General features: G+C 32.9%; 3 protein-coding genes across 3 annotated transcripts; 1 reads left to right on the top strand and 2 right to left on the bottom strand.

The window, feature by feature from the left end:
* Nucleotides 1-1,020: 1,020 nt before the first annotated feature.
* On the bottom strand, nucleotides 1,021-21,917 carry LOC143062597 (uncharacterized). The gene is made up of 3 exons (XM_076234261.1): nucleotides 21,795-21,917; nucleotides 6,396-6,609; nucleotides 1,021-1,911 (listed from the first exon to the last, which is right to left on the bottom strand). The coding sequence occupies exon 3, from the start codon at nucleotides 1,858-1,860 to the stop codon at nucleotides 1,021-1,023; it is 840 nt and encodes a 279-aa protein (XP_076090376.1). The 5' UTR covers nucleotides 1,861-1,911; nucleotides 6,396-6,609; nucleotides 21,795-21,917.
* A 9,253-nt stretch (nucleotides 21,918-31,170) lies between these two features.
* On the bottom strand, nucleotides 31,171-47,597 carry LOC143062596 (uncharacterized). Its single transcript, XM_076234260.1, has 4 exons — nucleotides 47,494-47,597; nucleotides 42,219-42,287; nucleotides 39,001-39,098; nucleotides 31,171-31,274 (listed from the first exon to the last, which is right to left on the bottom strand). The coding sequence occupies exons 1-4, from the start codon at nucleotides 47,574-47,576 to the stop codon at nucleotides 31,171-31,173; spliced, it is 354 nt and encodes a 117-aa protein (XP_076090375.1). The 5' UTR covers nucleotides 47,577-47,597.
* Nucleotides 47,598-61,391: 13,794 nt separating this feature from the next.
* On the top strand, nucleotides 61,392-102,039 carry LOC143065296 (aladin-like). Its single transcript, XM_076238792.1, has 16 exons — nucleotides 61,392-61,438; nucleotides 75,650-75,780; nucleotides 78,492-78,616; nucleotides 80,176-80,231; nucleotides 80,807-80,898; nucleotides 83,215-83,261; nucleotides 84,062-84,220; nucleotides 84,811-84,894; nucleotides 85,110-85,230; nucleotides 85,690-85,814; nucleotides 86,045-86,105; nucleotides 86,770-86,957; nucleotides 89,181-89,248; nucleotides 90,462-90,537; nucleotides 91,808-91,892; nucleotides 101,744-102,039. Exons 2-16 carry the CDS (start codon nucleotides 75,652-75,654, stop codon nucleotides 101,870-101,872), a joined length of 1,545 nt encoding a protein of 514 aa, XP_076094907.1. The 5' UTR covers nucleotides 61,392-61,438; nucleotides 75,650-75,651; the 3' UTR covers nucleotides 101,873-102,039.
* The last annotated feature ends 8,754 nt before the right edge of the window (nucleotides 102,040-110,793 follow it).

Raw genomic sequence — 110,793 nt, 5'->3', positions numbered from 1 at the left:
TATTTTGACTTCAAATAATACACAAAATTAACAACTGTTGGTATGTCAGTTTTGCAGACTGAGGAACGCTAATCTTCATAACAAAATTGATAAATATATTGTATATTAACACCCATCGTCATAATGATTAATGAATTTAGTTGATCAATACCTCGTAATGATATATCTTACAATGATAACCTTTTGTCATCAAAAATAATTTTCTTAGTATATGCATAAATGGAGGTAGTCATTTAAAGATTTGTTTTCTATAAAAAAATATTTTTATTGCACTATTCTTTGCAGTAATGACAAATTACTCGACCAACAGCAGTATCTTGTCAAATTAGTCACTAAATAACCAGGGAATTTCTCCTGTGAATTCATATCGATAAGTGGTAAGTTAGTTTTACAACTCATAGTTAATACAAACATTTAATTTTTGCAAACCATATTGTCACATGATTATTGTAAGTGTACAGATTTGTCCGATTTTGTTTCTAAAAATTAGAACTTTGTGATCATTGATCTTTACCTTTTGAAAAAAAAATGTTACAGCTGGTTGATCAGTTGTTCAGATAAATTCATGCGTTTTATTGACTGTTCTCATCAACAGCTAAACTTATGTTAAATATTGTAAGTGGTAAGTCTCGACATTCTAATTGCACATTCATTTCATTAAGTATGCATATATGAGTTTAGAGACAACGACTGTGCATTTGTTTTCAGTCAGCATTCTGTTTTAGTTTATTACCACGTGTTCAGATACATTATGAAATTTTACAAAAGGTTCCTATACATGAAAGTAGTTTACATCTAGCTTCAAAATGTATTCATGATCATATGTATATTTTTAAATCATTTAAAAATTATCATTTTATTAAAAGGATGATCGACTCTGAATATTGTGAAGGATAATTATTTACTTCTGGTGTGTCTTATCGTTCTGGCTTAAAACTTCACTAGTAATGTTGTGGCCCTTTATGACTTAAGTCATTTAATACTCCTTTTTATACATGGTTACTAGGGTGGAGAGTTGTCTCATTGCCACTCATACTTCATCCTCTTATTTATGAATACTTGCTTGCTAGAAAAGTTGTAACGTCCATTTCCCAAATTATAATCCATAACTGGAAGACCTACTACAGGCGGTGACGCATCAAAATAAACAACTGTGGTATCTCCTTTAGTATTACCCATAGTATCAATAGCTCGAACCCAAAACATTTGTGAAAATCCGTCTTCACTACTTGGTAATGTCAATGTTGTGCTCTCTGATAATTCTCGGTCCGTCCATTTCAAATTAGAAACATCTGCTGTAGGTGATTGGTATGCAAACTCAAACTTTACTATACCATTAATGTTGTCAATTCCATTTCTATTCATTTTGCCTTCATAATCATCAAACTTGTTCTCAATGTTCTTGTAGTCGACTCTCCGACCACCATCAGTTAATCGCGGCTCATATGCACTAATTGGACTGAGAAAATGGCCGTCTGCATGTACAGTATTAATGAAATGGTCTTTCCAAGATATCTGTACAGTGTTACCACCATTAGTTTGCCATGCATAACTGGTTGACGACGAGGCAGTAGTACAGTACATTGGGTTTTCGTTTTGTGTTGTTACTGCTGATGTTTTATCGAATAAAACAAATCTTCGTGCGTATCGTGTATTATTTGCTCTATCACTGACTTCCAGAATACACGAATACACTCCAGGTTCGTTTGGTGTAAATGTTGGATACTGAATAGGGTTGGTGACGTTCACTTCTTCAATAAAAATTGGGATGGGATTATCTATTGATGTAATCAATGGTTCCCTTAGATTCTGAAAGTCTAGGCTAAATTCCATTTTCCACACCTCAAATGAATATCTCATGACTCCAGACAATTCATCGAACCATCCATCCCAACTTGGACTTAAACTAAGCTGATATAAAGAATATTTATATTAGTACTTTTCTATGTTGCATTACCGTTAAATAAAACATGAAGCAAATACATGTTTTTATCCTGCAATTAACCATCTATTGTACAACAGGTATACAAATACAATTTTCCTTTATGTGTCCTTAAATAAAATAAAGTCTCCTGTTACCCCACCTCCATGTTGAGCAACCGATAATATAAATATTTCTCATTACTAACCAGTTCATTTTGGGGACCTCTTCGCGGTCCGCGTTTCAACTATGTCGATTTCTTTGAGAAATAAGAGACAATGATTTAGATTTTGATAACTGAATTTTCAAGTGATTGGAGGATTTTCAGCATAAACACAGTATATGTACATTGTCGGAAATTATAAAATGGATTTGTACTCGATGCGAAAAAGGAGAAAAGCTCGGCAGAGTGTCGCTTTCGTCCTGTTTCTTAAGCTCATGCAAATAAATGTTCCGACAACATACATATATTGTATACTTACATTGAAGCTTTATACACAAGACCTTTAGAGTATATTATATGTCTGTAATATACTAGCGAAAGAATTTTAGTAGTTTTGATAGTAGCATATTTTGACAAATTATAACAAAATATCATTATGTCTTGTTTAGAAGTTATTATTTTTATAAGATATTTGTTTTTGTAATTCAGTACTGTTCGTTCATTCAAGATAATTGTAGTATCTTTACAGTATTTGGTTATTATTAACATGTAAATAACTAGTTATTTGGTAAAAATGAACTGACATTCTCTTCAATGTCTGCAAATTGGTCTGTACAATCATAAATTTACAGATGCAGAGGAGTATCAACATCGACTCAAATACTAACAAGTAATACTCGTAACTTATTTAAGAGAACATTAGTTGATTTTAGTCTCTGATGCATGTTTTTTTATTATTATTATTAATTGTGTTGGCTTTTAATTAATTGTCAGTAACTGCGAGTACTCTCAAATCGTAAATTCTTGTTTATTTGCCCTGTTTGTAATGATTTATTTGTTTTTTAATGTTAACATGGATCTTGACTAAATACCAGCTTTTATTATTTAGAATTACTACAATTTTTCACTTCTTCTTACTATAAACATTAATATTATTTCATCTCTGCGTAAATACTGTTCTGGCACTTGTACAAGAAGTTTTATCTAGCACCAATTGTATAGTTTTATTGTTGATATTCACCTCATATTACTAAGTGTTAGACTAATTTCATTGATATACAAGAAATGTCTTGGTATTCCAAAACGGAAGATTATACACGCAGAAGAAGAAGTATACTTAACAACTAAATTATTTTCATTTACCTGTGTATAATTAGTCGGAGATTACTCTGGCGTCCAACGGCTGTTTTGCCAGACAAGCTGGGGCCGTGGGACGTCAGAGCTCGTCCCATATCAAAAAGTGGATATTTGCCCACCCACAATAGATGCGCTGCTTCGTCGATTCTGGTGCCGACTGAAGGCCTTGGAATTATATAAATTGGGCATCAATCTGTCCATTTTTCATTTATCTCTTCATTTATGTAAGTTTCACCTACCTGCCAACCTTTATTTTTCCATATTTTAACAGTTTTCACAGAGACCCATCGATTTCGGCATTTTGACTTTCACTTTCAAATGGACGTCAAGTTACGAGAGAGTTCGTGGCATCGAGACTCAAATATGCAAATATTTGTATTTTTTCGCCTCCTTTATAGGAGAACGATGATTAACATTTAGTAGCCAACCACGATTTTTTACCACCTTTACAGGAGATCGGTATCAAGCATTTAGTTTCGACCACGTAACAATCGGAAGCTTTCGGATATTTAGATAACTAGTATTGTAAATGAAGGAGGTGTTACATCATGGTCATTTGCATAAATCATCACTGTTTTCTCGTGGTCACGTGATAATCTTTGAAAACGAAAATCAAAATGCCGAAATCGATGGGTCCCTGTGAAAACTGTTAAAATATGGAAAAATAAATGAAGAGATAAATGAAAAATGAACAGATTGATGCCAAATTTATATAATTCCAAGGCCTTCAGTTGGCACCAGAAGCGACGAAGCAGCGCATCTATTGTGGGTGGCCAAATATCCACTTTTAGATATGGGACGAGCTCTGACGTCCCACGGCCCCAGCATGTCTGGCAAAACAGCCGTTGGACGTCAGAGTAATCTCGGACTAGTGTATAATATGACGCAGTTTTTTTTTATTTATCAAAAGTGATGCATTTCTAAAATTTGTTTAATATTTCACAACGGTATGATACTTCAACTTTGTTTAAGCCTGTTTATTTACTTTTTACCTTAATTATTTATCCTTAATAATTTTTGTTAACAACATGTATATGTATTTGCATTGAGGTATCACAGATCAAATCTATTAGTTCATTGTGTGTTAATTCGTGTCTTTTGGTCGAGTTAAGCCTTTCAATTGATATTTTATAGTATGTCTTTCTATATTGTCTAAGTCAGAACTCTGATGCACAGTGGTTGTCGTCTGTTTATGTAGTTCATACGTGTTTCTCGTTTCTCGTTTTTTATAGATTAGACCGTTGGTTTTCCCATTTAATTGGTTTTACACAAGTAATTTATGGACTTTTATAGATTGCTGTTCGGTGTGAGCCAAGGCTCCGTGTTGAAGACCGTAAATGGACGTTCAATGGTTAACTTTTATAAATTGTTACTTGAATGGAGAGTTGTCTCATTGGCACTCATACCACATCTTACTATATCTATAAAGTATTGTTTCAGTAAAATTTACGTACCAATGATGGTCAATATGCCTTTAATAATCAGTTTAGAAACAATTCTTGGTCTAAGTTGTATATATACTAAGGGTAGCAAGTTCATAAATTTACTGTTGAGTTTGGATTTCAAAAATAAAAGGTAGAATGAACCCCAAAAGAGGTATTTTTGCAAAATACCGAATTTCAAAGTACATTGATAGAAGAAATAGAACATTATTCAAGAAAGAAAAAAAAATTATTTCCGTATTATATCAACCTTTTTATAAAGATAATCGATCACTTCTTAAGTTGCAAAACAATGGTAAAGGATAAAAAAAAAACCAGGAAAAAAGACAAATAACAGTTTACAAATAAAAGGCTCTTAAGGGCCTGATATCGCTTAACTGCAATTTTAGCTAAAGGAATGTGACTTGCTGACCAAGTTTTTTATTTATACTTTTCTCTTTCTGTAATGATATTAAAGATAAAACATAACCCACAACTAAAACTTCCTAAAAATAAACTAATTTTGGACTGTAACCTAATCATAAGTTGTCCTAATAATCTGAAGATTACTAGACTGGTAGATCAGATATCGTTCAACACTGCTACCTGTGTCAGTTTTGCTCTAAATGCTTTGTTTTTTAAATGTAAAAAAAGACTTCATTTGAGTACTTTGTTTTATTTTTAGAAACTGCTGCCAATGAGTGGATCAAATCTCCGAATACAATCTATAAGCAAGATAACTTAAGGAATATTTAATTAAATTTTTAGGTATTTGACATGTATTTTCAAAGAAGAAGATTTTTGTGAAAAGTAATTAATCTTTCACAATAAATGTAAAAAAAAATAAAAGTTGCTAGTAAAATAAATCCTAAAAGATTACATTGACTGTTTTGATCATTTGATTTATGATTAGATCCCACTTAGCTGAAGAGTTTTGCCGTTCATACTTTTTGTCTATCTATTATATCATTAAAGATAATAACTAAACACAGTAAACTATTTCGAACAGTATCCCTTCAATAGAAGGTCGTATCGGTCTGTAAATTTCATAGCAGATGGATTTTGACTACCTCGTTAATTAAGCTCCATGTCACTTTTGCTCTTACGGCAATAACTTTTGTACCATAAGAAAAACAACTGCATTTGACCCCATTGCTCTATTTTCAGTCATGGCGGCCATGATTCTTAATGAATACAAAAGTTCAGATATAATTTATAAACAAAATACCATATGAAATATTTTGTTGAATTTTGAAGGTATTTGGTCTAGTAGTTTTAGACGTCAAGTTTTGGCATAAGTTCAAATTGTATATGTCGGGCCCGTTGAGCTAAATAAAAACTTTATGGAAAAATAAAATAATAGGCATCAGGAATTGAACACAATAAAACCCGGTTTATTTCTGGTACTTCAAGCGGAAAAGCAGTACTTAAGGTGGTATCTAACACTACAGGAGATAACTCTGTAAAAATCAGCTAAACGTTTTAATCACGTTGTTTTGTTAAGGAAATATTAAGCATCTCAATGATCAAAATTGGTGTTTGTCAAACTGCTATATAACAAACCAAATTTTTCTGATAAAGTGGTTGGTTCAAATTTTTTGAAATTTTGAATTTTTTCTTTAAGGGTCAAGGTAAATATTTCTTCAACATTTTATGAAAATTAAACGAGCCAAACTAATTTTAGTCAAGGTATGGGTACCACCTTAAAGTACAACACTTCTGAAAACCAAACAGTTACGTCTGTAATAAATACCTGTGTTATATCTTCTGAGAGATGTAATGGCTGTTTATCGGAACATGGTACGCCTTCTTCAGTGCAATGGATAGGGCTCACGAAGTCAAATCTAAATTCAATTATATTAGACGTAGTTTTTTCACTGTAATACTGTGGAGCATAGGTCTGACTTGTATCCAGGTTACGAAGGACTCTGAATCCTCCTGCTGTTGCACTGAATGTTAAAACAAATCTGAAATAAAAAATAATAATATTAAGCAGATCAGGTATTTGATCGTGTTGTTTGATCAGGATATCTGTAACGAGGCAAGATATCATGAAATTATGTATGGTTCTTATCTCTCATATTGGATAAACATCAAATATGATCACAAATTCTAGCAAAGCTTTCTGAAATTTTTTCAATAAAACAGTAGCTTATGTAGATAACAATGTAATTTTCCAATATTTTATGTACCATGGGCATGTTGTTGTTGTTATTGGTTTTGGTCGGCGGCTTACTTGTGTAGTAATTGCGCCTTAAATTCATATAATATAAATAGTATGTATATATACTTTCAGTCCTTACTTTATTTTAAGTATTACGTTTTGGCGAGTAATTATATGAAACTTTGACGAATATGGTTGACTAAGTTACAAAGAAGTATTTATATGTAGAGAGAAGAAACATAACAGAAGGTACATGTAATGAAAAAGAGAGCAAATGATAGTTCCTTATGAAATGTACATTATTATTTGATAGGTATCATAAAATTGTTTGGAAATCTTATCTGGTTATTCACCTGTGTGTCGTCTGTGATATACTTATAAAAAAAAGTATATTTAGAAACATATAACAAAACATGTGCTAGTTAAATGCTACCAATGTAAGAATGTCTCCCACGATTGATGTAGCAAATAAAGAATCCTTGAGTAAGGATTGGTTGTAGTTTTTCCTTTTCCATAACGGCAAGTTGCGTCAATTTTTCCAAATAAATTTCCAAAGACATACTGGTATTGACTGATTCCTCCTTCCCTGACGAGAAAAAAAAACACTTCTGTCAATGAATGAGGAATCACCCCTACCTACACCTTTAATCGCCTATTTAGGTATATATATATATATATATATATATATATATATATATATATATATATATATATATATATATATATATATATATATATATAACAAGTCAAAAAGGGTACAACATCACCATTAAATAACTATAAAATATACAAATATTAGATATTTCGGATAACAGATATCCTTTTTCAATAATAGCACGATGTCAAATGAATCATGTCAATATATTCAAACTGAGATACTTTTTCTAAATCTTGAATTTATACAATTTAAGCGAACACCACAGACGCTGATACAATTTGAAATTTCCAAACACGGCGCAAAGATTACTAAGATATGCCAAATGAAAATAGTTATTTTCGTTGTGAACTGGCACAACTCTAGATTTCCAAAGGTTGTGACAGTTGAGATGTTATAACTGCATTGAGGGCAGTCCTCAAACAAAAAGATCAAAAATGTCCTAACCGATCCAGGATGGTATAAATTAGACAACGGTAGGGCAATTACAACAGAAACTACATATTTAAGCCTCCCAAACGAATGGCAGTCTAATAATGATTGAAAAAATAAGTTTTATATAATGAGGTAAAATAATTGAACGTGGCAACGTACTTATACATCATCCCGAATCAATGGAAACCTGTAATTTAAACTGTTATTTTTTAAAATAATTTCGAACTGTTAAGCCAGTACTAAATCCGGCGTTGTTTGAAACAGGTGGTCACAGGAAAATGAAGGACTCGTTCTATGTTTTTTCATTTATGCCCTCTGGGGAAACTGTCCGTAACTTTCTTATCCAAAATCTTTCCCGAGCGACTCTGTCGACCTTCGACCAACCCTCGTTGTGGTCTATGATTGTGATGGTAAGGTTTTTGAGATCAGCTTGTGTGTGTCCAGGTGATCTCAAATGACGACTCACGGGTAGGTCGGGCTTGCAAGTGTAGTCACTTCGATGACCATTCATGCGTTTGTTAAATGGCTGCTCTGTCTCGCCAACATACTGCATGCCACATCGACACTGAAGGAGGTATACAACATTCTGGGTTTTGCAAGTTACATTGCAATATATAGTGTACACAGACCCAGTCGAGTGGCAAGTGAATGTTTGAGTATTCAGTATTTGTTGACAAGTCAGGCAACGTCTGTTACCACATGACTTGCACCATCCTGCAATTGAACAGCTTTTATTTGAGGAGACGTCAGCTCTAACAAATAAGTCTTTCAGACTTGCTGGTCTCCGAAAAGCTAAGACAGGAGGATTGGGAAAGATCTTGGATAATTTAGGGTGTTTGGCAATAGTTTGCCAATTGGCTCGGATCAAACGTGAAAGGTTATTAAAGGCTGGATTGTATGTAAGAACAAACGGGACTATTTTGCTGCGCTTCTTCCGTTTGTACTGTAAGAGGTCATTGCGGCTGTTATTGTTAGCGCGCGCAAACCCCTTATCTATGTCCAATTTCTTATAACCTCGTTTTGTCAAAAATCCGCGAAGTTCCTGTAACCGTTTCGTGACAGCCTCCTCAGAGGAGCAAATCCGCTTGACTCTGAGAGCTTGACTGTACGGGATACTTTTTGTACAGTGTTTGGGGTGACAGCTTTGGGGAGAAAGGTATTGATGTTTATCTGTGGGTTTACAATAGAGGTCTGTTGATATGACACCGTCCTTTATAGATGTGGTTGTGTCTAAGAAAGATATCTTAGAGTCGGAAATTTCATACGTAAATTTAATTGAATGGTGGGCATTGTTTGCATGTCTGATGAAATCATCCAGTTTTTGTTGAGATTCAATCCATTTCATGTCAACATCATCAATGAAACGGAACCAAGACAAAGGTTTGGATAAAGATGCTGCAATAATTTGTTTTTCTAATCTGCCCATGAAAATATTGGCGTAAGACGGTGCCATTTTCGTCCCCATCGCTGTCCCGTTAATTTGAAGGTAATGATCACCATTAAAGGTGAAATTGTTGCATTTCAGGACTAGAGTTAGTAGCTGGACTAAACATTCAGTAGGTGGTTCTAAAATGTTGCGAGAGTCCCATATTTCCCTACAAGATTGTATGCCGTCATCATGAGGTATGTTGGTATACAATGAGGTGACATCTAAAGTGACAAGGAGGGTTTCCGGAGGAAGAGGGTTCATGGATTCCATTTTACGAAGATAATCTGTAGTGTCTTGAATGTGGGAAGGAAGATTTTCTACATGAGATCTTAAATGAAAATCGACGAATTCCGAGATTTTCTCAGTCGGATGGCCGTTTGCGGATACAATGGGTCTACCAGGGTTGTTAACCTTGTGTATTTTGGGAAGAAGATACAATCGACCAGGCTTGGCATTCTCTGGCTTTAAATAACCAATTGTATCCTCATCTATGTGACCGTCATTGTACATGGTTTGTAACGCAGTGATAATTTTGGAGCTAAACTCGGAAGTAGGGTCATAGTCTAGCTTCTTATAAAATCTCTCATCAGAGAGCTGACGCACTGCTTCCGCGATGTAGTTAGCTTTGTCCATTATCACAACGGCACTGCCCTTGTCTGCTGGTTTTATCACAATATCATCTCGGTTTCTCAGCGATTGTATGGCTTTTTTCTCGTCAGGAGAGGTGTTGTAAAATGACGAGTACTTGTTGCTAGCTAGATGAACAACATCCGATTTGATTTTGTCGATAACATCTTCCAATGTAGCAGATTTACTAGGTTTTGGAATCCATGAACTCTTCTTTTTAAAATGCGGAATTATGATTTCTTCCTCCGAGTCAGACGTGTCTGTGTCTTCCTCATTATCCACCTCTTTATCCTTGTTACCAAAATATTCTTTGATTCTGAGGGTTCTAGCAAAGTTATCAAGGTCATCTCCCAGTTTCATATTATCTATGCTATTGGGAGTAGGGCAAAAATTCAAACCCTTGGACAAGACTTTAGTTTCGTCCTCAGATAAAGAGACTGAGGATAAATTGACAACCGTGTTGTTGGGATCCATCGGAACTCGAATTTTTCTTTTAAATCTACGATTTCGAGGCTTTTTCTTAGATTTTGTAGAGGGTCTAATTGAAGGGTGGTTAATTTGCACACCATCACGTTTAAATTTGTTGATCTGTTTGACGTGGAGCTTATGTGATTCAATATGGTTGATATCACCAAGACGTACTTGAATTTCGTCAAGTTCAGGATCAGACAAATGTTCACGGGATCGGCAGTGCAAATTATCACGTAGTTTAAATAAATAATTTACTTGATGAATTGCTTCTAGGCGTAAAAGATCCATCAGACGAAAAGAACTGTTGTATAAAATGTTGTTCCATCTGTGAAAAAATCTGTTCGACTTTTCTCCTGTTGTAAGTGGGGAGGCCTTTAAAATTAGTCCTTTCGGAATAATTCCTTGATTAATGTAGGTTTCTAAATTTGAGATGTGATGCTCTGTTTTGATAATTTTGATAGTAGAAGATCTTAATTTCTTAAAATAAAATTGAAAATGCATGATGGAATATGCAGTAAGAAAATCGGATCGGGTGAACACACTCGATGCAGACTACCAAAAAGGTAAAAATATAAAATGACTGAATAAATAGTCAACGATCAATCTTACAGGGCGATGGATCATGTAATATGATTCTGTACACTACAAAATATAATATATAACAAGTCAAAAAGGGTACAACATCACCATTAAATAACTATAAAATATACAAATATTAGATATTTCGGATAACAGATATCCTTTTTCAATAATAGCACGATGTCAAATGAATCATGTCAATATATTCAAACTGAGATACTTTTTCTAAATCTTGAATTTATACAATTTAAGCGAACACCACAGACGCTGATACAATTTGAAATTTCCAAACACGGCGCAAAGATTACTAAGATATGCCAAATGAAAATAGTTATTTTCGTTGTGAACTGGCACAACTCTAGATTTCCAAAGGTTGTGACAGTTGAGATGTTATAACTGCATTGAGGGCAGTCCTCAAACAAAAAGATCAAAAATGTCCTAACCGATCCAGGATGGTATAAATTAGACAACGGTAGGGCAATTACAACAGAAACTACATATTTAAGCCTCCCAAACGAATGGCAGTCTAATAATGATTGAAAAAATAAGTTTTATATAATGAGGTAAAATAATTGAACGTGGCAACGTACTTATACATCATCCCGAATCAATGGAAACCTGTAATTTAAACTGTTATTTTTTAAAATAATTTCGAACTGTTAAGCCAGTACTAAATCCGGCGTTGTTTGAAACAGGTGGTCACAGGAAAATGAAGGACTCGTTCTATGTTTTTTCATTTATGCCCTCTGGGGAAACTGTCCGTAACTTTCTTATCCAAAATCTTTCCCGAGCGACTCTGTCGACCTTCGACCAACCCTCGTTGTGGTCTATGATTGTGATGGTAAGGTTTTTGAGATCAGCTTGTGTGTGTCCAGGTGATCTCAAATGACACAATCCAGCCTTTAATAACCTTTCACGTTTGATCCGAGCCAATTGGCAAACTATTGCCAAACACCCTAAATTATCCAAGATCTTTCCCAATCCTCCTGTCTTAGCTTTTCGGAGACCAGCAAGTCTGAAAGACTTATTTGTTAGAGCTGACGTCTCCTCAAATAAAAGCTGTTCAATTGCAGGATGGTGCAAGTCATGTGGTAACAGACGTTGCCTGACTTGTCAACAAATACTGAATACTCAAACATTCACTTGCCACTCGACTGGGTCTGTGTACACTATATATTGCAATGTAACTTGCAAAACCCAGAATGTTGTATACCTCCTTCAGTGTCGATGTGGCATGCAGTATGTTGGCGAGACAGAGCAGCCATTTAACAAACGCATGAATGGTCATCGAAGTGACTACACTTGCAAGCCCGACCTACCCGTGAGTCGTCATTTGAGATCACCTGGACACACACAAGCTGATCTCAAAAACCTTACCATCACAATCATAGACCACAACGAGGGTTGGTCGAAGGTCGACAGAGTCGCTCGGGAAAGATTTTGGATAAGAAAGTTACGGACAGTTTCCCCAGAGGGCATAAATGAAAAAACATAGAACGAGTCCTTCATTTTCCTGTGACCACCTGTTTCAAACAACGCCGGATTTAGTACTGGCTTAACAGTTCGAAATTATTTTAAAAAATAACAGTTTAAATTACAGGTTTCCATTGATTCGGGATGATGTATAAGTACGTTGCCACGTTCAATTATTTTACCTCATTATATAAAACTTATTTTTTCAATCATTATTAGACTGCCATTCGTTTGGGAGGCTTAAATATGTAGTTTCTGTTGTAATTGCCCTACCGTTGTCTAATTTATACCATCCTGGATCGGTTAGGACATTTTTGATCTTTTTGTTTGAGGACTGCCCTCAATGCAGTTATAACATCTCAACTGTCACAACCTTTGGAAATCTAGAGTTGTGCCAGTTCACAACGAAAATAACTATTTTCATTTGGCATATCTTAGTAATCTTTGCGCCGTGTTTGGAAATTTCAAATTGTATCAGCGTCTGTGGTGTTCGCTTAAATTGTATAAATTCAAGATTTAGAAAAAGTATCTCAGTTTGAATATATTGACATGATTCATTTGACATCGTGCTATTATTGAAAAAGGATATCTGTTATCCGAAATATCTAATATTTGTATATTTTATAGTTATTTAATGGTGATGTTGTACCCTTTTTGACTTGTTATATATTATATTTTGTAGTGTACAGAATCATATTACATGATCCATCGCCCTGTAAGATTGATCGTTGACTATTTATTCAGTCATTTTATATTTTTACCTTTTTGGTAGTCTGCATCGAGTGTGTTCACCCGATCCGATTTTCTTACTGCATATTCCATCATGCATTTTCAATTTTATTTTAAGAAATTAAGATCTTCTACTATCAAAATTATCAAAACAGAGCATCACATCTCAAATTTAGAAACCTACATTAATCAAGGAATTATTCCGAAAGGACTAATTTTAAAGGCCTCCCCACTTACAACAGGAGAAAAGTCGAACAGATTTTTTCACAGATGGAACAACATTTTATACAACAGTTCTTTTCGTCTGATGGATCTTTTACGCCTAGAAGCAATTCATCAAGTAAATTATTTATTTAAACTACGTGATAATTTGCACTGCCGATCCCGTGAACATTTGTCTGATCCTGAACTTGACGAAATTCAAGTACGTCTTGGTGATATCAACCATATTGAATCACATAAGCTCCACGTCAAACAGATCAACAAATTTAAACGTGATGGTGTGCAAATTAACCACCCTTCAATTAGACCCTCTACAAAATCTAAGAAAAAGCCTCGAAATCGTAGATTTAAAAGAAAAATTCGAGTTCCGATGGATCCCAACAACACGGTTGTCAATTTATCCTCAGTCTCTTTATCTGAGGACGAAACTAAAGTCTTGTCCAAGGGTTTGAATTTTTGCCCTACTCCCAATAGCATAGATAATATGAAACTGGGAGATGACCTTGATAACTTTGCTAGAACCCTCAGAATCAAAGAATATTTTGGTAACAAGGATAAAGAGGTGGATAATGAGGAAGACACAGACACGTCTGACTCGGAGGAAGAAATCATAATTCCGCATTTTAAAAAGAAGAGTTCATGGATTCCAAAACCTAGTAAATCTGCTACATTGGAAGATGTTATCGACAAAATCAAATCGGATGTTGTTCATCTAGCTAGCAACAAGTACTCGTCATTTTACAACACCTCTCCTGACGAGAAAAAAGCCATACAATCGCTGAGAAACCGAGATGATATTGTGATAAAACCAGCAGACAAGGGCAGTGCCGTTGTGATAATGGACAAAGCTAACTACATCGCGGAAGCAGTGCGTCAGCTCTCTGATGAGAGATTTTATAAGAAGCTAGACTATGACCCTACTTCCGAGTTTAGCTCCAAAATTATCACTGCGTTACAAACCATGTACAATGACGGTCACATAGATGAGGATACAATTGGTTATTTAAAGCCAGAGAATGCCAAGCCTGGTCGATTGTATCTTCTTCCCAAAATACACAAGGTTAACAACCCTGGTAGACCCATTGTATCCGCAAACGGCCATCCGACTGAGAAAATCTCGGAATTCGTCGATTTTCATTTAAGATCTCATGTAGAAAATCTTCCTTCCCACATTCAAGACACTACAGATTATCTTCGTAAAATGGAATCCATGAACCCTCTTCCTCCGGAAACCCTCCTTGTCACTTTAGATGTCACCTCATTGTATACCAACATACCTCATGATGACGGCATACAATCTTGTAGGGAAATATGGGACTCTCGCAACATTTTAGAACCACCTACTGAATGTTTAGTCCAGCTACTAACTCTAGTCCTGAAATGCAACAATTTCACCTTTAATGGTGATCATTACCTTCAAATTAACGGGACAGCGATGGGGACGAAAATGGCACCGTCTTACGCCAATATTTTCATGGGCAGATTAGAAAAACAAATTATTGCAGCATCTTTATCCAAACCTTTGTCTTGGTTCCGTTTCATTGATGATGTTGACATGAAATGGATTGAATCTCAACAAAAACTGGATGATTTCATCAGACATGCAAACAATGCCCACCATTCAATTAAATTTACGTATGAAATTTCCGACTCTAAGATATCTTTCTTAGACACAACCACATCTATAAAGGACGGTGTCATATCAACAGACCTCTATTGTAAACCCACAGATAAACATCAATACCTTTCTCCCCAAAGCTGTCACCCCAAACACTGTACAAAAAGTATCCCGTACAGTCAAGCTCTCAGAGTCAAGCGGATTTGCTCCTCTGAGGAGGCTGTCACGAAACGGTTACAGGAACTTCGCGGATTTTTGACAAAACGAGGTTATAAGAAATTGGACATAGATAAGGGGTTTGCGCGCGCTAACAATAACAGCCGCAATGACCTCTTACAGTACAAACGGAAGAAGCGCAGCAAAATAGTCCCGTTTGTTCTTACATACAATCCAGCCTTTAATAACCTTTCACGTTTGATCCGAGCCAATTGGCAAACTATTGCCAAACACCCTAAATTATCCAAGATCTTTCCCAATCCTCCTGTCTTAGCTTTTCGGAGACCAGCAAGTCTGAAAGACTTATTTGTTAGAGCTGACGTCTCCTCAAATAAAAGCTGTTCAATTGCAGGATGGTGCAAGTCATGTGGTAACAGACGTTGCCTGACTTGTCAACAAATACTGAATACTCAAACATTCACTTGCCACTCGACTGGGTCTGTGTACACTATATATTGCAATGTAACTTGCAAAACCCAGAATGTTGTATACCTCCTTCAGTGTCGATGTGGCATGCAGTATGTTGGCGAGACAGAGCAGCCATTTAACAAACGCATGAATGGTCATCGAAGTGACTACACTTGCAAGCCCGACCTACCCGTGAGTCGTCATTTGAGATCACCTGGACACACACAAGCTGATCTCAAAAACCTTACCATCACAATCATAGACCACAACGAGGGTTGGTCGAAGGTCGACAGAGTCGCTCGGGAAAGATTTTGGATAAGAAAGTTACGGACAGTTTCCCCAGAGGGCATAAATGAAAAAACATAGAACGAGTCCTTCATTTTCCTGTGACCACCTGTTTCAAACAACGCCGGATTTAGTACTGGCTTAACAGTTCGAAATTATTTTAAAAAATAACAGTTTAAATTACAGGTTTCCATTGATTCGGGATGATGTATAAGTACGTTGCCACGTTCAATTATTTTACCTCATTATATAAAACTTATTTTTTCAATCATTATTAGACTGCCATTCGTTTGGGAGGCTTAAATATGTAGTTTCTGTTGTAATTGCCCTACCGTTGTCTAATTTATACCATCCTGGATCGGTTAGGACATTTTTGATCTTTTTGTTTGAGGACTGCCCTCAATGCAGTTATAACATCTCAACTGTCACAACCTTTGGAAATCTAGAGTTGTGCCAGTTCACAACGAAAATAACTATTTTCATTTGGCATATCTTAGTAATCTTTGCGCCGTGTTTGGAAATTTCAAATTGTATCAGCGTCTGTGGTGTTCGCTTAAATTGTATAAATTCAAGATTTAGAAAAAGTATCTCAGTTTGAATATATTGACATGATTCATTTGACATCGTGCTATTATTGAAAAAGGATATCTGTTATCCGAAATATCTAATATTTGTATATTTTATAGTTATTTAATGGTGATGTTGTACCCTTTTTGACTTGTTATATATTATATTTTGTAGTGTACAGAATCATATTACATGATCCATCGCCCTGTAAGATTGATCGTTGACTATTTATTCAGTCATTTTATATTTTTACCTTTTTGGTAGTCTGCATCGAGTGTGTTCACCCGATCCGATTTTCTTACTGCATATTCCATCATGCATTTTCAATTTTATTTTAAGAAATTAAGATCTTCTACTATCAAAATTATCAAAACAGAGCATCACATCTCAAATTTAGAAACCTACATTAATCAAGGAATTATTCCGAAAGGACTAATTTTAAAGGCCTCCCCACTTACAACAGGAGAAAAGTCGAACAGATTTTTTCACAGATGGAACAACATTTTATACAACAGTTCTTTTCGTCTGATGGATCTTTTACGCCTAGAAGCAATTCATCAAGTAAATTATTTATTTAAACTACGTGATAATTTGCACTGCCGATCCCGTGAACATTTGTCTGATCCTGAACTTGACGAAATTCAAGTACGTCTTGGTGATATCAACCATATTGAATCACATAAGCTCCACGTCAAACAGATCAACAAATTTAAACGTGATGGTGTGCAAATTAACCACCCTTCAATTAGACCCTCTACAAAATCTAAGAAAAAGCCTCGAAATCGTAGATTTAAAAGAAAAATTCGAGTTCCGATGGATCCCAACAACACGGTTGTCAATTTATCCTCAGTCTCTTTATCTGAGGACGAAACTAAAGTCTTGTCCAAGGGTTTGAATTTTTGCCCTACTCCCAATAGCATAGATAATATGAAACTGGGAGATGACCTTGATAACTTTGCTAGAACCCTCAGAATCAAAGAATATTTTGGTAACAAGGATAAAGAGGTGGATAATGAGGAAGACACAGACACGTCTGACTCGGAGGAAGAAATCATAATTCCGCATTTTAAAAAGAAGAGTTCATGGATTCCAAAACCTAGTAAATCTGCTACATTGGAAGATGTTATCGACAAAATCAAATCGGATGTTGTTCATCTAGCTAGCAACAAGTACTCGTCATTTTACAACACCTCTCCTGACGAGAAAAAAGCCATACAATCGCTGAGAAACCGAGATGATATTGTGATAAAACCAGCAGACAAGGGCAGTGCCGTTGTGATAATGGACAAAGCTAACTACATCGCGGAAGCAGTGCGTCAGCTCTCTGATGAGAGATTTTATAAGAAGCTAGACTATGACCCTACTTCCGAGTTTAGCTCCAAAATTATCACTGCGTTACAAACCATGTACAATGACGGTCACATAGATGAGGATACAATTGGTTATTTAAAGCCAGAGAATGCCAAGCCTGGTCGATTGTATCTTCTTCCCAAAATACACAAGGTTAACAACCCTGGTAGACCCATTGTATCCGCAAACGGCCATCCGACTGAGAAAATCTCGGAATTCGTCGATTTTCATTTAAGATCTCATGTAGAAAATCTTCCTTCCCACATTCAAGACACTACAGATTATCTTCGTAAAATGGAATCCATGAACCCTCTTCCTCCGGAAACCCTCCTTGTCACTTTAGATGTCACCTCATTGTATACCAACATACCTCATGATGACGGCATACAATCTTGTAGGGAAATATGGGACTCTCGCAACATTTTAGAACCACCTACTGAATGTTTAGTCCAGCTACTAACTCTAGTCCTGAAATGCAACAATTTCACCTTTAATGGTGATCATTACCTTCAAATTAACGGGACAGCGATGGGGACGAAAATGGCACCGTCTTACGCCAATATTTTCATGGGCAGATTAGAAAAACAAATTATTGCAGCATCTTTATCCAAACCTTTGTCTTGGTTCCGTTTCATTGATGATGTTGACATGAAATGGATTGAATCTCAACAAAAACTGGATGATTTCATCAGACATGCAAACAATGCCCACCATTCAATTAAATTTACGTATGAAATTTCCGACTCTAAGATATCTTTCTTAGACACAACCACATCTATAAAGGACGGTGTCATATCAACAGACCTCTATTGTAAACCCACAGATAAACATCAATACCTTTCTCCCCAAAGCTGTCACCCCAAACACTGTACAAAAAGTATCCCGTACAGTCAAGCTCTCAGAGTCAAGCGGATTTGCTCCTCTGAGGAGGCTGTCACGAAACGGTTACAGGAACTTCGCGGATTTTTGACAAAACGAGGTTATAAGAAATTGGACATAGATAAGGGGTTTGCGCGCGCTAACAATAACAGCCGCAATGACCTCTTACAGTACAAACGGAAGAAGCGCAGCAAAATAGTCCCGTTTGTTCTTACATACAATCCAGCCTTTAATAACCTTTCACGTTTGATCCGAGCCAATTGGCAAACTATTGCCAAACACCCTAAATTATCCAAGATCTTTCCCAATCCTCCTGTCTTAGCTTTTCGGAGACCAGCAAGTCTGAAAGACTTATTTGTTAGAGCTGACGTCTCCTCAAATAAAAGCTGTTCAATTGCAGGATGGTGCAAGTCATGTGGTAACAGACGTTGCCTGACTTGTCAACAAATACTGAATACTCAAACATTCACTTGCCACTCGACTGGGTCTGTGTACACTATATATTGCAATGTAACTTGCAAAACCCAGAATGTTGTATACCTCCTTCAGTGTCGATGTGGCATGCAGTATGTTGGCGAGACAGAGCAGCCATTTAACAAACGCATGAATGGTCATCGAAGTGACTACACTTGCAAGCCCGACCTACCCGTGAGTCGTCATTTGAGATCACCTGGACACACACAAGCTGATCTCAAAAACCTTACCATCACAATCATAGACCACAACGAGGGTTGGTCGAAGGTCGACAGAGTCGCTCGGGAAAGATTTTGGATAAGAAAGTTACGGACAGTTTCCCCAGAGGGCATAAATGAAAAAACATAGAACGAGTCCTTCATTTTCCTGTGACCACTTGTTTCAAACAACGCCGGATTTAGTACTGGCTTAACAGTTCGAAATTATTTTAAAAAATAACAGTTTAAATTACAGGTTTCCATTGATTCGGGATGATGTATAAGTACGTTGCCACGTTCAATTATTTTACCTCATTATATAAAACTTATTTTTTCAATCATTATTAGACTGCCATTCGTTTGGGAGGCTTAAATATGTAGTTTCTGTTGTAATTGCCCTACCGTTGTCTAATTTATACCATCCTGGATCGGTTAGGACATTTTTGATCTTTTTGTTTGAGGACTGCCCTCAATGCAGTTATAACATCTCAACTGTCACAACCTTTGGAAATCTAGAGTTGTGCCAGTTCACAACGAAAATAACTATTTTCATTTGGCATATCTTAGTAATCTTTGCGCCGTGTTTGGAAATTTCAAATTGTATCAGCGTCTGTGGTGTTCGCTTAAATTGTATAAATTCAAGATTTAGAAAAAGTATCTCAGTTTGAATATATTGACATGATTCATTTGACATCGTGCTATTATTGAAAAAGGATATCTGTTATCCGAAATATCTAATATTTGTATATTTTATAGTTATTTAATGGTGATGTTGTACCCTTTTTGACTTGTTATATATTATATTTTGTAGTGTACAGAATCATATTACATGATCCATCGCCCTGTAAGATTGATCGTTGACTATTTATTCAGTCATTTTATATATATATATATATATATATATATATATATATATATATATGAACTATATGGATGGAGCAAAAATAGAAAATATGAAAAAATTTGAGACCAGTATATAATTAAAACAATGACATTGTTTGAATTTGTTGTAAGTACAGAGAATGTTTTCGAAACAGAAGTGCTGGGATGTGCATATATATATACAATAATCTGTGTGTGTTTGTCTAACTGACATCCTCTAGTACAAATTTTAGATTTGATCATTTTACTTTCATAGAAAAGGATTTAACTCTTGTTTTTATTCTAAAAATTGTATGAGCGTAATGATTGTTTGTTTATTTTTCTTATTTTCTCTTAATATGACGATAGTTGTCAGTTTATGAAGATCTGAAAAGACATATTGTATTTTCCTTTGTTCTTACTTTCCTTTTAACATATAACGTTAAATAATTAAGATAAATGTTAGTGGCACTTTCATTAAAAAAAAACATAAGCATGTACAACGTTATTCTCTTTACCATTAGTATAAGATTAACTTCTAAGAGGTTTGAGGCATAAAAAGATGAAAATATGCCGCACAGTCCTGTTTGGTGCCACAGGAAAATCACGATCAAAAAAGGAAAATTTAACAATGTGGAACGAAAAATCGTCCCTTTTTGTCGGAAATTTTAGTGTGGAGTCTCCCGTTGAAAACCGAAATATTTAAATCTGGGAAAGGACAGTTATAACTGTTTCAATTTGATTCATTTAAAGTAAGATCCTTTGAGTAAATCTTGGCAGTATATTGAGATAATTTTCGATTATTTAACGAAATAATGTTATCAAGATAACGGTAAGTGTTGTTGAATTAATAAATAAAATGCAATTTAGATTGGTCTTTACTGAGTTTGGTCATAAACTGTGATTCATAACAGTACAAAAACAAGTCTGTTAACTCCACCTTTTTAGTATATTTTATTACAATAGTTTATGATAAGCTATTTGATAGAAGTAAAGGAAATTCTTACAGTTCTGAAAAATTAGTTGTAGAACACTTACTAGAGGCCAAGATAAAACGATATTTTACTGTTACCAATACATAGCAGAGACCTTCAAATTTTCAGAAGAAGCCTTAAGCTGTGATATGGTTATGATATATTGGTTTACTATATGACTCTCTGTGGAGTGCATATACTTGATGTAGACGAATTTAAATTGTAAGCACGTCCGTGTAGTATTCACGGCATACCACCCCACATTGTTGGCTTCTTTGTCGGCTGGTACAAACACATACCGTTTTGAAAGTAATGGAAGTTTATTTCTTATTCTGAAAATAAGCGGATTTTTTACTCATTTACTTCCTAATTATTTTAAAAATTTGAGCCACCAAATAAAAGAAAGGTTTTGAACAATACATATTTACTCCTGTACTTACTGTTATTTCAGACATTCAGAGTACGAATACAATTTTTGTTGGACAACTGTGTTTTCACAGTATTTTCATTGAAGATATTACAAAAGAGAATGCATTTACCTGTCAGCTGAATCAATTCGAATATCATTTGTCCCGTTCTTATTGCAAACTAAAACCTGATTGCTGATCGGTAGGTCACGTGACGGTCCATTGCATTGGTATGTCTTATTCCTCAGTGAACGCTCTGAAAAAAACCCATCATATATATTATGTATATTACATGTTTACAATATGGTTATCAATAAAGGAACATGTATAATACCGCTGTTTAATAGTCATAATCAATTCAACTTGGAGAAAAACCTGGTCACAAACCAAAACCGAGGGGAACTATAATAGAAAGCAACGAAACAAAAGAGACAATGAACTGCTGCAAACACAAACATCAACATAAATAGAAACGGACTATTTGATAACAGCTGCTATACTGGTGGCTTGGTACAGGATATTCTAAGAAAGCAATTGTGGATTGAACCGGGTTTTTTTTGGTTATATTGATTATATGGCAATGTTGAAAAAACAACTCAAATGACCAATATTACATAACAAGAACAAACGCAAGAACACCCAGTAAACAGAAATACATAATTCAATAATACGATAGTACCTTACAACATTTAAACTGCAGAATAACAACTGACACCTGCCTTTTATTTATGACGGTACACAAGTACACCATTACAGAATTATGAACTGTGAGTCACACGATTAGCAATCCTAATTTGAACTCATCTGACAGAAATATATCTTGAATAATATATTCAAATACTTAAAATAGATAAAACAAAATATAACATTATTTAAATGATAAATTAGTTATGATATTTCAGTTAATTGGAACATTTGTTAAAGAAACAATTTCAAAAGGATTATTTTTCGAGGTACATCTTCAAAAGTTGTTTGCAGATATACCAGTAGCAGCTCATAAAAACGAATATATAGGTTACATATTGTAAACACAGCTGTTTCACATACCACATATAGTTAGGGAGATACATAATATTCCTAAATATTTTGTTTTGTTTACGCACTGCTTTCCAGATATGATCTTATCCAATCTAAACAAAACTTGTACATGACTAGTGTTAAGGAGGTTTGCTACACAGTTTCAAATTAACAAGCTATTCATAACACAAGTATATATTGATAGGGGACTACTAAAGGAACCAAAAGATCATAAAAAATTTAAAGATCAATGCGCTTGTTTTCGAGTTATAAGCCATTGAAATTTTGGCAGGAAAATGTTCTCTCTTGATTTTCATAGCTTTATCATTGACAAGTTTAAGTGCTCAAAAAACGATTTTAATTTATTTTTATAAGACTTTTACAGATGGCGTATAATTATACATGAAAAAGATTAGTAAAAGGAAAAATAGGGGTCAATGTGGAACATATTTTGAGGCATGTAAATGAATACAATCAGAGGATTCTGGAAAACATGAAAAAAAAAAATCAAAACCATGACAAGCTATCATCCTAGCTTAATGCACATGGTAGGCGGCGGTGTAATTGAATTCTGGGAAAGACCTGCAGTGAAGTGAGAGGTAGTTCAGAACTCAGTACAGGTTTCAACTACACGCTTATATAAATGTTTTTTAACTTTCATTTCTAGGATATATTTTTTAATCATAGTAAAAGTGACATAGATTTAGTCGTAACGGAAGTTCCTATGGAGAAAAAAACATTGTCTATATCTATAGAATTGCAACATTTTATTTCCCTATATCCAGCTCTATAAACTATTCTGATATATGTTTCTAAAAGACTATTTTTATCTGTACTTGCCTTCTTTAAGACGTTTTGGAATTTGTGTCAGTTGTTCGGACTCCTTGGTGTTTTATTTTCATAAGATACAGGGTAAAATAAATTGTCCCATAACATAGCTCATAAAAGGTATTTTGACAAAATTTAAGCAGATTCTTGATCGTCTTATTTTTTATTTGAGACCCAAATAATACCAATGCAAACATAAGGTGAAAGCCCTTGTGAGCCTTTTCCCGCCACATTTTGAATATCTCAATATATGAATCCAATATCTCGAAAAGAAGCTACATGACCTATTAATATTTTTAGCTTATTCTGACCCGTTACTTATACTCCCCTAGCTAAAATTATTACTTTTAAATTCTTTGGTTTATTTAATTTCACCTAAGATCATTTAAGTACACACTGTACATCCTTAAAGCCTCGGTCACACCTTACCGGATATCTCGAACGGACGCCTAACAGATATTTTTTTTTCAATCCGTTCATGTCCGTCAGACGTCCGTTCTTATCCGTTAGACGTCCTTCCATATCCGTTGCATGTCCGTTAAGCGTCCGTTTTATCCGTCGACGTCCGTTCTGTCCAGTGGAAAATTTTGAGCATGTTCAAAACTTCTGTTTTGTACGGTACTCGTCCGTTTCGTTTCCGGTTTGTATCCGTTACGTGTCCGTTATACATCCGTTGGAGGTCTGGAAGATAAATTCACCAACGGACTTCTACCGGACGTTCAACGGATAAAACGGATGTTGAACGGATGAGAAACGGACTTCTACCGGACGTATAACGTATAAAACGGATGATTTATGCAATTAACATGTATTAATATTGTCGCCTTTGATTTTTCCGTAAATCTTGTTCATCCGTTTTATCCGGTACGCTTCCGTTAGGTGTCCGTTTTATGCGGTACTCGTCCGTTGGATGTATGTTCGACATCCGTTCTGTCCGGTACGTTTCCGTTTCTCGTACGTTGCATATCCGGTGTGTGTCCGTTATGCATCCGTTACACGTTCGTTTTATTCGTTCAGTACATCAACGGACTCCCAACGGATAACAATTTTGTCAACTGACAACTTTTATTTTCATCCGTTAGACGTCCGTTCGTGCTATCTGGTAAGGTGTGACCGAGGCTTAAGATTATAGATGTTGCAGAAAGTTTTTTTTTATATCTAAATCCTTTTTTATTTGAGTGTTAAGATTAATTTCAACTATGAGTTCACAAACATTGATTATATAGAGATAAATACATGGCCTTTTCCATATCAGCCTGGGTATCATATGCTGATATTGGTCGAGGGATGATATCCAGGCTGATATGGAAAAGGTCATGTAATAATCGCTTTATCATATATTTCCGACAATGGTTTTATGTAAGGCAAATAAACAAATGCAATAACTAAAACAGTCAAAAACTTTATAAAGAAGTTAAATTATGAATCAAATATACTATAAGTGACCAAAAAATCATTACTATCTCCATATATATCTATGGTAACATTTCCTAAAGAGGTATTTTGAAACATTGACAATTTCGATGAGTTTTATGATCATTATTACTCGATATTTGTTGTACTATAAAATGATTCATAATTGTCAATCGCATTTGTTAGCAAGTACTAAACTATCCCCACAAAAGTTCCCGTAATTTTTGACGTCGTCATAAAAAATATCTGACGTCACAATGGAAAAGTAAACAACCAATACCAGAAACACCGGAAGTAACTTGCACGAGAGGCACTATTAGGGGTTGTGTGCCCGAGATGCAGCTGATATGGGTTATCATCCCGGGTGGGAAATTTTGGCTTATGTACTTCCGTTCATTACATATATGCAAAAGCTACCATATCAATGCTAAGTATATGATAAATCTGGATAATATAATTCTAGACTGAATAATATGGTAGATAACGATTGCGTTTCAATCATTATTGGTATTTTGTATTGTACATCTGTATTTTATTTGTTGTAAATTACCAGGTGACTGTCATTTGAGTGAGAAGTTAAGCTAGCTACCTTCCATTTTCTACAAATGAAAATGTCCTTGCCAAGTCTGGAATATGACATTTGTTATTCATTCGTTTACAATTTATCAGCTTTTTATTTGACCATTTACAAATACACTTTCCGTTTCGAATTTTCCTCGGAGTTCCGATTTTTTTTTATTTTGCTTCTTTTCAACATTTTTTGGACATTTTTTACCTATGAAGTCTGTTATTTTTGTTCACAAATTGTTGTCAGTATAATGGAATTTGCTGAAAAACATATTTAGAAAATTGCCAGATATCATATCGGTAAAATTATATATATATTAACTAGTAAGGATATAGGAAAAATGTCAATAATGACCTTTGAAAACTTTTTTTAATCAATGCAATACACCATTTGCATTTGTGATAAGAATTATATTTTTTTATTTATGTCAGCAAATCATCGACTTAAAAGGGCATTAATCCTTACCTGAACCTATTTTGAAATGTTGAGTTTCAATTTTAGCACCAATTATTCCAAGTTTCATGCTTGAGGCATAATCTGGCAATTGTTGGGTACCATTGTACTCTGTTTCATATTGAACTTCCATAGTCATATGCAATATATTGAAATCCATTTGATTAGACCAGAGTATGTAAGGCACATTTAGTTTCGTAGCATCTCCAAAATAACTAAAAAGGTCCAAGTCTTTTGCTGGATTTTGATTGTACATATGGAACGTGAATGTTGCACTACAGTGATTTATTATAGGCTGAATTGATTCATCTGCAACTAAATGGAAAGACAATTATTACGATGAGACTGATTATTAAGTTCAGGTTTATCCTGGTATTAATAATCCTGGTACCTTTGATAACTATTAACACCACTGGGTCGATGCCACTGCTGGTGAACGTTTTGTCCCCGAGATTATCACCAGCCCAGTAGTCAACATTTCGGTGTTGACATGAATATCAATAATGTGGTCATTTTTATAAATTTCCTGTTTACAAAACTTTGAATTTTACGAAAAACTAAGGATTTTCTTATCCCAGGCATAGATTACCTTAGCCGTATTTGGCACCACTTTTTGGAATTTTGGATCTTCAATGCTCTTCAACTTTGTTTTTGTTTGGCTTTATAAATATTTTGATATGAGCGTCACTGATGAGTCTGATGTAGACGTAACGCGCGTCTGGCGTACTAAATTATAATCCTGGTACCTTTGATAACTAATTATCCTTTTACTTATCTTAATATTGAGTAAAAGTTTGTCCCTTGATTAAAATGCCAAAGATAATTTTTATTTTAAACCATCATATTTATATATGGCAAAATAGGATTAGTATTCATTTTTTTTCTAAAACAAAACTGTAAATAATGCAGTCAAAACATACTAGAATGGAGTCTAATATACTTGACAATTTTTACTTGAAAAATACCAAAATAATGCTATTATTTACTATAATAATTCTTCAAGGTAAAATCGATTTTTATATAAGGTTCAAAAGACAACCTTTTACATCTAAATTGACATTTTTAGTAAGAAATGATTTTTTAAGTATACAAAATATTTTCATATTGATCTATATACACATTATACTATGTTCCACAAATTTCTGTTCCCAAATATATAAGAATAAAAATGAATTACCACAGTGGAAATCAAATGGTGATTACATGTAACAATCACTTCAGAAATTTTAAAACTTGAAACAAATATTCTAACTTTATAGCCTGTTGTAGTTTTAACAATTTGATTTTTAATGATATAGCTCTTACATTTCATTAAACAAAAGTAGTTGAAATATAATTGATTCGATGGCAATGTAATTGTTATGTAATCTATTACATTCGAAAATCAATGTAATTGTGATGTACTTAATCGAATTTAAGAAGAATGTGTCCATAGTACACGGATGCCCCATGTATCATTTTCTATGTTCAGTGGACCGCGAAAATGGGTTAAAATCTCTAACTTGGCATTTAACCGGAAATATTGCATGTAATTGACTCCAGTTCTAACCTCCTTGTGATGTCGAACATTACAGGTGTTGATTTCATTAATTCCTTTATTAGTAAACTGAACAGGGAGGAATTTCCTCTTTTCCTCATGTAAAGGTTCCGATCTTACTGGTTTGAAAAGACAGAAAAGAGTTCGTCACAAATTATACTGACAATTCTGTATTATGAATAAAAAAAATTTGCATCCATAATTGAGCATATTGTCAATGTCCAGGTCCTTTGGATATCATTCGCCTCTTCTCTTTTACAATGTTTAATATATTTAACTTTAATGAATCACATTGCATATTTGCCACATAATAATGCAATATTTTTTGATTATATGAGAAAATGTCATTGAAAATTTATAACATTCATTATCTAAAGCCCTTAAATATTAACACTGCATTAAATAAAAATGAGACACACTCAAATACAGTAACAGATATAGTTGTACTTAATGGGCTTTTATAGTAAATGCAATGGAATCTACTTGGTATTAAATCAATATAAAGATCCATTTTGTTACACCTTGTGAGCCATTTATTTGGCAATAGTCAATGGCAGTCAACAGGGTTTAAGAACATCAGTTGTTCGACCTGCTAGTCAAATGCGTTTTGTTAGAATATACTTTTTCACTTTTTTTGTCTTTTGAAAATGTTGTTTCATTTGGGCCCTTTTACAACGAAATTTGTTACATGCACACGTATAAAAATTATATTGTATAATAATATAATTGTATCCAACGCAATCATAGGTTTGAACGTTGTTTTCAATTTAGACTTGTTTATATTTTTTCGTTTGGGCTTGTATCATATTTTCCCTCAGGTTTATATGATCCGTTCATCCTATATTGACTCTTAAAATTCCAAATACCGTGTTGACCCCTAGTATCACTGAAGTGACATTTATTGTCGAAATCCGGATCTGATGTACAAAAAAAATATTGACACTATATGTTTGTGTTATAACAGCTTGGCCACAAGTTTATTGTTTTCTGTTTAGTATTAAATTCATATTAAGATCCTTTTTGTTACATCTTGTGATCAATTTTATTTTGCAATCGCCAATGGCAGTCAGCAGGGTTGAAGAATATCAGTTGTTCGACCTGTTAGTCAAATGCGTTTTGGTTAAATATACTTTTTCATTTTTTTGGTTTTTTGGAAAATTTTGTTTGTGCTGTATTTAGACCCTTCTTCAACGAAATTTGTTTAACATGCACACGTATAAAAATTGTGGTTTTCATCCAACGCAATCATAGGTTTGAACGTAGTTTTCAATTAAGACTTGTATTGAGGCGTATGTTGTCGTGTGGTCTAGCGCTCCGGTTACAGTGCAGTCGATTTGGTCTCACGGTATCGCAGTAGCATGGGTTCGAAACCCGCCGATGAAAGAACACAAAATTGATGAAAGCAAATTTGCAGATCTAACATTGTTGGGTTGATGTTAAGACGAGTTGTATATACAGAATGTATACAGCCATGTATCACCATCACTGCTGGTGATCCGATGGATAAATCTGTTGTAGAGTTGTCACTGGCAAGGTCTCTGCGCAATGCTAGGCGGTGTTGTCGTAGAAGTTAGAAATAAAATGGCGCCGGGGAGGAAGTTACGAATCAAATCTACTCTAACATCGTTAGGTTGATTTTCTAGGCACTTTATATATATATATATATATATATATATATACATTTGTATATATATATATATATATATATATATATATATATATATATATATATATATATGTCTTAAAATCATTTACTATGGTACGACGCTAAACAAAATTTTAGGAGGAATGCTTACACCAAGCCACCAAAAGCTTTATTATTTTAGTGCCTATGTTATCGAGTGGTCTAGCGCGTCGGGCATACGCAATGCGATTTTGTGCAACAACATCTCAATAGCATTCGACTACCTATCAGGAAAGAACAAAAATTTGATTCCACAAATTTACAGATCTTACATTGTTGGGCTGATATTTAGACGAATTATATATACAGATTGGGTGTCCTTGTATTACCATCACATGTAATCAGATGGATAGTATCTGTCGTAGAATTGTCACTGGTTGAGACGAACTTATATATTCGAAACTACTTTCTCTTCTATTCATTTCTAAATTATTTGCGAAATGTACAAATTCATTTTTCACAGTGAAAAAAGGTTATAAAACAAATTCGTCATTTCAGATGTCTTCATTTTAACCCATTTTGACTGGACAATCTCTCCTCATCACTTTAAAATTAAAAATCTCTCATAAAAAAGTTGATTTATCATGGAAAACAATTTTAAAATACTGTAGGAATAACAAGTATTAATAAGTATTGCAATGTGCATTGTTATTAAATGTAATATCAGTATTAAGTTCAAATATAATCTTAAATCAATCCTAATTCTATCTTATTTTTGAGATATAGTTTAAGTCATTCCACTGTGACGTCATTTTTGTGCTGTTTCAAAATTTCAAATGTGACGTCATTTTTGTGCCTTTTCACCACTTCCTATGTGACGTCACTTTTTTTTTTAACTTTTTGCGTTGAGGCCTTGAAGTCGGATGTGTCAATTTTTTGTGTTGGTTTATTTGTGTATCCGGGTTTTGTTTTCTGTGATTATTTAATACTTCAGTTTTATCATGTATATCTTTTATATTCATTTGATAAAATTTACTGTTTGCAATAGCATAAATTGTTCCAAATAATCAGGATGTTCTTATCCCAAGCAGAAAACCCTAGCAGTATTTGGCACAACCTTTTCGAACTTTTGATCCTCAGTGCTGTACAACTTTGTACTTGTTTTGCATTTCGAACCTTTATGTCTGGGCGTCACTGGTAAGTTTTGTGTGGACGGCGCGTTTCTGGGGTATTGAATTTTAAACCTGATGCCTTTTGTTAGCTATTATTCATGTGTTTCTTTGTCTAATATGTTCTTCTATTTATTTGTCTTGTAGTCCTGTAATAATATGTTGTCATTTTAATGTTATATTTATCATTGTCATTAAAGTGCAAGGTTTGGCATGCCACAAAACCAGGTTCAATCCACAATTTGTTTCTTTACAAATGTCCAGTACCAACTCATGAGTATGACCATTATTATATTATAGTTCGTTTCTATGTGTTACATTTTGACGTTGTGTTTCCGTTGTGTCGTTTGTTATCTCTTGTGTTTGAGTGTGATTTCACATTACTATAAGACTTGTCATGGTACTTTTCTATCCCCAATGTCGTATATTTGGTATTAATGTTATATTAGTTATTCTCATCGGATTTTGTCTAATGCTTAGTCCGTTTCTGTGTGCGTTACATTTTTATGTTGTGTCGTTGTTCTACTCTTATATTTAATGCGTTTCCCTCAGGTTTAGTTTGTTACCCCGATTTTGTTTATGTCCCTGGATTTACGAGTTTTTAACAGCGGTATACTACTGTTGCCTTTATTTGCAACTTTATCATACAAAATAAAACAATTACCTGTCAAACAAGTACTTCCAGAAAATCCAGTAGGACAGATACATGATCCAATACCAGTGCAGTCTCCTGGGTAGCAGGGATTAGTATGCGAGCATGACTCTTAAAGAGAAAGGAAAAATGTCAAACATTCACAATGGTTTACAATTTTCTATTCAAATGGTTACAGAAATATAAGAAGAAAATTGTAACTCAAGTGTCAACATATAACATTTTCCTTCTCCCTGTTATATCAGATCTACGTACGTCCATAACAGCGAGGTCCTGTATAACCAGCCGGACAGGAACAGATACCAGGGGAAGTACATCGTCCTCCATTTCCGCAACCAGGTCTACAGATTGCTGCAATAAAAAAAACACTCACTTCACTTTATTTCATATTGACGCAATTTGTTTTTACTTGAATAGGTGCGAATAGATTTGTACAATAAGGAAGTGAGTGGATGTTAGACTGAATGTATCATGTGCTATTTCCAAAGCTCTTTCGGCACAATTGTTGTCAAAACGTTTAACCAAAAGTTAGTAATCTTATGTTTGATTAAGTTATGATAGATTAGGTCGATAAGCGTAACCGATATTCAATCACAGTAATATTTTCGAAACAAACAAATCAAAATAGCAAACAAATATTGAAGGAATAAAAAAAATCATTATGAAGTGAAGTATATTTCAATATATCAATAATTATATCAATAACAATACAAAGTAATTTTCTCGTAAATCAATCCTCTTGTTAAAGTATGATGTATTTTCATATCAAAATTAGAATATTCAAAGCAACAGAGAAAAGTAAAATCACAAAATGGTAGAGATTTCTAATAAAATGACATTAGTCTATATTACTAACATATTGGAACTTATCTCTGCCTATTGGATTAAAACAGTACTGAGGGAGAATTGATTGCATGATTTATCTTTCGTTGAATACTCAAATTATGTTAGAAAAAAGTAAAAATACTGAACGGAAAAATTAAAAATGGAAAGACCCGAATTTAATGGCAAATTCGAAAGCTCAAACACATCAAAGGAATGGATAACACTTGTAAAATAATACTTTTACTGTTGGATTGTTTTATGTGATATCCGTTTAACGTGGCTCAGTACTTATACATGTGTTTCTTTTTTCTTTCATTTTTGGGTGGTGTGTTTTGTTTATGCTACTTTTTGTATTTCTTTAGTTCTTATAACGTGAATCTGTACTTTAAAAGATCCCGTCAGTATGATACTGGTTTATTTTATGTCAATATGACAATATTTCTATTATTAATTACAAAATACGTTGAACCACAAACGTCAAAACCATTCAATCGCGTAGTGGAATTAACTATTTATGGATTCTTATAAACTCTTTATATCTTTTGGACTATTTTAAATCTCGGTCTATTTCTGAAATTTATTCTTACATACTTTTGATTTTTTAACCCTGTATGCTAACATTGCCTATGCGAAATGTTAAAATTGTTTGTATGTACATTGAACGACAAATATATGTGACGTATAAAATTTTCTGACGTCAGACACGCTAATCAATGAATGTGTTTGTAGATAGATGTTTTTGTGTTCTGTTCATTGTTCCTTTTAAAATTGTTACACGATGACGACTGCTGTACCCATATTTTGACTATTTTATATAGTGTGTCTGTTTAGTTAACGCATCATTGTAAATATAACGGAATTTGATGAGACTGTCATCAAAGTGTAAGGGTTAGCGCTGTAAAACCAGGTTTAATCCACCATTTTCTACATTTGAAGATGCCTGTACCGAGTCAGGAATATGACAGTTGTTGTCCATTCGTTTTTTATGTGTTTTGCTATTTGATTTTACCATGTGATTATGGACTTTCCGAATTGATTTTCCTCTAAGTTCAGTATTTTTGTGATTTTACTTTTTTTTGGTATTATTCCTGACTTGGTACAGCATTTGATAATGTAGAAAATGATGGATTAATTTGATATGAAAAGTGAAAGTAAACCATGATAGGTCAAAGTACGGTATTCAACACCGAAAAACAAACTATAATGGGCCCCCAAAATGAATAGTGTAAAACCATTCAAACGGGTAAACCTACGGTCTAATCTAAATAAAAACAAACGAGTAATGAGAAACGCTAATGAACCACATCAACAACGACAACCATTGAACATTAACTTAGGACAGGTGCAAACAAATGCAGCGGGTTTAAGTATTTTAAAAGGTACCAACATTCATCCTTTCCTTTAATAATAGTGTAACATCACCACAAAACACTATAACATATCAATTGAAATGGCTATACTCAATCAAAAATCATATTAACACAAGTGAATATACACTGAACGAATAAATTTGATCTATGGCACAATGTAAATACAAAATTACATGAATAAATGGTGAGATGTTAAACAATTTCAGAAAGACAAAAATAACCTTAAACAAAATCAAACCAAAAATGATAATGTACACAGTTATATGAAAATAATTTTTAAGAAAGGTATACAGTAATGTAGAACTGAAATATTCTTTTAAAGATAAATAATTTTGTTGATCATAGTACGAAAACCTGGTTTGAAAGCTGGCTAAACTCCTCACTTGTATTACAGTCGCATAAAATTCCTTTATAATGACAAGGATATGTGAATAAAACAACCAGATATAATTGGTAAAAATGTCAAACATAGGGGTAAAGCAGTCAATATGGTGTTATTATATTATTCACTATGAAAGCAAACAAATATGTAATAAAGAAGCACAAAATGTCACATCGACCTAAACTCAGTGTTTTGTTAGTGTAGTTCACACGGAAATTAAACACAATTACGTTCCCATTGATAACACTCATTATTTACATGTGGTTTAAAGTAGTTTTGTGTACACGCCGTCGATAGTCAATGTAGGTATAGTTTTGGTTATGTGTACTCAAAACAAGGTATTAAGGATGTACACCTCTGAGGAGCCAAAAATTTCTAGAATTACTTTTTTTCTAAACCTGATTTTTGGGTTGATATGACTGTAAAAAAATAATTGGTGAAGAAAAAATCATATGGTGGTGTGCTTTTTTTTTTTGCTACGGCCCTTTGAAAGTACCTAATTTTGATGATTTTCCCATTTTTCATAACTTTTTACCCATTTTTGGGCTATTATCATGAAAAAATTCACAGTTCCATAATTAAACTTTTTTCATACTCTCAATAAAGATGATGTGGACCGATCTGTATAAATTCAACTAAAAAAAACTATGGGTAGGTGTTAATATAAGAAAGTTTTATCATATTTTGATGCTTTTTCGTGTCAAATTTACCATGTTGTCAATTTTGGAAATTTGTGATTTTTCTCTGTTTAAAGAATAAAATGCATATTATTTCAACTTCCTTGTTGTAAAGGATTGCAAAATACATATCTAGGAAATTTGAAAAGAAAAAGTTATATGGGATGTTTATGTTTCTGGTAAAATCATTTTTGTTCCTCTCGTCCATTTCTCTCAAAATTTCAGCTAAAAAAACTGACTTGGTTAGTAATAAAATTTGAAAATTTCATTTCTCAAAAACTACTTATTGGAAATACACAATTCTTTCACAGAGCTAAGTTTGATTATGATAATTATCAAATTCATTGCTATTTTCCACTTGTATCACATATTTTGGAAATAATTTTAGAAGGAGATTTCAACGAGACTGCATGAGACTAAAACGTCAGAAGAATATAATACACCCGTAAGAAAATGAATTTTAAATGTTAAACCATGTCTTCATAAAGAAGAAACGTATTTTGAATGAAATTGATATTAATAACAATTACTAATATAGCTCTTTTCCGAATTATTAGCCTAAACTATATATATTGCTTTGTTATTAAGTTATTAAGTCTCAAAGCTTTATCATTACCAAAACGCATACTTTATTTGAAAATGTTTTTCCAAATCGACTCGATATACACGGATATATTTGCCAATGTTCTTTAATCAATTAACTATTCACTCATAAATGCATAACTAAAAAATCAGTGTACAGTAAATTTTATTGTTTGGTTAGTATATCAGATCCGGTAAAATGCACTTAGAAATAAAATGCATTAATTTTCATATTACGAACTGCTATTTTAATTATTGTGATTGTTCATTTAACGCATCAATGTAAATATAACGGAATTTGATGAGACTGTCATTAAAGTGAGAGGGTTAGCGCTAAAGAACCAGGTTTAATCCACCATTTTCTACATTTGAAAATGCCTGTAACAAGTCAGGAATATGACAGTTCTTGTCCATTCGTTTTTGATACGTTTTGTTTTTTTTATTTTGCCATTTGATTATGGACTTTCCGATTTGATTTTCCTCTGAGTTCAGTATTTTTGTGATTTTACTTTTTTCAAGCCTAAATTGTAGATGTTTTAAAAGTTTAAGTTTTAAATGTTAGTATTTGGTTAAAAATCGTGGCCGTTTTATTTAAGCAATAGATATAGTTTATCTTGTTGAAGGAGCGATATTTACGTTTGGTTTTCCATTCTCACTAACAGTCTAGCATATTGCGATCACCGGATTTTTACGAGAAAGTTCACTTTGATGAAACTGCATATACGGAAAACATGTCGGGGAATTGATTGCTGGAAGCAAGCAATTAAAAAAAGTAAACTTCTTGACATTGAATATTTTGAGAAAAAAGGTATGTACATAAGTTTTATAATAAGCACTAATCATTTAGTTATAAAAAAACATATGCATATTTTTTTTTATTTGAAGTTTCATATGACTTTAAGTTCTAAGATCAGAAATTTTTAAAACCACTTAAATAAAATTTTAAGTCTGAAATATTAAAACATGAAATCTGAAGCGATATGGTATTCTCATTATATATTTATAAGTTATGAAGTTAAACCAAGAGTTTCAAACACGTGCTAACAACTAACTTCGTTCTTGTTAGAATAGTTCTATAATTCATTTCGAGATTCTTTGTCACACAAGATAACAGATGCGTCTATCTATCCGTACAATTTTATAAAAATGGAAAAGTGAATGTTTCAAATATATCTTCGAAACTAACTTGATTAAATTTACTTTGTCAGATTGTGTCCCCTTCTTTTCTATAGATGCATGGGTATAAATTTTTGTAATTGCATAAAATTTGTTTATTTGACATATATGTCTGAAAAACTTTTACAAAGTATATACCAAATAATGGTTTTATCCCAATCAAGTGGTTTCCTGCACATGGAGATGGGATAATGTCAGGGTGCACGTTGTGTGAATGACAAATACTATTGTCTCTAATTTCATATACAAGTAAAACAATGTAAAATCATCTATAATATTCAATACCGCCTCTATTTGATATGTGTGATACAAAATTAGATTTATAAATTCGGAAACAAATATTAGCGGCATCGTTTGGACTTTAATTATCATACCGACCGTACTAGGGCTGTATAGCCAGTCAAGGTCGATAAACACCTATCATTTTAATTCTTTTTTCCTTATTTGGCCCATATATAACCCCAATTTAAAAAGTTATCACACATATTATACATTTGTTCACACTAGACTTAGGTACAAGGTATTCAGAAAGAAAAACAAATTCACATTGAACAAGTTACCATGGCAACAAACTATGACTAAATTTGCATATTTTTAAAAAAAATCTTGATTGTCCATGTTTTTTCATTAGACTTCAAGTATGTTTCCTTTTAGAAAGGTATGTGCGCACCCAAGAAACAACTTTATTTTTGGTGAGAATATGTCAATAGTTATAATAAAGCTTCGCTGTAATTATTTTGTTTTTTCTTGACTGCGCAGGATGTTGCCACAATAACGATGGAAAACTGATTAAACTCTTTTTTTTTTTTTTGCGTAAACAGTTCTTATTATGACTAAACTGTGACGTCATCAGATAAAACTCTTTTTCATTTGTAATTATTGACCCTATTCATTTCCAAACATTATATGCCACTTTGAAACAGTTATCAAACGTTCGTGAAAAGGTAAGGGAATTGTAGTTACGACATAAGGAACATATTCCAAATGCATCAAATGTTTTATGCAGTTGAACAATTGGTAACCCTCTGTCAATTATTAATGAATAAACGGATAGAATACTTTAAGAGAGAGCACTTCGAAGGATGTAAAATATTTTGCTGGAAATGTCTTTTATATTATTGTATCGAGCACAACTTCTAAAATACCATCTTCTCAGTTGTTTTTTTTTTTATTATTATTTCCATCATTAATGGAAAATTTGGCAGCAACATATCGTTTTCAAACATTTTGTCCCCAAAAAATAAAGACAAATGAATAAAGATTGAAAATAGAACATCGGATAACGAAAAAGGTGGCGTTTAAGATATAGAATACGCTTTATGTATGTATGTGTATTGAAAAATAAAATCTCATTATCAAACCATAAAAGATCGGTCGTATAATAGATAAGAAATACGTGAATTTTACTTTAGCTAAATGCAAATCTCGTCAGTCTTTTCACAGGATAACAAGTTATGTAACAAAAAATATTGCATGCTATCAAATAGAACCATACGAAGAAGAGATACGTTTTGAATAATAATGAAAAACTACTTACGTTATCATAGTTGAAGAAAAATCTGTATTCTATATATCACTTTTTTGGGGGGGAAAGTAGTAATTTATTTTAAAACAAATAAGATTCTTCATCCTTCATCTAATAAACAATTGAACCCTAATAGTGTCAGCTATGCAAAGTAATTTAAAGTTATGAATATAGTTTTGGATTTTTTAAAACCTGCTGTATCTTAAAGCAGAAAGTTGAACCAATATATGAATGTCCTTTTCAATCAACTATAGCGTATATAGCGACACGGACAATTCTTTTTCTTTAATTTTTTGAAAGGGGCACTAGCTACAAGATATTTTAACAATCTAAAATAAGACTAATTTTATTCAATCTTTAATGAAAGAGAAATGGTGAAATAATAATTCTCTTCTAGTGACAAGTTTGGTTCAATTTTTTCAAAATAATTCAAGAAACATTGATGCTTAATTATTCACTTGCAAGTGAATAATTCTACCTCATTGATTCCGTTTCATGTGAACTTTGATGTGACCTCTTAGCTACAGATGGATATCGCATGAATCGTGTGTATTGAGTTATTTAAAGGAAAAGAATATCAAGCGAAAGCGAAACAAATGTATATCATACTATTGACTAATTAGATCCACAAAATATCATTCTTTTACTAGTAAAATCAATTATTTATATGTATTTTTAATCTATAATATAAAATTAAACCGACCTAGAAAAATCCAATTGCTCGCTTTCCCAATCTATTCATATCCATATTTATATTTATATCGCTTAAATGACCATCGGGGTTTTCGGAGGTCAATTCGATAGTTAACTAGATGGCGTTAAGACTGAAATACACTGGAAACGAAAACAAAATATTCCGAGTCCATGCCCTGGAAATTGTTTATTTAGACTTTCTATAATTTGAATAAATGTTTTACATTATTATAAATCAAAAATGTGAATATGAGTAAAATCGGTGAACATGAATTTAGAGCTAGTGCCCCTATAATACTATTCTGTGATTTTATAATGTGGATTAAATTACTTGAACTTTTATCTTTTAAAAGTATTATAACATGCGAAAAATATCGTGCGGATTTAATAATATGTGAACTGTCTGTTTGTGAACTACATAATAAATGTTGTATTTTTCAAACTGTGAACTGTTGAATAATTATAATTTGTTTAGCACACAGATATCATAAACGTCATCAAATAAATGCCTGTAACAAGTCAGGAGTCTAGTATATTGTTATTTTAGTTGTTTAACACTGCGGTCGAAACTTCACAGTCTAGTATCTGTGAGTAAACATAATTAAGTGTTTACAAGTTTAGATATTTTTCAACTTGTCTTTTCGTAGGTTGATTATTCAAACCTGTAAATATATATTTCATTTGTTTGATAGTTTGTTTCCCTTTCTATGTGATGTCTTATGAGTATTGCCGGAGTCGAAACCTGTTTATATTTTTAAAGAATTAAGCGATGAATATGATATTTATTCACAATTCTAAAATCACTAACCGTTGTGTATTTTTATATTATTGAATACTTATATTCTACCTGTATCACATTTCTGATAGCTGCTTGTAGTCCAACCATAACAACAGAAATTTTCATAGAGATAGTAATTTACTGTGAACACTTTCCATGAACAGCATCTGAATAAGCAAAGATAAATCTTAAGTTAACTACTGTACATTTATTAAACAAGTTTTATAGAACGACAGTTAATGTACAACAAAGTAATTACAAGTTTGCTTCAAATAGTGATGAAGTATCTTAAAATAAAATATTTTTACGAAAAACAAAACCTGAGACTGTTAACTCATGATACAACATAGTTATGGCATAAATGGAAACAGATTTTCATGAAGTTTTGTATCACAATTACCGCTTTCTAAAATAGTAGCCATCATCAAGTACAAGCAGGACACACAATACTCAGTGCAAATATGATAGAGGTATATCATTATTATTGAGGGATCTTGTCCCAAGTACATTTTTATATTACAACGGCTAATGTAAATTAAACCACATATTTTCCAAAACTAATATTAATACAGTGATTGAGTTATTTAATACTCAAAGTAAGAAAAGACACGTGCCACTAGTAGACTGAGAACTGCTTAGCCTAGCGGAGCATGTGCGATCACCTCAGAAAATTTTGGTGTTCGTGTTGCTTAATCATTAGTTTTCTATGTTTTTTCGTGTTCAAATTTGTGCATTCTTGCAATGGATATCACTTTGGTATCTTGACCTCTCTTTTTTTCTTGTCATCACTTTCTCAACTACATAGTATGTCTCATTGGTTTGTCTATTTTATACTAAACAACGGGCCGAAATTAAAGCAACAGTAGTGTACTGCTGTACAACAGTAATTAATCGATTAAGGGGAAACAACTCCGGGTAACATACTAAAACACATCAACTATACGATGACAACAACAGAAGCACTGAACTACTCCCGCTTATACATTACAACATGTACACCATAGAATAACAACGGACATTTCCCATGAATTAACGACATCACATTTGTATATTTCGGACATTGGGAGCTTTATTTTTTGTAGAGCGAAGGTATTTGAGTGGTCTAGCGCGTCGGGCATACTACATGGCGATTTGGTACCACAATATCTCAGTAGCATGAGTTCGAATACCTTCCAGGGAAGAAAAAAAAACACGAGCAAACCAGACAAACATAATCTTATATTGTTGGGTCGATGTTAAGACGAATAATATACATTTGTATGTACAGAATTAATTTGTATGCTCCTTTACAATAGATAATTCAGCTGATCTGTAACCAGGGGTATGTCAAACAATGTCTCGTCCTTTTTCTAAAAAAGTTCATCGGAAGGTACCAAGATATTGTTAATAAATATTCCGTATCAACTGCACAAATGATACATGATGGTCTTGGGGTAAAGATTCTGCGTACTGACGTTGTCTATCATCTTCACAAAGGATATCGGATATGTTCCTTACGTCGTAACTACAGTCCCCTACCCTTTCATGAATGTGACCTACCGAATTAGACAAATTACCGGATTTGTTATCACGACGGGTGCCACATGTCCAGCAGGATCTGCTTACCCTTACGGAGCACCTGAGATCACTCCTTGTTGTTGGTGGGGTTCGTGTTGTTTATTCTTTAGTTTTCTATATTGTGTCATGTGTACTATTGTTTGTCTGTTTGTCTTTCTCATTTTTGGCCATGGCGTAGTCAGTTTATTTTTTATTTATGAGTTTGACTGTCCCTCTGGTATCTTTCGTCCCTCTTATTTAACAAAGTACAGATGCAGTGAATGTAAGCCGTACGTTTTCTTTTGTATAAGGAAATCCTGACCGTAGAGTTAAACCATTAAAGTCCCGAATAAAGAAACGAGAAAAACAAAGGCCGCTGTTTTTGTCTAGGCGGATTAAAATCGTGACTATGTCGTGACAGAGTATGTTATATCGGATAAAAATCGTAACAATATTCTGTGTTTTCTTGACAGTGTACTGTAGAACGGGTATGATCTGGATTACTGATTATTTGCCGATTGAGTCCAATTTGCATTAAGATCTTGTCGAATGCGAACCGTCTTTGCCGAAACCGTTCAGGAACAGTTGCGTTATTGATATGACACAATTATTGATATGATACAGAACACAATACGGTTCCGGACAAACCATTTGCAATGCAGTACAGCCGACTGTGAAAGGAATGCGTTCCGACGGTACAAGATCATTCCGAATATGGCGACATTTTTCTAACGGATATCGTCCGTCAGTTTTGGTTCACTGTGTACTCACTGACTGATCTCTGTCGGATGATATTCTAACGAATTGGGACGCTGTTGTTTTTCCAAAAGATAGAAATTGGATTAGAATCGGATTGAGAAAGAAGATAATCGGGACAAATGCGGCTAAAAACGGATGAATTAGAAAACTTCCTGCCTGACAAATATTTGATTGCTGTCGTGATCAAATAAGTTATATACAATGCAAACCTGACAACAATGTCTATCCAAAATAAAATTTGCATATACATAGTAACTCCTGTGCTAGGTAGCTTCTTATCCTTGCAGTGAGTTTGGAGTTCTTCTTTTTAGCAATTTTCAATTTCCTGATCAAAACTGGTTGTTGCATGTAAGTTCTGATTTCCAAGTCTTTCAACGAACCTTATTATTTTCATTGTGGAATAATCGGAATCCATTTTACTAAAACATTGACATTTTCTCGTAAAAGACAACCACCGAGACGCTGAACTTCGAGTTTCAACATGCATCATAAATATATCCCGAAAATATAAGATCTAATCAGAATATTTTTAAGTGAATACGTAAATATTGTACAAGCTTTTGTCACATCATTTGTCTAGTGTGACTTAGTTACTGGTTGTTTGACAGAAATGCTTACAATAATAATACTCTTAAATGATTTCTTGCAAATGAACTCATCATATATACCCGAATTGAAATTTTGTATATGCGCCAGACGCGCGTTTAGTCTATGAACGACTCATCAGTGACGATCGAATAAAAAGAGTTAAAAAGGAAAAAAAGAACGAAGTTAAAGATCATTGAAGACCAAAAGTTCAAAATATGTTTTGCATGTAAATAATTGTTCATGTAAATAAGAACATTGTAGATCTTTCATTGTTGGAAGTTATGTATACTCATTCAAGCCAATGAAACCTTATTTAGCTACATACGGTCGGACATAGCGTGGATATTTAGTCTAATACATGTACATGTAAATACTGGGTATTATGTTTAATGAGTTTTTCTTACCCCTTCCAAGTTGAATATTCACACCTTTGTTCCGGTCTCCATGCACAAATGCGACGACTACAAACCATTCTGAAATAAAATAAAAAGTTAAGAAAATCAGATAAAAACCTCTTTCACCTAATATCAATCTATATATATATTTGTTAAGATATATTATTTATTCAAATGTTCTCTTATATCCTTGAGGCATCGTCCCCTGGTATCAACTGCATTCAAGTTACCTATGATGCTTCCTTGTTTGCTTTTGATACAGGTAGGAAAGAGACATTTACACACATTTTACATGCCTATGGCCCATAAGGTATCGTCCCCTGGTGTCAGCTGCCTTTAGGAAACCATAATGCTTTCCTATTTACTGCTGACACAGGATGAGTCATGGACATGTTTAATTTCTACTTTCTTTTTGGCTAATTATTATATATTTAATTGATCCAACTTTTTGTGTACTATACATATGTGGATATCTATTTTTCTTTTTTTTTCTTTTTGGGCTGCTTGTTTGTTATCTATATCAACCACACTTGTAATAAAATGCATTAGTATTAAAAAAAAAACAACATACTATAGATTCTTTATCTATGTATTCTTTAAGAGCTTAAATAGTTCTCGTTTATCTTTTTTTTTTTTTATCTCATTGTTTGTATTGTATTATGAAAAAATTATTGATGTTGTAATGTTTATGCCCTTTGGGGCCCATAATTGGAAATAAAAATATCTTATCTTATCTTATCTTATCTTATATATATAGAAAATATATGTATATGATCATATATCAGCATATTACAAACTTAGAGTAAAATATAACAATAGCAGACATGTTAACAGACATAATTCAATTTATAATATTTTAAAACATTTGTTTGTAACCTGATCATGATTGCTAAATAAGGCTTATTTCATATTGGGTCCGTTTATGTTATTTCTAAACATATTAAAAATATAGTTATAAGAAATCATGACTTTGGCAAGTTTTAAACTAATTATGCTTAACTTATAATTGACGATGACATGAACTAAAATATGCAGAATATTGATGCAATTCAATGAAATAACAACTTGTTATCAAAATCGTTTTTTCCCCCTCAATTTCAGACTTTTAAAACAAGATCTGAAGGATTGAAATTTTTAGTTGATCTTTAAATCATTTAGCAACAAAATCACATTTTTTATATCATTATATTAAGATGCAAAAGTCTTTGCTCTTGTATATATGGCATGCAAAAATTATTTGGCAACAAAATCCAATCTTTTAAAACCAAGTTCAACCCACCATTTTCTACAGAAGAAAATGCCTAAGAATATGACGGTTGTTATCCATTCGTTTGAGCTTTTGATTTTACACTTTGATTAGGGACTTTCCATTTTGAATTTTCCTCGGATTGCAGTATTTTTGTGATTTTACTTTTTATAGCATTTTAATCAAATGATGAAGTCTTTACCCTTTTAAATGTGGTATATACATAGTTATCAAAGCTATCATAATACGCTTTTAATTTGAAACGCAAGCCGCGCGTTTAGTCTGCATAAGACTCATCAGTGCCCCACAGAACAAAACATGTATTCACTATATTTTGTTACATGATTATGAACATCTTAGTAAAATTGCCTTGTATGGAGTACGGGCTTTGACTATAAAATATTTTATATGCAGAGTGGATTCTTCTTTGTTTGATTCCATTATCTACATTAAATAACATCACTGTAATAGTACATTAAAATTTACAGAATTCTACTTTCCATATCTTCCATAATTATAACAGATCTATTTTGATATACTTTTAAAATTATTTTAAACTTTGAAATCAAGCAATACATTTTTTCGTAGGTGCTCAGTATATAATGCTTATATAAATGCAATTGAACACTTTTTTTGCAATCTATTAGATGTCAAAACTTTTAGTTTCGCTGTCTTGCATTTCTACAAAATAGTTGCGATCGCTAATGTATGTGTTAGACTTCTTTAACTATCAAAATTACAACTTAACAATAAATAATTCGTTTTGATCTAAATCACGTACAAAATATTTTGCGCTACTGTGGATTCAAAATGACTCGTGGGATTTTAATTAGGTCTTTCAACTATTATGTGGAAATATCTATTGTTTTTGTTCTGATTACTTTTTTTTTCTTCCGCCAAATTTGTCACGTACCCTGTTTTGTGGTTTCGCAAGATGTCGCTTATATTTTTTTTTTTTGCATATGATATCGAACAGTTATTGCACTTTTAAGACTGATCGTTTTTAGTCGAAGACTATTTATTGTAATAGTTATCTCCCAAAACAATGTGTTCACTGTGGTGATATCTCCTCCGTAAACGTAAAAAAAGCGAAAAATTCATTTTACCAAATTGCTCTCTATATCCTAATTTTTTTGTTCAATTTTGACGTAAGCGATACGTTAACTCAATATGGAGGTTTTTTTACTAATGTATTTGAAATAAGTGATATGCATTTGTGACTGGTAAACCATAAGTCATAGAGACAAAAGGTCTGTTGATTTGAGGTCCTTGGTCGAAAGAATAGAAAACTAGGTCAAGTTTAAATGTCAAGGTCAAATTCAAAATTTTGACACTTCCTTGTTTCTTGATCTCATCTGTCACTTTAAATAATATTTATAAAAGAATTGGTGCAAAATGTGTGCCTTATTGTGATGAAGATAGGATAAATTTGGTCTGAAACAATCCAATGACATTTTATCAGAGGAATTGGACCTGAAATGATTTAATCTAAGGTTTAATGATTATTACTCCAACTTGGTACATGATAGAGCCAAAGGGTGTTTTGTAAACTGTTGGTTGACATGTAACCATGCAAAAAATCACAATAAAATGACCTGGAGTAAACTAATGGCAAGTAGCTTATGTTGCACTTATTTCATGCAAAAAGTACCTAGAAACAAAACATATTTTAATATGCAAACATGAACCAGTATTTGAGACCGGAAGAGAATTTCACTGAACCGGAAGTACCCAATATCTCCCATATTATAGGCAAAAGTATATAGAAACCTTTTTTTTTGGAATCAGTGTCAATATAGCGATACATGTGTGACCGCAAGTGACATTTTTAAAACCGAAAGTTGACTATTATCTCTCTAATTTCAGGCAAAAATATAAAGAAACAATTAGTTATTGAATCAGTATGATGAAGAAAGCTATGCATTGTCGCCATAAGTAACTTTAAGTTAACCGAAAGTAGCGTCTCGTCAATAACGTTTTGAATAGATGTGGAAAAACCTTCAATTTTTCTCTGAACAATTGGTTTTCAATTTTAATTGTTATATTTGTAAAGGTAAACCACCAATCTAAAATTTATTTCAGCGAAGTATATATTTTCTTTATGCTTGTTTGCAGACTTGGGTATCACCACGATATCAAATATCAAAGAGAGTGTAATTTTTCCTAAAACCACAAAAAAAAGTATCAACTATCATAAATGAATGCACAGTATTTTTCAATCAATCATGTACAACCAGGCAAATACTTTACATGTTATACATTTAAAATTTCATGTAACTAAACTATCAAAGTTTATACGACATACCTCAGTAAATATGCGTCTAAATTACATTTAAGTTATAAATTTAGAAATACCTACCATTACCTTGGTATGTTTATTTTTATTTAGATATTATATTTCAGTTTCACACGAAATATTTTATACAAACACCTGATTGTTATTTTTCCATATTTGGACGGTGAGATGCTCCCTTGGTCCATCCTTACGGCGTAAATATTTACAATTTGTACGTTTTGCCCGTGTCTGTAGTGATTAGAATATATCTGGTAAATTATTAAGTCAATGATTTGATTTTCGTTTACTCAAATTAATAATTTCGAGTTCGTTACCTCAGATCACTTTATTGATCTCATTATAACAATATCAATTTCATATAGTTTAAAATATTTCAATATTGCGTTTATCTGTACATACATTGATTTTGCTATTTCTACGTTTTTGTTGAATTGTTCTGAAAAAATGTTATCCCATAAATAAAATACTTTAGTTTTGTTAGCAAAACCTTTTGGAATTTTGGGATCCTCAATGCTTTTCAACTTAGTACTTGATTTGGCATCTTAACTGTATGATTGTATAAAATAAAAGACCTGTTATCTTTGCTGACCAATTATTAAAATGTATGATTCCACAAACTTTCGATACTGTTTACTTAAATTTAAGCGTTGTACAAGATCAAAACTATTTATGTTGTTTGTGTTTCATTAAAAGGAATTGGACAATTCAGTATCATGTTTTAAGAATGGATAAATCGTACATTGTAAAGAAAAGCACCCTGGTTCAATTAAAACATTATCTAATAATGAAAATCTACTAACATAATTAAGATGATAGATTTCTTGGTTTACAACATAGTTGTTACGTTTAACATGTTTAAATGGCGTGTTATTGGAAAAACAATTTGCATTCCAATGGGACAAAATTGAGATCCTTTTATTGCCGACTTCTTTAGAAGAATGAAATTGAACTATTCGTAACTTCACGTTCCACTTTATATGTATGATGTTCTGTCACTGAATAATTAAAAGTTTGGTAATATGATGCTATTCCATTGAACTGAGATAAAAGATACCAAAAACACAATTATATCTGTCTCATATCTTGACAATGTCGGGCGGTCCAGGACAACACTTGACGACACAAGGTTTTATTTCAGTTGCCAAATTGTGAAAATGTTATTATATGACGCAACATTACAGCAGCAACTGCATATACTAGTATATATATTATCTTATTTTCTAGTGAATAATATACGTCCGAACTTGCTTTTCGTATCATAATTCCTTGTTGGAGGTTTGCAGTTTACAATGAAAGTATCAAACTTAAAGTTCAAAATGGTAACATTGAAATTACCCATGTATAATTTTACTGACATAGTCATGACTTGATTGGTCGTTACGGAGTATCTGTCTCACAATTGACGACATACATACGTTCCCACTGTTGTAACCACAATCCTACCACCTTTTCCTCGAATGCAACCTACCAATCTAAGTCTTATTATCAGGTTTGTACTTACATAAAACTTACGTGAGGTTCGTGTTGCTCAGTGTTTAGTTTCCCTTGTTGTTTTAACTGTTATTTGTCTTTTAAACGTGTTTTGCCGTGATGCTGACAGTTTGTTTTCGACTTATATGTTTGCATATCTCTTTGATATATTTCCCTCTTTTTATCATGTTTTACTTACATTCTTTGGGCCAGGGAATGTAAGTTTTATTTAATCATTAAACTGATCTATCATTTTTCAGATTAATACTCACCCACTCCATGAATAAACATTTTTTAAAATCACCATGAAAATAAGACTAGATACCAGAAGTACGTTAGGCTTCATTGTTACCATTGCCTACCATTTAATTCGAACTGCACTGGTTATGATATACAAGATCACAACACCTTTCGGTGTAACCAGGAAGTTACTACTATATATAGGTACGAGTGAAATTCCATCCGAAAAAATAATCCAATGCATCACATCTTCTTTTGTTGAAGAAGAGAGTCTTTATGAGGACTTATAAATTTTGTTATATTGGACAAAAACATTGGGCCTCATCTCAACAAGGAAGTGTCAGGATAAAACAACAAATTGAGTTTTAAATCCATATTACGCATTTTACATTTATATTCATATAAATGTGGGCATGCATTTGAAACTTTCATTTTGTTATAAAAACGAGTACTTGAGGAAACTTTGAGGTTCATGACATGTGATAGCAACCAAGAATATGGTGGCGCAGCGCTTACCTTCTTTTTTTAACGCAAACTTCTTCCGTTTTAATCTCTGTCAGTGGGTTAACAAATCGCACATAAGGGAACGTAATCATTGACAAAACCGAATTATACTGTAAGAATGATTGTGTTTTGGGTACTATTGTTTGTCTGTTTGTCATTTTTCTTTTTTAACCATGGTGTTATCAGTTTATATTCGACTTATTTTGCAAGCAAGCTCCAAATTAATTCAGCCAGATATTGATTGCTTAACCATGTTAAGCTTATAGAAGATTTTATACAGCAACTTCATAACCAGTACGAGAATACATGTTTTTTTAAAGTACAAATACCTAACAAACTACACAGAAATTAAAGTTTAATATGAAGCTTTTTGTCAAATGTAGTTTTTTTCACGATAATTTCACACAATCCGTTCATTTATACTGTTTGGGAACTCACCGCACACTTTGATGTAACAAGGAAGTTTTGGTCATGATTTAAGCAATGTGACATGTAAAATAATCAAGTGCGTGTTCGACCAGTTTCACTGTGATGATCATAAACTTTTTAATTTAAATACTAAAATTAATAAATATACATTGGACGACATTTATCCGAAACACAACGCATGCTTTATAGTTGAGAAAGAGATTAAATGTATTATAGATACGCAATGGTACGAGCAATGTATGATAAAGTAGACTCTAATCATGAAAATATGTTCTAACACGAAAAATTTGCACTACATAGAGTGAATCAAAGAAGCAGAGTCGCAGCTAGAATCTTGCATAAGTGGTTAGTGAAAATGTGGCTAGGAGTTCACTCATCATATGTGACTGTCATACATACGAGAGATTTAAATAGCTATAAAACCAGATGGAATCCACCATTTTCTACATGAGAAAATGCCTGTCCCAATTCAGTTTATATGCTATTCATGGATCCATCGTTTGATGTGTTTGAACATTTGATTTTGACATTTGCTTAGGGACTTTCCGTTGAGTTTTTTCCTCGGAGTTTGGTATTTTTGTTATATTATTATGTTTTGGAGGTGCTACAAAATTTGAGCGATCCAATACTATTTTCAATGCTTTCTATTGATTTAGTTTTCATATTTTTCTTATTCTCGTGCCAATTGTTGTTCTAATGAAGACAAAACCAGCATCTGGTAACGCTTGGTATGTTTGGTGATTGTTGCAAAAGTCTCTGCCAACAATAACACGCATCTAAAAGACATGCATGAAGAGGAGATCGATGTCTCTTTCAACCAAACAACAGCTCAAGCGGATCTTCATTTCCCACAGAGAATCAAACTGAAAACTGAATGGCTATCCTGCTCAATTACACTCGGTTTTTGAAACAATCTGAAATATGGTTATAATTAACCTCCAGCTCATTTTCTGGTTTTGACAATTCGCCAAAAATGGAAATGGTGTTGAAATGTGTCTTGGTATTAAGGATTCTGAAGATCCCTACCTCACTCTTGACTTTATCATATCATATTATTGCAACGAATCGATTTTACCTTCAAAAGCTGCTACCGATCTTACTTTCAAACACTTTTATCGATCTTACTTTCAAATGCTTCTATCGATCTTACTTTCAAAATCTTCAATCACTCTATCTTATTGTATCATATCTTCGCCTATATCTAGTTGTTGTGTCATAGAGTTTTAAAACCAGGCAAAACCGATTGGACGAAGTTTTAAGGTATTCATCACATTCGCACGAAACTTTATTCATTACCCCTTTCAAAACTTCATTCTCTGTTCAATTTATGTTTGGAATCCACCGTTACAAACCCTCATTCAAACCTATACAAAATTACAGCTATAATTTCGGATATTGCAAGTCACAGACTTTTCAAGCCAGTCCGCATTGGCAAAGACGAAAAAGAGAAAAGATCTTTCCTTAATCTTTCCTTTGCCAACAAAGGTATCGATGGCGTCAACTTAGGCAATATCCTTCATCATAAATTAGTTCAATCAAAAATACCTCCTTATTTCAAAGACCAGCCTGTACCAATCATTTCTTATACCTATACCAAACCTATTGCAACTAAAATTTTCAATTACAAACACGTTTTGCAGGATCTCGATATTGACGACTTCAAGTCTAAACCTCCCGATTGCACTTGTGCTAGTTCCCAATTCACATATAATCCCGCTGGCCACGTTATTACCGGTGACCTCAACATTGTTAATAACACTTCTCTACGAAATGTGTTATCTAAAGGTCCGAAATATCGTGAGCCTAAATCCATCAATTGGAAATTCAACTTTAAAATTTTGATGGATTCAGTTGAGGATTATGCCAGGCAATGGGCTAAGCGCGAGAAGGAAGACGTAGACACTCTTTCCGAATGGATTAAGGCAGTGAGGTCGTTGATACAAATCAGAATTAAGAAACTGAATGGGTCTATCAATGCCCATGCTACGTCAATCTTTAAAGACCCAAATGTTGCAAAACACCTATCCTACCTCCATGACAAATATGTTGTTGTCCCCGCAGATAAAGCCCCAAACAACATCGTTTTTGTATGTAAAACTCATTACATTAACTGCTTGATAAACGAATTCGGTATTGACAATTCACTTGAAAACTCAAAATATACACTCACGACACTTACCAAAGAGGAAATCCTGGATAATCATAGGTCTGTTCTGTGTTCCTTTGGAATGTCAACCAAAGATGAAGAACTGGATCTGCCATCACTGTATTGGATACCTAAACTACATAAGTGTCCTTACAAACAACGGTATATTGCTGGGTCTTCCAAGTGCTCCACGAAACCTCTTTCTAAATTATTAACATCTATTTTATCAGCAATCAAAGACGGGCTTCAAAGTTATTGTGAAACTGCCTATTCTAGAGGGGGCGTGAATCAGATGTGGATACTTAAAAATTCCAAAGATCTTTTAGAGTACATACAATCTAACTCTCTTTCATCTTGTAAAACATTTGACTTTTCTACTCTGTACACTAGTATTCCACATTCCAAACTTAAAGACAAATTGAAAGAGTTGGTATTGCTTGCTTCGTAAAAAAGAATGGCCAACGTAGATACAAGTATCTTGTCTTAGGGATGGATAAATCCTACTTTGTAAAGGATCACTCTGATTCGAACAAAAAATTCTTTGAAACTGATATTATCAAGATGCTTGATTTCTTGATTGATAACATATTTGTTACGTTCGGAGGACGTGTTTTTCAACAGACTGTCGGCATTCCAATGGGAACAAACTGTGCCCCTCTACTTGCCGACTTGTTTCTTTATTATTATGAGGCTGACTTCATGCAGGAACTTCTTAGGAATAAAGATAAGAAGTTAGCACTATCCTTTAACTCTACGTTTCGCTATATAGATGATGTTCTTTCACTTAATAATTCAAAATTTGGTGACTATGTGGAACGCATCTATCCAATCGTGCTAGAGATAAAGGATACTACAGATACAGTTAAGTCGGCCTCATATCTTGACTTCTAGAAATTGACAATGAGGGTCAGTTGAAAACAAAACTTTACGACAAAAGAGATGATTTCAGCTTTCCAATTGTGAACTTTCCATTTCTAAGTAGCAACATTCCAGCAGCACCTGCATACGGGGTATATATCTCCCAATTGATACGATATTCCCGTGCTTGCATTTCCTATCATGATTTTCTTGATAGAGGGTTGCTGCTCACAAGGAAGCTATTAAACCAAGAGTTCCAAATGGTGAGATTGAAATCATCACTTTCGTAAATTTTACGGACGCCATCACGAGTTGGTTTACCGTTATGGAATAACCGTTTCATAGATGATATCGAATATGTTCCTTACGTCGTAACTACAATCCCCTTTACTTTCTTGAATGTGAATTACCGAATTAGACTATTTACTGGATTTGTTATCACATGAGCAACACGACGGGTGCCGCATGTGGAGCAGGATCTGCTTACCCTTCCGGAACACCTGAGATCACCCCTGGTTTTTGGTGGGGTTCGTGTTGTTTATTTTTTAGTTTTCTATGTTGTGTCATGTGTACTATTGTTTTTCTGTTTGTCTTTTTCATTTTTAGCCATGGCGTTGTCAGTTTGTTTTAGATTTATGAGTTTGACTGTCCCTTTGGTATCTTTCGTCCCTCTTTTAAGCATAATTTATCAAGGCTACTAGGCTATAACTTAGTATGCCAGACAATTACAAAAACAAATCCTCACCGTTGAACTAGTAATTTGCTTAGTATCACTATTCAAGTCTTTAAATGTAGTTTAAATGTTACTGATAAATTGGTAACACTACAAGTTCCACATGTGGAGCACAAACCCCTTTCGGAGCACCTGGGATCATCTCCTTTTTTGGTGCGTTTTTTGTCTTCTTTGTATTGTTTTGTATACAGCTGCTTGTCTTTTGGTCGTTTTTCATTTTTTTTCAACTCAAAATTTCAACTTTTAAAATCTCAAAATTTTGACTTTTATAACTAATTTTGAAATTATAAAGAAACTAACGTGTTGTTTCCAATTTTTTTTTTATAACTGACATATTTGACTCTTTCACAGTATTTATACTTTTGCGATTATTCCATTCACAGTTTTCAATATCAGCAAGCGGAGACCTATTAAGTTACACGCCATAAACATGATTAGCATTTATTTATATACAAAACCATTTTAATTATTAGACAGAAAATCGTGTTCGGCGAGAGAATAAATGATACATGTTTCACACACAAATATCCACTTCAAGTCTGCACACTTAATACATGAGTATGAAAACAAACCCTGCTGCTTAAACTGCAACAATCTTTATAAAATTACCACCTATCCCTTCAATATCTTTAATGTGATCAATGTGGTCAAATCCTGATCTTATCCCTGTAGATAAAAAATAACTTATCGAAGGTCTTGCTAATATTGCTAAAAGACATGATGAGACAGTGTAACAGATGATGAGAACATGACAGAAATGTATAAACTTTTATTTAATACATTAAATTCACATTTATACATAATTCTGCAATTCCAACTCAACTACTGGACATCAGATTCCTGACTTTATAGGACAGATGCAAACAATTGCAGCGGGTATACACGTTTAAATAGTACTGAACATTCACCCTTATCTGAAACAATAGTGTAAACATCATAACAAAGAAAGACACACTATAAAATATATCTATTGAAATGGCTTAACTCAATCAGAAGACATATTTACACGATCGAACATACACTGAATGAATAAATCTTATCTATGACACAATGTAAATACAAAATCAATAAAGTAAGAAATGAACAATTAAAATAACTGTATCATATCGCTGTGAAATGTAAAACAATTTTCAAAATAAATAATAAGCTTGCACAAAAATCCAATTTGCAACAACATAATACACAGGTAAATAAAAATAATTTTGGAGTTAGGTGTACATGTACAGTTCAAATGGAGAAAGGAATTTTTTTTCAAAATAAATAATTTTGATGTTTATAGTACGAAGAAGTGAAAAACTATATAGTAATACCAGTTTAGAGACAAGATATACCCCGGTATAAGTAAAATTTAAATAACTAAAAAGCATTGCAAATAGTATCAACAGGTCAAATAAACAAGCAAATGAGATTTGATAGTACTCGCAGTTATTTACAGTTTGTTAAAGGCAAAAACAATTAATAATGAAAGAACCATGCATATGCATCAGAGACTAAACTCAACAGAAACACATCCCAGGGAACTAGTATTTTTATGTCATGGACAGTTAGAGGAGACATGACTTGTGCATTGCCAAAAATAAATGTATCGACAGGCAGTAGGATATTTCGGACTTAGCCTCTTTAAAGATTAACGTGAACGTTGGTGTGTCTTTATACATCCAGAGACAGAAATATGTCTCTGATACATCCCATTTAAAAAGAATATAAATTTATGTTCTTATTTGCTGAAGACAAAATCGATATTTGAGCCAATGTAAACTATATTCAAAGATCTTATTACAACAGTGGTAAGATCAACTTTACTCATAAGTTTGTTTAAAGGTTAGATGAGTTTTCCCGGATCACATACAGATTTCCAGGTGCGAATTTAGGTGGCAGCCCCTCCCCCCCCCTTATTGGAAAAATTTGGTTGATTATATTAGGAATCACTGAACCATGGCATGAGCGGGCCCCCTTTTTGGCAGTTAGTGGGTTCCTTCTTTTTGTACAATACTACCGTCTAAAAGAGGGACGAAAAATACAAAAAGGAACAGTCAAACTCATAAATAGAAAATAAACTGACAATGATATGGCTAAAAACGAAAAAGACAAACAAACAAACAATAGTACACATGACACAACATAGAAAACTAAAGAATAAGCAACACGAACCCCACCAAAAACTGGGGGTAAATTCAGGTTCTCCGGAAGGGTCAGCAGATCCTGCTCCACATGTGGCACCCGTCGTGTTGCTCATGTTATAACAAATCCGGTAAATAGTCTAATTCGATAGGTCACATTCATGAAAGGGAAGGGGATTGTAGTTACGACGTAAGGAACATATTCGATATCATCTATGAAACGGTTATTCCATAACGGTAAACCAACTCGTGATGGCGTCCGTAAAATTTACGAAAGTGATGATTTCAACTTCATCATTTGGAACTCTTGGTTTAATAGCTTCTTTGTGAGCAACAATCCTCTATCAAGAAAATCATGATAGGAAATACAAGGATGGGAGTATCGTATCAATTGGGAGATATATACCCTGTATGCAGGTGCTGCTGGAATGTTGCTACTCAGAAATGGAAAGTTCACAATTGAAGGCTGAAATCATCTCTTTTGTCGTAAAGTTTTGTTTTCAAACGACCCTCATTGTCAATTTCTAGATGTAAGTCAAGATATGAGGCCGACTTAACTGTATCTGTTGTATAATTCAGGATGTGAAATACTGTTTTTGATCAGTGTAGAGCCATATTTACTAATCAAATCTATGTTTCTACAAAAAAATTAGTAAAAGTTTTTTTAAGTAATTTATGGTAACGAATTCCCTGACTTAATAATTTACCATTTATGTATTGATTATGTTCGTTAAAAAATATGACATCACTAAAAACACGGCTATTACGAACGAGTTGGGATATATAAACATCGTCTGATGGAGCCAAAGGAACATCGCCGTCTAAGAAAAGAAAATTAACAATAATAATTGAAAAATTGTCTCTTTTGTCATAAATTTCAGTATGGGTTTTTTTTTTTAAATTGAAATGGCTAAATCTAGAAAACGACAACTACAGCCATTTATGTTAGATTTAGTTATAGAAAGTTCTTTTGGGTAAATTTCGGTACTATATTTAGAGAACTGTGGATGATTTAACGAGATAATATCATCCAGATAACGAAAGGTATTGTTAAATGTATCAATTAAATGTAATAATGACATGTTTTTACTGAATTTGATCATAAACTGAGATTCTAGCAATGCAGGAATAACTCTGCTATTAAAGGGGTGCAGTCAGTGATTATAGGAATACCTACTACTTGTCGATACACTTTATCGCCGAAACGTACATATAAGTTGCAATTGTCCAGGAGAAAATTAAAAGCTTTAATCATAGCTTCACATTTCCTGAAAGTGTATCCAGCACAATTTCTTTTTCATTACAGAAAACGAGTTACAGCAATGAGATTTTTCAAAATAGATATAGGAAGATGTGGTGTGAGTGCCAATGAGACAACCCTCCATCCAAATAACAATTTAAAAAAAAAGTAAACCATTATAGGTCAATGTTCGGCCTTCAACACGGAGACTCGGAGCACACCGAACAACAAGCTATAAAGGGCCCCAAATTTACTAGTGTAAAACCATTTAAACGGGAAAACCAACGATAAAAGACCGTTTAATTAGATATAAAAACTATTTCTTGATATGATTGTGTAGAAGTGTCAATCGAATTAAATGAAGGGCCATCAAAAGCATGTATTTTATCTAAAACCTCTCAGGAATATTTAACACTCCAAATATAATCAATACCATTATTTTCATAAGCTTTTAATTTTATTACAAAAGTTAACAACAAGTTCGCGTTGGTCATGTTGGTAGTAGCATGGAAGTAATATTGAAAGGAATAACATCGTCGTCACTTCAAAGGTTTCGTCTGCGTTACCGCCCATCTTTCGATAACTAGTTTATTGGTTCATGGAAGTATTATATTGTCAATATAAATTAAATACTTCCATGATTGGTTCAATAGCTGGCATGGAAGTTGATTTTCCGCATGTGATCGATCAAATCACTGACACTTATCGGTCATTTTCGTGTTCACGGAGAATTACGAACAGACAAGTTTTTGTCGTTTATACGTGCGAGGTAACCCGAATAGTCCATTCGTTACATTCCGTTGATGTACGTTGCCGAATAGAGTCAATCGTTCAATTTTTATTTTAATCCAATTTTTTCCTATTTATGGTTAGTTTGAGTCTTAATAGTTTAAACCGACACCTATCACCTACGAAAGTGGAAAACAAGGCTGGGTCATTTTCAATTCTAATATTTACTGCCATTAAAAATAAACATTTCCGTAAGTTAAGAAGATGATATTTTGTACAAAAAATACGTTTGGACCCCTTTATTAAATACGAAAAATCTCAAGTCTTTCGTGTATCAGTCAATTAAAATATTCACAATTCTAAACGGTTCTATCCTTTAATTTAAGTTCTTGATACATAAACTAATTTGTTTAAAAATGAATTAGCCGTAAGAGTAGACAGATAGATTCAAGCCCATTTCGTCGGTTTGTTATAATTTTTGCTGTAGCTTGTTATATTAATACAAGTATTCCACAATAAACAATTTAAAAAAATATATATATTTACGAAAATATCCCCATTTTAGTTGTCCAGCTTCAAAAATGTAATCAATGACATTTATGACATATACATAAATTTAAAATACTTGAAAGTAGCTAGATATCCTTCTTTTTCAATCTCGATAAATTTTGCACATTTCAACAGTAAACAAATCTATGTCTAGATTTGCCTACATTATTTTGTTAAACATCATGTAAAACCTGATCGATTCATCGGTATTTAACTGTTTAACTTGGGATCCGCTTTTAACCGGAAAATACTTTTAGAACAGTTTAAAACAAACGGTAAAAAGCAAAAATATGCTAAATTAAATACAATTTTTCATGCTAAACTGCTGTAGTTTGAACAATTCTCGTCCGTTTTTCAAGTTTTTTTTACATCATAAAAATTACGACTTCATCTGAAGGTAGGGATTTTATATGATACAGTGCCACCTTCTTATTAATAAACCTCGGATTTCACACAGGTACTTTATATTTACCGGACTCGATAAAATCACGTGACTGATAAGAAATTCCAGATGCCATTTTACAACCGAGATAGTAACCAAATGGGTCTTACCGCTGAGACTATAATTGGATAAAATCATATGACTTTATTACAGGGCTCTGCAGGCCGTTAATACATGCTAGTTAGTCGATGTTATTCCTTTTAAATATTACTTCCATGGTAGTAAGGGAGTAATTATCGATTTTTTGACGTTCCCTTTGTCCCCATCTTATGGTGTTTATACCTCAACGTATTCAATTCACTTGTGTTTGTAACAAAGCATTTGATATTAATGAAACAAATCTATGAAAGTATTACTGAAAAGTTATTATAGTCAAGGGTTTTCGATATCACACACTAGTCAAATCATTTACTAAATTTTATTATCGGTACAAGGACATCCTTCGTAAATAAAATTCAACATGCATACATCTTATAGATTAAGATATTACTCATTCAATCTTGCATGGTAATATTTTTTACAAAGCACAAATAAAGGCAACAGTATTATACCGCTGTTCGAAATTCATAAATTGATTGAGAAAAAAAACTGAGGGAAACACATCAAATATAAGAGATAAACTAAGACACAACAGAAACACAACATTAAAATGTAACATACACAGAAACGAACTATAATATAACAATGGCCATTTCCTGACTTGGTATAGGACATTTTAAAAAAAAATGGTGGGTTGAACCTGGTTTTGTTGCATGCCAAATCTCCCTCTTTTATGGCAATGTTAAATATAACATTAAAATGACAACATTCCATGGCAGGACTACAATATAAATAAATGGGAGAACATAAAGGACAGAGAAACGCACGAATAATAGCTAACAAAAGGTAGGTTTAAAATTTGATACACAACAATGTCGACATTCACCTCAAGAGCTAATAAAACCTTTAAACAGACTTATTAAGAAGGGATATAGTTACGATACTGTTGTCAGATCATTAGGCTTTGCCATAATTTGGTATTAGTATTGATTTCCTCATGGAGTCTTTGCATTGGAAATAATAATGCTGTACCCCTATTTGTGACATATATATTTATCTATTATGGCTGTTTGTTTTTTTCCCACATCTTTGTTAATATAATGGCATTTGATGCAACTGTCAAAATAGTGAGAGGTTTAGATAGCTTTAAAACCAGGTGTAATCCACCATTTTCTACATAAGAAAATACCTGTACCAAGTCAGGAAAATGACATGACTCTCGATCGTTCCTGGGAGTTCAGTATTTTTGTGATTTTTACTTTAAAATAATACGAATACATTAGATTTAATAATTAGTGAAATATAAATTGACTAGATTTTCACTGTAAGGAAGACACACAAAAGTAATTGAAACTTTTTTCCAGTGGGGTCCTTTAAAGTTATTATGAAACTGCTTATCTAGAGCTGGCATGAATCAGATGTTGATACTGTCGTGAGATCCGAGCATAATTTTATAATTAATAATATAAGAACAATATATGAAACTCACCAGGGTTTATTCAGGTGATACAGCAATTATACACAAAATACAGTTATAATCTAAACAATCAATGCAATCAATCCTTTCAATACATGTGGTTACAGGTGAAGAGTTAGAAAAGAAAGACGAAAGATACCAGAGGGACAGTCAAACTCATAAATCGAAAAATAAACTGACTGCGCCATGGCTAAAAATGAAAAAGACAAACAGACAGTCCGTAAAATTTACGAAGGGATGATTTCAATTTCACCATTTGGAACTCTTGGTTTAATAGCTTCCTTGTGAGCAGCACTCCTCTATCAAGAAAATCATGATAGGAAATGCGAGCACGGGAATATCGTATCAATTGGGAGATATATACCCCGTATGCAGAATCACTCGGATTCAAACAAAAAATTCTCTGAAATTGACATTATCAAGATGCTTGGTTTCTTGATGGACAACATATTCGTTAAGATGTTAAGTTTGGAGGACGTGTTGTTCAAAAGACAGTCGGCATTCAAATGTGAACCAATTGTGCCCCTCTTCTTGCCGACTTGTTCCTTTATTTTATGAGACTGACTTCATACAGAAACATTTTAGGAAGAAAGATAAGAAGTTAGCAATATTCTTTAACTTAACTTTCCGCTATATAGATGATGTTCGCTATACTAGATAATTCAAATTGAATGCATCATCCCATCGAACTAGAGATAAAGGATACACCAGATACAGTTATGTCTGCCTCAAATCATGACTTACAATGAGGGTCGGTTGAAAACAAAACTTTACGACAAAGGAGAGGATTTCAGCTTTCCAATTGTGAACTTTCCATTGTCATGTAGCAACATTCCAGCAGCGCCTGCATTCAGAGCATTTAATTACCTAGCTCCCACATGCCCAAATTGATACGACATTCCCAGGCTTGTGTTTCCTATCATGATTTCCTTGATATAGGGTTGCTGCTCACTAGGAAACTATTAAACCAAGGGTTTCAAATGGCGAAGCTGAAATCATCCTTTTACGGACGCCATCCGTGACGAGTTGGTTTACCGTTATGAAATAACCGTTTCAAAGATGATATGGAATATGTTCTATATATACAACATCCGCTTCCCCTTTCACGAATGTGACCTACCGAATTAGACTATTTACCAGGTTAGTCCGAGATTACTCTGACGTCTAACGGCTGTTTTGCCAGACAAGCTGGGCCCGTCGAACGTCCCACGGCCCCAGCTTGTCTGGCAAAACAGCCGTTAGACGTCAGAGTAATCTCGGACTATTACCAGGTTTGTAATAAAATGAGCAATAAGCCGGGTGCAACATGCGGAGCAGGATCTGTTTACCCTTCCGAGACATATAATGTAATGTATCTGCCCTTCCAGAGCTCCTGAGATTACCCCCAGTGTTTGGTGTGGTTCGCGTTGCTTATGTAACCGGAGGGGTTTTCACGTTGTGTATTTTCTGTGTCAACTTTAACATATTTTACCCCAGACCGTGTAAAGAGTAGGTATAGGAATCCTGAGTCTCTGATCCTTCATATTTGGCTTTGCAAAACTTAACACTAGCAAGTTTTCATAGTTTATTAGCAAACTACATAATTCAACAAATATCAACAATTTGTAAAGATAAAAACATGAAACATGAATATAAAAAGCAAGTTAAAATTCACATAAAAGTGACATAGCTTAATCTGTCATTTTAACCTTTGTCTAGATGCATTATAATTCTAGACACAATAGCGACATTGTGTCTAGATGCTGTGAAATGCATTACACCTTTCGTGTACACAATGAGCAAGGTCTGTGCAAGACCAGTTAGGCAGCAAAGTCTGTGATGGACCTTACGTGTAGACAGTGACTGAGGTCTGTGCAAGACCAGTTAGACAGCGAGGTGTGCAACACCAGTAAGCTCTTACTAAAAAGCTAAAATAAGCGGTCGTTTAATCAACCAAATGGCTTATGAAAACAAGCCCATTACAATTAATTAAATCATCAATTATTTAACAAATACTATTCAAATATAAACACTCTATAACTAAATTATAAGTTGCAAATTCAACAAAATATGAGAATAATCCAATGAATTATAGCACCATAATGTAACTAAATATATAAACATGTTAAACAACAATTTTTATCAATAATTCATATTACCAATAGTAATTAAATGTTAATTTTACAACAGTCCATTTTAAAGGGACATAATACTGTTCTAAAACATAGGGTCGCCCGCGGCGTTACACTTAGTTTTTAGTTTTTTTTATGTTTTGTCTTGGGTAGTATCACTTGTCCGTTTGTCTTCTTCTGTTTTAGCCATGGCATTGTCGGTTTATTTTCGATATAAGAGTTTTATTGTCAGTTTTGTATCTTTCGATTCTCTGTAATCTACTTATTTCAAGACTGAGTGTGGGCAGAGACATATATAATACATGTTGATTGAATATCGTTTTATTGAAGATGAAAATTAGCGTTGAGCAGCAAATTTCATTATAATGTTCATAGCCAATAAAAGGATTATTTAATGTCCCAAAGCCAATCAATTGTCCATATTAATCTATTGATTACTGCATTTGAGTAACGGGGTCGGAATTAAACGTCTCAAGTGTCGAAAGGATATTGATACGAAAATAGCCAAAGCGAAAGCGTTGGAATAACTTAGATCTACTTTCGTTTTGCAAAGGTACGGTTGTAGCGGGAAAACAACGAATGTGTGTAACTGTTTACTTGGTAATATTGGTTTCACGTTTTTGTAGACCAAACAGTAATTTAATCCGCTCAACAGGGACCTTATTACACCTGTCCATCTGTCCTATCTCACAGGAGTTTGAAAATCCTATCAATAAGGGGGTAAAAATATACCAAAGTCGACGGTATCGGGACCGTTCGCCCTAATAACATGTTCGCCCTGGGTATGTTCGCCCTGAGTTCGTTCACCCATTAGAAAAAAAATAAAAATCAGGGCGAATGGACCCTGGGCGAACAGAAATCAGGGCGAACAGATACCAGGGCGAACGAGAATCAGGGCAACGGACCCAGATTCCCTAAGTCAACTATCACAGTAGAGCTTCTCTCGAAGAGAAAAAGCTCTTTTTGAGAGAAGCCCTACTGTGATAGTCGACTTTGGTATATTTTTACCCCCTTATTGATAGGATTTCAAACTTCTCTTCGAGAGAACAGGAGTTTGAAATCCTATCAATAAGGGGGTAAAAATATACCAAAGTTGACTATCACAGTAGAGCTTCTAGTCGACTTTGGTATATTTTTACCCCCTTATTGATAGGATTTCAAACTCCTGTGATGTCATTCCATATATGACGTCATGACATAATGACCATTACATTTGGGACCCATTGGAGAAAAACATAACACTGTTAAATTATTTTTATATTTCATGTATTTGTTTAAATCATTATATTCAAATATTTGTCAAAGGCCAACTATTTTACTGTCCACCTTTCATGCCTTTTATATATTTATAGATGATAGTTGATCATCTCAACAAGATCGATTTTCTCACTTGACAATGCTTGAGCCGGTATGATGACCAATGATAATGTTTATCGCTTTTTACCTATGATGACATTATCAATTTCATTAGCAACTCCACATGCCCCCTTAGTTTCTAGTGATAATTTTCATATCAATCGAGTCAGCTGAGAAAGGAAATTAGCAGTCAGCAAGATCAAAGGAGAATTTCGTAAAATAGCGATAATTTACAGAGCTCCAGATAAGAATTCACAAATTGGTTTTTTTACCCACCATTTTCTTAAACAATTGGGTGATAAAGTTTTTTAATTGCATTATCAATTTCAATTCACCCCTCATGTTAATATCAAATTGGGTTTTTCACCACCAAGCTCCTTAATATATTGGGTTTTTTCATCAACACAATATTGAATATTTAGCCAATATCAACCCAAGATTTTTTCCATCTTAAATATGTTTCTTTCTTTGTTTAGCTGTTTTATTTGGTTAAGGGTTAGGGTTTGGGTTATTTGCTAGCTGTTTTATTTGGTTTATTCACTGAGGAGCAATTGTAGGTTTAATTTGTGTTCCGTTTCAAACCTTCTGCCAGTTTTGTATTTTCTCATATAAACTGTAAAAAAACGGATATGTGTATTCACAGGCACTCGTCTTATACCTTTACAATTCTTTATATAATAAATTCTGAGACCAGTGCCTGTGTGTGTATTCATTAATTAACCGTAAAATGAAAAAAAAAAATAGTATTTAAACTCTAATTATACTTGAATGTTTTTGTTTTATTCCAATTTTCATAAATCTGGGTTTAGTTGTCTTTTATTAGAACTTTTGGTTTCTGATGCTTTATCATGTCATAATTGATTTAGCCTTTCACTTTTCAACTGATTTCGGTTTTGAGGAAACCCTGTTTTAATTAGCAATGTTCTGGTTAAGGTACGCACACACTCCCGTGTGTTCGATGGACGCTTCCTAAAAACACTGGCTGAGTCTTGTTATCATCATAACTTTCCGTCAGCTTTTCAAAAGAAGCAGAAAACATGCTTCTATTCAATATTTTATCGGACATTCACTTTCGTTTTATTTCAATGTATGTTTTGTTAAATCCCGAGCAATGCGAAAAAAAATATGACTTCATGACACACGCTAATTGGATAAACGCCGAGAAGATCGAAATGTTTTCAAAAACACGTGTACTTATTGAGCAACGGAAAACTCGAACAGGGACCCATTTAAGCTACATGATGCAGGGATCTATTTTTAGAACGAAAGAAATTTCCAATTATAAATATTATAAAAATAGTTTACGCGAAGACTGTAAAAAGATAAGGGTAAATAACGCAAATGGTAGCCAATAAAAGGGTTGAGAACTCATGGTTTTGGAATATAATTGGGTTTTCCTTTGAATTAATTGGGTTATTGAACCCTGCAATGGGCAATTGCATTGGGTTTTTTATTATTTGTATTGCGTGATCACGCAAATACGCAGCTTATCTTGAGCTCTGAATTTACATTATTATAAAATTCATCATTTATGCATTACAATTCATATACATCTTTTTTTCTATTCCTTATATTCATGTATATTTCTAATGTTCATGATGTTGGGGCCTGATCGACTCTGGATTGATTGATGAATCATCTTGGGGCGGGATTGACATTAAAGCTGATTAAAGGTGGCTGCAGTGTCTTAATTAAAATCCATAGAATTTTTTAAAAATTTGTCAAAATGAATTTTTTATCATCATGATCATCATGATCATGCATTTTTCAAAAATAAAATAAAAATATGGGTCACCAGACTGTGTAAGAAAATAGCTCTTATAACATGCTTTCAGGTAAGAAAAAGAAAACATGGAGTCACCAAACTTGTTATCTTGCTTCATATTATAATAATTTATAATAGGTAAGGTCACAACACCTTCTTTTATAAATTTACTTTATCTGAGTTATCTCCCCAGCTATATGAATTATCTCCCCTTATTTGGCAAAATTGGAAAAAAAATGAATCACACAAATATGATGTTGTTTTTTTAATAGAAATTACAGCCGTAAATATGATAAAATACATTATTTTCTATATTTACATCAAAATTCTTGAAGGTGAATTACATACTGCTCTCAAAATTTGCACATTTCATATAACACTAGAACACACCCGTGATATCGCGGGTCCGTGACTGAATTAAAGTATATAACTATGCGCAAGCATTGTCTTAGTATCAGTACTGTCATCTGATATAAAAGTCATGCCGATTATAAGATACACAATTTTCTCTGCTTTCAAATCTTTCTATTTGAACCCGTCGAACTGGAACTTATCATGAGTTATTGGTAATATTAAATATTTGGAAAACAAAAGGTCTTGGAATGGAGTATTTTTAATCAACAGCATTGTCCTATATTAGTTATAAATAAAGTTGAATTCTTTGATTCGCTGTTTTACGTCATGCCCGCTAACAAATTGAAACTTATTTTTAGTCCAGATTTTTAGTATTCGTATTGTTATCTTAGAAAGTCTTACGGATTAAAATACTACAATAGGTAACAATTTGACAATTTAGTAGTGTCAACCCTGTGATTATGACCCGTTTATATAGCATATTAATCCTGAATACATCGTTTGGTGGTGCGCCTGTCAGATGCGGAACGTACAGATAAGGTAATAGGTAACAGGTGATTATACTATTGGTATCGATATCGGACTCGACCCGGAACTTCCTAATTATTGGCGATATTAATTACGTGGAAAACAAAAGGGCCTGGAGTGGTGTAATTTTTGGGATACGATTGCTTTCAAGCAATCTGTAGACTTTTACCGTTGACTCAGGGCTCATTCCCTCACGTCAACCGTTTTATTCTAAACATTCAGCAACATCTCAGATTCTTATGATTGTCTTGCTTTAAAAGGTAAAAACAAGCAAAAGGATTGAACATAAACAACTTTCCTGTAATGTTCTTCTCATAATCTTCATGTTTGATTTTTCCCTTGACTTATATGCGTGTTTTTAACAACACGGAAAGTCAGAATTAAGCAGTATTTATATTTAGTGTTTTTATAAATTTAGAAACACGTCAGAGGGAATTCCTCAGTTTTGATAAATGCGAGAGTTCTTTGAATTCCGATAATTCTATTTCTGTCATATAAGAACTGAAGTGGAGTTTTCTATATATATATTTTTTACCGTTATGAAACTGATACTGACTGTACTCTCATAAAGAAATTGAGACTCATTCATCATATCATAAATTAAATAAACGTTCTTGTTCCAAATCGCAAGTCGCGGGTTTGTTTATGTATTAATGCGCATGCGTATAGTTTTCTTGATTTCAAGGGGTATCAGATTGAGTGGCTGTTCTGGATTCCCCGCTTATTAATTAATTTGAAACTCATTGGATTCTTTCTATGACTGCCTGCTATTGAGGGTTTAATATTGTTGTTGCATAATTTAAAATCATATGCATCATTTAAATTAAAATCAATGAAGTTTTACCTATAACACCCCTTTAGCCGAAATGGAGTCTTCAATATTATCGTTTCGAGTTGTCTCCCTTTCAGAAGTATTTCCCGTCAAAATCGTCAAGAAAAAATTAACTCGTTAGATGTCGATAAACGTCATATTATATTAAGAACGATCTCAATTTGAACAGAGGAGTGTGTACGGAAGGATTCATGCCCACTGACCCAAAGGAAATTAATAATTAAACAGTTAGAAATGGGGTTCCTCCTAGAATTAGACAGTGATAAGATACGAAGTGAATAGTCCGAGATTACTGGGTACAAGTCAAATCGGCACCCATAGAAAAAGTCAAATCGGCACCTGGGTAAATTGGCATCTAGTCAAATCGGCACCTATTTAAAAGTCAATTCGGCATCCAATAATATTGTATATAATATATGGGACTAGGTTCCTCCTAGAATTAACGGTGATAAGATACGAAGTGAATAGTCCGAGATTACTGGGTACAAGTCAAATCGGCACCTGGTTAAATCGGCATCTAGTCAAATCGGCACCTATTTAAAATTCAATTCGGCATCCAATAATATTTGATATAATATATGGGACTGGGACTATTTAAGTTTGTAATTTAAGTATACTAGCATAAAAGTCCCCCACGGTCCCAGCTTGTCTGGCAAATCAGCCGTCGGACATCAGAGTAATCTCGGACTATGAAGTGAAATACCTTCTCTCTCTCTCTCAGTGACTGCTGTGGAAAGTAAACTTGGAATTGATAGTACACAAATAAAACACAATAAGTATACATTGCTCGTACACTTGTATCTGGGATTGGCTATTTTTAAAGTTGAGTGACTATTCAGATTTATATTACCTTTGCATGTGCAGTTGAATTAGTTTTGAAAATAATACTATCCAGCTGGCCTTGCGGTCATAAAACTTTCGAGTCAGTTTTTTTGTACTCATACTCGAAAATCAACCAATGAAATTGCTTGATTTCTTGTTTCGAGCATGATTTTTGTGCTCCAAGCACTGAGCAAAGTTTATTGCCTTCAAGGCCATAGTCCAAATAATTATGACGTCTTGGAAGGATATTATAATTATTTTCTTTGAAGCCTGACTTCGACGTCGAAGTAAGCGTCAAAGAAAAAAAAATATAATAGCCTTTCAAGACGTCATAATTATTTGGACTATCAAGGCCAGGGCTGCCAAAAATGTGTGAGAATCACGCATGTTCATGCTTTTTTGCAGCACTATCCTTGGATCTATTTTTATCCTCTTTGATCTTTTCTATTTTGGCCAAATCTCAGGAATTTGCTTAATGAAAAGTTGGCAGAACTGCTATACATGTGTCAATGAAAACTATATGGCAATCGTATCCCTCAGAGCATTCTGCTCTTTGATTAATCTACACCTTTGTGCTATATAAGTTGTATATAAAGTTGAATTCTTTGATTCATCGTTTTTACATGATGACGGCTAACAAATTGAACCTCGTAATTTTAGTATTATAGATATAGAAGATCAAAACATAAATGATCTGACCATAAAAATTTTGAAAATAATAACTAAATAAGGGTTTCCTGTAAAATTTCAAAAAATACCTACTGGAAATTATACAAACCTCTTAGTTCTTTTTTATCATAGTCTTATCATCTGCAGCCCTGTCTTGTAATTCTGAATTTAGAGTATACAGCTGGTATAGAAAGCAAGGGCTACCATATCTATACAAGCCATATATACAGATATATATAGATCAACAGCCATAGACCATTGTCACTGTTTCTAAAAATAGATAAATACTGGAGATGTTGTCTGTAATTTGAAGTTCCAGTATTTGATTGAAATAAAATATAATTTTTCATAAGTTGATTTCATGATCGACAGTACACGTACATTTGTATTCCGCTTTGAGTTTTTAAAAATTATAATATTTTGTTTATCATGTTTATACAGCAATATTAGTGCATGTTTTTTCCCTTTACCAACATGTTTATGCATTGTAGTTTTTTAACCATGTAATAAAATGTTTTCTCTCATTAAATGTGCAGTTTGGTGAGAATAAGTTGCTAGTGCCAGATTTTTACTTATTTTTATATGGTTCAGGATGTAACTTTTGTAGGATATATTCAAAAATCACCTATAGTATTCTGGTATGAACTTTAATTTGCTTCAAAAAGGACCCATGCATACTTAGTTGTGTTAAAAGTCTAACACCATGAACATTGATGGCAGATGCATTTTTAACCGATGAACTAGTTTTTGTATAACATTTTGTTGACACTCACACACGTCATACCACATCTTATTATTATTTACAATATATATATATATATATATATATCGCATTATCTAATTAAAATTACTCTAAGAGCAGAGCGGTTAAAAGAGGTGCTTCATTTTTTGTGCATAAATAAGGCCGTTAATTTTCTCGTTTGAATCTTTTACATTGTCATTTTGTGGCCTTTTATAGCTGACTATGCAGTATGGGCTTTGCTCATTGTTGAAGGCCATACAGTGACCTACAGTTGTTAATTTCTGTGTCATTTTGGTCTTGTCATGCTTGTGGACAGTTGTCTCATTTGCAATCATACCACATCTTCTTTTTTATATTTTACTTTAAAACAACCAATGCAATAAGAATGAAATAAAATTTTGAACACGTATATATATATATAAAAAGGAAACAGAACTATGGAACGCCGTAGCTACCTTATGTGTACATGTTTTTAGATACGCTTATACTTTTCAATATATGCACATAGTTTTTCTATATATGCACATACTTTTTCTCTATATGCACATAGTTTACTTTATATGCACATAGTTTACTTTATATGCACATAGTTTTTCTATATATGCACATAGTTTTTCTATATATGCACATAGTTTTACTATATATGCACATACTTTTTCTCTATACGCACATACTTGTTCTCTATATGCACATAGTTTACTTTATATGCACATAGTTTTTCTCTATATGCACATCTGTTACTTATTCGTTTTTAATGTGCGGAGTATACGTTGCACTTTGAATTAAATCGTTTTTCAATTGGGTTCATGTCTCTGGTGGTAACAATGTGTTCTTACAGATGAAATGACCCTATAAGCGCGATTGCAACCGTTCCAGTGCTCGGTTAATACCCTGTTACTTATTCACTTATAATACGTTTGTTGTACGTTGCACCTTTTAAAAAAAAATTCAATTGTGCCCATGTCTCTTGGTGTAACAATGTGTTCTTAGAGATGAAATGACCCTATTAGCGCGCATGTACCCGTTCCAGCGCTCGGCTAATACCCTGTTACCTATTCGTTAATTATTCGCGTATAATACATTTTTTTATACGTTGCACCTGTTAGGAAAGGATTTTCAATTGTGTTCATGTCTCTGATGGTATAAACAATGTGTTCTTAAAGAGGAAATAACCCTATTAACGCGTATGTACCTGTTCCAGCGCTCGGTTGACACCCTGTTACCTATTCGTTACTTATACATTACCTATTCACTTATAGTACGTTTGTTGTACGTTGCACTTTTAGAAAAGGATTTTCAATTGTGTCCATGTCTCTGGTGGAAATAAATGTGTGTTCTTAGAGATGAAATGACCCTATTAGGCCTAAAAAAAAAATATATGTGTTTCCGGTAACATCATTTTGAAAAATAGGGTCGGTAGGTCGGAATTCTTTTTTTTTTTTTTTTTTTTTTTTTTTTTTTTTTTTTTTTTTTTTTTTGACATCGTAAATGAAATCCGGAAAATTATCATGTTTTTTCCAAGTCCGGATCCGTAATTAGTTTCAAAAACCGGAAGTGTGCCATTTGCAATGTTTTTGAAGCACCTGCTGTGCAAATTTCTTGGATTTTAACCTATTTGGAATACCTTTTGACATTAATAAAATGTTTTACTGGCTTTCTATGCAAGAGGAAGCAAGAGAGAAAAAATATTATGTCATCTATCAGAAGCCTGTGTCAAAAACAGGGTCGGTTGATAAATTTTTTTTTTTTTTTTTTTTTGGAAGATCCAATAAAAAAGTTAGGGTCGGCGCTAAAAAACAGGGTCGGTCGGGTTACCGGAAACACGGATCTTTTTTTTCTCGGCCTTAGCGCGCATGTACCCGTTCCAGCGCTCGGTTGACACCCTGTTATCTATTCGTTACCTATTCGTTACCTATTCACTTATAATACGTTTGTTGTACGTTGCACCTTTTAGAAAAGGATTTTCAATTGTGTTCATGAATGTGATCTTAGAGATTGAATGACCCTATTAGCGTGTATGTACCCGTTCCAGCGCTCGGTTAATACCCTGTTACCTATTTGTTACCTATTCGTTACCTATTCACTTATAATACGTTTGTTGTTACGTACATTGCACCTTTTAGAAAAGGATTTTCAATTATGTCCATGTCTCAGGTGGTAACAATGTGTTCTTAGAGATGAAATAACCCTATTACTGCGTATGTACCCGTTCCAGCGCTCGGTTAATACCCTGTTACCTATTCGTTACTTATTCGCTTATAATACGTTTGTAATACTTTTTATGTGTAGTGTAGTATGTTCAGACTTATTTTTGTTTGTACGTTTTGGATGATCTTGTTTAAATATTCCATGTGTAATGGCAGTGTAAACATTCAGAGTTTGAATTTATTAGAATAGGAAATTTAACATTTAAGACAAAGCTGTACTTGTCACAAAGCTGCCACCAAAAAATAGGGACCTTGCTTTAATCTACAATTTTCTATGACAATGATAAATGTTCATTAAGAAGAGCAAATTTTTATCTTTTATTCATCATATTTGATTTTCAACCATATTTGTCAGGGTTCTCCAAGGAAAATATGTGCAAAAGCAGAAACATGTAAATACTTTAATTTTATATAACAGGTAACAGGTTATTTACCGAGCGCTGGAACGGGTACATGCGTGCTAATAGGGTAATTTCATCTCTCAGAACACATTGTTACCACAAGAGACATGGACAAAATTGAAAATCCTTTTCTAAAATGTGACACGTACAACAAACGTATTAAAAGTGAATAGGTAACAGGGTATTAACAGAGCGCTGGAACTGGTGCATGCACGCTAATAGGGTCATTTCATCTCTTAGAAAACATTATTACCACCAGAGATATGAACTTAATTGAAAATCCTTTTCTAAAAGGTTCTACGTACAACAAACGTATTATAAGTGAATAGGTAACAGGGTATTAACCGAGCGCTGGAACGGGTACATACGCGCTAATAGGGTAATTTCATTTTTTAAAACACATTGTTACCATCAAAGACACGGACACAATTGAAAATCCTTTTCTAAAAGGTGCAAAGTACAAAAAACGCATTATCAGTGAATAGGTAACGAATAGGTAACAGGTTAATTACTGAGCGCTGGAACGGGTACATGCGCGCTAATAGGGTCATTTCATCTCTAAGAACACATTGTTACACCAAGAGACATGGGCACAATTGAATTTTTTTTAAAAGGTGCAATGTACAACAAACGTATTATAAGTGAATAAGTAACAGGGTATTAACCGAGCATTGGAACGGTTGCAATCGCGCTTATAGGGTCATTTCATCTGTAAGAACACATTGTTACCACCAGAGACATGAACCCAATTGAAAAACGATTTAATTCAAAGTGCAATGTATACTCCGCACATTAAAAACGAATAAGTAACAGATGTGCATATAGAGAAAAACTATGTGCATATAAAGTAAACTATGTGCATATAGAGAACAAGTATGTGCGTATAGAGAAAAAGTATGTGCATATATAGTAAAACTATGTTCATATATAGAAAAACTATGTGCATATATAGAAAAACTATGTGCATATTAAGTAAACTATGTGCATATAAAGTAAACTATGTGCATATAGAGAAAATAGAGAAAAAGTATGTGCATATATAGAAAAACTATGTGCATATATTGAAAAGTATAAGCGTATCTAAAAACAAGTACACATAAGGCAGCTACGGCGTTCCATACAGAACAGTTAAAAAAAAATTAAGCATATACTACAATGAAAAGAACATAGATCATTGTAGATAAAAAGTCATTGTCAGTGTAAAAAGATAAATGTAATCACTGAAGTAAGTCTAAAATAATGAGATTTTGGTGTGTACACATGATTGTATAAGCTGCATTGCATTTTCCAATCTTGGAGATCCTGATGGTTGATAGGCGAAAATGAGTTCCTCAAAATAGACAGGCACTAGGCCATGTAGGGTTTTAAAAGTATACAAAACAAGTTTATATTGTATTTGGTACTGCACTAGGATCCAGTGAAGTTACACAAGAACTGGTGTATCATGATGGTGTCTCTTGGTACTTGTAGCCAGTCGAGCTGCTGTATTCTGTACTCGCTGTAACTTATTGACTAAACTACCATTTACTCCATATAGCAGAGCGTTTCTGTACTCTAGACATGACATGATAAATGAGCAAACTAAAGTTTTACAGGCATCCTTGGTGGTATATTGTCGAAATTTGACCAATGTTCCTAAGTTGGAAGTAGCACGACCTGTTGATGACCTATTGACTGCTTTTCCATGCTCAATGTCCTTTCAAAATAAACACCCAAGATTTTTTTACCTCAGATACATTGCTAACTATTAATCCATCAAATCACACTGATGACAATTCGAAAATTCCTTTAAACAAGTTTTTGGTGTAAATATTATCAGTTCTGTTTTGTTTGGTTAACAGTCAAGGATCTAACTTAAATAAGTTATTAGAGAAAATAACATACATGTTTTTATTGTGGGCTAAATTATCACAAAAACTGTGATAACATATATGTATGTTACATGTTTCAGAGGGAAAATACACAACCTTTATTTTGTTAAATTATTCTCAAGTTCTATTGATATTATGATTTTCTTTATGTATATATATACATGTATACTAATCTTTGCAAAGATATACCAGCTCATAGTTTACCAATCATGCATAGTACACCTATGTTATTACAGAAAATATATTCCTGCAATAACCAAAGGGTGTTATTACAGCTTCTCTATATCTCTTTAGAGGTTTTGCTCTGACATGCATAACAATGTATTTCAATTCATTGTAGGAAAAATGATGATCAGAGCTTGTAATGAGGCACTGCACAAGATTCCAAGTGTCTCATTTACTCTCATATAGCATGCATAGTAAGTTACATGCTTGTAATAACTTAAGCCTTGTTATTACAGCTTAGTTTTCCCTTAAAGGCCTTGTCTCATTGATTTACCATGGTTGATCAAAATTGTATTAATGGAATTAGAAAATTAGTTATCAAGGTAATGTATTAAGCTACTGTGCAAAGTTTTAAGAATTCCCAAGTGCCCATTGAAGATAAAATATATTTAACAATGACAATAATGACAATATTTTATTGGCACAAACGCATTTACAATAAATGGTAATGACCGAATGGATAAACAATTTGCTATACATGGTAGTAAAATACAAACAATTATATATATATGTGAATAAAATTTCGCCACTTTTACTGATTTCACAAATTCTTTGATCTCTGGGCATTTTTAAATATCTTCCTCTTTCAATGGCAAGGTTATGAGCACTAACTCTTAATTTACATAATGATGATCGATCTGATCTATTTTTTAAAGCATCAACATAACCTGCCCGTTCATTAATTTTGTAGACACTCTGGAAAAATATTAATTTAGGAGATGCTGAAATATTTGCATGTTGTTCCTGAAAACCCTGATCAGTTAGTCTTTGCTTTATGAAACCAAACAGGGGTTTAATAGTAAGGTTATCATTTGACAAATAAGATAAACCTAAGTTTTGAATAATAATATTTAACTTTTTAACCCATGGGTTGCTTTTTTTTGTAGCATTATATATTTGGTGAACTAAACTTCCTTCTGAAGTGATTAAATGATCCCAGAATTTAATGCTAGATAACATTATCCTATTTTTCAATGGCAGTCTTGCAAGTTCGGAACGACATGCATCATTCGAGGCCTTACAGTGTACTCCCAAGATTTCTTTAATTAATTTTATATGCAACTTTTCGTAGGCATCACTGTCTTTAAATGTCGAAATAATCCCCCAGATTTCACTACAATAAAGGAGAATAGGGGCTTCTAAGGAATCAAAAAGTTTTTCCAGAAGTTTACAAGGGTTATCTAATCCTATTGTTTTCTTTATTTTAAAATACGCTTTCCTAGCTTTTTCCATAAGCGAAGTGATGGCGACATTAAAACTGCCATTATATCTAATATTTATACCCAAGTAACAATAAGTATTAACTGTCTCTAAGGATTTGCCATTATAATAAAATTCGTTCAGAAAAGACTTTCCGTTTGAATTAAAAACCATTACTTTTGATTTCTCTGTATTGACTTGCAATTTCCAAGAAGAACAATAATTACTTAATGTATTGAGACAATTTTGCAAACCCTCTTTGCTATCAGATAATAATACAATATCATCTGCATACAAAAGTGCATTTAATGAAACATCACCAACTACAACTGGATCTGCATTGATATTTTCCAAGTCTTTAAGTATGTCGTTTATAAAAAAAATTAAAGAGAAGAGGACTTAATACATCTCCTTGTTTAACACCACAGTTTGATTCAAACGATGGGCTAAGACCATTAGAAAATTTAATTCTACTTGTTGTATTAGAGTACATTGAAAATATTATATTAAAAATATGTTTTGGTACATTACTTTGTAGTAGTTTATGAAATAATCCTATTCTCCAAATTGTATCAAACGCTTTTCTGAGATCAATGAAAGCAGCAAATATTTTTTTGTTTTTGGCTTTATAATTGCTGACAATAGATTTTAAGGAAAAAATGTGGTCTGCAGTTCGACTATCTTCTTTAAAGCCAATCTGGTTATTACTTATTAATTTGTTTACATTTATATGAGCAAGTAATCGAGAGAGGATTATTTTATTAAACAATTTTCCCAGGTTTGAAGTAATGGATATCCCTCTGTAATTACCAGGGTCACTTTTACTTCCCTTTTTATGTAGGAGTACTAAAAATGATTCATTCCAAACTTTTGGAAAACTTCCATTATTCAAAATTAAGTTAAATAGCTTTTGTAATGGTTTTGTTAAGACTGATATTCCATTTTTCAACATTTCATTTGAAATAAGATCAGTAGCTGTGCTTTTCCTATTTTTAAGGGACTTAATTGCCTTTACAATCTCACTTGTTGTAATTTGTACCTGAAAGTCATTAGCCCTGTTATTTTTTTGAAAATCATCAAATAATGTTTCAAAATTTTTGAGAATTTTTTCTTGGAATGGGTTAAAACTCTCGTCCGTTTTGTTTAGTTTTTTAAAATAGCTGATAAATTCATCTTGTGCAAACTGTACAGAATCTTCATTATTACAAGATTTACTTAGTTTTTGTAAAAGATTCCAAAATGTTTTAGGATCTTTATTAACATTTGCACTTATCTCAGAACATATTTTATTTTTGTATGATCTTTCTGCCTTTTTACAAGCTCTTCTATACTTAGAGCGGCAGGAGTAAAAAGATTTTCTGTAAGTGTTATTATATGGAAATTTGTTAACCAGTTTTTCATAACTTTTAACTGTTTTGCGCAAATCATTACAAGAGTCTGAAAACCATGGCTTTCTTTTAGATTTTTTTTTTTTTTCTATTGGGCATTTTGTTTAACTGATAACAAACATATGTTATTGCAGATTAAGGAAAAAAGAGTAGACAACTCATGAAAGTTTCTGTAATAACACATACTTGTTATTTTTCTCTGATAACTTATTTAAGTTAAAACCTTGACTTGTTAAGTTTCGGCATGTTTAAGCACATCCATGTACTAATGTCAGCTAATCAAGTCTAGACGTGAAGATATATTGTCCCAATTATCTTTCTTATATCTATATATGTTTTATAAATACATTTACATATACATAGAAATGCACATGCTCAACATGACATGCGTTATATTCACATGATTCAGTAGAATATTTGATTGTGAGAAAACCTTTTTTTTTCTTTCCAGAAATGAATAGTGACAGTGATAACAGTGTATTTAATACATTCCCTGAGCCTCCAGCAGAGAATGTGGTCACACTGTGTGAACAGAATGGCCAACTTATGACATCACAGACTGAAAACATGGCTGGGAATAAAGTAAGTAACACTTGTAAAATGTTTATTATTATTCCATAATCAAAATGCATTTGTTGAGATGAAATCAATTTATATTATTATATCTGTACATTCATTCAATGTTAGCGTAAACATTCAATAGTTGAACTCAGAGTCTACTGTGACCTTTACCTTACACCATTACGATAGTTTACTTTATTCAATTTGTGTCCAGTTCATGAAGTTTGTACTGTAAATTCTACCGTTTGCAAATTTGTACTGTCGAAGAATAATTGAATACTATAAAACTCCCATGTTGTGAAAAAGATTAAAACTAACTTTATTTTAAAGTAAAATCTAAATACTATAAATCTGAAAGGAAGAACCTAATGATCATTATTGCTAAATTTGTTTATTTTATCTAGATGATGTTAATGGGAAGTATTTTATATATTGTGTACCATCAGGTTTCAGTGTTTGTGATAACAAAAGCCTGACAATAAACCTTATTCAGACAATTTTAGTTCAAATTCAATTTTTCTTGATGATAGACATGATAGATAAAGTTATTTTACATAATTACATAAAATCAGATCATATTTATGATTTTAGATTTAATAATTAGATATCTTTAATTATGAGAGAAATATTGTGTTTATACATAAACATGATAAATAATTAAGTAACAATCACAATGAATCAAATATTTTTAGAACATCTTATAATGATTATACGAAAATTCTTTCCAGAAAACACATTTTACTTTGAAAACAGTCTCTTGAGATATTCCTTTAGATAGATATATTAATCGGTCCCTAAAACATGAAAACTAAAATCCTTGGAATTTTTTCATGAATGTCCATACTGAATTCACAATCATTGACATTGAACATATTGAATGTATTTTATTCTTTTTTAGCTCACCTGGCCTAAAAGGCCATGTGAGCTTTTCTCATCACTTGGCGTCCGTCGTCGTCGTCTGTCGTCGTTAACAATTTTTCAAACATCTTCTCCTCTGAAACTACTGAATGGATTTGAATGAAACTTAGCATGATTGTTCCTTAGATTATCCTGCACAAAGTGTGTGCTTCGATTTTTGATCCATCAAAAAACATGGCCGCCGTTACTTAAAATAGAACATAGGGGTCAAATGCAGTTTTTGGCTTATATCTCAAAAACGAAAGCATTTAGAGCAAATCTGAACGAGGTAAAAATGTTCATTAGGTCAAGATCTATCAGCCCTGAAATTTTCAGATGAATCAAACAAACCATTGTTGGGTTGCTGCCACTTAATTGGTAATTTTAAGGAAATTTTGCAGTTTTTGGTCATTATCTTGAATATTATTATAGATAAAGATAAACTGTAAACAGCAAAAATGATCAGCAAAGTAAGATCTACAAATAAGTTACAATGACCAAAATTGTCAATTGACCCCTTTAGGGGTTATTGTCCTTTAATGACAATTTTTCACAATTTGTTCATCACATTTGCTAACTTTAAAAAATCTTCTCCTCTGAAACTACTGAATGGATTTGGATGAAACTTAGCATGATTGTTCCTTAGATTATCCTGCACAAAGTGTGTGCTTCGATTTTTGATCCGTAAAAAAACATGGCCGCCGTTACTTAAAATAGAACATAGGGGTCAAATGCAGTTTTTGGCTTATATCTTAAAAACGAAAGCATTTAGAGCAAATCTGAACGGGGTAAAAATGATCATTAGGTCAAGATCTATCAGCCCTGAAATTTTCAGATGAATCAAACAAACCATTGTTGGGTTGCTGCCACTTAATTGGTAATTTTAAGGAAATTTGGTCATTATCTTGAATATTATTATAGATAAAGATAAACTGTAAACAGCAAAAATGATCAGCAAAGTAAGATCTACAAATAAGTTAATATGACCAAAATTATCAATTGACCCCTTAAGGGGTTATTGTCCTTTAATGACAATTTTTCACAATTTGTTCATCAGATCATATTTGCTTACTTTAAAAAATCTTCTCCTCTAAAACTACTAAACCAAATTCAACCAAACTTCAACTGAATGATCAGTAGGGTGTATAAAATGAAGTTTCGTCAAAAAACATGGCCGTCATGGCTAAAAATAGAACACAGGGTAAAATGCAGTTTTTGGCTTACATCTCAAAAACTCCAGCATTTAGAGCAAATAAGACAAGAAGTTAAAGTATTTATTAGGTCAAGGTCTACCTGTCCTGAAATTTTAAGCCGAATTGGGTAACTGGTTTTTCAGGTATAATGCCCCTGAATTGATGATTTTAAAGAAATTTTGCTGTTTTTGGTTATATAACAGATAAACTGTTAATAGCAAAAATGTTAAGCAAAGTAAGATCTACAAATAAGTCAATTTGACCAAAATTGTCAATTGACCCCTTAAGGAGTTATTGCCCTTTAAAGACTTTTTTCACAATTTGTTCATCATGTTGACTTACTTTAAAAAATCTTCTCCTTTGAAACTGCTGTATCAATTTCAGCCAAACTTAGGCTAAATGAGTTTCAGAGTATCTAGTATAAATTTTATATTTCATTTCCTTGTATGTCAGAAACATAGCTCCTATGGCTAAAATAGAACATAGGAGAAAATGATTTTTTTTTTGCTTTTGAAGAAAATAGGACGATTCAAAGAACATTTAAATAAATTGAAAAGCCAAAATAATCATTTGATGAGAGATTTAACCCAAAAAATTAAGGTGAGCGATTCAGGCTCTTGAGAGCCTCTTGTTTTTCAACAGATTCAAGGATATCCTGTGGTTGTTATATCACATGATCATCATAAAAGTTTGTCGGGAAGAGAAAATGCAAAATCAGCATTCCTTCCTCATGATGAAACTGTTTGGAAAAGAGCTATGCATGCATGGTAAGGCTGTGAAAGATATCTTTTCTGGTTTTCAGATATCTGACTTTTGAATGATTCAATTAAAGCAAAAAACAAATGAAATAGTAGAAAGTTCCTGGTGTATTTTTTGTTTTTGTTTTGAAGAGTTACCAATTTATTTTTATTTTTATTTTTCTTATAATAAAAAGTTCACTAATGCAATAACAGTAAACGACTGTTAAATTGCTTTGGCATATATATGTATATTGATACCAATGGCACTTTACTTCAAAAATTAAAAAGGTGACAACTTGAAAGTTTATCACATCAGTGTGTTTATTTACAAACTTAACTTCACCTTCTGGTTTTTCCATTAAACTGAATTGTTCAAACAAGTACAACTGCTTGCCCCTGAAAACAAATTAAAATATAAAAAAAAGACTTTAATAGAAAAAAGAGAAAGGTTCCTATAACTGCTGTTATGACTATGAAGAAATCTTTCTTTATTCTTAGCCATGAGAATCATATAAATTGTATTCCCTGTGTCCTTGCAACAAATAATTATGTTGTCAGCATAGATATTAATGGTAGGGAGAACAAATTGGAATGTATCAGCAGAGTTGAGGCCAGATTTGACAATCCAACAATATAATGTATATTAAAACAATCTTTTAATCTTTTCATCATATGTCTTGATGTCCAAGTGCCAGGGATGCTGCAAGTTTGATGTTCCTGTTTACCATATCAGTGTGTTATTAGCATTGTTAAGTTCTGTTTTTTTTTAATAAAGACTATGTCCAAATAATTCTTATATGATTTGCATATCTATAAATACTTGAATTGGATTGGTCAATTAGAATTTTTCTCTAAGTTTACACTTCGATAAACCATGTTTCCGAAACTACTTTTGTAATCTATTCATGCGCGATACACAAGCTTGCAGTGATCCCGGGATTTTCAGTAAACTGAGATTTAAAAACAATTGCATAACAGTTGTGACTATTCTAGTGCATATATAACCAAAAAAAGAAATAAATTGAACGCACTAATGCTTAAAAAATGTATAAGGATAAAATTTAATAAAATTCCGCGAAATTTCATGAAGGATTTAGCGAATTGTCGTCATGGCAAAACACGACGTCATACGAATGGAAATTTTCATGGAAAGATTATTTCGTTACGTGTACGCTTCAAATTCGAATAACATTTAATTAAAATAAAGTTTTTGAGGTAGGTGCTATTTCATTTTAGATTCCGTGTTATTTATCGGACATTTATAGTTTTAAGAAAGTCAAGATGGCGGCGTACTCCTTAGTTATGACTTGCCATTGTGCCATGTAAATATATATAGTAGTCATCAACAAAAAATAAAATCGCAAATATTTGCCTGAAGAATTATAAGGATTAAACACATTTTTTTTAGAGATTATTGATGTGTAAACCGGGGCTCTTACTCACAAACTCCACATACAAGTCCTTCTGACTTTTATTCAGTTTGTGAGTTAATTGCCCCGGTTTACACATCAATAACCTCTAGAAAAAATGTGTTTAATCCTATATTAACTAGCAAAACGTTTTAACATGTACAAAATTATTTGTAGGTATGAGATGGGCCTGTCAGGTGTCTTTCAAGAAGTAGTCAACAGTAGTGGGGAAGGTATAGTTATTATTGTAAAGGTTTTCATATATTATGAAAAATAATAAATTTTGATACGAAAAGAACATGGCTATAAATGTGATAAAAAGTATGTGATTGACAGCAACCAACCAACACATGCAAACAGTATGTCAAGCTATATAAAAAAAATAGTTATGCATAAATAAAACAGAGATTAACAGAGATCTACCTTTAACACCTAATTCCTAAATGAAAAAAAAAAACCTGAAATTATAGACAACCTTTTATAAGGTTTCTAACTTGAGAAAGTCACATGAACAGATGACAGGATTACTTTTAATCACAATCATTGAAACATGAAATAAAAATGATAATTAAAATATTACATCTGTTTAGATAAGATTACATTTTTTCAATCAAGTGATATATACTCCAATATTTATTGTTAATGCTACATTTATTATAATTAACATATTGCTTTGGAAGGGTAAGCACATCCTGCTTCACATGTAGTACCTATCATGTTGCTCATGTTATTACAAACCTGGTGAATAGTCTTATTCTGTAGGTCACATATACATGATTTAGTAATTGGTATAATTCCTTTTTTTCAGTACCACCATGGACTTCTGATTTAGCAAAGAAAACTTTAACCTTGGTTAGATGGACCAGTTCTCTACATGGTTCATTATTTCCTCACCTTTCTGTAAGTAAAATCTTATAGACCCTGGTTAGATGGACCAGTTCTCTACATAGTTCATTATTTCCTCACCTTTCTGTAAGTATTTCCTCACCTTTCTGTAAGTATAGTCTTGTAGACCTTGGTTAGCTGGACCAGTTCTCTACATGGTTCATTATTTCCTCACCTTTCTGTAAGTATAGTTTTGTAGACCCTAGTTAGATGGACCAGTTCTCTACATAGTTAATTATTTCCTCACCTTTCTGTAAGTATTTCCTCACCTTTCTGTAAGTATAGTTTTGTAGACCCTGGTTAGATGGACCAGTTCTCTACATGGTTCATTATTTCCTCACCTTTCTGTAAGTATAGTTTTGTAGACCCTGGTTAGATGGACCAGTTCTCTACATGGTTCATTATTTCCTCACCTTTCTGTAAGTATTTCCTCACCTTTCTGTAAGTATAGTTTTGTAGACCCTGGTTAGATGGACCAGTTCTCTACATAGTTCATTATTTCCTCACCTTTCTGTAAGTATTTCCTCACCTTTCTGTAAGTATAGTCTTGTAAACCCTGGTTAGATGGACCAGTTCTCTACATGGTTCATTATTTCCTCACCTTTCTGTAAGTATAGTCTTGTAGACCCTGGTTAGATGGACCAGTTCTCTACATAGTTCATTATTTTCTCACCTTTCTGTAAGTATAGTTTTGTAGACCCTGGTTAGATGGACCAGTTCTCTACATGGTTCATTATTTCCTCACCTTTCTGTAAGTATAGTTTTGTAGACCCTGGTTAGATGGACCAGTTCTCTACATGGTTCATTATTTCCTCACCTTTCTGTAAGTATAGTTTTGTAGAGCCTGGTTAGATGGACCAGTTCTCTACATGGTTCATTATTTCCTCACCTTTCTGTAAGTATAGTCTTGTAGACCCTGGTTAGATGGACCAGTTCTCTACATGGTTCATTATTTCCTCACCTTTCTGTAAGTAAAGTCTTGTAGACCTTGGTTAGATGGACCAGTTCTCTACATGGTTCATTATTTCCTCACCTTTCTGTAAGTATAGTCTTGTAGACCCTGGTTAGATGGACCAGTTCTCTACATGGTTCATTATTTCCTCACCTTTCTGTAAGTATAGTTTTGTAGACCCTGGTTAGATGGACCAGTTCTCTACATAGTTCATTATTTCCTCACCTTTCTGTAAGTATAGTTTTGTAGACCTTGGTTAGATGGACCAGTTCTCTACATGGTTCATTATTTCCTCACCTTTCTGTAAGTATAGTCTTAAAGACCCTGGTTAGATGAACCAGTGCTCTACATGGTTCATTATTTCCTCACCTTTCTGTAAGTATAGTTTTGTAGACCCTGGTTAGATGGACCAGTTCTCTACATGGTTCATTATTTCCTCACCTTTCTGTAAGTATAGTCTTGTAGACCTTGGTTAGATGGACCAGCTCTCTACAAGGTTCATTAATTTCTCACCTTTCTGTAAGTATAGTTTTATAGACCCTGGTTAGATGGACCAGTTCTCTACATGGTTCATTATTTCCTCACATTTCTGTAAGTAAAGTCTTGTAGACCTTGGTTAGATGGACCAGCTCTCTACATGGTTCATTATTTCCTCACCTTTCTGTAAGTAAAGTCTTATAGACCCTGGTTAGATGGACAGTGTATCTACCTGATGCCCAATTTCAGAATAAGAAGAACTATGGATACACTTTAGGGGGAGTATATTAATAATTGTTTTGCATGTATAAGGATTTGGTTTTATTTATTGGCATGATTCATTGCTACTAATTATAAGTGAATTGGCTGCTTGTCATATGGTACGAGTATATATTTGACTTTTATTGGGGACACCACTAAAGAATGATGATCTCTGCATTTTGAAAATCTTTAAAAACACTATGTATAGTTTGACTAGCTTTTATTGAATCTTTTGATTTGTATGGTATGCATGATGAGTTAAGGTTAAAAGAAATACATGCAAGGGGCTTGCAATCATACAAAGGACAAGATCGCACATGTATCATTAAAAACTAATTCAATTTATAGAACAATGAATGAACAGTTAGAACTTTCACATAAATTATATCAACATCAAGTTCATACTTTCTAAAATCAAATAAAAACTTACAGCATTTATTCATTGGAAAAAAAAAGTGGAGCATTAGGTTAAGAACTACATGTGTTTTTGAACTTTTTACTTAAACAACTTTGAAATACTAGAATGATTTTGTTACAGATTTTACTGTTGGAAACAGAATTTGTGTCAATATAAAATTTTGTATATCTTCATGTGTATGTTGAAATAGATATCAACAATAAACAATACTGTTTTGTTTTAGATGTCAAATGAAGATATGATCTGTAAATTCTCCAGAATACATGATTGGTAAGTAGAAGTATATAATTATGTAAGTGAGCTACGGTCGGAAGAATGAACTGGTTTCAATTTTTGATGATTTAAATGAAAGTTAAGTGTAGAAAGGTTAAAAGATTTATATTTAAATCTTTGAACAAGTCACAGAAATATTGTATTGGATCTCTTTAATTATGGTTAAAAAACTTAACAGTTTTAGTCTCCCCAGCAAAGAAAAAAACCACCAGGTGAGACTTAGATATTACTGTTTAAGCAATTGGGTTTTAATATTGACGAATTCCTCAACTTACATCTACAATAATAAAAAAAAATGTATGGAAACATGTATTACAAAATTTACCAACAAGTAATTTACCATTGGATTAAATTTTAAGGAAGCGAGAAGAGAGAAATGTAAACATTTACGTGGATTTTTTCACATTTATCATGTTTATTTACCATAATTATATATATATATAATGATATAGGTAATTATATACAGTGTATATTATAAATAGAAGTGAACATTGATTTCAATTGGGCTGTTAAATTTCTTTTTTGAATTGTTTTACATTTATCATTTAGGCGCCTTTTATAGCTGACTATGCAGTATTGTAGAAATTGTACAGTGGCCTGTAGATGTTAATTTCTGTGTCATTTGGTCTCTTGTGTAGAGTTGTCTTTTTGGCAACCATACCACATCTTCTTTCCTTTTTATGATTAATGTCCTTGTAAATATTATTTGAAATTATGTGTAGTCAACCATCAAAAGCTAGTTTTTTTCTGTATGATGAATAATATAACTAAATTCTGTATTTAACAAATATTTTCAGGAAGAGGAGTCCAGTTCATGCATTTTCCTGGCACCCACACACGGTAAAGTTTGCCTACGCCTTACAGGATGATTCCATCAATGTACATATGGGCAAGAGTGATCTGGTACCTGTACTGAAACATAAACTGCAGAAAAATGTGGCGGATTTATCATGGCAGTATGTGAACTTTTTATATAAATTTAAATGATAATTATTTGAAAAAGACTCACTTCAACATTGTTAATAAGACAAACAACTTATGATTATGTCTAGTTTTTATTAGTTGACGACTATTCTGCAAAAAGAATACATGTTTTTATAAAAAAATATCCTACATATATGCTAAAAGGGTAAGTCTGCATTGTCTGTAACCTAGTAATCCTAAATTTATTATATTCTCTTAGATTTTAAATAAAACAATGAGAAAATAAACTATTTGTTTCTGTACTAATAAAATATCAAATTAAACACCTAATTATAGCAATATCTAAACATTCATGGATTAACACAGAAAATTGCTTACTAAGAATTTACATATTTGTGTGCGCTTAACACTTCCCCTAATATGGGACAAGAGTGTAACAGCACAACATAAAAACAAGGTATAAAAATCTGCTGAAAATTGCTAAACTCATCAGATCTATACAAGAACAAAAGCAACTTACAAACAAGAAAGTACTTATCTGAGAGACAATTACTGAAAGCTAGAATAAAGCCAAAAAACAAGTAAACAAAAATATAAATTATGCTTACTGTTTATTTTTCAGACCCCAGTCAGCTTCAGTTTTAGCAGTTGCCTGTCAATCTTGTGTGGTAATATGGCATGTAGAACCTACATCTTTAGCTACTAGGTAAACCTGTTATCATTAATAGTTGTGATGTATTAACTAATTGTTGAGGATAAATTATGTCATTTAATGCATTTTGCCTTCCACTGCTGTGAAACATGAAATACAAATGTTTATTTTTGAAAACACTTATTTTGAGACAACAGACTGAACTTAACATAACCATAGAATTGATATTATATATATTTCATTTTGACTGGATTTAAATATTCTTGCAGACCATCAACAAGTTCAGTACAGGTTTTACAACAGAATAGTCATACTCCAGTAACATGTCTAGCCTGGGATCCTAATGGTAGAATTCTTCTGTCATCGTCCCCTGTGGATACTGCTATCATGGTTTGTCATACAGTTGTTAGCCCACTAATACTACTTCATATCTCATTACAGAAATCCTTAGTGCTCAAATGTTGTTCAGATTCATACAACTGAAATCTCAGTAATGATTGTGTGATAATGAGAGTTTTTAATTCTCGGATACCAATGGGAGAGAATATGTGATGCAATTTCTAGAAATGTTACATATATATAACATAATATCAAAATCAAAATTTTAAAGTTTTCATTGTGGATGCAAGCCTTTCACATTTTCCCCTCCTAATAAAACCTGGTTTCAATTTCAAATAGGTAAATTGAGTGATATATTACAACAACTTTAATTTAATATGTAAATGGTAAAATATATAGAACTAATTTACATATATTTGAAAGAAAGTAAAGACCATTATCAACAGTAACTTGTAGCAAGTATCCATGAATATATTGTGATTTCCATCATTAATCGTTTTTTTTTTGCAGGCATGGGATGTTGCTATGGAAACATGTACACCTTTAAGACGTGTAGGAGGTGGTGGTGTATCTTTACTGAAATGGTCACCAGATGGCAGTAAAGTCTTTTCAGCCACACCATCACATTTGTTTAGGTATGTAAAGCCAATTTTTCAAGAGATAGATATAATATTACATTATACTTGAAGTTAAACAACTATACAACACTACAATTGAAGCACAATTTTGAACACTACAATAAGAACGAACAATTTATGCCGAGCCAGCCCATATTGAAAATTTTGCTCCAAAGTATTTGCGATCATAATTGATGTGAATTAATTTTAATGTTGCAAAAATCTCAACTGATTTCATTTGTATACAGAGTATGGGAGACAACTAAATGGAGTTGTGAAGTATGGACTAAATGCACAGGAAGATGTAAGGTAAGGAAATTGTTGGTTTTATTCTATATTGATATAACTTTATATAAAAATGAAGATGTGATATAATTGCCATTAAGATAACTCTCCACTAGACACCAAATGACACAGAAATTAACAGCTGTAGCCAGATTTAGGTCATGGTACGGCCTTCAAAATGAAACCGTACCGGGGCTCAAGCAAAAAAAACAATCACCTTGAGATGAACAACATAATCTATAATAATAAGTTTGGCTGTATTATTTATGCCCCATTTATGGTCATTATGTTTTCTGGCTGTGTGTCCATCTGTCCTTTCCTTCATTCACCCATTCGTCCGTCTGTCAGGCTTCAGGTTAAAGTTTTTGGTCAAGGAAGTTTTTGATGAAGTTGAATTCCAACCAACTTGAAACTTAGTACATATGTTCCCTATAATATGATCTTTCTGATTTAAATGCTAAATTAGAGATTTCCCCCCATTTTCACTGTCCACTGAACATAGAAAATGATAGTGCAGATGGGGCATTCATGTACTGGGGACACATTCTTGTTCTCTTTTGTATTATTGTCATATCTGGGTCTTATATATCTTACTTATTGTATATGGCAAGTTTTTTTTCTCACTATTTAAGATCTGTTATTGAGATATAAAGATAATATATGATTTGTCAATTCATTTCCAAATTAGACAGCTTGTTGGAGTCCAGATGGAAGCATTTTGCTGTTTGCCACAGAAAATGAACCAATCATATATTCCTTGTCATTTTCTACTGCACAAGATGAAAGAAAGGCTGTAATTGGTGGATCACATTCAGCTATAGCTGCTGTGGACATATCAGAAGTCACATTACAAGGAGCTGATGGCAAAGATTTTAAGTATGAATAATCCAATAATCTTAACCTTTTCTGAAATGTTCCCAAAGTTAAGTAAATGTCAATACTATAGGTATGTTTTGTTGTCCCTGACAATGCTATGATTGTATAAAGGTCATGTTATATTCTTATATGCAGGATTATTTAATATTATTTATATCAGTCATAGTACTTCAGTGTATCCCAAACTCTGTCTGTCAAAAAGTCTTTCAGTCAGACAGAAATGTTCAGAATTTCAATTGAAAATGTAGTAAAAAAAGTCAAATTTCTTTTTCGATCATACAAACCCTAAAATTGTTTGGCACAGACTGGTATGCAGTTTTTCTTGTTTTATCTAGCAGTTGATGGAAGGAAAAGTTATGGTGTATTTAATCATACCGAAAATCACTATATGCACTAAATTAGAAGCTAAGGCCAACATTAAAAATATCTTTGTTTCCCCTCTCCCGACTGAGGTTGTTAGGGTATGGGTAGGTAGGTAGGCAAATTATTTTATTTTATTCCTTGATATGGTTTTCTATATTGAATTTGTACAAAATTCAACAGGTAAGGCTCAAGTCAAGAAAAGTGGGACATTCCCTGTATTCTAATTCAGTGTACACCCCAGTTTTCTGGTTAAAAAAAAAACAGTATACAGGGACCTCCTTTTTTCCCTATTCATTTAATGTAATGAAATCTACAAAAGTGCACATTCTACTTGTGATAACAATACTTAATGATAGCAAGTGTTTTTTTAGTTAAAAAATCAAGCTTATTTCAAGTCTAATTTGATGCATAACTCACAACAAAACAATTCCTTTGTTCACCAATTCATACCTTGATCATCAATATTATGAGATGACAAAAAGATACAGGTATGTTAATCACTTGGGAATTAAAATTCAATGAATAAAAATTTTCAATAGAAGTGAACATAATTCAGTTATGTTCAGTTACACCTGGATCATGCAGCTTGGTCAATTGATTCCTAAACAAAGATTTGTATGTTTTTTCGAGTTCTAGAAGAAACAAAGCTTCACTTTATATTCATGTTTTGTATTTCCTAAAATACTTTTAATAAGTATTTACAAATTTTACTGATGCAGTTATAATGTGCCCTTTTGTAATTTTCATGCCATAAATTAAAAAAGGAAACCCCATTTAAACTGGGTTTGTTTTACACCAGAAAACAGGGACGTTCCCTGAAAGCAGGGAATACATGTATCCCACATTTCCTGACTTGTGCCCAACCTGTTCAAAGACAAAGTAGATAGATTTTAAAGCACGAGTCAGACAAATTTTTACTCAAAGTCTTTAAGATTTTATCCTTTAAACAGGAACAGAGGTTAGACACAAAGCAAATCAAGATGCACTCAGTGGGTTGAAAGATGCTTCAGTTTTTTTTTATTTTTAAAAAAGACCATCCTCGCACACAAACAAATCGTGTGGCAAAGCATTTTGTTTGTTTTCCTTGATTCCGAATCATGCAAAAATACCTTGATTTAAAACGCTCGTTGACTACAGCATCCGAAAGGTATCACCAAAACCCAACGCTCGTTGACTACAGCATTGGAAAGATATCACCAATAACCAACATAGCAAAAAAAAATAGTGGACAAGAATGGCCAATAAAAATTTTCAGATCGTGGTGATTTTACCGGGTTGGTCGGGTGAGGGGAAACAAACAATATTTTATTTTTGGCCAAAAGTAAAGGCAAAGGGACATCATGATTATTGCTGTTCTTCATCTCAAAGTTACCTTACATTTTCTAGATTGTTTTTATTTTCATGTATATATCCCTCTCTGTTTACAATAACTGGTTTTGGTGATGCAGTTGTTTGTTTAAACACGATTTACACACTATATCCCAGTACTTAAAGTTCACTGGTGCTCTACTAGCTTACTGGTTAACCAAACAAATTGTCACCCTTTTTTTCCTGTATAGTAGTTGCTGTATAAATCTAAGATATATATTTACAGTTTCCTCTGCTTACCAAAGAAAAAAAAAGAAAGTTACAATGCATTTAGGCATATCTATAAATGTCTTAGTTGATCTTTTTATTTTAGGAAAATTGCATTTATGTTGATAGCTAAATTTTAAAATTTCTGTTCAATTTTAAATTCACAATTTTATATATATTGACTTCGTTATAGATTTATTAACATTTTTTCCCCTTACTGTAAACAATTCAGAACTTGGCATATTTAATAGTCCAGTATTATAAATATATATGTATCCGTTTTAGAACAGGAGGTTTAGTACATAGCATGGTTTGGGACCAGACAGGTGAAAGATTAGCAGTATTACTTCAGGGTATGTGCTTTCCTTATAAGAATGATAAAGTGGGAAACTGAACATTGGAAATTAAAATAAGCATCCATCTGTCAATTCTCCCAACAAATATTTTCATCACTTTTCTCAGTTACAAGCTTAACATGCATGTGTCACAGCTTGACTATGTGAGGGCTTTTAGGAACTTTAAAATACCTCTTTTCTATTTTCAGACCTTGGAAATTTTTCAATATACTGTTATACCACTGTCCCAGGTTAGGGGGAGGGTTGGGATCCTGCTAACATGTTTTAGCCCGCCACATTATGTATGTATGTGCCTGTCCAAAGTCAGGAGCCTGTAATTCAGTGGTTGTCGTTTGTTTATGTGTTACATATTTGTTTTTCTTTCTTTCATTTTTTTTTTTTTTTTTACATAAATAAGGCCGTTATTTTTCTCGTTTGAATTGTTTTACATTGTCTTATTGGGGCCTATTATAACTGACTATGGGGTATGGTCTTTGCTCATTGTTGAAGGCCGTACAATGACCTATTGTTGTTAATGTCTGTGTCATTTTGGTCTTTTGTGGACAGTTATCTCATTGGCAATCATACCACATCTTCTTTTTTATAATAAACTTAAAACATTTCGTCAAATATTTCTTAACAGAAATTCTTCATATGGTTAACAGATTGGTAATGATGATTTATAACTCATAGGTGCTATACCATGTATACCAGGCTATAAGACACCTACTTCTGGGCTTTTTTTATACTTTGTATTATTAGGGGGGTAATCTTAGTGTGGCTATGAGTTCATTTTTTGTTTGAATTACTTCCCTTGGACAGATGTAATATTTATATTGACAGTGGGCATTGATACAATGATTAATTATTGTGATTCAGTGATAAATATTAAAATTTCTGTGTTAGATTTAATCAACTTCTCAGTTACCATATGTAATTGATTGACTACGATATATAGTTTGTAGAGTTATTGTAAGGTGTACATGTCTATTTGATATGTGTCACTTGACATTTAACTCATTCAAATGATCACTTTGTGAAGTGATTGTCCGTTTCTTAATAACTGTTAAACTCAGAATAATGTTGATGAAGATATCCTTTTGAATATTTTGAACAAAACCTTTTATAGACGTTGAAAACTAATGTTGTTTGATGTTATGAAAATTGCCCTAATTTGTCCTATTTATCATGATGCAAAGAAAATGTACCACAGGCTTTTGTTTTATTATAGATAATGGTGGACATATAAAGAGACAGATTGTATTGTTCAGAACAAAAGTTGATTTGGTGCTGGAAATAACTCCATGGTGAGTACTATGAAAGTAATTCCATTGTGAGTACAAGGGGAAATAACTTTCTGGGGAGTACAAGGAAAGTAGTTTCATTGTGAGTTTAAGGGGAAATAACTTTCTGGTGAGTACAAGGGGAAATAACTCCATAGTGAGTACACAGAAAGTAATTCCATTATGAGTTCAAGGTGAAATTACTTTCTGGTGTGTACAAGGGGAAATAACTCCATGATAAGTACAAAGAAAGTTATTCCGTTTTGAGTACAAGGGGAAATAACTGTATGGGGAGTACAAAGAAAAGAGTACAATGGTTAGCACAAGGGGAAATAACTTTTTAGTGAGTACAAGGGAAGTAAATTCATTGTGTACAGCTGAAATAACTGTATGGAGAGTACAAAGAAAAGAGTTCAATGGTTAGGTCAACGGGGAAATAACTTTTTTAATGAGTACAAGGGTGTAACTAAGTTAATTAAATGCCAGGATTTTGATAAAGTAAACATTAAATGCAGTTGAAGTTTTATAAACATGATAAATATCTGAAATACATGTGAAACTCTTGAGATTAAATAACCAACAGGAATAAACTTAAATGATTTATAAAAAGATAGTCAAGTAGTTATCAAAAGTACCAGGATTATAATTTAGTACGCCAGATGCGCGTTTCGTCTACAGTGACGCTCATATCAAAATATTTATAAAGCCAAACAAGTACAAAGTTGAAGAGCATTGAGGATTCAAAATTACAAAAAGTTGTGCCAAATATGGCTAAGGTAATCTATGCCTGGGATAAGAAAATGCTTAGTTTTACGAATAATTCAAAGTTTTGTAAACAGGAAATTTATAAAAATGACCACATTATTGATATTCATGTCAACACAAAAGTGTTGACTACTGGGCGGGTGATACCCTCGGGGACAAAACGTCCACCAGCAGTGGCATCGACCCCGTGGTGTAAATAGTTATCAAAAGTACCAGGATTATGATTTAGTACGCCAGATGCAGGTTTCGTCTACATAAGACTCATCAGTGACGCTCATATCAAAATATTTATAAAGCCAAACAAGTACAAAGTTGAAGAGCATTGAGGATCCCAAATTCCAAAAAGTTGTGCCAAATACGACTAAGGTAATCTATGCCTCGTACAGGTATTTTTTATTTAGAATTTTAAAAGTGGCCTATCAATGCCTCCATTTACCTTGCATCAGGATCAATTTATAATGTCATAAGTATATTTGATGTTATATTAAGGATATATTGCTTACATATATATCTATATATATCTTTACAGTGGATTTGTACAAGGAGAACCAACAGCTATTCCACATCATATATCATTTCAACCTAAATATGACAATGGTGCTGTTCTGTCTGTGGTAAGTATAAATATTAGGGATGTCAAGGAGTACTCGAGTAATAGTGTATGGCTCAGTAGTAACGAGTATCTATTACCAAAAATGTTTCTGATAGAATGCTGTTGCTTTCGTACGTATATTGAGAGCACCCCCCAGGACATTACATATTATTCAAAATAAATCAAATAAGAATATTTGTTTAACTGTTATTTAAAATTCCTCAAAATGGAGGCATATGTAGGATATATATGAACAAGAGTATTTATCCAAGGGTGAGTCTTTAAGCTAATCTTAGTCACTCCCCCACCTCTCTACCGTCATATATTTTCATCAGCAGGACTGTTAATTACCAAACAAATTTTAGAAATCGCTACGTCCAAGAAAAAGTTCATAAGATAATATTTTTAGATAAAAACAAATTCGTTGTACCATGTATTGACCCTCAGAAATTGATTAATGGCATCAGTATCAAAATTTATAATTATCACCCCTTTGTTGATCCTTACATGGTTTTTTTTAATGGTTTCCAAGTACTTTTGTTTGAGTAATATTCTTTGTAAAGATATTATTAAATTACTTGATTAGATAAATACCAGTTTACATAATTAGTACAATAGTAAATTGGGCTATTAATTATCATGGTATAAAACTCTTTGGACTATTATCTAGTCCTAGAAAATAATGTTGAGGGTTTTACAATCATAAGACCTATAATACATAAAATGGTATAATTTTGTGTTTTCTATTTGTTAATGTATCGAGTATCGCTCTGTAAATGTAACAAGTAATTAGTAAGTCTTCACAGAATTGACATCTGTAATAAATATACATCATTTGGTCACTTATCATTGGCAATCATACCCCAACTCCTTATATATTGTTTATTTATTTGTGGATTTAGCTTAAGTTTATTTTTGTTGTATGTTAAGTTTGGAATATTTCTTAAAAATTTAGAATAAATTAAAAGAGAGGTTCATGTAATGTTATCATGTATTACTCAGTATTGGTACATTATTCAGTTATATTATAGTGTTATATATATTTAAAAAGTGTCTTTATAATAATCCTGTATTATGTTAAGCAAGAACTATCTTTAAAAAAGATATCCGACATATTTAAATTTGAATATATGTTTAAAACTATCATTTCGATAACCTTCAGAAGCACAAAGATACAATTTAAATAATGTTTTCTCTGTTTGTGTTCAGTATTCTCGGTCCTCGTATCTTTCTGTTTACATTCACCAAAACCCTGCGGAAATCTCACATGCGTAGGTTCCTTCTAAAAGTCATGTACGTTAGTACAACAAAGTTTACATTAAAAATTATATAATTGTCCCCAATAAACTGCTGTCACAGATGCAAAGAGCTATTGGAGAAACAATTATTTTAATAAAAATATAAATCTTTGTACGAACTAGTTCAAATACTTATAGTTTTTCACTTGCTTTCCATCACGATATAATTAACGAGACGTTTTTTCAAACACAACCAAATCACCCACCATGACAGCAATTTTTTCCAATCACAGAAAGGATTTTCGAGCATGCGTATTCTGTTGCCATAGTTAAACGTCCTTAAGTTCAAAGGGCACAAACCGAAACTATACCGACTATGTCAGAAAAATTACTGTATCAAGACATAATACAAAATTAATATGAAAACACCCAATTAATGACATCTTTATTAACCTATAACCTTCAACAGCTAATCAAGGACACATAACACTGCACAAAGACCCATTCAAGATTAACATAAATTAATTGGTTAATTTTTATTTAAGAAATAATTCATGGAAGCCGTAGATTTATTTACACATGGCCTGGGCTGTCATATTCAAATTTATCCTGAGCGTTAGAGAGGGATAAAATTAATGAATATCACTGCCCTGGCCTTGTGTAAATTTACAACAATTTTATGGCTTCCAGGAATTATTTCCATTCTGATAGGACAAGTAGGGTCATTAAAAAACTGAAGCCAGGGTGGCTTTGCCGTGTGTGTGGCTGTTCTTTTTTACTCCCTATTAGATAAAACAAAAACTTTTTTATAAATCTGTAGCTTGCTTGAATTATTTCGTAAATAACCGCTGGAAAGAAATGTTCTTAATTCTGTTCATTCTCAAACGCAACATTTGCCATTTTTAGTATACATGTTTTTCTTGTATGCTAATGTCAAATCCAAAGTTGATATTTCGTATCTAAGAAGCTGCCATGTTGACTTGCTGAAATCAGTAAATAAGTGAATAATACGATAGAAAATAAATAAAACAACACTTACCTCAAACATTCATTTTTATATCACATTTTTCAAATTTCGATGGTTCACATAACAGATATATTATAACCCTTCAGCCTTAGCATTTTCATTTGTATGGCATCATTGTTTTGAAATTACTTAAATGCGCCAAAAGCATAAAGAACTATTATGGATTTTTATCATAGTGTTGTTTACAAAGCGAAAGAACAACGTCATATTAAAATAAAATGAATTACCCTTTTATTCACAAGTATATAATAACTCTTTGTGTCTCCAGATTTGTTACGAATTATCACCCTTCGAAATGATGTCACTGATAAAAATTGAGAATTGAAATCGGGAATGTGCCAAAGAGACAACAACCCGACCATAGAAAAAAACAACAGCAGAAAGTCACCAACAGGTCTTCAATGTAGCGAGCAATTCCTGCACCGGGAGGCGTCCTTCAACTGGCCCCTAAACAAATATATACTAGTTCAGTGATAATGAACGCCATACTAATTTCCAAATTGTACACAAGAAACTAAAATTAAAATAATACAAGACTAACAAAGGCCAGAGGCTCCTGACTTGGGACAGGCGCAAAAATGCGGCGGGGTTAAACATGTTTGTGCGATCTCAACCCTCCCCCTATACCTCTAGCCAATGTAGAAAAGTAAACGCATAACAATACGCACATTAAAATTCAGTTCAAGAGAAGTCCAAGTCTGATGTCAGACGATGTAACCAAAGAAAATAAACAAAATGACAATAATACATAAATAACAACAGACTACTAGCAGTTAACTGACTAAAGACTTCAATTAAACTGACTGAAAGATTATGATTTCATCATATGAAAATCAGGCACAATCCTTCCCGTTAGGGGTTTAGTATCATACCATCATAACATATATGAGAAGAACATAACCCGTGTCATGCCAACAACTGGTTTTTGAATAAATGTGTTTAGTTCCGATGCAAAGACCCTATAAGTGAATCAATATTAACGCCAAAATATGCAATCTTTAATGACCTGACAACAGTATCGTAACTATATCCCTTCTTAATAAGTCTATTCAAAGGTTTTGTTAGTTTTTGAGGTGAATACTGACACCTTTGTACTTTATAAAGAATATTTCCATAAAAAATTGGATGTGAAATACCTGAACGTATAAGAAGTCTGCATGTTGAGCTATATTTACAAATGATGTCCTTATACCGATGATAAAATTTAGTAAATGTTTTGACTAGTTTGTGATATCGAAAACCCTGGTGTAATAATTTTTCAGTAATACATAAATTTCTCTCGTTAAAGTCTAAAACATTGTTACATACACGAGCGAATCGTACAAGTTGAAATATATAAACACTGTAAGATGGTGACAAGGGAACGTCACCATCTAAAAATGGATAATTAACAATAGGAAATGAAAAATCATCTCTTTTATCATAAATTTTAGTATTCAGCTTTCCCTTAGTAGTGTGGTGACAGAAGTGTAAAAAGTCGTCTAGATCGCGAGTTTAATCTCCCCAAATAACACACGGCTAAAAATGGTCTTAACTTAAAGACAAATATGTCTTCTTTAGTTTTTGCCCTGTCGTCAGAATTTTGTACGGTCACATTTTTCTAAAAAGTCGTTTTTATGACAGGTAGTATATTGGAGAGTTTCAACCCCCCTTTTTCAAAATGAAAAAATGTGTATGTTTGCTTACATTTAATTGAAATAGTTTTTCCTGAAGCTATTCTTATATGTCAAAATATTCTATTTGGTATTTTATTTCCTTCTAATCAATAAAATTTGCGATGTTTAGACTATTTAAAATTGAGGTAATTTTAATTGCAAATTCAGACTCAAACTTTAGTTTCTTCTTCATAGTATTAATAAAAAATATCCCATAATATTTTAAGCATATAGTATTTAATAAAACTAATAAGTGATAAAATTTCGGAACCAAAATATGAAAAAAACCTGAAGAAATCAATGGAAAAAGAATGGAGTAAAAAACTTCAATTTCAACACGGAACTCAATCACTTGCCTTCCGTCACATTTTGTGTATTAGTCGATAATTTGCTCTCAAATGATATATTAAATAACTACCTTTTTCGCTATTACATACACATATTTTCAATTAAAGTGCACTTATATATGCCACATAATTTGTTTGTATATGTTTATATTCTATGTTTTTTCGTTATAAAACATCAAATATACTTTGTCAGAAAAGTCTTATTGTAAAATCAAAATGATTGACGGATAGTTTCAGTAAATATTCCGTGATATGCCTAGTCCTTTGCATCTTGCTTCATTAAGTCCAAAGAAAAGACAAAAGTCTTTAAAGGAGTAGGTTCCGTAAGACCCCTTTTTGGCCCCAAAATATAGCAATTTTACAAAAATGTAAAAAATGTAAACTTTTGGTTATTTATTGGACAGTAGAATGCTTCTGCTACATAAATATGGGCTGTTTTTGACAATGCAATGCACATATATCGGGTAATAGCACCATTAAGTCATGCTAAATTACTGAAATCTTCACAATTCTAACATTTTAGTTAAATTTTAGACAGTTTTCGTGTGAAACGAAAGTGGCCGCATTCGTGTTCATCCTTAATATTGAAATGTAAGTTGTATTTTATGATAATACATAACATATATAAAGGTTGAGGATGAACACGGATGCGGCCACTTTCATTTTTGACAAAAATCGTCTGAAAAGTGACATTTTTCGGCATATTTGGTAGATTTTTCATATTTGAGCTTGAATTGGGTTGTTTTTAATGACTATATCAGTTAAAATCTTTCACATAAATTAATTGATTCAAATGAAATAGACACTTAAGTGTTTAAAAAGTGATAAAAATCTTTCGTAAGATAAACTTGAAATTTGAGGCCAAAATCGGTCCTTACCGGACCTACTCCTTTTATGCAGTGCATAATATGCAAAAAAAACAAACTCGATTGAAATTTTGAGTCAATTTACCAGTTTAGGGAAGTCGATTTGTGTATCTGCATTGCATAAAAGATTGGATGAGGTGAACGGCATCAAGATGTTTCATGCCATATCTGTTAATTTAAAGAACTCTGTGCAGGCAGTTTATCATCGTTCATACTACAAAACTTAAACAAGTAAACATATGTGTTCCCCCTTTTAGAAGCTTCTAGTCTGATATGTAATGACAACATACAATTACAATGTATCTGACTGTTAATTGTCACCCAGTTTCCGGTATTTGTACACGTTCTAGAATGCAGTCGTTCAAATGGAGCGCTTGTATATTTTGTTGCAACAAAACATTTTAGAAAGATAAAAAAATATTCAAGTTTGAATCAGATGAGCGTATTGAAAATGTTTCATCCTTGTCAGATAAAGTTAAAGTTGAAATAGTTTCCCGTCCATCTTTTAAACTTCAAGCACTCTGTCATTTTGGTTGCATTACAAATTATTTGCTAAAAACGAAATAAAAAAATCCAAACCCGTGGAAGTAGATCACGATACTACTTTTACTACTAGTATTTTTATTTTGGCTATTGACAACGATTTATTGGTCATTCCTCATGACACCGTTACTTGATAAATATAGATCATTTCTTCCGGCTGATTCTAATTTAAAATATTCTACATGTAAAATGCAGTCTAAACTCATTCATTTCTATAGAAATTCAGTTGTCAAACAACTTTAACAAGTTCAAGGCAAATATAACGTATAATTAGTAGCAAAATAACTATTTATGATGCCATATAAGCTTCTAGTCAATTGAAAACTGACCTCAAAATCTCAATGTTAACTGTAATAGATACAACTAACGGACAGATATTTCATTCCGCTGCAAGTTTACTTAGAAAAGACATCGAAACTCTAAAAAGACTACCCAACTTCGGATGAATTGTCTCTTCCTTCTTAATTCAGTCAATGCCTTCGTAGTTATTTCAATTAATGTTATGGTTACTCAATAAAACTGCATACAGTCAAGATTTTTCTCAGGAAATGGCACCAGAGAAATTGTGGAAATGCAATTGTTGAGGCAATCGTTTTTGTTTTACTCCTTTTAATTTAGGATTGGCTTTACAAATGTACCATGAGTTTGGTTCAAAACACCTTGTTGAAACATTGCGTGCCAAAGGATTTTATGCTTCTTAAAGTAAAGTGCGACGCTATCTAATGTGTTGCCAACCATGAAATTGAGCGAATTCAAGATAGTGTGTACGTCTCGTATAATGTTTCCCCAGCATCTTTGCAGACAAGCATATGGATGTCATCACACCTTCCTAACCCCCCTTTTAGATCTCTGTTAAATCTTAGATGAATTGATAGCCTAGGGATGGTTTGAAGCTGGTATTTTTTAAGAACAAATGTCTTTGGACTTCCTACAATATCTTGTCTGTACTTGTAAAGAAAAACGCAAAATAACGTGTTCGCTTTCAGCAAAACCTTTCATTTGCAGACCTGTTGCCATGAGTGAAATGTGTAGAAATATTAAAACACGTCTTGTGACGATTGATGAAAATGAAGATGATGGAGATAACGGTTGATTTGGTATAAAGCTTGTTGCACTGATACACATGGTTCAAGCCCCGAGGTTAGGGGAGTGTTGGCGTGCCCTTAAAAAAGTTAAACCCCGCCACTATCTGTATGTGTCTGTTTCAAGTCACGAGACGGTACTGCAGTGTTTGTCTTTGTTTCTCTATACTATATTTGTTTCTTTCTTATTTATTTTGTACATTAATCATGTTAATCAGGCCGTTAGATTTTTGTTTGTTTTACATTATTCATTTCGGGAATTAAAGACTATGCAGTATGAATTTTACTCATTGTTGAAGCCCGTACAGGACCTATAATTGTTTTATGTCTCATTTGGTCTCATTTGTAGAGTTGTCTCATTTGCAATCATATGACATCTTCTTTTTTTTATATGGAATACTTTTGAAGTTTGTAGTACGTTGCAAGGGAAAAAAGGGGGGATATAGTTACAAAACCTATAATGTAATAGACATTAACCAGAGTTAAATACACAATTACAAAAGATAATACTATGGTAGCAGTAATAATTGTGAAAAAAACAAAAAGCAACGAGTAGTCTATAAAAAAAACCTGAAGTATTCGCAAATTTAATATGAGGTCATATTTGACTGTAGTGTTCAATGGCTTTGGTTTGATACCTCACCCACTATGATAGTTTAAAAAATAATTTTAACGTATTGTCCTACATGACACTTGATTGTTATCTGAAATTGATATTTTTCATAAGGTTAAGGTGCTCTAAACATTTTATAGGTTGAAAACTTGATTTTTGAAGTTTTATTTATAAAACATCGTTTTAAGAATTTTTTTGATAAAAAAATCTCAATGATTAAGGTTTATGTATAATAACAAACATTACTAAAGACAAAACAGTATCATTTGTATTTAGGTAGAGTTTAGAAATAGAAAAAAATGCCAAAATTGAAACCCTCCCAAATTTTCACAAATTTTTACATATGACCTTTGACCTCAATTTAAAAAAATGTGACCATATCAAGTCCTGACGACAGGTATATTATTATAGTACACGATTTCCTCTTTCCAATGATATATCATGTAGGTGTGTGTTCGGTGGGGAGATTAAATTCAAAAAAATCTGCCTTCAGTCACCGCACTATAGTGATATAGATATCAAGATCGAGGAAAGGGCAGTTGTCATTGTTAGTATTAGCTTTATTTAAAGTAAGTTCAACAGGATAAATTTCTTTAATATACATACTGAAGTCGTCATTATTGAGAGCCAAAATATCATCCAAATATCTAAAAGTATTATTAAATTTGTTTATCAGATGTTGTTTCGATGGGTCTTTGCTTATTTTTGTCATAAATTGTAACTCATAGCAATACAAAAACAGGTCCGCAATAAGTGGTGCACAGTTAGTCCCCATTGGAATTCGATGTTTGTATACAAAATGGGAAAAGCCAGGTTAAAAATTTGTTGAGTAACAAGTATTTGAAATCCCCCTGGTGCCAATGATAGCTTTCATTAATGTTTTTTTTCAGTGCATTTTAACTTTAATACACAGTTTTTGGTTGATGCCCTGTAGGAGAGGTGACCAATCAGAGACTTGGTTATTTTATGGTCCAGTATATATGTTGCCTTAATTGCATGTAGTGTTTTATCACTCCTCTGAAACTTACACCTGTTTGGATAGTTTTTCTTTGCATACAAGTTAGCTGTGTATTCTGTCAATTTCAAGGAATTCTCAGTGAATAAAATCTGTATAAATTCTTAATGTTACATGACCTTATAAACACTGGGAAGTCCAAGGTAAAAAATTGCACTGATAAAGGTAAATTATTGACAAATAGTAACTAAAAATCCCCCTGGAAATTTTTTTAAGTTTGAAGCTTAAGGTATGAAATACTTGTTATAAATAAATCTCATAATGATTAAATTGTGCCATTAAAATCCTATATCTGAACAAAATATATATCAAATTGCTCATTGGTGAGAAAATCATGTTATAAAATTATAAAGACATAAAAGCTTTATCTATAAATCAACATTTTAATCTGATGTACATTATATTACTTCCTGGTCTGCAAACATTTGAAATAAAAGTCAGGACAATATCAATTTTCATAAGATATATAGTAGATGGTGTAGCTTTCAGATTAGCTATGTATTGTCTATAGTGAAAGATGCCATCACATAAAATTTGAATATAATCATATACACCTAATCATGTGACAATTTTTAAGATTGATGTTCTTCTGTATAAAGATATAGCTGTTAGATATTGGTGTATAAGAATATAGCTGTTATATAGGGGTTCCAATCTAAACATAGATGATCTGAAAGGTACACCATCTACTTGTCACTATACATCATGTATTGTGTAACAACCCTAGACAAAAGGCAAAAAGCTTTTGCCAAGACTAATTTACATATCTATTAAACATAGTGCTAAATTTGAGACGAACTTTATATATAATTTTTGTGTTATCCCTGTTTTTTAACACATGTTTAGCATATATATGTTGTGTACAAGTTGTAATGTTGTACAAATTATAATTTGTACAGATTTTTTGTACAAATTATCAGTGTTTTATGACCTGCTAAACAAAAATGGATGATGCAAGCACACAGTCTTTTGCTTCGCATATATCTGTCATATTTTCAGAACTTCATGATACAGTCTAATACTGAGCATTGATACAAAAACATTATAAGACCACACAAATATTTTATATGGATATGAATATGGTTTTCTAAGGAAAAAAATAATATTAAAATTTAAACCATTTAGGTATTCTCATTTCCAGTTTGAAGACAAGAAGAATAGAATTAAATGTTAGGTTGAAGTATATTTTTTTAAATTTAAAACATTACACTGGTAAATTTTATAAGATAAACCTGTATCACCTGTTGCAAGAAGGTAGGTGTCAAAAAACTTATAACTTGTACAAAAACCCTGTACAAGTTATAATTTGTACAAACTTACATCTTGTACACAACCTATATACCACATATGAAGAACTTGCTTTCGTATTACGTAACAATATAGTGCCCTATGGATACATGATATAAAATTTATAATATACCAGTATATAGAAATTGGTTATCTTTTTTACTATTCATGAAATAAACAATCATATATGTCTATTACAGATATGGTCTACAGGTAACCTTACATACATCCCTTTATACTTTGTTCCAAGCAGAGATGTCGAGTTTCATCAGTTCCAACACACATCAACAAATATGAATGGACATATTCTTTCACCATTGCAGTCTTGATGATTTCAATCAGAACTTTATTTTGTTCATTTTTGTCTGAAGTGCTAACATTTTTGTAAACATACATGAAGCAATATACTTTACATTTTCAATGTTTTCTCTATGTTATTGTTTTGTAAAAAAGCCTGAATAAAAAAGACCATGCATAACATTTGCAACAATAATTAGGGTGAGCCTATAGCCTGTTTTTAAAAGTTATATTACTTAATTGTACTACACAAATATTACTGCTGTTTATTTTACCACCTGACATGGTAAACATGACATGATCCTCACTATCTAAGTCTTATTACAAAGTTACCAAGAGGATATCAAGCAAACGATGTTGTGCATTCATGGGATGTTTGCTGCAAACTCGTATTTTGTCTGCAGGATATGGATTTAGCAATGCTAATTATACATGTTAATTCTATGTCAGATGACCATTTAAGGGATAAAGCTAAGAGCAGCAAGGATAAACAAAGAACAACGTTCAATTCTCAGAATAAGTTAAGAAGAAACCATCAAGCCTGCATTTATCCTGTATATTGAACTATAAGATAAGAGAGGCGACAAAAGTACTGATTGAAGATAGATACCTTGTGATTTACCGATTTTCACAACTTTGTTGATGTCTCTTCCTAATGTTTTCAACATGTTTATCTTGAAAATCAAATTTCATTTCTTTTCAAAACACATGACGTGATTGAATAATCATGAAAATAATGTTTAGAATTAATAAATACATGTAGTTAAAATCAGTATGAAGATAGTTGACAGGAAAATATATATTTTACTTATATGTAATATAAGTATTGTTTAAACAAACAGAAAAGCCATTTCAGTTTACAAGTAATTAATTTTATGATAAAGATGCTGTCATCATGGATGCAATTAATTAACATACACAGACCACTTGTTATATCTTGAGGTTAATTTGTCTAACATTCGACACTTTGAAGTTACAACTGGAATCTCACTAGGAGGCACACTAATCTTTTCTTAATCAGATACATGTCACAAACAATCACTGTAGGAGAGGAAAGCAGAATATGATACCAGATCTCTTTAATACTGATTACACAATAAATAGTATATTATTTGAGGGTCAGTAGGTCAGTCTCCTCCCCCTGGATGTTAGATGTACCCAATCTGTGTGTAAACCCAATTGCATGTGGTAAAAACTCTTGTTGCAATTAGTAAAGTGATCGGGGAAAGACTTCTGGATTAACACAATAAGACCCAAGAGGATATAACATACACTTATTTCAAGAACAAATGAAAACACATCATGTTGAAATGTGTACAAAAAGTTACTTACCAATGCATTTTACTTAGGTCTTGGTGACATTTTCCATGTTTTTTCCTTGGAACTGATAAAAAGTAAATTTTTGCTTTTCACAAAAAATCCAGGTGATTTATAATTGACACAGTATTCAATGGTATAGTCAACCAGTGCTTCAGTATAAGTATGCTTTGAATAATGTTGCATTTTTATTTTTATATCATTATCATGATACTAAAACAGGATTGCTGTTCCCTCATTCAAAAGTTAATCTTTGACGAATCTAATGCGTCTTGTCTTAAAGAAACGTTTGCCAGGCATAACAAATAAGAATTCTGATACCTTTGTCCAACTATATTACGTTTGTCCAACCTTCTGCCCTGAACACTTTCAAGAGATTATTAAAAATTTTGGGACTGTATAATGGTCTGATGTCGTCTTCGTCGTTGTTGTTTGCTTTGTCTGAAGACACATTGGTTTATGGACAATAACGTTAGTTTACGTGAATGAATCTTTAATTTTTTTAAGAAGGTTCAATACCACAAAAGAAGAGGGACGAAAGATACCAAAGGGACAGTCAAACTCAAAAAGAAAGGTTGGGATTGATTTTGGGGATAATGGTCCGGCTTAGGAATTAGGGTCCTAAAAGAGGCTCAAAACAAGCAAGTTTCACGATATAAACTTGTGTATAAGTATTTCGATTGCTCTAAAATTGAACCACAAAGTTAAATACCATAAGTAGAAGGTTGGGATTCATTTAAGGGGTTAAGGGCCAACAGTTAAGGAATTAAGGGCCAAAAACAAGCATTTTTCTAGTTTCCAGACAATTACTTGTGTGTAAGTGTATTGATTACTCTGACAATGTACCACAATGTTCCATATACTTAAGGAAATGCTGGGATTGAGTTTGGGGTTTTATTGACCCAAACATGTAGGAATTCGGGTCCAAAAAGAATCATATTCTAGTTTCAAGACCATAACTTGTGTTAAAGTGTATGGATCACTCTGATATTGTAATAAAAGGTTCCATACTACAAATGAAAGGCTTGGATTTAGTTTTTGGGTTATTGCTTATTGCTCCAAAAAGGGGGGGGGTTACAATTTTTCTAAGGGATTCAATTTTTTTATGCCCCACCTGCGATAGTAGAGGGGCATTATGTTTTCTGGTCTGTGCGTCCGTCTGTCCCGCTTCAGGTTAAAGTTTTTGGTCAAGGTAGTTTCTGATGAAGTTGAAGTCCAATCAACTTGAAACTTAGTACACATGTTCCCCATGATATGATTTTCTTATTTTAATGCCAAATTAGAGTTTTTATCCCAATTTCACGGTCCACTAAACACAGATTTGATAGTGCGATAGGGGCATCCGTGTACTATGGACACATTCTTGTTGTTTATTGATATATGACCAGGTATATATTTTGATAAACAAAATATACGAAAAGGGTTTGGCACTCGAGAAGTACGGCCTAAAAATAAATACGGAGCATTGGCTCACACCGAAGAACAAGCTCGAAACCGTTTCAGGTTAAAGTTTTTGGTCAAGGTAGTTTTTGATGAAGTTGAAGTCCAACCAACTTGAAACTTAGTACACATGTTCCCTATGATATGATCTTTCTAATTTTAATGCCAAAGTAAAGTATTGACCACAGTTTCACTGTCCACCGAACAATTAAAATGATAGTGCGAGTGGAGCAATCCTACTTTGGACACATTCTTTTTATTTTATTTTTCAAATTTGGAATTTTTGAAGATTTTCGAGAAGAAACCTTCAATTGCACAGTATTGCGCAATAGATTTGTAAGATCTTTGATCATATTTATTTTGTGTCAAAAAACCTGTATTATGTCAAAAATTTGATCACAATCCAAATTCAGACAGTATCAAGCTTGAATATTGTGTCAAAATTGGCCACAACTGTTCAGGGTTCGACCTCTGCGGTCGTATCAGGCTGCGCTCAGGGAAGCATTTTATTCATATTTTATTCTTATTTTTGTATTATAACCTTATCCAAAGCAGACTATAATTAGAAATTTTGGAGACTTCTTAGTTCATTTGTCCCATTTTCATATCCGTAACTGATTGACCTTATTTACGTGTGAGATGTTTAGCTAGCTACGAATTCAGGTAAAATGTATCATTTTTTTTTTGCCATGTGATTATGGACTTTCCCAATTGATCTTCCTCTTATTTTTGTGATTTTACTTTTTTCTACATGAGGAATTCGAAATGCGTGTATGATTTGTTTGATGTGCTTGATTTTTTGATTTAGCCATTTGATGAGGAACTTGCCGTTTTATATTGTCCTTTGAGTTCAGCATTTTTGTTGTTTTAATTTTCCATTATTTTTGTTTGTTATATATATGGAGGCGTGTATGATAAACCTTTAAAACAACTATCAACACGAAACCAGAAACCAACAAACGCACCTCATCAATGAGCAAAACCGATATTGCAAGTTATATGGGGACGAAGTCCCCAATGACAGTAGAAAATTCAATAAAAAAAAAAAATCAAGAAAATTTTCCCGATATTTTCATTGTACTAATGAACTCAAAATCATTCAATTTTTTTTGTCGCGTTTTTGAATTTCCGGATCTGCGCAGAAATCTACTTCCTTTTCCGGTCTTGTTTGCAAGAGACTTTGAATAAAATGTATATTTATTAGTCTAAGAAAGGAACTCAATACTAATTCATTTTTGATGACAGCGTTTCTTCGTTTACATTGAATATGACATCATAACTTAAATAACGTCACAAATAAAATCCCTAACAACAGAACCAAAATCGGAAACGTTACGTTCTTTGGTTATATTGAATATGACGTCATAACGTCACATCTAAATCCCTAACAACAGAACCAAAATCGGAAACGTTACGGTAATTCCGTTTCTCTTTTTAACATGTTTGATTTATAAAAAAAATCATACAGACTTCGTCCCCATTCACAGGTTATGCCTGCCTCATATTAAAATGCTAAATCTAGCAGATGAAATACAGTAGGATACGTTATAACCACTGAAATGCATGCTCCTGATTTGGGACGAGCAAATTTAGAAAGTGGCGGGGTTAAACATGTTTGTGTAAACCCAGCGTCTTCCTTAACATGGAACAGTGGTGTAACAACACAACATGAAAACACCTATAAAGAATTAGTCGAAAGGGCTTGTCTCATTAGATATATACAATACAAAAAACTTACAAAAACACTACCGACACCAAGTACCGATATGATAGTATTTAAAAAGCCAGCTCAGGCTGCTCCAATAACTACTAATGTAAAGATTCCATCTATCCGAGACAAAATATCAACCAGTACACATTATATGGACTTGGTGAACAGACGTCATAATTGTACCGTCTAGTAAAACATGGCAGAGTGGGCTAAGTAGTTGAAGCCTGTCAATTCTGAGAAAAAAGTAAAATCACAAAAATACTGAACTCAGAGGAGAATCCAATCGTAGAGTCCATAATCACATGGCAAAATCAAATGACAAAACACATCAAAATTGAATGGACAAGAACTGTCATATTCCTGACTTGGTACAGGCATTTTCAAATGTAGAAAATAATGAATTAAACCTACTTTTTAAGCGCTAAACCTCTCACTTTGATGACAGTCTCATCAAATTCCGTTATATTTACAATGATGCGTGAACTAAACAGACATAATAAATAAATAGTCAAAATATGGGTACAGCAGTCATCATCGTGTAACAATTTTAAAAGGAACAATTTAACATTACACTTAATACATCTATCTACAAACACATTCATTGATTCGCGTGTCTGACGTCAGAAAATTTTATACGTCACATAAATTTGTCGTTCAATGTATATACAAACAATTTAAAAATTTCACATGTGTCTATCCCTAATTCATGTATTTGATTTTGATGTTATATTTGTTATTCTCGTGGGATTTTGTCTGATGCTTGGTCCGTTTCTGTGTGTGTTACATTGTAGTGCTGTGTCGTTGTTCTCCTCTTATATTTATGCGTTTCCCTCAGTTTTAGTTTGTTACCCCGATTTGGTTTTTTGCCCATGGATTTATGAGTTTGAACAGCGGTATACTACTGTTGCCTTTATTTAGCATACAGGTTTAAAAATTCAACGTATGTAAGAATTAATTTCAGAAATAGACCGAAATTAAAATAATCCAAAAGTTATATAGAATTTATAAGAATCCACAAATAGTTCATTCCCCTACGCGATTGAATGTATGTATGTACTGGTAAATGCCTCCGATATCCGAAGAACCCCTCAAAACTGCGAGGGTACAGTGGCATCCATGTACACTCCCTGTCGGGATTAATGGAGATGTGTCATTAACGTATATTTATACGACAACTATTTTTACAAGGACAATTCAATCCCCACCCAACACAAAGGAAGTGCTAGGACACCGGGAAGTCTATTATTATGGTGGAGGAAGCCGAAGTACTCGGAGAGAACCACCGGGCCACTCGGTGGAAACAGACAAACCAGAGAGATATCAGAAGATTGATCTCCAGATCAAAGTAGGGGACAACTTTGACCAACCGAGGCTCCCGAAGTACCCTTTCTAGTTTAAACTCCGGTCTGGGTACCAGAGATGTGTGTGAGAGGATGAAAATTGCCCTTCTGGTTAGCACCCCGAGTAAGAATCGAACTCGGGACCGTCAGCACTGTAGCCATCGGTCTTAACCACTAGACCACGAACTCACATTAGAATAATTTTGACGTTTGTGGTTCAACGTATTTTCTAATTCATAATAGAAATAGATCATAACGACATATAATAGAACAATATCGTATTGACGAGATTGTGAGTTCGCATGATGCTCGACTCCAATCTGTATTGATTGTCAGTTTTCCTAAAGAATGTGGGTAAAACTTTTCGCGAAACCCGGCATCATCCACGAATAAAAATTTACCGGCTTGAAAAACTCACAAAAGATTGGTCAAGTTCAATAATGAGGATTTTGAATTTTTCTTTAAGTAGTTATGGTTTTTGAAAGATTAAAAAAATGTGTTTCCTGTCGTGTCTGTCGTTTACCGTTCAAACAAAGCTTTTCAAATTTAAATAAGTTGTTACCGATGACAAAATGGAGATCAAGTTAATAATGGCGATTTTCACTTATCCGTTTCAGAAGTTATGGTTATTGAAAGATTGTAAAAATGGTGTTTCACTCATGACGTTTCATTAACTCACCAACCATTCAACCAAAGCTTTTCTAATTTTAAAATGTTGTTACTGTTGACAAAAAGGAGCTCAGATTTGATATTGATGATTGTAACTTTTACCATTGAGGAGTTTTGGTCCTTGTAATATTATAAGTGCCAGGAAACAAATAAATGTTAAAAACAAATCGCTTTACTGTCATTCTGACGGCTCTTGTTAATCATTACTAGCTGATATGTGGGACTTATTAATCAGAAATTTGGGAATAAAATTTAGAAATATTTATTTTCACAAAAAATATCCCGCATGTGGAAAACATGTTTGAACAAGGAATGAATTGTCTGTTTACAAAAAAATAATTTCGAGTACAAAACAGCAATCAAAAATCATACTTCTAAAACTTAAAAAAAAAACACTTTCTGTTCTTTTTTTTTGGACCTCAGCCAGATTATTTACTTCCTTTTTGCTTAAAGAAACCTTTTTTCATAACTATAAATAAGATAGATGTAATATGTAGATGTTTCTTGCAGTGTGCAGATCTCTGTAAACGTGACTTTTAAATTACTTGTATTATGTTCTGTTTTTCTATTTATAGGAAGTGTGCAACACGGGTTAGAGTTATTATTATGTACATTTTAAATTTGATTTATTTTGAAATTGTGTAGTTTTTGATTTTTTCTAATTTCTTGAAAAATCTCTTAATTTCTGATATTTTTTTAATTTTAATCTTCAAAGGTTTTTTTCTTAATGTTAATAATATTCATATAGGTGTATATATAGATTAATGACATAATTATTTCATATTTATCACGACTAATGTTATATATATATCATGTTTTAAATCCTAAAGAAAAGTTCACATTATTATATATCTTCTGATTCAAAAACTAATAGGCGTTACATGTATCTCTTATTAAATTTTCACGGAAAACATTGAAATCATACTCGTTTTCCTGGCAAACAAAAAAGAGGATACATTTCCCAAACGGTAAAAATAATCTCTTTTGAAATTGAAGTATATATTTCTTTACTTAGGTTAAGAAAAAAATATGTTTTCATTCCACCTTCAGTAATTTCAGCTATATGTTACTTTTCTTATTATCTTGATTTAAAAAACACTTTGCATAAAAAAAATCATGAAATGAATTTGTTTGACACTTTATTCTTGGAAGACAAAAATACATTGAAATCAATAAGGGGACGAACAGACTGGGTTGGTGTGGGCTCCTTTCACTGTAATTTAAGTTACCTTTTAATCATCTTCCACCCAAGAGTCACCAGGTCTGATTTTTTCATCAGTAACGATCAAAGCCGGATATTTGTAAGCCAAGGATGTATAAGAACGGAAAATGTGGAACAGCTTTACACCAAAATGGACATAAAATATAACCAAATCCATCTAAAGCCAATTTTGCCTGAGAAATTGACCACCTAATCAATGTTCAAAACTAATTATTCATAAAATTGCATTAAAATAGAAGTGTTCATAACGATGCTGAAACTTTTTAAACCCCTGCTTTATATCATAGTAACCGATTATTTTTCAATACCTGAGATAATAAATAATTGGACTTTGAATGGGTAGCATTTTTTTACTATGAACTTTACTGTGTTACCAGTTGATAAATTTGAAGAGGAAAACATGTACAGCAATGTAGCAATTGGTATCAAGATGAGTTCTAGTTGACTACAATGACACATTATCTAATGGTACAACCAACCAGAGCTTCACACATTGAAAATAATCATATACTTCAAAACAAAATATCAATCAGTACACACCTAGTGAATAGACGTCTAGGAAAACATGGCTGAGTGGTTAAACTACTGTATCCCAAGCAAAAAATCACTGGGATTTTCAGTTCGAATCCTGTACGTGGCGGGTGCTATTGACTCCAATCTTATTGGACTAGGGTTGTCATTTTTCCTATAAAATGTCGATGGTCCTTAATTTCCGGGTACTCCAGCTTCCTTCACGACTAAAAACCTGATCTACACGAAATAGTACTCAGAATTGATGAAAATGTTTCCTTTTTTTGTAAGATCACAAAAAAATAAGGAAGTGATATCCTGTTTAGTTACACGTAAAACCAAACTTTGAACCTTTATTATAAACATCTGTGTTTAATTTTTGTTAACAAAGTAATCATTTTACGAGCTTTGAAAATCTAAACTCATCGAATCTTTAAACAAACGTATTGGTGAAAGTTATCTTACTAACGTTGTAACTAGATCTTTGAATATAGTTTACATTTTAACAAATATCGATTTTATCATCAACTAATTAAAACATAATTAAATTTGTATTTTTTTTAAGCGGGACGTATTAATTCACATGAACGTGCATTTTGTATATATAGAGGTTAACTGCTACCTATCCTACAGCCTGTTGATACCTTTTGTTTTGCATTGCACAAGTCATGTCTTCTTTGACTGTCCATAAAATTAAAATACTAAATTCCTGGGATGTGCTTTAGTTGATTTGAGTTTTCAATG

Source organism: Mytilus galloprovincialis, chromosome 2, assembly GCF_965363235.1.
Source record: "Mytilus galloprovincialis chromosome 2, xbMytGall1.hap1.1, whole genome shotgun sequence".
NCBI classification, from domain to species: domain Eukaryota; kingdom Metazoa; phylum Mollusca; class Bivalvia; order Mytilida; family Mytilidae; genus Mytilus; species Mytilus galloprovincialis.
The sequence above is the reverse complement of the archived record's forward strand: the minus strand, read 5'-3'. Positions and strand labels throughout refer to the sequence as shown.

Bases quoted from the DNA above. Each gene is read 5' to 3' on its own strand.
- LOC143062597 (XM_076234261.1), bottom strand. From the start codon at position 1,860: ATGAGATATTCATTTGAGGTGTGGAAAATGGAATTTAGCCTAGACTTT.
- LOC143062596 (XM_076234260.1), bottom strand. From the start codon at position 47,576: ATGGTAACAATGAAGCCTAACGTACTTCTGGTATCTAGTCTTATTTTC. The intron at 42,288-47,493 runs GTGAGTATTAAT...ATTTTATTTCAG, and splicing joins AATGTTTATTCATGGAGTGG to AATGGTTTGTAGTCGTCGCA. The intron at 31,275-39,000 runs GTAGAATATAAG...TTTTTATTGCAG, and splicing joins CTATCAGAAATGTGATACAG to CAATCTGTAGACCTGGTTGC.
- LOC143065296 (XM_076238792.1), top strand. From the start codon at position 75,652: ATGAATAGTGACAGTGATAACAGTGTATTTAATACATTCCCTGAGCCT. The intron at 80,899-83,214 runs GTAAGTAAAATC...GTTTTGTTTTAG, and splicing joins CATTATTTCCTCACCTTTCT to ATGTCAAATGAAGATATGAT. The intron at 84,895-85,109 runs GTAAACCTGTTA...ATATTCTTGCAG, and splicing joins CCTACATCTTTAGCTACTAG to ACCATCAACAAGTTCAGTAC.